A 144,179-nucleotide genomic window follows, 5' to 3' on the forward strand; every position below is an offset into this window, starting at 1 on the left:
CTGTCACTGAAGACCGTAATGCTAACCTGTTCTTTCTTGTTTTTATAGGTGTTGCTGAAGACTGGATTCAGAATGGTAAGCCTTTTTCCTTAGGCCCAGGATCAGATGCAGAAGACACGATGAGCGTTCTGCTGCTGAGAATGCAGAATAACGCAAAGCAAGATTCATCCATCGGGTGTGGTTTAAATAGCCTCCTGTAGTGCTTAGGTGTCTCCTTCCACAGCCACGCCTAGGTAAGAAAAGTGTTCCTGCTTTCCAGAAGAGTTCCAGTGTTCTGAATCTAGGGAGTGGCTCCTGCCCCACCCAACAGGAAAAGTAGTTCCAAACAGAAGAGGATCAGAGACTCAACTGGCAGGCAAGTAAGCAGCATGGTCTGCTGCAGGTAAGTCCACCCAAGCATTATGAGCCCGGCGCTTCCAGCGCTGGGACTGGGCATATTTATGAGCCTGGTGCCACTGGCACCAGGACTGGTTCCAAAAGGTCCCAATTGGGACTGGTTGGCACTCGGAACCTGGGTTATGGATCTGCTTCCAAGGGAGTTGGGAAAACCCTGACCTTTTGGAAGCAGAGATCATGACAGTACCCCCCTCAAGGCCCCTCCCAAACCGGGCTTCTCCGGGGTTTTGGCTTGTCAGGAAATGTTCGGTGAAATCTTTTGATTAGGCGAGGAGCGTGGACATATTCAGCAGGTTCCCAGGATCTCTCTTGGGGGCTGTAGCCTTTCCAGTCAATTAGGTAGAATAGTTTAGATTTGGAGATCTTGGAGTCCAGAATGCTTTTGACTTCAAATTCGAGTTCTCCATCAACTAGGATAGGTTTTGGAGATTTGGTTAGTCGGGTTTGAGGTTGCACGGGTTTTAATAGAGAGACGTGGAAGACCGGATGTATCTTCATGTGCGGGAGCAAGTCCAATTTGACAGCTACTGGGTTTACTATGGTAGTGATGGAATAGGGACCAAGGTATCTTGGGTTGAATATGCGTGGCCCTTTCAGAGGTAGATATTTGGTGGATAACCAGACTTGATCCCCTACTTGATATTGAGGGGCTTCCTTCCGATGTTGATCTGCTCCTTTCTTGTATTGTTCTTTAGCCCTTTGAAGGTGAGAAACAGCTTCCTTAAAGGCTTGGGTGATTGTAGAATGCAGGTAGTCTACTGCTGGTGTTTCAAGATCTTGGAGGGGATCCAACTCCGAGGTTCGAGGGTGACTGCCGTACAAAAGAAAAAACAGGGGTTTCCCAGTTCCCGAATGGACAGAGTTATTGTAGGCATATTCGGCTATCCAAAGGATGTCTTTCCAAGTTTTTTCAGTTTGTTGCAGCATGCAGCGTAAATACTGTTCCAGAGTTTGATTGGTCCTCTCGGTTTGTCCGTCGGTCTGAGGGTGGTGACTGGTCGATAGTCTCACATCAATTTGAGCCGACCGACAGCAACTTCGCCAAAAATGAGAAATAAATTGACTACCTCGATCCGAAATTAGAACCGAAGGAAAACCGTGCAGTCGGACGATGTTTTCGAGAAATTCTCGGGCCAGAGTTGCTGCTGTTGGCAAGCCTTTGAGCGGAATGAAATGCGCCATCTTGGAGAATAAGTCCACGATTACTAGAATCGTATTGTATCCGGTGCATGGAGGTAGATCGGTGATGAAGTCCATAGAAAGCATATGCCAAGGGCGAGGTGGGATGTCAATAGGGCGTAAGAGGCCTGCTGGTCTTTCCTTTTGACTCTTGTTTTGGGCGCATACACCACAGGACATTATAAAGTCTCTGATATCTTTTTTCCAAGACGGCCACCAGAAGTAGCGCTTGATCTTTTCTGAGGTCTTGGCAATACCGGGATGTCCTTCCATTAAAGAATCGTGATAACAAGAGATTACTTTTTTCTGTAAATCTGTGCTGGGTAGGTATATTCGTTCTTGGAAATACAATAAGTTGTCCTTTGCTGCAAAGTCCTTTCCCTGCAGATGCCAATTCTGTATGTCTGCTGGAGTTACAAGTTGCCTGGCTTTATCCTTAACTTCCTCTATGGATTCTGTGGCGATTACACCCAGAATTCTTTGTTCGGGAATGATTGGTAAAGGTTTAGGGTTGATCAAGTGTTCTTCCACTCCCATCCGAGAAAGGGCATCAGCTTTACCGTTTTTTGTAACAGGTCGATAGGTAATTATGAACTCAAACTCGGCAAAGAATAATGCCCAACAGAGTTGTCTAGAGGATTGGGCTTTTGCGGTTTTCAAATATTGCAGGTTTCGGTGATCCGTAATCACAGTAACGGTGTGTCGGGCCCCCAGCAGATAATGCCGCCAAGCCTTAAAGGCAGACTTGATAGCCAGAAGTTCCTTGTCAGTAATCGTGTAATTGATTTCAGGAGGCGAGAATTTGCCGGACCAAAATGCCACGGGATGCAACTGATTGGTTACCGGGTCCTTTTGTGATAGAACTGCCCCCATGGCAAGGCTTGAAGCATCAGTTTCCACGATGTAGGGGAGTTCCGGGCGAGGGTGTTTTAAGATTGGTGCAGAGATAAATTTAGTCTTCAAATCCTGGAAAGCTTGTTCCGCCTCGGTAGACCATTCAAAACGTTTGTTTTTCTTTAACAAGGCAGTGATGGGCTGGACTATTCGAGAGAATTCGGGGATAAACCTGCGGTAAAAGTTAGCGAAGCCTAACATGCTTTGCACACCTTTTACGGAGGATGGTGATGGCCATTTGAGAACTGCATCGACCTTCTTTGAATCCATACGCACTCCGCCAGGTGATAATATGAATCCCAAGAATTCAACTTCAGTCACGTCGAAAACACATTTTTCCAACTTAGCGAAAAGTTTGTGTTGACGCAATCTTTCGAGGACCATTTTCACGTGTTTCCGATGTTTAGATTCCGATGAAGAATAAACGAGGATGTCGTCAATGAAAACAACAACACACACATTTATGAGCTCTCTGAGGACATCGTTCATAAAATATTGAAAGGCGGCCGGGGCATTACAAAGTCCGAAGGGCATGACCTGATATTCAAATAGCCCATACTTGGTGCGGAAGGCCGTCTTCCATTCATCGCCCTCTTTTACTCGTACCAAGTGGTAAGCTCCTCTAAGATCCAGCTTTGTATATATGCATGCTTTTCTGACTTGGTCCAGGAGTTCAGGGATCAAAGGTAACGGATATCTATTCTTAACAGTGATCTGGTTCAGGGAGCGATAATCTATACAAGTTCTAAGGTCTCCTTCCTTTTTTGGAACGAAGAACAAAGCTGAAGAAGCAGGGGACTTGGAAGGACGAATAAACCCATTTGCCAGGTATTGATCCAGGTATTGTCGAAGGTGAAGGTTCTCAGGCTCGGTGAGGGCATAAATTCTACTACAAGGAGGAGTAGATCCAGGTATCAGGTCGATCTGGCAGTCATAAGACCTATGAGGAGGTAGAGAGTTAGCCTGATCCTTCGGGAACACATCTTGGTATTCTAGGTATTCGGGAGGTAACTGGGGAGTCTCTGAAGAAATTGCTGCCAGTGCAACACCAGGTGGAGGGTGACAAGGAGAGACACATTCTGGAAACTGGACCGTTCTTGCTCGCCAATCGATCAGAGGATTGTGTTTCTCTAACCAAGGTATTCCTAGAATAATCTGAAACTGAGGGGCCTTGATCACATCGAACACAATCTTCTCATGGTGTCCATCTTGACTTACTAGCGTCACTTCTTGAGTGGTATGCGTTACTGGCCCGGAGGCTATCTCCGTACCATCCACTGTAGTAATGACGTCCTTTACAGCCTTGGGACAAAGAGTTAGATTCATCCTCAAAACCATTTCATCATCCACATAATTGCCGATGGCACCGCTGTCGACGTAAGCTTCAATTGCATGTAATCGATCCGGATTATCAGGGCTGATGAGGACCATAGGTATCACGAAATGCGAGGTCACGGAACTGGTTTTCACGCTCGGCAAGAGGACCTCTATTCTTGTCGGGCGAGGTCGTTTCCCTGCTCAGAGTGTGTAACTTTGGTAACTGCAGCTCCTACCGCCTTCTTGGCAGGTTTCACCGGACAGTCTTGAAGAAAGTGCCCTGAGTTTCCGCAATAGAGGCATAATTGCAACTGTTTTCTCCTTTCCCGCTCCTTTTGTGTTAGAGGACCTTTCAGACCCCCTATTTGCATGGGTTCCCCAGAGTCTACTCCTTTGGAAGGAGTTGGCGGTTTGGAAAATACTCGAGCATCAAACTTGGAACGATCGGCCTTCCTGTTCTGCAGTCTGTGATCTATTTGAACGACTAAGTCTATATAGTCCGAACAATCTTGTGGGGGATTCACTACTTGGGCTAACACATCTTTGAGCTCTCCGCGTAGACCTCTATAAAACAGCGTAATCCTTTTGTCCTCAGGCCAGTGAGTTTCCACTATCAGTCTGTTGAAAGACGCAATATAAGACAAAAGGTCTTGATTACCTTGTCGCAACGAAAGAAGCTCATTGTCCAAGGCCTGCCCCTGTGAATGTCTTGCGAACAGTTTTTCCATACTGAGCTGAAAAGCTTGAAAATCATGGAGGACCGGATCATCTTGATTTACTAGAGGGATCGACCAGTCTGCCGCATTGCCACTAAGGTACGAAAGCACGAAAGCTACTTTAGCTTGATCAGTTGGAAAGGCTGCTGGCCGGCATAAGAAATGCAACCGGCACTGATTGATAAATACTGCAAACCTCTTTGGGTCACCAGAAAATCGTTCGGGCGGAGCCAGAGGTACATTCCCAGGTAGGTTGATCTGCACTGGATTCATAGAGGATGTAGAAGGAAGATTCCCCCCAGATGCGGGTAACGGGGTCTGTCCGGCTTGTGACTGTAGCAATTGTCTAGCGAGATCATCTGTTCGCTCCTTGGAAATAATCAGTTCCCTTCTTAGAGCGTTCGTTTCCTGACAGGCTGCATGCACTTCTGCCCTTAGTTCCCCAAGTAACTGGGCTAGCTGGTCGGTATCCGAGGTTTCCATAGCGCGTGGACGGGAGTTTTGTGGTAGGCTTTGCGTTCTGTAACGCTCACCTGATTCCCGTAGAGGCGCCGGTCTTGACTGGGCGTATACCGTATCTTCAAAGGTGATGTGTAACACACGGCTGGCTCTTTGGGCTGGACCTCTGTGCACTGTATGTCTGGCTCGAAGGGTAAGATGTCTGCAGATAGAAAATGTGGGATTAATGAACTGGGTTATTGAATGTCTCTCTCTTCTTCCCTTTCTCTTCTCCTGTAGAACCCCAAAGGTTAACGCTCTCACCTTAGGTAAGTAAACGCCATGCTCTCCATCTGCCTCGAGGCAGGGTGCTGTAACCAGTTTCTTCACTGGATAAGGGGAGCAGGCCTCTTGACTTCAGAGGACTGCTGTCCGTCGTTTACTGCACGAACGGTAAGTTTCAAGTAATTCTAATGTCTTTAAAGTCTTTAGTAATGATGTCTCTTGTTTTGCAGGGTTCCGGCGATGGCGGATGGCGGGCTGAAGTGAGTTGAAGATGGAGCCCGTGTGATGAATAGAAGCGGCTGGAAGCACGTAAGTAAGCGCTTGTTGCCTGCTTCACGATGCGCTCTAACTGTCTTTTTATTTTGCAGGTACAAGTTCGGGGCGGCTGCAGGGTGCCGGAATACCCACTGGGTTAGATGTGGAAAGGAGTAATGGCACGTGAGTATTAAAGTTCCCCAATGTCTTTAAACGCACCTTGTTTTGTCTTTCAGATTCGGGATGCAGCGCCGAAGGCCTCCGGAGCGTGCGAAGAGTTGGTAAGCTTTTGTCTTTCAGATGCCGGAATGCAGTGTGAAGACCTCCGGAGCGCACGAAGAGTAGGTAAGCCTTTGTCTTTCAGATGCCGGAATGCAGCACGAGGCGTTGGTGACAGCCGATGGACCAGGTAAGTGAAGAGCTGTCACTGAAGACCGTAATGCTAACCTGTTCTTTCTTGTCTTTATAGGTGTTGCTGAAGACTGGATTCAGAATGGTAAGCCTTTTTCCTTAGGCCCAGGATCAGATGCAGAAGACACGATGAGCGTTCTGCTGCTGAGAATGCAGAATAACGCAAAGCAAGATTCATCCATCGGGTGTGGTTTAAATAGCCTCCTGTAGTGCTTAGGTGTCTCCTTCCACAGCCACGCCTAGGTAAGAAAAGAGTTCCTGCTTTCCAGAAGAGTTCCAGTGTTCTGAATCTAGGGAGTGGCTCCTGCCCCTCCCAACAGGAAAAGTAGTTCCAAACAGAAGAGGATCAGAGACTCAACTGGCAGGCAAGTAAGCAGCATGGTCTGCTGCAGGTAAGTCCACCCAAGCATTATGAGCCCGGCGCTTCCAGCGCTGGGACTGGGCATATTTATGAGCCTGGTGCCACTGGCGCCAGGACTGGGTCCAAAAGGTCCCAATTGGGACTGGTTGGCACTCGGAACCTGGGTTATGGATCTGCTTCCAAGGGAGTTGGGAAAACCCTGACCTTTTGGAAGCAGAGATCATGACAGTAGCCCAGTGACATGGTACTACTTCATGTTCTGCTTGTTATTCGCACTTGTGGTGCAGGAGAGAGAGACCAAGCCTAGCCCATATTAAAATGGGTGAGGACACAACACATTGGAGTTAGAGGTTTTGTACTTTTGGTGTGTGAAAAGACTTGTATAAATATTTTAAATTGACCTTGTTTTGAGTTTGTAGCATTGTGTCCATGGTGACTTCTAGTTATTTGCATGTGATAGGACCATCTTGTGTAAAAAATCTTGGCCAACATCAAAAACAATGAGAAGGACTATGTAATGTCCATGTTGTTGATAATTGTGCTCATACCAGCAGTGATATCACTAACATTGCTGGCAATAGTTCAAAAGTAGACAGTTTATAGAGAGAAGAAATCTTCATTCAGCCCTTGTATATGGGTTTCCAATCTATGGATCCAGCAGGCTTATTTTTGTAGAAGGCTTCTCAATACATTTGGTGATATTTTACTACATCTAATTCCCACCAGAAGATATCATTAACTGTTTGTTGGTGCTCGATGTAGTGGTTGACAATTGATGCTGACAGTGTTTTTTACCCTATTTTCGACTTGTGCTCTGAGATCCTGATGTGTATTGGCTGAGTAGTCCGGCCAATATATCTCAGGCCACAGGGGCATTGAATGCAATATATGACATGCTTCATTTTGCAGTTTGTTAAGTTTAGTAATGTCCATGTGCGGTCTCCAATATTGAACTGTTTCCTTTTCTTAGTGAACCTGCATGGTACGCAATTTCCACACGGGTAATGGCCAATAGTAGCTCTCAGATTCCAAAAAGTTAGAATGGACTAGTTTGTCAAGTACATTTTGAGCACATTTAAAGTTCAACCTGGGCATTGGTTTGTCTGGTAAACTAAATCTCACTCAGGGACAATGGTCCTCATTACGAGGAAGGCGGTAGAGGGTTAACGGCGCCAGTAGAGCTGCCGGCCCCGTTACCCCTCTACCGCCTCATTACGAGGTCTGCTCGCGGGACCCGCTAAGGACGCCTGGTAAAACGAGGCATCCTTAGTAGCACACGCGAGCAGACCAGGATTCTAACAACGGGCCCGTCATTAACGGGCCCGTTGTTAGCATCCTCCCCATTCCCATTGAGCCCTATGGAGGCTCAAATGGGAATGGGGATGTACCAGGTCCGGGTTCCTTGAATAGGGAAATATTGGACCCTCCAAAGTCGGAATGGCCCGGTATTTCCACATTCAAGGAACCCAGACCTGGTACCCGGTATGGGGGTAGCCATGCCGCTAAAATCGGCATGGCTACCTCCATACTTTTAATGAGGCCCAATATCTTGAGATGAGTTTCTTAACCTAGAAGGTATGGTGGCCATGCATGATAACACAGGTCATTCTTCGCTCATCCGTCCTTTTGTTCACAGTTGTTTCCGGACTTAGTAGAGTATCTCTATTAGTAAAGCAAGCACACTTTTTTGATCTTCTGATAAGCTTTTTTGGGTAAATTCTTTGTGTCAGTCTTACATCAAGATCGCTGTCATGGTTATAGAAGTCAGCCAGGTCAGTACAGTTTCTCTGAATTCAGAGGTACTGACCATTTGCTAGATTCTCAGGAAGGTGGCGTGAGTGATCACTTGAAAAATGCAGCAGGGTGTTTCTATCACTTACTTTCCTATAGAGACTACATTTATGTGTCCCAGATTCATGCTAGATTTTGAGGTCCAAAAGTGGACCTCCACACTGTTATACTCCAATTTAAATTGGATATTTATATCTACATTGTTTAGCCATGTTAGGAAAGACTTAAGATATGTCTCTGAGCCTTTCCAGATTACCAGGATGTCATCAATGTGTCCTTTCCAATTTAATATGTGGTAATTGAAGGGGTTCATCTCAGAAAGAATGTTCATTGTTTCAAAATTGGACATAAATATAACTGCTAAACAGGGGCAAACACTGTACCCATCACAGTTCCCTTGATTTGGATGTAGAACTGTCTATCAAATTGAAAATGGTTATTTCATAGACCCAGGCTCATTAGTTCAATGATGAAGTTGTCCGGAACCCGGTCCTGCAGCCTGAATTGAATAAGGTGATCTCTAATGCATTCAATCGCATGTTCCTACAATATACTCATATATAACGAGATAATGCCCATCGTGACTAGCCACTGGCTGGCATGATTGAAGGCCTGCTTCTCAAAAGTTTGGGTAGTGTGAGCGGTATCTCTCAAGTAGGTGAGTGTGCATGTGGTCATAGGTTTGAGAAACATGTCGATGAATTTGCATAATGGTTCAAGCACAGAGCTACACCCAGAGATGATGCGTCTACCTGGTGGATGTTCCGAGTTCTTGTGAATCTTGGGTAATGCATATATTGTTGGTGTGCGGCCTTGGCTAGTACTGAGGAACATTTTATAATATAGGAGGGTAGTGTGGTCCTCTTCTTTGATAAGGTGGGCCTAAGTCATGAGGGAGTCTAATATAGTAACAACAGGGAATTAGGCTACCCCACCTGTCTAACTCTGGCCTGGAATGGATTTGACACACTTTGTACAAATCCCTATCAGTGATCTGTGCATAAGAAAACACCCAGATTACTTTTCATACAATGACAATTGCATTCATGTGACTAATAAAAATAGCGTTACAAAGCTATCATCCGAAACCTTTTGTTTGCCCTTAATTACTGGGTAGTAATACACTGTTCAAGGCTTCTCACATCAACCTCATACAATGGAAATTTGCATACAGTTTATGCAGTGTGGTTTAGTACATCTGGTGACTTTTAAATGTGGTACAATTGTCTTCACATCTCTCTAGTCGACACTTAGAGGTGTTTCTGGCACCCTGTAGGTGGCTGGTATTCAGGTGCCGTCTTCAGGACAAGTATAGGGGACTTGGTAGTGTCTGCGATGTATCACAGTGGTGGGACATCTAAAGGTAAGGTGGTACAAATTAAAAGCTGGGTGTGTCTCTTCAGGGGCCAAGGTACCTGACAACTGTGCTGAGCTGTATCCAACCTGAGGCATTTCTTTACAGTGTCACAGGTGGTGAGGAAAACAGTGTGAGTTCTTCGCTCCAAGCGCCAACTGTGCGCTTCTGTTGAATTTGATCCTGTGTGTCTAGGATTAGGTCCGCAGCTGGGTAACTGTAGGACAAGATAATTAATATCTAGTGAGATGTTCAATTAAAAACATGTATGTGCACCAACCTTTACAGTGCAAGTGCCGCCATTTCTGGCTGTGGTATGTACTTATTGTCGGTACATAGAGTGGGCTGTGGTGTAGTGCTAGGAACCAGCTATTGACTATGCGCTCTGTGCATTGGTGGTACATATGTGCAGGGGCGGGTTCGGCGGATGTGAAAGATATTCACCCTGCTTCATAATGAGCTCCGTGTGCTCTGTGACGTGCTGTGAATTAGCGTGGTCGACGTGCGTACAGGGGAGTATCTACACGGGTGCCCCTGTGCTTTCATACAGAATCTTGTGGGTATTGAAGACAGAATCTATCGTATTTTGCTAAAACGGCATGATTGCTTTGTGCATTGTTAGCCACCTTATGTGGCAGTATCTCGCTTACCTCTACGCTCCGCTAAAGCTCGTCGTGGGGATGGCGCTGTCTGGAGCTGTGCATATGCGTGCTTCTTTCATATGCGCGTCGATCAAAAGAACGCGTCTAAACTGAAGCGCACATGTGCGCTAGATTAGTGTCTGTGGGCGGCTGAGAGTGAGGATTAGTGTCTCAACTGGGGGCATGGCAACGTGTGCATTCTGGGACGCTATGTGCAGGGTGGGATCTCCTTTATCAATTTACGTACGGTGCAAAAACGTCATGGCACTTAGTTAAAGACATTGTTTACTCAATCACATTTTGTTGTTGGTGACACTTGGACTCAATTGGATCGCTGTCATGTGTATCCATTGTCATGCAATGCTGTTGTTTTCACATTGTATCATTGTTAACAAACACATTGTGGCAGATTATGTTAGTAAAACGTTGGCGTCAGCACCACAACCTTTGTATATATCTATTAACAAACACTATGCTGACACCTTGTGCTCTTCAGTTGTTAAACCAAACCCATCGTTACACGACTTACATCTACAATTATTAGTCATGTCGTGCTAATATTTGCCATTGTTCAATAATTTGGCAAATCTTACAGCGTATGGTAGCATCCTGTTATTTCCACATTTTTGTTAGTAAAACTTAACATCAAGTCGAACATTGTTCGGTCTGACCATTGTCAAGGGGTGCTGGCACCTGGTGTTAGGTACGGATGAGGTGCAGCATAGCGTGAATTTAATATGCATGTTCCCTCTTATTGTTTGTGGGAAACAAGATCCCTTTCCACTTAGAGTAATATGCTGTATTTAGAAAAACAAATTCCACTCTATGGACACATTAAGGCCGTATTTCACCGTGTCTAGACGGTGTATCCATTTTTGCTCAAGTTTTCTCAGTTCCAAATCTCTGTCACCAATCTTCAAATTAAGTAAGTATTGCCTCACACCAGAAGACACAGCAGTCCTCAGTAAAGGACTTAGCTTTGTTCCTAAAAACAAAGCAGATCGCTTCAACACGGAAGTCGAAATCAGAACGTTCTTTAGACTGATTTGGCTAAGATATTTTTTCCGAGACTCAACCAGAGAACAAGACAAAGACCCGACCACCACAGGCCTGAAACCAAAGTCCACCTTCACGCCCCTGGCATCAATGGTATGCCCAGAAATTCTCACGTTTGAGAATAGGATCCTCAGAGAAATAGATCATATATTCAAAACCAAAAACCACTATAGAGACAACCTTACCAGCACAGAAAGAAAAGCCTTGAAGAACCTAGAAACAAATAACCTCTTCCTAGTGAAACTCGCAGACAAGGGAGGCGGTATCGTCCTCTGGGGGAAAGATCTATACAACGAGGAAACCACCAAACAACTGAGTGATACCCGGCTCTATAAGAAACTGGACAATAACCCACAACACGTCTAGCAGAAGAAATCAAACGCCTCATGATGTATGCCACCACACAAGGATTGATCGATGAAGATGAGCAAGCCTTCCTGATAAAAGAACATCCAGTAATACCAGCATTTTACTGCATTCCTAAAATCCATAAGAACACCACTAAACCTCCAGGCAGACCCATAGTATCTGCAATAGGGTCCATTTTGGAACCCCTGTCCATATACACGGCTGTATTCCTGAGGCCAAGTGTGAGAGAAATGAGATCGTTTATCCAAGATACCACGGCTATGATCCACCACCTGAACAACATCCCCATATCGCAACAAGACATACTGGTCACTTTCAACGTTGAGGCGTTATACACAAGCATACCACAAATGGAATGCATCAACGTCCTCAAAGATTACTTAGACCAATGCAAAGACATGTCAACACCGACCTCCTTCATCCAAGAATGTATCCGTCTGGCACTCACAGAGAATTACTTCATATACAAGGGACAGTTCTACCAGCAGATCAGAGATACCAGCATGTGATCGACTTTCGCACCAGACATCGCAAATCTCTACATGGACAATCTAGAGAACCGATTCATATACATTGAGACGAACCAATAAAAGAGCAAACTAGTCGGATGGGTGAAATATATAGATGACATCTTCACCATCTGGACAGGTAGCACCGAAGAACTACACAAATTTCACACATGGCTCAACAATGTGGACCACAGCATTAAGTTTACCATGCACCACAATACCAACTTCTTAGCATTCCTGGACCTTAACATCCTCAGGGCAGAAGACAGAACAATCACAACCACATTGTACCACAAACCCATGGACAAAAACACGCTATTACAATTCCCAAGTTTCCACCCACAGACGCTCATAGAAAATCTACCCTTTGGTCAGTTCTTGAGAATAAGCAGGAACTGCTCCTCCCTCCTGGAATATGACCATCATGGCAAAGACCTGGAAGACCGACTGAAAAATAGGGGATACCCAGCAGCAATCACAAGGAAATCCTGAAAAACGGCAAGAAATCGGAACAGAACAGACTGCTTGACCAAACAGATAAGAAGAGAACAGAAAGACAAGATGACCTGTGTCACCACGTTCTCACCAGTTAGTAACGCACTGAGAAAAACAATCATGAAATATTGGCACCTATTACAGAGACCTTCAAACCAACCATGCCACGTTTTGCCTTCAAGAGAAGTAGAAATATTAAGGATGACCTGGTCCACACATATCCTATAGAGAGACCTGTGACAACAGCCCAAAAGACTCTCTGGCATTTACCTCCAGTAGTTGGACATTACCGCTGCGGAAAGTGCTCAGTCTGGCATCTAACTCAAGACCAGAAAAAGGTGTCCTTAAACGGCACCATATGGAAGTACAAAAGCTTCTCAAATTGCCTAACCAAATGGAGTGTGTACATGATTAAATGTCCATGCCATCTTTTATACATAGGGAAAAGCAAACACAAAGTAAGACAAAGAATCTGTGAACACAGATCGTGCCTGAAAAACAAAATTGAGGACAAACCCATGGTGACCCATTTTATGAAAAAAGGACACAAACACATAGAACTGAGATGGTGTCTTATTCAAACTATAGAAGCTAAAGCCCGGGGAGGTGACAGAGATTTGGAACTGAGAAAACTTGAGCAAAAATGGATACACCGTCTAGACATGGTGAAAAACGGCCTTAATGTGTCCATAGAGTGGAAATTGTTTTTCTAAATACAGCATATTACTCTGAGTGGAAAGGGATCATGTTTCCCACAAACAATACGAGGGAACATGCATATTAAAGTCACGCTTGATGCACCTCATCCGTACCTAACAACAGGTGCCAGCACCCCTTGACAATGGTCAGAACGAACAGTGTTCTACTTGATGTTAAGTTTTACTAACAAAAATGTGGAAATAACAGGGTGCTACCATACGCTGTAAGATTTGCCAAAATATTGAACAATGCCAAATATTAGCACAACATGACTAATAATTGTAGATGTAAGTCGTGTAACAATGGGTTTGGTTTAACAACTGAAGAGCACAAGGTGTCAGCACAGTGTTTGTTAATAGATATATACAAAGGTTGTGGTGCTGATGCCAATGTTTTACTAACATAATCTGCCACAATGTGTTTGTTAACGATGATACAATGAGAAAACAACAGCATTGCATGACAATGGATACACATGACAGCGATCCAATTGAGTCCAAGTGTCACTAACAACAAAATGTGATTGAGTAAACAATGTCTTTAACTAAGTGCCATGACGTTTTTGCACCGTACGTAAATTGATAAAGCAGATCCCACCCTGCACATAGCGTCCCAGAATGCACACGTTGCCATGCCCCCAGTTGAGACACTAATCCTCACTCTCAGCCGCCCACAGACACTAATCTAGCGCACATGCGTGCTTCAGTCTTAGATGCATTCTTTTGACTGACGCGCATATAAAAGAAATACGCATGCGCACAGCTACAGACAGCGCCAGCCCCACGACGAGCTGTAGCGGAGCGTAGAGGTAAGCGACATACTGCCAAATAAGGTGCCAACCGATGCACAAGGCAATCACGCCGTTTTAGCAAAATACGATAGATTCTGTCTTCAATACCCACACAATTCTATCTGAAAGCACAGGGCCACCCGTGTAGATACTCCCCTGTACGCACACCGACCACACTAATTCACAGCAGGTCACAGAGCACACGGAGCTCATTATGAAGCAGGGTGAATATCTTTCACATCCGTCGAGCCCGCCCCTGCACATATGTACCACCAATGCACAGGGCACGTAGTCAATAGCTGGTTCCCAGCACTGCACCATAACCCCCTCTATGTACCGACAATAAGTACATACCACAGCCAGAAATGGCGGCACTTGCACTGTAAAAGTTGGTGCACATACTTGTTTTTAATTAAACATCTCACTAGATATTAATTATCTTGTCCTACAGTTACCCGGCTGCGGACCTAATCCTAGACACAAAGGATCAAATTCAACAGAAGCACACAGTTGGCGCTTGGAGCGAAGAACTCACACTGTTTTCTTCAAAACCTGTGACACTGTAAAGAAATGCCTCAGGTAGGATACAGCTCAGCACAGTTGTCAGGTACCTTGGCCCCTGAAGAGACACACCCAGTTTTTAATTCGTACTTCCTTACCTTTAGATGTCCCACCACTGTGATACATCGCGGACAATACCAAGTCCCCTACACTTGTCCTGAAGACGGCACCTGAATACCAGTCACCTACAGGGTGCCAGAAACACCACTAAGTGTCGACTAGAGAGATGTGAAGACAATCCTACCACATTTAAAAGTCACCAGATGTACTAACCCACACTGCATAAACTGTATGCAAATTTCCATTGTTTGAGGTTGATGTGAGAAGCCTTGAACAGTGTATTACTACCCAGTAATTAAGGGCAAACAAAAGGTTTCGGATGATAGCTTTGTAACGCTATTTTTATTAGTCACATGAATAAAATTGTCATTGTATGAAAAGTAATCTGGGTGTTCTCTTATGCACAGATCACTGATAGGGATTTGTACAAAGTGTGTTGAATCCATTCCAGGCCAGAGTCAGACAGGTGGGGTAGCCTAAGACATTGTTGTTACTATAGTACTGAGGAACTCCAATTCCTTCTCAGTGATCCAGCTCCGGTCCAAACCAGATTTTACAGTTTCTTCAATTGCCAGTTTGATTTCTTTCAAGGGGTCTCTTTTCAATTTCTTGTAACTCTCCCCATCTTATTGTAATGTATTCACCATTTCTAAGAATTTAGCGTTTGTCATGATTACCATTCCCCCAACTTTGTCTGCCGGTTTGATTACTATGGCCAGGTTTTTAGACAAGTTGTTCAAGACTGCATTCTCTGCTCTCATGAGGTGATATTTCAGTGATCCTCTTTGAGTTTTCAAGATATTCAAATCTTTAAGTATCCATTTTTCAAACGTGACTACATCCCATAGGATTTGATTGTTTTGTGGTGAGAAAGTTTAAGGTCACCTTAGCCCTGAGTGTAATTCCTTTTACATGCTAGGGAAGTCTTCAAAGTAGGCCTTGAGTCGAACTGTCCTCAGGGATCTGTGGATTTCCATTTCCAGTGCGTACCAGTCAGTCTGTTGGACTGGTACAAATGACAGGCCTTTGGAGAGAACTGAGATTTGCTCCCAAGGCATTTCAATGAGGGCCAAATAAAAAAATGAGCATGATGGATTCCAAATTCGTTGTCTACTGGGGTGTGTTCATCTCCGTGCCTGCCTGCCGTCTCATTGGGGCATACGGTTGAAACCAAGGTGGACCCCACATGGTTCCTCCTTGCCCTCCTCTGCCTAAAAAAGGGGGGTGGTGGAGGTGGAAAGGGATTTATTGTATCATGCCTAATCGTCTGAGTTGCTGCTGGAGACTGAAAATGATACCCATCATCTTTTTTCTTGTCCCCGTTGTTGGGTAACCAATTATTTTTTGCAGCTTCAATATATTGGTCCATAGTATAGGGGAAGATGTGTTCCAATTTAAACTCTTGAATTGCCAATTATTTTGCTGTTCTTGTAATAGTTGCATCCAGTAGTTGGATATTATCCCAACCACTCACTCCCAGGAGAGAAGAAACAGCTGCCGTGCCTACGGGCAACCCAACATCTCTACAGGTGCCTCAGCTCTACCCCAGGGATTTTGTGTAGTGCCTTTTGTGAGCAAGTGGAGCGACTGTCAGTACCAAGGCCCGTTCCAGGTGATGTATGCCACTCCGTCTGCTGTAAGAGTTAAAGAACTGTATTATTTAGTCCACCTATCTGATGTTCGAAAAAGCAACTGGCACAGCACTAACTCCTAAAGGTCCTCAACAACATTAACATTTAACAATGAAGGTGGTGACTTTTATAGTGATATTTTTGCCACAGATGCGCCGCTGCGGGCACAATGACACTACGTTTTCTTCTTCCTCACAGTTTTTCACTATTAAATAGTGCAATGTATATGTTGTTTTATGTAGGCTCCTTCTCTCTATGTCTTCTTGTTTCCTTGTTTATGGTTTGCGCATATAAAGGGGGTATAGTAATGATACAGAACTATTAAGTATATGGATGGCAAGAATTAAAAGGAAAACACAAAACGAAATTGAATATAATGAATATAAAGTTATTTGGATACAGTTGTGGATGTGCACCACCCCAAAACAGATAATACGTCGTGTAACCACATGAGAGGGGTGGGAAGAGCGAAGTCAAATGAGAGCTGCACGCCCAAACTGTTTATCCCACAAGGAATGCCACCTCTTATAGTCCAATGTTTAGCTCACATGACCCTTTGCAGAGTATGTAGCTTTTTTCAAGGACACATGGTCCAGGCAGTGATAATGGACAGAGATGAACGTGAATGTGCCAAGAACAAAGAACAAGCATGTTGTCAAATAAGACACTACTGGAATTGGAAGGTGCGCTGTTTTCCAACAACAGCTGGGAGAAGGACTAGTGAACTGTACATTGGGGGGTCAACTGTGGTTCTCGGAGGATGTTGTGGCACAGGTTAACCAGAAACTTTCTAAAATGCGTAGCATCTATGGTTCAAAACTCACCTTGCTCGAATTGAGTGAAAAGCCAGCTAATGTGCAGAGACTGACACACTTTTCTTTTTGCTTCAGGGGAAATGCCTCTGTACTCATAGGGACAAATGAAAGGTGCAATGAGGTGCAATAAGACTTTTGTTTATTCCAGACCTGACTAATGGCACATCCACACTGCTGCATGTGTACTTGGCTTGTGGACAATACGCTTTTCTCCACATTCCCTCATCCTGTTCGCTCAACACCTTACATTTGACCATTCTCATAGTGCCAGATTTGCATTTGACTGTCATAAACATGCCACCACCAATGGCCATTGAACCCCTTCCCCATCAGCATTCTCGCCGCTCACTAAGAGCTTGCTGACTAAAGATGTAGAATTATTGGTCCCAAGACCCATCTGATAAGCTTATAGTGATCTAAGAGCAATCCCGTCTATTTACAAAGACAGAAACATTTACCTCGTTCCTTGTGCCTGCCATTCAAACTGCAGCCAATGTGTATTGGTTGCAGAATACAAGGCCGGGAGATGCTCCATATAGCAAACCAGACAGAGCAGTATCACAATTCAATAAAAACAGAATTGTGGGCTCTTCATCTCATGACCCTCAAGAACCGGTATGTGCAAAAAGATAGGGTCTTCTTACTGCGCATACATACCCCCCAATGATGCAAAGAGTGGATCTCTAACCCATGCCATATGGGCCCTGCCCAACTTGCAGATTGTATTATCAAAGCAGGGTTGACCTTGCTGTACAAACTTTGATCAGGATCTGACATGTGATGGTCAAGAATGATTATTTGTTAAAGAAATGTATTATGGTAACAATGTAACTTTAATAAAATATTATTTTCGTTGACAATGGTGCATTGCTTATTTGGCCTATTTGGCTTGTTTTTATTGTTTGTGTTTTGGCTTATTCACCCTACACACCACTGAATCTAGCACTTTGATGCACTAAGATGACTCATGAAACTCAAACAAATCTATGATGGAATATCTACTGCCTAATGGCCTCTCCCATGACACATTATCCACCCTGAGATGCCATGGTCTTCAACATAATTTGAACATTACATTTTTCATGTGAGTGTAAGTTTATAGAACATCCAGCACATTTGACCCCAAGTTCACTGAGGTATATTTGAGTTTATGATGATTTGAAAGTAAAATATGAAACTGTGCTCTTAGGAGTCCACAAACCCAAGCTGTTTTATTTTATTAAATATAAAATATATTGTGCCATGCCATCTAATTGAGTCCATGGGGGAAAACGTCAACAAGATTGTCATGGAATAATCTCATTTACCAATAGATAAGTAAGAAAATAGAATTATCACCATTAAAAATGCACTACTCAGCTAACATAATGCACCTTACGCATTTGAAGGAAAATGTTAAGTCTTTAATATATAATCAAATTCTGACATACATTCTTCACTGAATGATGGCTAAATGCAGCCTTGAGCTACATACATGATCTGTCATTTTCGCAACTGTTACACTTCAACAGCATCCGCAAAGAAGGGAAAATGTTAATCAATCAATTACAACAAAGACTGTCAGGCCGATTCATGGAATTAATGTGCGCCAAAAATTGGAGCGCAAGCGTGAAAATCGCAGTGCAAGCGTGAAAATCGTAGCGCACGCGTGCCAAAGCCACGCACATCAATTCATAGAATTCAGTGCACGTGTAAATCCTGGGATGTGCGCTAAAATCGTGGGTGGTGCACGTGGGCGTGCACGTCATCAAATGGCGTGCGCTACGTGCACAGCAAAAGTGCACATAGCGCAGCGCAGACAACAAAAGTGGGAGGAACACAGGGCGTAACATGCGGAATGGGGAACAACGTGTGAAAATGTGGGCGTTACCGGGAAGTACAGGAGGTAAATGCTCGCAATGCCCACACGCACGCCAACAACACATATTCATGGAATCTAACAGGGGAAAGATGTGCGCCAAAAATAACGCGCTAATCTGGAAACACAAACAAGCTCAGACGCTACGATGAATATACCGTTCCTTGCAGCAGTGGTCCTGGGACACGGCAGGAGGAGGAGAATAGCCAGGCCCCTCATTTTTTTACCCAGGACCAGCCTTTTTGGGATGCCTGATGACCAGGTGTATGGGAGGTACAGGTTTCCACTACACATAATACTCGACCTGGTGAGTGAGTGGGAGGATGACCTCACATCACCCACCCTGTGCTCCCAAGCACTGAGCCCCTTGGAAAAGGTGCTCAATGTACTGCGCTTCTTGGCTACTGGTTCATTTCAGAGGACAAGTGACATAGTGGGGGGTGTGTCACAGGCCACGCAGTCACGAGCCTACATCAGGTGTTGGCCATCATGACTGCACGCCCCTTAGCCCGCAGGCACATACACATGCCCAGAACACCTGCAGAAAGGCAGGCTGCTGTCCAGGAATTTTATGGGGTGGCACACTTCCCCAAAGTGCTAGGTGCCATTGATTGCACCCATGTGGCTCTACGTCCTCCCAAGGCAACTGAGCTCATCTATCGAAACCGCAAGCACTGGCATTCCATCAACGTGCAGGTAGTATGTGATGCCAAGGGAATCATATCCTCAGTATATGCAAACTATCCAGGGTCCACCCATGATAGTTTCATTTTAAGAATGTCACCCCTAATCCGGGACCTAGAAGCTGGGCGCCATGGCGACACATGGCTGATTGGTAAGTATAAATGCCTCTGCGCATGCATGCTGAGTAATGTGACAACCCCACTAATGATACCCATCATCACCTCCCTAAGGGACAGTGCCTACCCTCTGAGCACCTACATGATGATGCCAATTCGGAACCCCACCACACCACCTGAGGTAAGATACAACACAGCCCATATTGCAACCCCGGGCATAGTGGAGCGCACATTCGGAGTGCTCAAGTCACACTTTCGCTCCCTTGACTGCTCTGGTGGGCAGCTGCTATATGCCCCCCAGTAGTGTGCAGGATCATAGTGGCAGCATGTGTCCTGCACAACGTTGCAACCCGCCGGGGCCTGCAGGTGGACATGGTGGTGCCCCCACATCCCCAACCACATGCACGGCCGCTGCGCATTGGAGGTGAAAGGGCACGTGGAAAGGGCACGTGGTGAGGCAGCCCGTACCCAGCTGGTGGCTAATTACTTCACCTAAAATCCTACCCCTGTGGAGTGCACACAGCCCTGGCATAAGGGACAGTCAACTGTCACAACCATACCAGCCTGAGATTGTTCACCTGGAAGTGTTACATTGTGTGCATCCCTCCCTACTTAAAGACAACCATGAATGACTACCCCCTTGCAAAATACCACATGTAAATAGTGCCATGTCACCCAACCCCTCCCCATCTAAGCTACCCAACACACCATGGCATGGCATGCAATGTGAAAGCAACCAAATGAATGAAATGAATGCACAACACATGACACAAGTGTCACAAAGTGCACTGTCCCTAATGTAAACAGGCCACTGACAAAATGCTCCCAGTAATCAATAAGAAACAGCACACATGAACAAATACCAGCAACACAAAACAGCAACATACGATAAAACAGTGGCAATATATGACAGTCTAAAATTAAAGTAGTGCAAGTCTCACAAACTGACTAAGGCAGTACATTGGCCCCTTCAACTGGAGAGTGTTGCTGTCAGGCAAATGTGTCAGTGTACTGCATGCAACATGAACTGCATCTGCAAAGGAGACGGCCTTGTGAAGACATGAAGAAGGTACATGTGAATAAGGAGAAAGACATGGATGCACAAGCACATATCAATACACCAAGCAGTGTAGAATCCAACTACAATACCCACTAGGGATGTACACACAGTTTTGACTACAGACTGCCCACACAGCTCATGGGAGCCCAATGTCACTGTGTAAGTTACTGTCACTTGGTCAACCCTTTGCAAGCCCTTGGAAAGGGGAAGCAGGAGGGGTGTGTGTGTCAGGAACCCAAGCATCTAACCCAAAGACAGGACAAGCCTGCATGTGCCCAGCTGGAATACACAGTGGAAGCCAACGGGAGCCACACAAAGCAACACACTGTAAAAAAAATACATATATAAAAAAAAAAATCAAAAATGGCCATGTGTGGACCGGGGGGGGAGGCCACCCAGGAGGTTCGAGGACAAGGTGCACCCCAACACCCACATGCGTGGATGTTGAGAAAAAAAATACCTCCATGGGCTCATGGCCTACACGGCTACGCTACAGTGGGAGAACTGCTGTCGCTCTCTTCACCCTTTGCTGCTACATCAGGAGCGGGCCGTGATATGGGAGGCAGCCCACGAAAGCCCTGGTATGGTCCTCCATGGCAGCAAGCATGCGGGTGTGGAAGGTTTCTTTCTGCAGGATGATGGTACGGAGATCCCCATGCAGCACCTCACGGGTAGCCTGCATTTCTACCTGCATGGCCTCGCGTGATGCCCAGATCTCTGTACGGGTTGCCTGGAGCTCTGCTGAGAGTGAACGTGTGAGCTGCCCCAGCTGCTGTTCTGATTTAAAATTACTCTGGGGAAGCCTCAAGGTCACCCAGAGTATCCCTGAGGAACTGTGTTCTAACCTCAGGGATTCCCTGTGGGCCTGTGACGCTACAGATATGGCTTCGCACAGAGTTTCCAGTCCCTCCCGTCGGTCCCTGTTGGATGCCAACATGTCCTCCCTATGTGAGTGGCAAATGGAGTCTGTTGCCTGCTGCTGGAGCTCCATCTGCCTTTCAGGGGGGAAAATGGAAGTGGCCACCCTATCCATTGCCTGAGCCATCATTTCACATGATGCTCCCTGTTGTGCTGCTATACTGTACATGGAGTTCTCCCATACAGTATTGCCTGGTGGCGCGTGGCCACCACATTGGCACGCACCACACCTGTGTGGGGCAAGGCGATCTGGACCTTGCTGTGCTGGCACTGCCTGAGGCTGCAGGACTGCATTCCCCCTTTCATCTGCTGGCCCAGGAACAGCAGCAAATTTTGTCAAGTGTGACCCTGCACCCATATCCGCCAAAGGCAGACTTATTAACACTGAAATCCCCATAGAGGAGTCTACCCCCGGTGCAGGTGGTTTGGACAGAACAGCATCCCTGCCAGAAACACTCACCTGCGACGGCAGATATGTCTCACTGTCCGATTCAGCTCCCGAATCATAGAGGTTTGGAGAGGTGTATCCAGAGACACCCGTGGACATTATGGTCTGCAGGAGGAATGGGTCTTCACCCACCACCACCCCACGTCCTCCACTGGTGCCCGGTTGTGGCTGTGATTCCTCCTGGGTCTGCATCATCTCCTCCACTTCAACAGCATCAAGTGCTTCATCACCTGTAAAAACATGAAAGATAACAAATGTAAACAGGCATGAGCACCATAGCACACACATAGGCCTAAGGAGGTAGAGATGCAGTACATCAATGGCACATGTCCCACATGACTACAACCCTGGCATACATGCACTGTCAATGAGTTGGAAGGGGAGGCAAAAAGCAGACACTGAGGACGCCAAGATGGAAAAGCAACACATTTGCTGCATGCTGGATAGCACTGGCATCACACATTAGCCTGTGAGTGGCATGTCCAATACACATACATGACACATGCCAGCACACGTATGGCACGTAGCATAGCCATGGTACATTTCACAAGTACAGCCATATGGTAGGAAATAAGTACTGACACCCATCCATGTGAGATGGACATCATGAGATAAAACATGCAAAATAGTGTGACAAAGCATGTGCCACACGCTGCTACATATCCAGTGGTCACTGATACAGTGATGGCAGGCAGATGGATACATCAATGGTTGGTTACTTCACCTTGACAGAAGACAACAGACATATTCTACATTCAAACAGGGCCCACAATGATTGTGTGCAGGTCATTACGCAATCAGCCTGATTGGTTAAATCATTCCCATTACAAGGTAATAAATGTGGGCCATTGTGGGGTGTAATCTATGACAGAAGTATGTAACATTAGTGGCAGTACGGGAAAAAAAGTCGTGGTAAAAATGGCAAGGATTGAAACAATCAGGCTGATTGAACAGGAACACGTTTTCACCAACGTTGATGCAATATGACAGTTGAAGGGCAACTGTAGTAATCTGCTGTAAATTGGCAACTGTGGTCAGAAGGGATACTGTCATACCCAAACCCAAGGCCGGGGAATGGTTTGGAGGGACCACATGGGTGACCCATTCCGTCATGACTACACAGCCTCACCTGGCACTCAATCAGAACACATCACCCAAGCAACATACACATGGATTGCACACACATGCATAGCCACTCACCAGACAATGCTTCAAGATCTGGTAGGTCTCCCACGCCTCAGATCTGTTCCTCTGTGACGAAGGTTGCAGCAAAAGACTCATGTTCAGTGAGTTGGTTGTCCTCTGGTGGAGTCCCACCGCCAGTCACCAGAGTAGAGGCATGATTGGAAAGCCAGCTTGTCCTTTGCTCTCCATTTAAGGTCATTCCACCACTTGTAGCAATCATCATCTGTGCGCCTCACAAATCCAAGGGCACTAAGGTGGTCCGCGATGGTCTGCCAGTGGGCCCTACGCTGAGCAGGCAAAGTCTTGCACCCTGCAGTCACCACCATTTCGCGGCTATGGCCCGACACATAGCCCACAAGTGCATCTAGTTCGGTGTCATTGAACCTAGGCTTCCTTGATGTGCCGGAGAGTGTAGCCGTGTCTGGGGTCCCAGCCTGTAGTGCAAGAGCACCCTTCTTCTTCTTGGAAGATGTTGCAGATCCTGAGTGGCTTACGCCGCTCTGCTTGGTAGGGGCAGAGGCGCAGGCCGGACTGGGTACTAGGATTTTCCGAAGGCACAATGACCACAGGTGTCACTGCAGGCATTGGCTGCAGGGTGATGCTGGCAGGACCAACCTCGGTGTGATGGACTAGGACCGACAATGTCCTGGCTGGGTGCTGGGGACGATTGAGCTGCAGCTGCCCCTGCAGCCTCCTCACCCTGGCTACTTGGGGCAACAGATGACATTGCTGCCCCAGATCCACGTGGCCTGGTGACAGGAACTTTCACTGTCACACGTGGCTTAGACTTGGTGACACGGAAGTCAGCCTGGGAGTCATCCTGTGCCGGTCCAGTTGACAATATGGGGGTGATTAACAAGGCCTGAGGTTGGATGGTGTTTGCTGCATCACCCCGACCCATTGGGGGGGAGCATAGGTGTGCCTGATTGTCCTCCACACATTGGCCTCCTGGGCCACCCTGGACATCCTTGCCACGTCCCCTACTATGCCCACCTCGCCCACCTCTTTGTGCTCGGCCACCTTTGCCTCCATTACTTCTTGGTCGCCTCCCAACCATGGCACTGATGTTGTGCGAATGGGAGTAGCAGTTAACAATTGTCCTGGGCAATTGGGGTGAAAGGGGTAGGGTACTAGATGTTATTCGTACCCTAGTGCTCTAGCAAGGCTGTCTGTGACCCCTGGGGGAAGATGATGGGTCATGCAATGCAGAGGCACCCCGAAAATAATATCAAAACTGCAGGCAAACCCTCGTAGACCACGTGCATGGAAAAATGAACCCGCACTACGCTGTGGCACCAGGAAACACAAAAATAGGCGTACGTGTGATACACACAGCCTACAATGACCTCTGAAGGGTTACGCGACACACGGGGGCAACCACAGTTGGTAAATACTTGCGCGACTCACTGTCTGCCTGGAAAAAGAACATGAAAAAGACGCATGGCAACACCCCCGCCAAAAGAAGATTTGAACTCTGTCTGAGGAAACAGGGAGTACGAACTGGAACCGCTGTGAAGTAATCGCGTGTGAACCAACAAGAAGTACAAGAATCACCCGCTCGCTCTCCACAAAAAGCACGTACAAGAAAATGGAATCCTACGTGTACCTTTTAAGCCAGCCCACACGTGCAACATCACTTAGGCGCCTGCACGCTTAGGGCCTTTCCTCCAATCACACGCAGTGACACCCGGACGTGCAGTTTTTTCACATGTACAATAAACATGCACCCGTGTTATGGGAAACGCCCGCGTGTGTAATGTCACAGACGCGCTTACGCGCTAAGGGCCTTTCCTTGAATTTCACGCTGACGTGCACTTTTTTCATGTGCCAAATCACTCTGTATCAAGCTGGCCACGCGACAACACACGGAAGACCATGCTCCTGCTCAGAAGGCCATTTTCCTGCCCCCCAGAGCTCTGAGCACACTCCCACCTGCCATCTGCTGCTGCCTGCCTGCTGCCCACGTGCCCTGCTATTTGGTGCCTGCACATCATCCATCTGCAGTAGTGAAGTTGCTTTGACCACCCCTGCTGGAACTGAAGCCTCCTGCTTGGGATACCATCGCTCCACAGACCAGCCCCATGACACAGTTGCCCACCCGCACCTGCCTCTGGGGTTGCAATGTCAGACACAACACCATCTGGCACCACTGGCAACCCCCAGCCAGAGAGGCAGAGGGCCACCAGCTTCAGTGCCAGTGAATTTGGTGTCCTGGTGGAGAAAGTACTGGGGCAGTATTATGCCCTCTACGGAAGTTCCCGCATTGACGATGAAGGACGGAAGAGGATCTGGATGGACATTGTGAGTGCCATCAACGAGGAGGGGGTGGCAGTCCACGACATTCAACACGTCCGGAAGTGCTGGGAGGACTTCAGGTCCAGGATCCTCAACAAGGCCCGGCGCCTCTTGAAGGTAGCAGATGCCATGGGTTGCTGTGTCCGCCTGACCAACAACCAAATGAGGGTCCTGGAACATATACACCCAGCGCTCCACGTCTGGGGCTTGAGAGGCAGACCCGTCTGCAGTTGAGCAGTAAGTGTACATGCGTACTGATTGGACACTGTGTGTGTTGTGGTGTGCCAGGAGTGTGCAGGTTGCACATATGTCTTTGTAGGGACATGTATGGATGTGTATGTATAGGGACGTGACCCTGCCACATATGATTCCTCTCATGTGTGAGACACATCGATGGTGTTTGTGTTGGTAAAAAGGCTGTGCAAATGCATGTGTGGGTGCACACATGTCAAAAATTATGTGTAAGTACTGGGCCATGGTTGTGGTGTCACACATGGATGCTGGTTCCTGCTGCATGTATCTGCACTATGTACATGTGCATGTGTGTGTATTTGACAAGTGTGCAACTGTGATGCAACATGGATGCATGTGACACTGACATGTAGGAGGCTGATTGCCAGATGTGACATGGATGGTGATGTTATCACTGCGACAGGTGGTGGAGATGTACAGATGCATGTAAGTCTGTGTTATGCTCACCTGGCTCCCACAGGGATGTCGATCAGACCCGGACAGCTGCGGTCTCCTCCAACGTGAAGCGTAGTGCAGAGATGACATACTGGACAGGCCCTCCTAATCTCGTCTGCTTGACCCGTAGAAGTATTCTCCTGCAAGTGGAGAAAGGGATTAGCCACCCGTGGATTCTAGTGATGCCCCCCCCACTGTTCTCCCACCAATCACCTCCGATATTCCCTTTCAGTAATCTCAACTTATGTTTTTGAATGATGAGCTCTCCATCCTGCATGGAATGCAGGGGTGCGTAGATACCAGTTACCTGAATGGTTTGAAGGCGTTGGAAGAGTTCCGGATGAATATTGACTCTGAGGTTCCTGGCGAGAACCCGTAAGTATAAAGTCCAATGAGTTCAATATGTCCGATGTTCACTCTTGTCCCATTCCCTTCTTGTGTTGCAGCTGGGTCCAAGAGCAGATTGTCTTGTGGCAGCTGATGGCTTTCAGGTGAGAGTCTGTATTACGCCAGTCTGTCCGGTAAAAGATGTGTGTATTTAAGTTGTTGTTTTCTCTCTCCTTACAGGTGTGGCATAAGAAGTTATGGGATGTTAAAGAATAATGCCTCCGGAGGTAAATCAGATAAGTCTATGGTGGTAAAAAGATATTGGGCCTCATTCCGAGTATGGCGGTAAGGGATAGCGGCCACCGCTAACGAGAGCGGTGGCGGTAATCCCTTACCGCCATACTCCGAGTTCCCTTTGCGCCATGGAGGTTTTAACACCTGCTTTTAGCAGGTGTTAAAATCCATGGCGCTAAGGGACCTTGATGTTAATTACGCCACCGTAATTTACGGTGGCGTAATTAACGCCTTCCCCACTCCCATTATGCCCTATGGGGCAAGAATGGGAATGGGGAAGGGTAAATGGGGATTGGGGAATTACCGCCCCGCCAACCTTGGAATGGGGCGGTAATTCCGCCATCCACCAAGGCGCTGCCGGTCCGGGTACGGCGTCAACCAAGGCGTTAATAGCGCCATTGGTTAGCGCCGTACTCGGAATGAGGCCCATTGTATTTGTTGCCTCTCTCGGCTCACCTTATATTTCTTTTGTCCCCTACATGCTGGAGTTCGGCGCAGAAAATGATGGAGGCAGCGCCGAATCGAAAGATGCTGTGAGGACTGGTGAGTATGGCGGGGCGCTGCAGCTGGCAATGCGACACGTGCAGAAATAATATCCTTTCCAAGTTCGAAGACGTGATGGATCCGGAATCAGGTAAGGAATCAAAATAATGTCTGTGTTCTAACCTTTCCTTCTTCTTTCCTCCTTTTCTAGGAGCTCTGGATTCGAGGCGGACGTGGCAGAAGACTGGATGCTGACTGCAGGCACGGTGAGCGTTACGCTGCTGGATGCAAAATAACACGAAGCATGTGCTGCTGTTCGGGCATGGTTTAAATAGCCTGCAAAGTAGTCCCAGGTAAGAAGTTCCCCAGAACCACACCCGAGTAAAAAATAGACCCTGAAGTAAAGTAGTCCCATTCAGGCCTCACGTTGTCTTGACTTCATTGCAGCATGGTCTGTATAAGGTAAGTACGGTGCCAGGACTGATTTCCTCTATGAGCCTGGTGCCAATGGTGCCGGGACTGTACCCAGACAGCCCCTAGCCAGGGCTGCTGGGCTTTTAGTAAGCACTGGGATGCCTTCTCCCGCGGCTGATGGGCTTGGTCAGGATGCCCGGGGGTAGGCATCATGACAGTCTGGTGGCGTGTGTGCATGTGTTCTGCACTCCCCGTGTTGCATGTGATGTCAGGCTCACCTTCGGCTGCTCATACTGTTGTTTGTGTATGGATGATGCTGCCTGGTGCAACATTCCTGTTGATTTACTCATGTGTGTGAGTTGAAATGACATGTGTGATGCCATGTCTGAACTTTGACACTGCCACTCATTTACAACTGTCATGTGTGTATCAGTCCATTGTACAGTGCCCTGATGCCTGTGTTCTATCTCTCCCTGTCTGCAGCATCAACTGATGAAGAGGGCGGAGAGGGTGCTGTGGAGCAAACCGGCAGGGATTGCACCACCATCCGGAGACACAAGGCCCAGCTCCCCTCCTGTGTTGTCATCTCGTCGGGGAGTGAGGAGTATGGTGCCGCGTCCCAGGCCACAGCTGCCAAGGGTAGGTCGGAGGTGGACTCCACGGCAGCAGAAGGGGCAGCTGAGACCCCACAGGGTCCGACGAAGGAAGATGGCATGGAGTTATCGAGGTTGTTGGGGGGTTTGGTGGAAGAGGAGGTCGTGGAAGGGACACACACGGGGTCTGGAGGTGGGGATTCCACTGGTGCTAGTGGTGCAGTGCAGGGGCAGGGACAGGAGGCAGCACAGGCCGCCGCAGAGTTGCCTGTGTGTAATTCTGTCCCCGATCATGTGACTGCATCACAATTCACGTACCCTGCTTGCACAGGGCCTATCGCGTGTGAAACTACCCACGCACCCCAGTAATACATGTACCCTCCTCGCACAGGGCCTATCGCTTGTGAAACTCCCCACAAACCCCAGTAATACACATACCCTGCTTGCACAGGGCCTGTCACGTGTGAAACTCCCCATGAACCCCAGTCATACACGTACCCCGCTCGCACAGGGCCTATCGCATGTGAAACTCCCCGCGAACCCCAGTATTACACGTACCCTGCTCGCATAGGGCCTGTCACGTGTGATCTCCCCGCAAACCCCAGTAATACACGTACCCCTCTCGCCGATGCCCTATCGCGTGTGATAATTCCAGTGCACCCCAGGAATACATGTTCCCCGCTCGGCGATTGCAGTGTAGCGTCCCTGTGAGCTGGTCCAGGGTTAGCGCGGCCCTTTGCGCTGCATTGGGGATTTCAATGGCTTTTCCTTGCGCAAGGGGCGTTCTTGGGGGCGTAACTGGCACTGCGGGATGTTCTCTGCGCCAGCGCTCATTATGGCTTGGGAATTCCATGAATACGCAGTGTGTCAGAATGCTGTTTCGCGCACTCGGCTGGCGCACGCTGGCGCATGCTCCCTGTCTGCGCTGCCCGCGTGCGCTGCCTCTGCGCTGAAATCTATGAATTACCCCCTGTATTTCTTAAAAATGCTCATGCGTTCTTTCGATATAGCTAAAACACAGTTAGACTGGAAACACATTTTTTAAAGTTCTAAACTGGCCCATTCTTCATGAAGTAATAGAATATTGACATAGGGGGCTGACAGCCATTACAATTGAAGCATCATCAACAAGCATTGATGGTTGCTATTATGTGATGCCAAAATGAGTTCCACTGCTAAGGATAGACCAATATCTGTATTTAGACACATGAATAATATGCCTAACAAAATAATCAATAGTATCCAAAAATCCTATTCTCAATGATGTGAAATATAAATAAAGGGTACCTGCCAAAATGTTTGTTGTTTATGTTGTAATGTTATCAAAAACGTATACTATCACTACGACTAGATATCGCACCTGATGTTGAGTGATAGTGTTGTAGTCAACCTGAAATGGAGTTAGAGGAAACTATAAGTTAGTCATACTACACTGAAATGAAGGAAGATTTGACTGAACATGGATCTGATATTAGGAATAATAACAAAGCATCTAGCATGACAATGCATTTCAAAGAGAAGAAACATAGTGTCAGTAAATGAACGTATAATGCCTTAGAGAAAGTGGACATTTATCCCAGAAAACAAGCTTGGAACATTCAACTACATAATAGTGAAGACTTTTTGCCCATTTTTAGTGTTGGGTTTTATGGTGGCACTTCACTTCTGACCTATAAGCCAAAACTGTAGTCATGGGAAGTAATCAAATGAGAGAAATTGATACCAAGAGAGACGCTTACCATGTGGGTGGCGTTTGTTTTTTTGTTTTCCCACATATTCACCACCCATGTCTAACCTCCATGACCATTCCCACCCAGTGCTAGTCCCTCGATGCCAAAAACACATATCCCTGGAATCTTTTGGGTCTCTCTCACTGCAGCCTTCTAAAATTAAATGGCTTAATTGCAGCTATAAACCAGCTACCGATGTATTAAAAATGTCTAAAGCAAGTGGCTTCAGCCACTTGACTGCTAAGCAGTCTGTGCGTCCTGGTCCCTGTTCCTTTATTACTTTAATACTGAAAAACGCCTCCACTTTTACCACAATGCTACGAATGGAATAAAACAGGTGGTGAAGAGAAAGCATTTTCTTATTACCAACAGAAACACAGAGTGCATTAACCACTCATGGAAACATTTTGTAAAATTGGAACTGAATTTCATTAATTCTCTTATGGTTTAAAACCATTCCTAAATCACTTTGACATGTCTCCATCAAAATCAGAATGCCGCAACCATTGTTACTCAAGAAAAAAATGTATTTCCAACACCAAAACAAGGATCAGCTACTCAAACTACCGGTCTGTGCGTACATCAGTATAGAGTGCACATTAAGACAAATATGCAAATACACCAACATACATGCTGATTTATAGCAAGGTTCAACATCTGTCTTTTTGTCCAATTTCCCCATAGATAACATGCAGAGGTGGCTGATGATGGTGTCTATCAAGACTGGCTTTACCAAGAAAGACCAGTGTAACAAGTAATCACACTGGGGTTTGCTTTAACCTTTGTTGCAAAGTACAAAAATGCCATGACACACAAAGGATATATGGCTAAACGATAGTCACCAATATAAACCAATCTATCCACATAATAGAACTAATCATGCTTGCATTATCCTTGATGTCAAGCAAAAAGTACCAAATGCCATGACACTGACAGCATAGGCCAAGCTTGGCACATAATAATACTTATCATATGTGCTGTACCCCTGATACCATGTAAACATGGCATGCCACATTAAGAATGTAAATGCAGTCTGGCATGATTTATTGAAGGTAGACCAGTGTAGCCAGGTAATGGTGGGTCTCTACAACGTGAACACACTGAGTGACAGGAGAGGACTCCTTTCCTGTTAGACCATGTGCCTACAATGCTAGAGCAATAATGGGATGTGCTATGGCAGTCTTCTGACACTACTCCACTTTACCTTATTGTGTGCTACGTTTGTTGCAGAGGCGCAAGGTCTCAACAACAAAAATAATACATAGCGGGGGACGCACTTCCTGAGAGGGAGGCAACACAACCCCCCATGCAAATAAAACATAGGAGCTACCAATGGCGGGTTTGCATGGAGAACCATTGATACCTTCTGATCAGCATTGCAATCCTCAAGTTTCTGTTTATTGCCCCTGGCACCCTTCCCCTCTGGCTGGTCTGAAATGTCACTGGTTTCCTCCTCTGTGTTCACCTCCTCTTCAGCCTTAACTTCCTTGGCTTGCTGCAGAAGAGATTTATCCACTCATTCATTTTGCCACTGATTCACTGCAGAAAAATGCTGTAGAAAAAGTGAGACCATTTCTTTAAAACAGTCTATTTTATAATCTAAACATGCAAATTGCAAATGGGTGGACAAATTCTCGATCAATTTATTCACTTGGTGGAAAAATGTGGTAATCACCTGAAAAAGTATCAATTTATTGGTAAGATGCATGGTATAATTCCCATTCAAGGATTGCCGCTCGTTTCCGCTTGTTTCCATAGAGCTTCCTTACAGACAGTCACCTAAGATGGCCGTGACCATGGAAGAGCTCAGAACTAAAAGAGTTCCCAAAATGGGCGGGAATGGCTGGGATTAGCCATAGGGATTAGCATGGTTTGGGGCAGGGGATGGGATTGATCAATAACCAATAAACACCAAAATACACTGTGTGGCTCTCCTCAAATGTCATTTCTGTTTGTCCCTTGTCACAAGCCCTTCTCCCTATGTACACATAAATCAGTATTTAAATGCAATAGTTTGGGCATTTTCAGTTTCGGAAGAGACACCTAATAGACCAAAATAAAAATGAACATGTGGACACCTTACTGCTGCCCTGACTGATTGGGCCACTGCCCTCTGCTTAGCCAGGAATTTAAGAACTTTATGTATTTTATTTATTGAAATACAGAAGGAACAATGCTCTTTTGATCACAAAAAGAACATATGATAGATTAGAAATCAGCTTTGAAGGGAAGCAGTGAGCTTCTTACAATGGGCTGAGTTTGAGGGACATTCAAACCAGGTTTAGGGGAGAATATATGGAACAGTCAGAGGGGACAATACTTACATGGACTTACATAGATGAAGGACATCCAACATTTGACATATTTAAGTGCAGGTAGGCGGTACGGCCAGCTATGCTCATGATGTGACAATGATGGTGAAGTGCTAGTATGGCGGCAGAGGAAATGCGATGTAGAGGCATGTTAGAGGAGAGGCAAAAATATTAGCCAGCAGGTAGATGAGAGGTAGGTTAAGAGGGTAGCACAGATGAAAGGAGGTAGGCTTTTCGTTAGGCTTTGAACACATCCATATGGACTGTTTCTCGGATGTCTGGGAGGAGAGAATTCCAACCAAGTGGAGCAAGAAGAGAGAAAGAGCGCAAGCGAGAGGAAGCACAGGTAGGGAAAGGAGAAACAAGGGAATTCAATGAGGCAGAGCGGAGATTACAAGAAGGCTTGTCGAGTTGGATAGAGGAGGATAAATAAAGTGGGCATCATCATGGAACATAAGCTCTCATGAAACACACAGATCTCAACAGTTACAAAATCCTGTCATTACATGTTAAGGAGAATAAAGAACCATCTTCCTTACCTGTCTTTTCCACATAAGTTCCTGGTCACAACTCTTTGCTCATTTCCCGTCTAGACCTTAATAATACCATCTATTTAGGCCGACCAGGCTACATGATCTCTAGACTGCAGAACACTGCTACCACATTGCTAATGAAATATAAGATATTGGAGCACATCACTCCAGCATTACGATTGCTACACTGGTCAGTGAGGACTCGTGCTGTTTTTAATGGCATGTGCATTGTTTTTAAATGTCTCAAACACGCATGATTGAATCCTAGGTCCATGAAAATCAATGCTTGGTTAAAGATGCAACCCTCCATGTTAAGAGCTGACAGAAGTTTAACCTTACCTATATACAGGAAGTAAAAATTGGGCGGGTGTACCCTCTTGGTTCAGGCAATCAGACAATGGAATTCCCACCCGTTCGAGCTATGCAGATGGCTGAATCTTTCACCATTCAGAAAAACTGAACACCTATCCCTTCAATCATTAATCTAGATTCTCTCCTAACATAGTAACTTTTCTGGTTTAGTTTTGGTTCGAGATTGATGCAGCGCTGAGATACTGCAAGGTGATTGCGCGCTTGATAAAGCCATAATATAATGTAACATAACAAAGATAACTGCAGCGTTCGAGCTCATGGTGCAGTACGTCAGTGAACCACAGTGGGCAATAGAGTAACGTGACTGACGATGCTGAAGAGAATGGGCCTCATTATACTATTGCAGAAGGGGTTAACGGGCGCCACTAATTGTGGCGGCGCCGTCAAACCCATTCCGCAATATTACGAGTCCCTCTCGCCGAACCCAATCTGGACGTCTGGTTTCACGAGGGGACCAGGGAGCTAACAACGGGCCGGTCGTAATCGGCCCTTTGTTAGCTCCCGCACCCATTCCCATTGAGCCCTACGGGGTCTCAAATGGGAATGCGGAATGTCCGGGCCCGGGTTCCCTGTAGGAGGAATTACCGGGCCCTCTGAACTAGGAATGGCCCAGTAATTCCCCATTCAGGGAACCCGGACCCGATTTTGGAGGCAGCCATGGCGCCAATAGTGCCATGCCTACCTCCAAAGTCGTAATGAGGCCCATTAATGTGTGCTTGTGATTTTAATCCATCTAAATCAAAATTAGAAACCAATAATGCAAGGTTATCAAGGTTTTCTCATCACAAGAAATTCAGCCTATCGTAGCGGACCAAGACAATGCGGCCATATATTTGCACATGAATAAGTCGGTCTGCTTATTGTAAAATACGGTCAACAGTTGTTAAAATATGAGTGTAGCGGTGGATGTGTCAGTCCAAAAACAGGATATTTTCTTCCAACAGTATCAGCACGAAATGATTCTTACAAACCGTATGGCGCACAATAAAGAATGCAAAGTTCCCGTTAAAACGGAACCTTAGATGAGCTTTCATTGTTAGCATTCATGAGCAATTACATCAACTTTACTCCAGCAATCAGTAGAACATCTTGCAGAACTAAATCATTAGACGGGAATTAAACACCAGAGGCCAGTCAGAAATGTTCAAAAAACATTAGGGAGGATGCATTAATACAGAGTCCAATTACGAAATCTGAACAGTTTGTGTAATGAATTTGCATATGAATAAAACAAATGTTACAATTCTTCTCGATAGTCTGCCACGTGGAAGGGTTCTCTGTAATGAATCTAAAGGCTTAGTTTACACACTTTGCACGTGCATTCTTCCACTGGAGAGGTTGTGCTGCCTTAGGTGACAGTCGCAGTTTACCGAACTGATTTAATAACACCATCCATGCTAATTGATGCTCGGCTTGTGTGCTGTGGTTCCTTTACACCTTGATTGCCAATCCTTTTTAAGCTGTCTTGGGTGAAAGATACTGTTATAATTCAACGTTTCTTTTTTATAAAACCTGAAAAAGATTACATTTTTTTTTTAATTTCTGAAAGATGTTTTAAACATATTCGCCCTAATTCAACCCTATACAGTTACAAATGGAATGACGTAACCTCTTCTCCCTTGGCACGTGGTAATATTATATTGTGCGTCAGTGTTTTATTTTTTTACATTTTACTCTTTTTTAATTATTGCATTTTTTGAATGCCATGAAATACATGGAACTTCATTCACAACCTTCCATCAAAGCCACTCATGCTGATATTGGTCAGGAGGCAGCTATACAACAATTTAAAAGGAAAAGGAGTGATGCCGGTGCCCACATCAATCAAATAATTATTCGTGAGTAGAAGTTGAGTCTAATTATCTCTCAGATGATTGGTCCCAACTACTCGGATTTTCCTTTACTTGTCTGTGTCTTGTCTTGTGTATCCTTTACCAATCGAGAGAGAGATAATTCCACTCGACACGCAGATATGGAGACCCGGTGATTGCCCTTCATTTGAATCCAAGATCCTTTTCCACTGTTGGTGAGTTGATACATCCTATACAAAAATCATGCCGAGGAAGTGTACCGTCTGGACCGGGACACCATCACGACCATGTGGATATGATACATGACGACATTGTCAGCCTGATTGAATCACGCACTGCCATCCCCACCCCTACTGAAGGTAGTGTTTGCGCTCCACTTCCTGGCCACAGGCACCTACCAGCACACAATGGGGCACATGCATGGCATATCACAACCATTATTCTCACATACGCTGAACGAAGTGCTTGATGCCCTCCTGAAGCACACAGGCGGCCACATTTCCTTACCACGGCCTGATCAGGAGATCTCAAACACCAAAGTTGGTTTCCATTCACTGGCCGGCATCCCTGGTTGCATTGGCGCCATCGACTGCATCCATGTGGAATTGGTGGTCCCACATGCAATGGAGGTAGCGTACCGCAACCGTAAGCTATACCACTCAATCAACGTGCAAATGGTATGTGACTCAAACAAGATTATCACACATTGTTGTGCCCGATACCCCGGATCAACCCATGATTCAATGGTCCTGCAGAACTCCGCAATACCACGCTACATGGAGTGACATGCAGGGCAGAGATCCTGGCTTCTCGGTGAGTCGCATGTTGGGCTCATGGAAATGGGATGTGGGTAGGTGATTGGGGTAGAGATGCATACTTCACCTGGCTGAGATGGGGAGGAGAGATGCATACTTCACCTGGCTGAGATGGGGGGGAGAGATGCATACTTCACCTGGCTGAGATGGGGGGGAGAGAGATGCATACTTCACCTGGCTGAGATAGTGGGGGGGATGCATACTTCACCTGACTGAGATGGGTGGGAGAGATGCATACTTCACCTGGATGAGATGGGGGGGATGCATACTTCACCTGGCTGAGATGGGGGGGGATGCATACTTCACCTGGCTGTGAGGGCCTGAGAGAATGGACCATACTCATACCCCAAAGCAGGCCAGACTGGTCCTGACACCTGACCACATAATGCAAGATGAAAGCTGCCATACCATGTAAATGATGCAGTGTCACAACCATTCCATAGCCATCTACATGTGCACTGTAACTATTCAGACTGTATCCCCCTCAACACAATGCAGCTACAAGCAATTACTATGGCCGAATACCATCAACTGAAAGGACAGTCCCCCATTACTGCGTACAAAGGAGTCACATGAGGGCCAAATACATTAATACACCACTACACTGACACAGAGGTCCAACAAAAGTGCATGTCACCTTTTGTTGTGCATATTGAGATCATCATGAGGCTGACATCAACGGTACCAGGATGAAAGCATACACATTACTGGACATCAGCCAGATCATGGAAACATCTGGCGTGGACTAACACAGTGCATGAGCACTCACAAGGAACTGGACGCCCCTGCGCCCAGTAGTTGATGGCACGCACACCAGTCCATAAGGGGAATACACACATAGCAGTCACATCGTGCGTCTCCATTCATGCATGGGAATGTGGTTGCAATCAGGAAATCAATGCATGCTATGGTGTAATTGGTAGAGGTCCCATATGATGTGATGACTTACACATATACATTGTTGCCCACATGCAGGTGATGCAGGCTATCCCTTGAAGAGGTGGCTCCTTACCCCAGTCCGGAACCCACAGAACAGGCACAAGGAGGACTACAATCGTGCACATACACGTACCCGTGTGGTGATTGAGCAGACATTTGGCCTCTTGAAGGCACGTTGCCTCAGCAGGTCTGGTGGGGCACTCCTGTACCGCGATGAGATGGTGACCAAGATCGTCATGGCATGTGTCATGCTACTCAATATGTGCATCAGACGGAATGTGCCCCTGCCCCCTGACGCTGAACTGCAACCACCTGACGATGAGGATGAGGATCGTGGGGATGGGGCAGCACCTCAGGGATGCAGCGATGCACAGGAGGGACGTGCCATGCATCAGACTCTGATCAACCAATGTTTCTAGTACACATGGACGGGGAGTGTGACATGGAGGTGGCACTCGGAGCACCGGGTGTGTCAGGGACATGGACACTGTAGACTGTTCACCAATAAAGCACACGTACGCAATAAACGATGTCCACATATGTGAATCATGAGTTAGCAAAATGTGTATTAAAGAATTATAACAAAGTGAACAAGCCCTCCATCCCACACACCCTCTCCCCCTCCACCCTCAACTCCCCCACACACCCTCTCCTCCTCCCCCTCAACTCCTCCACACAACCTCTCCCCCTCAACTCCTCCATATACACCCACTCCCCCCAACTCCCCCACACAGCCTCTCCCCCCTCAACTCTCCCACACCCACCCTCTCCCCCCTCAACTCCCCCACACACCCTCTCCCCCTCCCCCCTTGACTTCCCCACACATGGTGTGCAGTAGCGTGCACCAGTAGTCCACATGGCACCAGTATGCATGGCTGTAGCTACTGCCCTCCCCCTCTTCCAGCACCAGGTGCCCCCCTGTCCGGTCTGCGCAGGTTCCTGCCAGACCTACGCACGGGGCTGGTCCTGGTTGAACTAGCAGTCAAAGATGTTCCAGGTTGTTCTGGCAACTGTGGTGGATGCATGGCCTGCATTGCTGCCACCATTTCAGAGAGGACGTGCCGCACTGCTGCCAATTCGGCACAAATGTCCTTCGAGGATGACTCGATAGCTGTTTTCAATGATGCAGCACATTCCCGAATGTCATCCCTTGCCCTCCCACTTTCCGTTATATGCTGCATCAACAGGCCTGTGAGCTCCTCCTGGCGCCGCTGAATATCCCGGATCCCCTCTTGGCTGGTTGGGGCTGCGGTGGATGTTGGAGGGGTTTCCGACATGCTATGTTCTTCGGACACAGTTGGCGTGGTGCTGGGAGTTGCAGGCCATGATTGAACCGGAGACAGCCCATGCATGCTGCTGTCGTGCATGCTGCATGGGGATAGTTGTGGGGAATGCAGGGGGCGAAGGCGGGAGTTGCAACATGCAGCTGATCATCATCCTCATCGTCAGAAACTGCTGCTGTGGCAGCTGTCTCACCCACTGTGCTGCTGGCAGCCCAGTCCCTTCTGCCGCTGCCACTTGGGTGCTGGTGGTTGTTGTGGGTGCTGTAGTGGGGGCCGTAAAGCACATTGGTGCTGTGGCCTCTGGTGTTTTCTTGGCACTCCGCTGTGGTGCCGGTTGGCCTATACCCCTTGAAGTGGAGGGGCGGTGTTCGCCCTCCTCGGCCCTGGCCTTCCTACATGGTGTGGCATCTTCCTCCATGGTGTCCTCGTCACCACTGTCTGAATGTGTGCCTGTGAGGGACCAATAGAGGGAGAGGGTTAGTGATGGGTCTACAGGCATCGGGCATGCATTGGGGTGGCTGCATTCATATGGAATGGCAGATGATTGACATTGGGGGAGTGACATACTGGTTGCTTAGCTTTTGGGTGGGTGATGCATGGAGGCGTCTGGGCTGACAAAAATGGGGTGCATTCTGCATGTGGACAAGGTGATGCTCTGCACTGCCTCTAGGCAGCCCTGTACTCATGTGTCTGGTGGTCCCTGCTCTACATCATTGCACTGTCAGTTCAGGCGGACATCATCATGGTGATATTAGCATTGTATCATTTGGGACACCTACCTGCATCGGCTGATGACGGGGCTCCTCGCTCCATGTCCCGACTCCCTGAATTGCCTCTGCCCCTATGGTGGTGGTGCATATCTCCTCCCATGGTTGCAATTTGATGGCGGACTCCGCACCTCTGCCTGTCGCCATCCCCAGGTTGCGGTTGGCGGAGAGGATGCTCCACACGCGTAAACGCAGATCAACCCAGCACTTACGGCAGGCTTTGGGAGTGCGGGGTGTAGTGCCAACGGCACTGACTTTCTGGGCGACCTCCACCCATATTTGTTTTTTGCACTGCACTGCAGCACAGGTCATGTCTGTGGAAAACACCACATCTGCATGTTCCTGCAGCGTCTCTGCCAGCATGGTTAACTCCTCTCGGGAGAAGCACTCCTTGCACAGGCGATCAGTGGTTTTCTTGACAGCTTGCAGCATGGTGAGATGCAGCAGGTGGTGTTGGAGGTGTGGCAGAGTTCTGGGGGTCAGATGGCTCCTGGTTGTGGTGGATGGCAATGGATTGTGTTTTTAAAGATGGCCGCTGTGCGCTTTCCCGTTCCTGTCTGAGGACGCTACTTCCAGTTCCGCTTATTTGTGGTCACTGCTAATAGCGGTTACTGCTATTAGAGATGACCACTATTAGCGGTCGCCGCTAATGCCGATGGCTTGAATGCCGGAGGAGATATTTGCACTACAGACGATGCCAGAAAGGGGGATTTTTCCCCCTTTAACGACATGGCGGTGGGGTCATTACCGGCATGGCGCAAAGCTTGTGCCCTCGTACCCGTAATAGGGCGCTTTTAGTGGTCTATTGCCAGCACGGACACGGTACTTCCGCCATGCCGGTAATGACTGATACTTACTGCCCGGGTCGTAATGAGGCCCATTGTCTGATGGGCCGTGTTAGCCCATTTCCTTGATCCAACGGCAAGGCTTTTTCCTCGCTCTCTGGGGACGTGCACTAATGGGCACTAGGGAACCGCAGCCCACTTCACTTTCTAGGTGAAAATCAGGATCTGAGTCTTCTGAGTCATCATGGTCTCCTTGATATGGATAATTTGAGGCATAGTCAATAGGGGCAACTAACTGCCCGCTTAGCCTCGTCGATCCGAGGGACGGAATTCCCTTGAAATGAGAGGAGTTGTGAGTAATAGACCCTTCGGGTCCTTGGGCAGTGACCACTGAGCCTTTTTTTGAGTGACCAGCAGGGGTTCCTCCTGAAATGCAGAGGTGTGCTTGTGAGTCTGTGGCTGTTTGACGGCCACATCGCCCACTTCAATCTGGGACACTCTTGCTCCTTGGTGAGAATTGGCATATGCCTTCATGCAAGCTTTCGCAGTCTCGTCTCACTTCTGAACTTCCTTGTCCAGATCAGGAGGGTTGTTAACCTGTCTCGATTGGGGGAGAAATGTTTGCTTGTTTCGGCCAAACATTATTTCCACTGGGGTTTTCCCAGTGGTGCTGTGGGGGTTGCTCAGGTAGTCTCTCATCAGTTGGTTCAACACCTGTTCATAGGGCTGCCCCGTGAGCTTGGCTATTTGTAGTGCTCTTTTAAGGTTGGCCATGACACGCTGTATCATACCATTGGCTTGAGGCCAGAGTGGTGTTATCTTACGATGATGGAACCCCATGTAGTTCGCAAACTGTGTGAACTGGCGCCCACTGAAGGACGTTCCATTGTCTGCCTTGAGCACCCTGGGAATCCCATATGCCAAAAAGATGCGGTCTAAGGCGGGTATGACATGATGAGCAGCGGTCGACGATATCAGTTGCGCATCAGGATATCGAGAGTACTCATCCATCACTGCTGAGATGTACTTTCCCCCTTCTATGGGCCCAAAGAAGTCCGCTGCCGCCGCTTCCCATATCCCTTGCGGAAGTTCAGACATGTTCAGTGGTTCTGGGTGTCGATTGGGAGTGATGAGGCTTCACATGGGACAGGCCTTCAAGGCAGCCTCCACCATGGAGTCCATGTCCGGGAACCAAACTTTCTGGCGGAGCATGCGTTTGGTTGAGACCATTCCCCTATGGTTTTCATGAGCCAGCTCAATGATCTTCATCCTCAGGGACATGGTGGTTACCAGTTTGCAGTTTTTCCACAGGAGATGATCGTCCAACAGCATCAGTTCATCCTTCACCTGTACGAGGCGCTCCACCTCTGCATGTGTCGGGTCTCTGGCTGCTTTCCCTCTCTCCTTGGCCCTCCTCCACATGCCTGACTCGAGTCCCTCACATATGATCTGACAGGTGAGGGCATTTTCTGTTTCATGCACAATTACCTCGGTGTCGATTTCATCTGGGGTGGTTTGGTGTATTAGATATCTGAGGTATCTGTTGGCTACCGAGCGTTCTGGTGCGCACCCCCGGGGCCTCCTGGACAGAAATTCTGTTGGGTTTTTGCCTTAGCCGGGCCGATGGATGATCTCGAAGACATAGTCCTGTAGCCTTAATGCCCATCTGGCAATGCAGGGTGGCATTTTTGCCTGTAGGTTCCCAGATAGGAACAGGAGGGCTTGGTGATCTGTGATGACTCAAAACTGCCACACCACCGCAAGGCCTTCCTTCTCTGCTTGCGAGCAGGCCTGTTTGGTGGCGGAGAGGCTCCTGCTAGCGTATGCAACAATGTATTTTTGAGAGGGTTCTCTCTGGTCCACCTGGGCCAGTATGGCTCCCAGTCCCCGTCCCACTGGGCTTGTGTGAACTGTCAGTTCCGTCTGGCGACTTGGGTCGTAGTAGGACATATTTTCTGCCTTGGTGACTCTTTCCCTGATGATTTCAAAGGCCCTCTGGCATTCATCAGTCCAGTGAATGGGGTGTCCAGATGGGTCAAGAGTCTCAGTGGCTCGCTTACAGAGGCAAAGTCCTTGATAAAGTGGGTGCAGTAACTGGCTAACCCTAGGAAAGAGCACAGCTCTGACACATTTGCCAGTGGTGAAGTTTCATTCAGCGCAGCATCCTTGTCCGGGTCTGGCGTCATGCCTGTCTCTGAAAAGATGTGTCAGAAAATGTTCTGCTCTTTCGAAACTCGGATTTGTTGCGGTTCAGTGTCAGGTTGGCGTCATCCAGGGCTTTGCACACCTTCATTAGTGCTTCATCGTGCTTGTTGATGTCTGTGCCGAATATCAGTATATCGTCACTATAGTTGAGGTAGTTCGGTATGTGCTTGATGACGTTTTGCACCTCTGCCTGAAAGATTTCTGTGGCCGAGTACACCCCGAAGCTCAGCCTCTTGTAATGAAATAAGCCGAAGTGCGTGACAAAAGTGGTAATGATTCAGCTTTTGGGGCTCAGCACTAGTTGCTGGTACCCCTTTTGTAGATCGAGCTTGGAGAACACCTTGGCTCCATTTAACAGGTGGATCATATCTGTGATGCGAGGGGCTAGGTGTCTCTCCCGTTTTATTGCCTGATTCGGGCGTCTCATGTCCACGCAAAGCAGTATGGCTTTCAACCCTTTCTTGGGGACGGGCACTATGGGCTTTACCCAGGTGGTGGGGCCTGCGGCAGGCTCGATGATATCTTGTTCAAGTAACTTGTGTAGCTTGTGTAGCTCGTCTTCTACCTTCTTCTGTATGTTGACAGGGATCCCCCTGTAGTGTTGAGCTCCTGGGCGTACAGCTTCGTCTACATGAAGTTTTATTTGTCTGTTCTTCAGCCTGCTAATGCCTCTGAACATGCAAGGCTATAAGTTGTTTATCATCTCTACTGGGTCGATGTATTTGTGGACCATGATGTTATACAAAATGTGGATGAGTCCAATGTCAGCCGCTGCCTTGAAACTTAGGACACAGCCGCTATCAGTCTCTGTGGCCAGAACATGGATGGGTATTTTCTTCGCATGTCCCTTGTATCGACAGAGGCCGTCAAATTGTACTAGGCATTTGAGGGGTGCATTGGCGCCATAGGCGTATATGTCCACGGTTGCAGGATACAGCTTTGGTTTCTGATGCAGTTCTTTGAAGATGTTCTCAATGACCACATTCACAGTGGCCCCGGTGTCAATGAGAAACGTGGTTGGTTGCTCATTTCATTTGATGATCATGGTGGGGCTATGGGCAGTGGCTGTGGGATTTCCTAGTGCATAGACATATGCTTTCTTTTTCTGATCACTCCCCGAAGAGCTGGGGTCCGATTCTGTGGGGAATTGTTCAACTAGGTAGCGTACATGATGCCTCGATCTCCGTTCAGGCCGCGCCCTCATGACATACCTCCTTCTTTCTCTCCTCTCTCTCCGTTGCCTGTCTTCTCCTGAGTCTCACTCACGTTGTTCTGGGTTTGGCTGAGCCGACTGGCTTTGAGTGTTTGCACTCGGGTGAGGACCTGATGGCGCGTTGCTTCTCGCTTTGGGTTGAGGTGGGGTGTCTCGGGCTCTGTCTCTCCCTTTATCCTGGAACAGTTTGCAGACTGACTTGAAGTGCCCCTCGTTGCCACAGGTGGCACAGCGTTGGCCAATCCCTGGGCAGGTGCCGTTGTGAGAGTATTCGAATCCGCACTTGTAGCCGAACAGCTCCTCTGCCTTCTGCTCTAATTGGAGCCTATGAATGTTTTCTCCAGGTGTGGTGGTGCCAAAACTCTCCACCTGCGAGTTTATGGCCCTTTCAACTCGGTCTAATGCTAGTATCTCTTCTAGGGTGTGGGATTTTTGGCTTTCTCCTAATAGTCTGCGACTCATACCCTGCTATGATTTGGGATCGCAGGGCCTCGGTGTTGGAGTAGTTGGCAAAGTAACAATGTTTCATTTTTGTGCGTAGGCGCATGACGTACGCATCCATGGTCTCGCCTTTGATTTGCTTGGTGCTATGAAAAAGGTGTCTCTCATAGTCCTCATTTGTGTGTGGGGTGAAATATGCCGGCAACGCGTCTTTTAGGTCTTGAATGAAGTCGATAGAGTCAGGGGCATTTCATCAATGATGTCGCAGGTGGTGGAGCCCACAGCAAGCTTCAATAGGCATATTTTTCGTGCATCTGCAATAAGCCAGATGGACCCCTTGTATAAGTCAAAGTCTCTTATCCATTTGATCCACCGGGGACCCATGTATTCGGTGTCTGTGAAGTCAAACGCGCCTGGCATTTGGGCTGCCAGCGTATCTGGTAATCGATATGGTGTTTGGTCTGGCACCTGTGGGCCTGGTGCCGGTGGTCCATTATCCTGGGCTTGTGCCCCTTGGTTGTCTTCTTGGCCTGGCATCTCTCCTGCCCTGTTAGGGTGATGTGCTCGATTGGTGTCTTCTTCGGGGAATGCTCCCTGTTACTGCTCCTTGCGGGCTCCCCACCCTCTCAGATGGCACGAGCACCATCTGGGGTGTGTGTGTTCATGTATGTGTGGGGCCCTCTGCCCTTGTGAGCTTCCCTTCAGATGGGGCCTTTTTTGACTGTCCAAACCCCTCTATAGACATGATGGCCGCCTTCATAGGCACGAGCACCATCTGCCGTGTGTCTTTTGGTGGGCGGGCCTCTCCGAGCACTCACTGCTCATCAGAACGTTGTGCGCAGCTGCTCGGGATCACTGCTGCGGTCCGGGTGAAGTTGCAGCTCAGGCCGCCGTGTTAACTCAGTGCATAGTACGTGCTCTTTCCTTTCACTGTGCGGCCCAGGTTGCAGCTGTGGCTGTCCGCAATGGGTGTTGGCCGGCCCTCTGGAGCTTGTTAGCGCATCTCCTCTGCTGCTCCGTGTGACTGCTCCTTTTCGATGCGTGCCGCCTCCAGATGACCGCCAGTTTCTCTTTCTGTGTGAGGACCCATTCACGAGGCTGCCCGCCTCGTCGCCAATGTTATGGGTAGGCCTAAATGAACTTGTGGAGCACTTGAATGAACACAGACACAGTGCTGGAAATAACAAGTCCTTCTTTATTAACTTCTCTGTGATTCTCCCCTGATCCCGCCTCCCCATACTCGTCACTTCCTCCACTACCGTCAGTTCCCTTTCCTAACACCCGCCTCCCCGTACCCATGAAGACATCAACATGATATCACTCAACTGAATTTCACCAATAAGGTGCAATTTTCTAAACAATGAATATGCCACATTGTTGCAGGTTTGGAAACGGTGTGAGGGAGCAGCTGAAAAGGCTTTCACTATACCTAGCAAATCCTACCCAGTATAGAAAAAATACTTGACTACTCAACGCGTTCATTATGAAAAAACGTGCCTCTGGGTCATCATATGAGACAATCTGCTTGTCTTCTGTTTATTTTATGGAGGAAATCTGTAGCTTTGAATACTGTCTCGCAACTTTGTAATGGTTAAGCTTAGAGAGCACATTCTGGAATACAGCCTTCATGCATCTCAGTTGGTATGCTGAGGGGCAAGTTGCTTGCATTGGGAGCAAGACGACTTAGAGCAACACAGGTTTGATCCCCGGGTCCATGCTTAGAAACCTATGGGTATTAAGCATTTTATAAATTACCAATAATTAGTTAATATCTGACCATACCCTGTTGAATTCTCCATGTATATGATAAAACACCCTAAATTCCATATCAGATGTGTTTTATTGACTGTTTTTATATTTTGAAGCTTGTATGCCAAGCAATAACAACACCTCCAGAGGTCTATAAGGCTATTAGCACATGGTGGTAATAGCAATACATGTTGTGGAGTTGTGATGACATTAAACATGTTAATTAAGGAATGAGTAAAGCAATCAAAATGTGTGACACATGCTTTCTCTTTATTCCCTAGCTGCTTCTGAAGTCATATGGTCTGATTCATGGACTTATTTGCGTGGAAAATAGGGGACTTGTGTGCCAAACTGTGCGCAAATCCGTGTTTGTTGATTCAAGAAAACGACGGTGCAGGACTTTATTGGGACTTACGTGCAGTTCACGCAGGCCCGGCATGTCTTTACGAGTCGACAAGCGCCTTCAGCGAGACTCCACACAGAGTGTGGGCCAGGCATGCGCATCGACCATAATAGGTATCGAAACATGCAGAATGAGGAAGAACACGCAAAAATGTGGGTTTGTTAAGGGTTGGTTCGCGGCCAAGCAAGTGCACTCCAATCGCTGCACAAATATAACCATATTTATGGATTTGAAGTGGGAACGTCGGGTTGCAAAAAAGGAAACAGAAATCCTGGAACCCATATGCCACATCATAGCAGGCGTAAACATGAACGTGCATATGAACAAATGCGTATTAAGCATGCAATACACACCAAAAAAAGTCTACAGCCACAAAGAATCCAGCAGTACTCAGAGCCTTTGTGCACGAACACTGTGGGAGGAGGAGGATACCCAGGGCCTGGATCTTCCCAACACGCACCACACTTTTTGGAATGCCCGATGATCAGGTCTATGGCAGGTACAGGTCCCCCACCCCATATCAACATAGACCTTGTCAGGGATGTGGAATTTGGCCTAACATCACCCACCATCTGCTCCTATGCCCTTAACCCACTTGAAAAAGTGCTGACTGCACTACATTTCCTTGCAAAAGGGTCCTTCCAGCGCACCACTGCAATAGTTGGTGGGATATCATAGGCCACCCAGTAACGCTGTCTACACCAGGTGCTGTCCTGTATAACAGCATGTGCATGTGAGCACAGGAACATATAAATGCCCTGGACACTGGCAGAAAGGCAGACAGTCATGCAGGAGTTCTATGCATTGGCACACTTCCCCCATGTACTAAGTGCCATCGACTGCTTCCATGTAGCACTACGGCCACCCCGATTGACAGAGCATATTTACCAGAACAGAAAGCACTGGCACTGCATTGTGCAGATAGTGAGTGATGCCAAGGGAATCATCATGGAAGTCTATGGTAATTTGCAGTGAAGCACACATGACAGCTACATCTTCCTCATCTCACCACTGCTCCGGGCCCTAGTATCTGAAAAACATGCCAACGCACAAGCATGCACATCATAAACTGAACAATAGACCCTGACAAAAATGACAATAACAGCCATGTTGACATTTGCAGGGGAAAGTGCCTACCCATTGATGAATTGTGACTGCTCCTCTGTGCCCAAAACAACACCCTAATAATGTGCCACTGGGAGTGCAAATGTGTGTGTTAGCACTGGGCACATTGACATTCAACAGTGGTGTAAATGCAAAATGAGGGGCCATTCAACTGTCAAGTTGACACACATATCAGTGGAAAGTAATGCAAATGTGACATTTGAATGATCAATGACATCACATGGGAACAGCCAGACATTCACACCCACAGACAACACTGCGGCCAAAGCATGACACACCAATCAAGTCTAGGACAGGGGACTGGAGACAATGAGGACCTGCAGGAGAGCGTGGAAAGGCAAGAAACCCATGAGTAGGTTCACCCAAAAGTGTGCCTTCAGTCAATGTCCGTGAAGTGCGGAGAGACAGAGAGTGGATTGTGTGACATAAAAAAGGTTCACTGATCCACAAAAGGGTGAGGGGAGTGGCCCCATGAAGTGTGCACAGAGTGTGGGGGGGTAAGAGGGAGCCTGCATCACAAAGAGTAGGCTCTCTGTGTCACTGGAATTGAGTCAATGTGTATGTGGTCTGTAGACACTTATGCAACTGCACTCTGGGAACACGACAAGGTGCATAGACAGACAGCTCAGATATGCATCATGACAAGGAATCCGCTAGGACCAGGTGACTAATGGAACATGCAACTCTGCATAACATGGCGTGAAAGTTCAACGTTGTCTGTATTCACCTGTCTATCAGTGCAGAGTGAAATTCAACAAGAATGTAGCACTGAACAGTACTTGTAGGTGTAACATGATGCACATGCGCCAGGAGAGTACACTGTGGGGAATGTGTCCTGTCACACAGACACATGCCACATGGGCTTCACCTGTATGATGGCCATTTTACATGTGTCTGTATGTCACAGGACACGCTTTACCCAGAGCTGTCATACAAGTGCAGCAAGATGTGACAATACATAAATGATGTGGGTAATGCATGACTGGAAAAACACAAGAGGCGCAATGACGGACACTCACTGTGACGCTCACCTGATTCCCGCAGAGGCGCCGGTCTTGACTGGGTGAATGCCGTATCTTCAAAGGTGATGTGTAACACACGGTTGGCTCTTTGGGCTGGACCTCTGTGCACTGTATGTCTGACTCGAAGAGTAAGATGTCTGCAGATAGAAAATATGGGATTAATGAACTGGGGTTATTGGGTGCCTCTCTCCTCTTCCCTTTCTCTTCTCCTGTAGAACCCCAAAGGTTAACGCCCTCACCTTAGGTAAGTGAACGCCGAGCTCTCCATCTGCCTCGGGGCAGGGTGCCGTAACCAGTTTCTTCACTGGATAAGGGTGCAGGCCTCTTGACCTCAGAGGACTGCTGTCCGTCGTTAACTGCACGAACGGTAAGTTCTGGGCACTTCAAATGTCTTAAAAGTCTTTTGTAATGATATCTCTTGTTTTGCAGGGTTCCGGCGATGGCGGATGGTGGGCTGATGAGAGTTGAGGATCGAACCCGCATGAGGAATAGAAGCACCTGGAAGCATGTAAGTAAGCGCTTGTAGCCTGCTTCACGATGCGCACTAACTGTCCCTTTTATCTTGCAGGTACAAGTTCGGAGCTTTAGAGAAGCTGAAGGGTGCTGGAATACCCACTGGATTCGGTGTGGGAAGGAGTAATGGCACGTGAGTAATAAAGTTGCCCAATGTCTTTAAACGCACCTTCTTTTGTCTTTCAGATGCGGGATGCAGCGCCGAAGGCCTCCGGAGCGTGCGAAGAGCTGGTAAGCTTTTGTCTTTCAGATGCCGGAATGCAGTGCGAAGACCTCCGGAGCATGCGAAGAGTAGGTAAGCCTTTGTCTTTCAGATGCCGGAATGCAGCGCGAGGCATTGGTGACAGCCGATGGACCAGGAAATAGATGCGCTGCCACTGAAGACCGTAGTGCTAACCTGTTCTTTCTTTGTCTTTACAGGTGCTGCTGAAGACTGGATTCCAGGATGGTAAGCCTTTGTTCCCTTAGGCCCAGGATCAGAAGCAGAAGACACGATGAGTGTTCTGCTGCAGAGAATGCAGAATAACGCAAAGCAAGATTCATCCATCGGGTGTGGTTTAAATAGCCTCCTGTAGTGCTTAGGTGTCTCCTTCCACAGCCACGCCTAGGTAAGAAAAGAGTTCCTGCTTTCCAGAAGAGTTCCAGTGTTCTGAACCTAGGGAGTGGCTCCTGCCCCACCCAACAGGAAAAGTAGTCCCAAACAGAAGAGGATCAGGGGTTCAACTGGCAGGTAAGTAAGCAGCATGGTCTGCTGCAGGTAAGTCCACCCAAGCATTATGAGCCCGGCGCTTCCAGCGCTGGGACTGGGCATCTTTATGAGCCTGGTGCCACTGGCGCCAGGACAGGGTCCAAAAGGTCCCAATTGGGACTGGCTGGCACTCGGAACCGGGGTTATGGGTCTGCTTCCAAGGGAGTCGGGCAAGTCCTGATCTTTTGGAAGCAGAGATCATGACAGCACCCCCCCTCAAGGCCCCTCCCAAACCGGGCTTCTCCGGGGGTTTGGGCTTGTTAGGAAATGTTCGATGAAATCTTTTGATTAGACGAGGCGCATGGACATATTCTGCAGGTTCCCAGGATCTTTCTTGGGGACCGTAGCCTTTCCAGTCAATCAGGTAAAAATAGTTTAGATTTGGAGATTTTGGAATCCAGGATGCTTTTGACTTCAAACTCGAGTTCTCCATCAACTAGAATAGGTTTTGGAGATGTAGTTAGTCGGGTTTGAGGTTGCACGGGTTTTAATAGAGAGACGTGGAAGACCGGATGTATCTTCATGTGAGGGGGCAAGTCCAACTTGACCGCTACTGGATTTACTATGGTAGTGATGGAATAGGGACCAAGGTATCTTGGATTGAATGTGCGTGGTCCTTTTAGAGGTAGATATTTTGTGGATAACCAGACTTGATCTCCTACTTGATATTGGGGGGCTTCCTTCCGATGTTGGTCTGCTCCTTTCTTGTATTGTTCTTTAGCCCTTTGAAGGTGAGAAACGGCTTCCTTAAAGGCTTGGGTGATTGTAGAATGCAGGTGGTCTACTGCTGGTGTTCCAAGATCTTGGAGTGGATCCAACTCCGAGGTTCGAGGGTGACTAACGTATAAAAGAAAAAACGGGGTCTTCCCAGTTCCCGAGTGGACAGAGTTATTGTAGGCATATTCGGCTATCCAAAGGATATCTTTCCAAGTTTTTTCAGTTTGTTGTAGCATGCAGCGCAAATACTGTTCCAGAGTTTGATTGGTCCTCTCGGTTTGTCCGTCGGTTTGAGGGTGGTGGCTGGTCGAAAGTCTCACATCAATTTGAGCCGACCGACAGCAACTTCGCCAAAAATTAGAAATAAATTGACTACCTCGATCCGAAATTAGAACTGAAGGAAAACCGTGCAGTCGAACGATGTTTTTGAGAAATTCTCGGGCCAGAGTTGCTGCTGTTGGTAAGCCTTTGAGTGGAATGAAATGCGCCATCTTGGAGAATAGGTCCACGATTACTAGGATCGTATTGTATCCGGAGCATGGAGGTAGATCGGTGATGAAGTCCATAGAAAGCGTATGCCAAGGGCGAGGCGGGATGTCAATAGGGCGTAAGAGGCTGGCTGGTTTTTCCTTTTGACTCTTGTTTTGGGCGCATACTCCACAGGACATTATAAAGTCTCTGATATCTTTTTTCCAAGACGGCCACCAGAAGTAGCGCTTGATCTTTTCCGAGGTCTTGGTCATAGCGGGATGTCCTTCCATTAAAGAATCGTGATAACAAGAGATTACCTTTTTCTGTAAATCTGTGCTGGGCAGGTATAACCGTTCTTGGAAATATAATAGGTTGTCCTTCACCGTAAAGTCCTTTCCCTGCAGATGCCAATTCTGTATGTCTGCTGGAGTTACCAGTAGCCTTGCTTTATCCTTAACTTCCTCTATGGATTGTGTGGCGATTACACCTAGAATTCTTTGTTCGGGAATGATAGGTACAGGTTTAGGATTGATCAAATGTTCATCCACTCCCATCCGAGAAAGGGCATCAGCTTTACCGTTTTTTGTACCAGGTCGATAGGTAATTATGAAGTCAAACTCGGCAAAGAATAGTGCCCAACGGAGTTGCCTAGAGGATTGAGCTTTTGCGGTTTTCAAATATTGCAGGTTTCGGTGATCTGTAATCACAGTAACGATGTGTCGGGCCCCCAGAAGATAATGCCGCCAAGCATTAAAGGCGGACTTGATAGCTAGAAGTTCCTTATCAGTAATAGTGTAATTGATTTCAGGAGGTGAGAATTTGTGGGACCAAAATGCCACGGGATGCAACTGATTGGTTACTGGGTCCTTTTGTGATAGAACTGCCCCCATGGCAAGGCTCGAAGCATCAGTTTCAATGATGTAGGGGAGTTCTGGGCGAGGATGTTTTAAGATCGGTGCAGAGGTAAATCTAGTCTTCAAATTCTGGAAAGCTTGTTCCGCCTCGGTAGACCATTCAAAACGTTTGTTTTTCTTTAACAAGGCGGTGATAGGCTGGACTATTCGAGAGAATTCGGGGATAAACCTGCGGTAAAAGTTAGAGAAGCCTAACATGCTTTGAACACCTTTTACGGAGGATGGCGATGGCCCTTTGAGAATTGCATCGACCTTCTTTGAATCCATACGCACTCCGCTAGGTGATAATATGAATCCCAAGAATTCAACTTCAGTCGCGTTGAAAACACATTTTTCCAATTTAGCGAAAAGTTTGTGTTGACGCAATCTCTAGAGGACCATTTTCACGTGTTTCCAATGTTCAGTTTCCGATGAAGAATAAACGAGGATGTCGTCAATGTAAACAACAACACACACATCTATGAGCTCTCTGAGGACATCGTTCATAAAATATTGAAAGGCGGCCGGGGCATTGCAAAGTCCGAAGGGCATGACCTGATATTCAAATAGCCCATACTTGGTGCGGAAGGCCGTCTTCCATTCATCGCCCTCTTTTACTCGTACCAAGTGGTAGGCTCCTCTAAGATCCAGCTTTGTATATGTGCATGCTTTTCTGACTTGGTCCAGGAGTTCAGGGATCAAAGGTAACGGATATCTATTCTTAACGGTGATCTGGTTCAGGGCGCGATAATCTATACAAGTTCTAAGGTCCCCTTCTTTTTTTGGAACGAAGAACAAAGCTGAGGAAGCAGGGGACTTGGAAGGACGAATAAACCCATTCGCAAGGTATTGATCCAGGTATTGTCGGAGGTGAAGATTCTCAGGCTCAGTGAGGGCATAAATTCTACTACAAGGAGGAGTAGATCCAGGTATCAGGTCTATTTGGCAGTCATAAGACCTATGAGGAAGTAGAGAGTTAGCCTGATCCTTCCGGAAAACATTTTGGAATTCTAGGTATTCAGGAGGTAACTGGGGAGCCTCGAGGAAATTGCTGCCAGTGCAACACCAGGTCGAGGGTGACAAGTAGAGACACATTCTGGAAACTGAACCGTTCTTGCTCGCCAATCGATCTGAGGATTGTGCTTCTCTAACCAAGGAATTCCTAGAATAATCTGGAACTGAGGGGCCTTGATCACATCGAACACGATCTTCTCATGGTGTCCATCTTGACTTACTAGCGTCACTTCTTGGGTGGTATGTGTTACTGGTCCGGAGGCTATCTCTGTACCATCCACCGTAGTAATGACGTCCTTTACAGCCTTTGGACAAAGAGTCAGATTCATCCTCAAAACCATTTCATGATCCACATAATTGCCGATGGCACTGCTGTCGACGTAAGCTTCAATCGCATGTAATCGATCCGGATGTTCAGGGCTAATGAGGACCATAGGTATCACGAAATGCGAGGTCACAGAACTGGTTTTAACGCTCAGCAAGAGGACCTCTTTTCTTGTCGGGCGAGGTCGTTTCCCTGCTCAGAGTTTGTGACCCTGGTAACTGCAGCTCCTACTGCCTTCTTGGCTGGTTTCACCGGACAGTCTCGAAGAAAGTGCCCCGAGTTTCCGCAATAGAGGCATAATTGCAGCTGTTTTTTCCTTTCCCGCTCCTTTTGTGTTAGTGGTCCTTTCAGGCCCCCTATTTGCATGGGTTCCCCGGAGTCTACTCCTTTGGTAGGAGTTGGTGGTTTGGAAAATACTCGAGCATCAAACTTGGAACGATCGGCCTTCCTGTTCTGCAGTCTGTGGTCAATTTGAACGAATAAGTCAATATAGTGGGCTAACACATCTTTGAGCTCTCCACGTAGACCTCTATAAAACAGCGTAATCCTTTTGTCCTCAGGCCATCGAGTTTCCACTATCAGTCTGTTGAAAGACGCAATATAAGCCAAAAGGTCTTGATTACCCTGTCGCAATGAAAGGAGCTCATTGTCCAAGGCCTGCCCCTGTGAATGTCTTGCAAACAGTTTTTCCATACTGAGCTGAAAAGCTTGAAAATCATGGAGAACCGGATCATCTTGATTAACTAGAGGGATCGACCAGTCTGCCGCATTGCCACTAAGGTACGAAAGCACAAAAGCTACCTTAGCTTGATCAGTTGGAAAGGCTGCTGGCCGGCATAAGAAGTGCAACCGGCACAGATTAATAAATGCTGCAAACCTCTTTGGGTCACCAGAAAAGCGTTCGGGCGGCGCCAGAGGTACATTCCCAGGTAGGTTGATCTGCACTGGGTTCGTAGAGGATGTTGAAGGAAGATTTGCCCCTGATGCGGGTAACGGAGTTTGTCCGGCTTGGGACTGTAGCAATTGTCTAGCGAGATCGTCTGTTCGCTCCTTGGAAATAATCAGTTCTCTTCTTAGAGCATTTGTTTCCTGACGGGCTGCATGCACTTCTGCTCTTAGTTCCCCAAGTAACTGGGCTAGCTGGTCGGTATCCAAGGTTTCCATAGCGCCTGGGTGGGAGTTTTGCGGTAGGCTTTGTGTTTTGTGACGCTCACCTGATTCCCGCAGAGGCGCCGGTCTTGACTGGGTGAATGCCGTATCTTCAAAGGTGATGTGTAACACACGGTTGGCTCTTTGGGCTGGACCTCTGTGCACTTTATGTCTGACTCGAAGAGTAAGATGTCTGCAGATAGAAAATATGGGATTAATGAACTGGGGTTATTGGGTGCCTCTCTCCTCTTCCCTTTCTCTTCTCCTGTAGAACCCCAAAGGTTAACGCCCTCACCTTAGGTAAGTGAACGCCGAGCTCTCCATCTGCCTCGGGGCAGGGTCCCGTAACCAGTTTCTTCACTGGATAAGGGTGCAGGCCTCTTGACCTCAGAGGACTGCTGTCCGTCGTTAACTGCACGAACGGTAAGTTCTGGGCACATCAAATGTCTTAAAAGTCTTTTGTAATGATATCTCTTGTTTTGCAGGGTTCGGGCGATGGCGGATGGCGGGCTGATTAGAGTTGAGGATCGAACCCGCGTGAGGAATAGAAGCACCTGGAAGCACTAAGTAAGCGCTTGTAGCCTGCTTCACGATGCACACTAACTGTCCCTTTTATCTTGCAGGTACAAGTTCGGAGCTTTAGAGAAGCTGAAGGGTGCTGGAATACCCACTGGATTCGGCGTGGGAAGGAGTAATGGCACGTGAGTAATAAAGTTGCCCAATGTCTTTAAACGCACCTTCTTTTGTCTTTCAGATGCGGGATGCAGCGCCGAAGGCCTCCGGAGCATGCGAAGAGTAGGTAAGCCTTTGTCTTTCAGATGCCGGAATGCAGTGCGAAGACCTCCGGAGCATGCGAAGAGTAGGTAAGCCTTTGTCTTTCAGATGCCGGAATGCAGCGCGAAGCGTTGGTGACAGCCGATGGACCAGGTAAGAGATGCGCTGCCACTGAAGACCGTAGTGCTAACCTGTTCTTTCTTTGTCTTTACAGGTGCTGCTGAAGACTGGATTCCAGGATGGTAAGCCTTTGTTCCCTTAGGCCCAGGATCAGAAGCAGAAGACACGATGAGCGTTCTGCTGCAGAGAATGCAGAATAACGCAAAGCAAGATTCATCCATCGGGTGTGGTTTAAATAGCCTCCTGTAGTGCTTAGGTGTCTCCTTCCACAGCCACGCCTAGGTAAGAAAAGAGTTCCTGCTTTCCAGAAGAGTTCCAGTGTTCTGAACCTAGGGAGTGGCTCCTGCCCCACCCAACAGGAAAAGTAGTCCCAAACAGAAGAAGATCAGGGGTTCAACTGGCAGGTAAATAAGCAGCATGGTCTGCTGCAGGTAAGTCCACCCAAGCATTATGAGCCCGGCGCTTCCAGCGCTGGGACTGGGCATCTTTATGAGCCTGGTGCCACTGGCGCCAGGACAGGGTCCAAAAGGTCCCAATTGGGACTGGCTGGCACTCGGAACCGGGGTTATGGGTCTGCTTCCAAGGGAGTCGGGCAAGTCCTGATCTTTTGGAAGCAGAGATCATGACACTCACCTGATGTGTCCTCATAACTCTCCAGGCCTCCCACGCCTTGCACCTGCTCAACAATGATGAAAAGGTTCATGGCCTATTCATGCGGTGTCAGCTGGTCTGTGACATGCTACCAATGCACCATACATTGTGCGGATGTATGTGTGCTCCCTGCATACAAGCACATGTCACGATGGTGATCGATCACGTAGTCAATGAGGAGCTGGAGCTCCTCATGAGTGAAACGATGATGATCGGTCACGTAGTCAATGAGGATATGGTGCTTCTCATCAGTGAAGTTCTTCTTCCTCTGCGGGACAGTGTCCTGTGCTGTGTCTTGGTGTTGAGACTCTTCTTGCTGTGCAGGGCATTCATTCCTGCCACAAGTGGCACAGGGTATTGGAGCTACCCCAGTCTGGCTGGAACCACGTTGACATCCAGGTGGCGGGCCACCTTTGCACTGGAGTTTGCCATGTCCTCCTTGGCTGGGGCAGATGCACCACACCAGGTCCCGACCCCCTGCACTGAGAGAGATGTCTCCACACCACATCCGCAAACCCCTGGGACTGGGGCAGGTGTCTCTGCACCACGTCCCCGACTCCCTAGGGCTGGGACAGCTGCTTCCCCATAACTTCCCCTACCCTGACCCCGTCTGGCCTTTCCACTCATCTCACAGGTGTAAGGGATGAATTAAAGACACACCAAGTTATTGTCCTGGGCAATATGAGTCAGGGAAAAGTCTATGTGATGTAAAAAAGTTAATGTGTTGTCCAGCAAGACCCAGATGTACCCCAAATGGGAAACAAAAGGTATGCGATACACAGTGGCACCCAGAAAAAAAATAGAAAGTGCCTATGCGGTACTAGGAAAGCTTCTGATGAATGAAAAAATGGTGCACGATATGCCGTGGCAACCCTAAACACAATAATTGCATATGTGGTAAACAGGAAGCTTACTTACGTCAAGTAAAATGAGGTTCACAATACACAAACGGCACTCTGATATCCAAAATGTGTGTACACAACACACCATATGCCACAGAAAGTATACAAATGCATGTGCATATGTGCAAATGCAAACAATCCTTCAAAGAAAAATGGCTACACGATATCTGAAGGTAAGTTGTGGCCGGCATCTCTTGGCGCTCTTCCTGCTCCCACCTGTGAGGCTAAAAACCTCTGTGTTATCTTCGACTCCATACTCTCCTTCTCTCCTTGCATCTCTGACGTCTCTAAGAAGTCACACTACCAGCTTCACCTCCTCAGAGGTATTCTTCCTTTCCTCTCCTTCCCCCAGAAGCTCACTGTCTCCAGAGCTCTGGTTCAATCTAGGCTGGACTATTGCAACAGCCTCTTTCTAAATCTGCCTACTTCTACTCTCTGCCCTCTGTAACTCATCCAGAACAGGACTTCGAGACTTGTCCTGGCCTCAAGCCCAGGGATTTTTTCTCTCCAGGACTGAAATCTCTGTATTGGCTCCCAGTGGCTGCAAGGATTAAGTTCAAAACCCTCTGCATTGTCCACAAGGCCTTCTGGGGTCAGGGGCCTTAATACCTTTAACTCTATCTTCCTAAATATCTCCCTTCCCGAGCACTTTGCTCATTGGCTTCCAACTCCCTCAGGGTCAGTCGCTTCTCCAAGCAACGAGTTGGTGGTAGGTTTCTTTCTCTGGCTGGTGCCACCCACTGGAACTCGAGGAGAATCATCTCTGGTTCCAGAAGTACTTCAAAACCTTTCTCTTTGCTTCTGCTTCTTCTCCTCCTCTCCCCTGCTGACTTCCTGGCTGAAACTGCACTGGTTAGCTGGCCACCCTCTCTTCATGGGCCCAGGTCTGCTCCTCCACCAGTCGCACACCTGCACTGCCTTCCTGGCAACCCCCACACTTGGGGACCGTTTTCTGCATCCTTACAGTCCCACTACCAGCACTGGATACCTGATGTCTGCACTTACCCCTGCACTTGCCACCAGCCAGCCGTACTTTTACTTTGTTATTTATTCTATTATCCCATGTAGTGCACTGTCCCCTTCTCCTTCCCCTTCCCATGTTCTTGCGTGATCTGAATGACACCTGGCCTAGTAGGATCGTTGTATGTCTTCCCACTATTCCCCCTCCCTTGACTCGTCGTGTCTTGAAACACTTGTGTATAGGCGAGTTATAAATGCCATATCATATCAAGGAATTCATAGCAAAAGAACCTTTGCACACAACTAGTGATGCGCGTTGCTTGACTAATCTTACAGCGTCATTGCCATGAGCCACGTAGGAGTGTCACGTAGGTGCGCAGTGTCAGTGTAAGCAGGCTGTAACTTATGCGTTTAGGGCCTCTACTCTGCTATCGACTGCTGCAGATGCAAGACGCACACATGGGAACTTCTGCTGATTTTGCCTCCTCTGGCCCTGCTTTGCCTCATTCAGTCCTATAATGCGTCTGCCTGATTAAGGGTGAGTTGCTGCCTGCAACCTGCACTGTCTTGGTCTGCCATCTGCCCCACTTTTGATTGGACCCCTGTGTTGGCCCTGCAACCACCTCATTTGTACTTTCTGGGACTTTTACCTCTACCAACACCACTGTTGCTGCACAGCACCTACCCAGGACCCAGGAAGTCCATACCTGTCTTGGGTGTGCCATGTTTGCCCCATCCACCTCATCTGGAGAGGGCAGCAGCCCCACATTGAGGCACAGGGTGGCCAATTTCACTAACGCCTATGATGCTCTCTACGCCCCAGTTACACAGCTGGACACCAATCGCAAGACAAAGGATCTGGGATGACATCACAGCTTCCATCAACATGGAGGGGTGGCAGTCCGGCCCTGGGAGACGATCTGGAAATACTGGAACGACCTCAATGCTAGAAGCCACACTAAGGTGTTGGCAGCCCTATCCACGGAACCCAACGTGAAGGTGTACCATGTGGGCTGCCACCGGTTCAGCCAGATAGAGCGGCGGGAACTTGAGAAGTTCTATCCAGAACTCCGCACCCGGCTCTTTGCCTGGAAAAGTCGTCTGTTTGCCACTCGTGAGTACCTATGTGGGACAATGCTCTAGGGCATATGAGTGGCATGCATGTTTGCAGATGCCACATCCTATTTGTGGCTTGTGTGTGTTGTGAGATGCAGCGTATTGCCATGTGTGGTGTCAGACATTGTGTGCTGTCATTTGCATGAGGATTGCGGGATTGTGCATTCATGGCTTGTTCTTGTGCACGTCCAGTGTGTGAGCATGGAGCAAGTGCTTGGACATGAACGATGGGGACATGCTATGTTGTGGGCACGTGAGTGACGTGCATGATTTCTGAGTCTATGTGTGGCACAACTGACAGTGCATCCATGCAGGCATATCTGATGACAGTTAAACATGTGCTTTGATGCCTGCATGTCTGGGGTTCATGCATTGACACCTCAGATACTGGGATGTGAATTATCATTCCACTGGATTTGTTTGACGAGTGTATTTGTGTACATGCAATAATAGTATGGTTAGCCAACTGACATGTGCAAATTGATGTCAGACATGGTTGGCGCTACATGTTGCCTCATTGCACGTCATGCTGTGGCATGTGGACATTGGTGACTGTGCTTGTGTGGGCAGGTGTTCTGGTGCTGTCTCCATGACAATGGCTGCAGGTCGTTCTTGTGTTGGTTGCTGATTGGTATGGTGGTGTTGCCTGTTGTAGGGGATGTGTTGTTGGGCACTGTACAATGTGCATTGTTCAAATGTGCATGGGTCATGACTGTGATTGAGCCTACACACTACAATCATGCCACATGTTAAATGCAGTTTGCCAGGGCACATAGATGGTTGTGTGTGCATTGTGTGTGTGTCAGTTCATGGTTGTGACATGATGCATGATTCCTCTTGTTAGTTTTGTTTCTGCAAGCCATCCATTGATGATGATTACTAATGTCAATGTTTTCTTTTATTTTCTCCAGTTATTGCAGCTTGTGAAGAGGGTGGAGGCATCATTGTGGAGTGGAAGAGCAGGGACAAAGCCACCAGGCAAAAGCTCATACCCTGGCCTGCCCTATGGGAGTCTACATCATCCAATTATTTTATTTTTTTGCATTTTTAAAGCACTCACATAGCCCGAGGGCACAGAGGTTCTGTTACAGGAATATGTCTTAGTGGCGTAGTTATAATGCGCTTAATACCCAGGTTTCCAAGCGTGGACCCAGGGATCAAACTTGTGTTGCTTCGTGGCGTCTTGTTTCCAGGGCGAGCACGTTGCCGCTGAGCTATTCTCCCGGGACCAAGGAGCTGCTGGGGGTATGTCCCCAGAGATTGTTGTGGAGGGGGACTCCACAGTGGCTGTGGGACAGGGTGCATGGATGGAGGGTCCATCCAGGGTGGAAGCCTCTGTGGAGTCTTTCAAGTAGATGGAGGTGGTGGAGGAGGAGGAAGATGAAGGTCAGCACAATTGGGTGGGGACCTCCACACGGGTTTTCAGGCTGCACCCCTGGGCCAGGTACAGGAGAATGTGCAGTGCACTGTGGACGGAGCTGAACAACCTCCTGTCCCTACTCCATCTGATGCAGCCATGACCACCATCTTCGATGCCTCCATCCAGTCTGGACTTACTTTTGGGGCCACAGAGATCACCCCTGAGATGTTGCATGCCCTGCTGGCTGGAATTGTGAGGCAGATGGGCGGGATTCCTGATGATGTGAGAGAGATTTGTGAGAGAGATTCATGAGCTTTTCTCACATCATCACCAAACCATGTGCGTCTCAATGTTCCAGCTGTCATGTGCGCTGCTCTTGGGTGGTCTCTGTGCACTGGCACATTCAGCTGCCCCCTCCTCCATTGCCACCTTTGTGCCCCAGTCACCCACCGGGGGGCTTTGCTTGCCAATGCCCATCATGGCCCCCTCTCCTGCTGTCCTACCCACACCTCCCGGTCTGGTGGTCAGCACGTGCCTGCCTAAAGTGGAGGTAAAGGAAGTATAAAAAAAAAATACAGCAGAGGTTGTCACTGTGCCTGCCCAGGATCAGGCATCAGTGGGGCAGCTGGCACATCAGGACAGTGCTGGTACTGTGACCCCCATTGTGCAACATCCATATGGCAGGGTTGCATGCACGGAATATGCTTGGCCAGTCAGAAGCACTATAGGAGTGTCCAGGGGCAAGCAACCCATGGCCCAACAAAATCGGGGAGGCAAGCCACACAGCAAGGTCTGGACAACTGGCAGGAGGAGCGCTGCCGGTTCAGGCATATGATGTGTGTCAGATGGATTCGAGAGACTAAAGACGCCACTGTAGAAAGCTCTGTTGAACCATGACTCATAGCATTGGGTTGCGGTTTTACTGGGGTGCAGCAGCACTGGACTGGAATCACACTATCAGAAGCTAGCGCTTCGAACCAAACAATTGTAAGGTGCCCTGACACATAGAAAGGATAACTTTCTAAGAGTGGGAAGGTAACGTCCACCCTTGCAGAATCTAAACAACCCTCCCATAACACAGCCAGTTAATTAGTAAAGCTGCCCTGGGGAGTGCGGTGCCACGGTGTAGCCCCATAAGAGAGAAGAGATCAAGAGAACAGAAAACAAACACGCATTGTTGAGAGGGCCCTTTGGCAAGTTGACTGGGCACACAGCAAACGTTGCTGAGACAGCGGAAACCACCAACCCAGCAGGAGAGTACAAACGCTAAGTCCAATCTCAACCTGTACCCGCTCACAAAGCTTACGCTGCGCTCCTAAAGAGAGACATCTATTAGCTCCCATTGGGATTAACAGTGAGCAGAGTATGGGTAAGAAGGAAGCTGTAGTTGTAATGAAGGATATATCCATTAAAGATTTGCAAACGTCGACGAGTAATGAATGTAAACATTAATCCAGAATCACTTCCTGCTATTTCTGCGCGCATATTAACCAAGTCAAATGAACCTTCTGGAGGGGCTGCAAAGAGACAAAGGGTGAGATTTGACCAGCCAGACCTAGTCTCATCCCCTAAATCACAGCCTGTAAAGAAAATATTTAAGCCATCAAACAGGGAAAGGAACTAACACCGGGTGTAATATGATTACAGATCAATTAAAAGAGAACTCAGTGCAAATTTCAAGTGGGGGACTTGCCAGATTGCTTGTGTGAATGTTAAACCCCCTAGTGCTACACCAATGTGCCAGCAAATAATTATGACTGACTTCTTTCAAACACCAGGAGTAAACTCCGAAGTAAGATTGATCAATCCCCAAAATGGAGCTTTGGAAGTACTCCTTATGACCAACAGCAATATTCTAGATGCAGTGTCTCAATTAGAGCAAGGTGGCATAGAAGACCCAGTCATGATCTTACCCTCAGAAGTCAACAAGGTACAACCTCATGACCAATCAGGAACTGGGGATTTCATAGTAATCTCAGAAGGCATAGCCTCAATACTAAGTGAACACCTCTCAGTTAGTTCTGTTCCACCTTTGGCGCTGTATATATGGCCAAACAGCAAGGTCTACACAAAACTCTACATGAAATTGATGAACGGGTGAAACTAAGTGCCCCTTGAATTTTGGCCCCAAACCTTGTCCTAAGCTTGTTTGTAAGTTTATATGAGAATATAAAGGTCAGCATATCGGCTAATACCCTCCAATGAAGCAAGATTAAAATCACACTGTTTGTGCTACATGGATATATGGCGAAAAATAATTATGAGATGACTATGACTAGGGACGCACCCACAAACGAGGTACCAGGACAAATTGCAGATTGTGTCAACTGCCAGATGTCCCCACTGTCTCTACCTTATATACACAAAAGTAGAGTTGAGATTAATTCTGGTGCTCAAGATTCATTAATCTTAATCAAGGAAGGAAACCTAAATCCTGAAATTTTGTCTCTAACATCAAGCTCTAAGATCCCGATCTCAGGCTGGGTTCAGGAAGAGACCCGGCCAGGGGTCCATCGCACTGGTGTTCAGTTCTTGGAATCATCAGAGGAGGCAATCCCTAAAATAAGTGCTCAGATGACTCATAAGTAATGGAGCAAGCAATACAAAAAAAGGTAGTAGAAAAATGAAGAAACACTGCAGAAAGTTTCTGAGAAATCTCTCCATAAATGACAACTTTTTAATAAGATGACTCATAAGTTTTAATAAAATGACTCATAAGTAATGGAGCAAGCAATACAAAAAAAGGTAGTAGAAAAATGAAGAAACACTGCAGAAGGTTTCTGAGAAATCTCTCCATAAATGACAACTTTTTAATAATAGAGAAATTAACTCAGAAGACAACTGGGAATGCACAAGAGCGGGCTAATGCCAAATATGTAACCATCACTAGTGGGCAAGGTAAGCAAGATGGTTCCACACAAACAAAGATGGTCATGATAAATGCCCAAGGTAAAGACACTTCTATAAATGGTCAAGATCTCCTCAACGAAGAACGAAAATCGAAGAGTGAAATTAATGCACCCTTGATCTTCAAAAAACATGAAAAAATGTGTTCAAGAATGAAAGACTCCTCTCAACAAACGGACAGCACAGAGGTCGCTATGGCTAGTTTTTCAATAGCTAATTGCAATGAAGCAACCAATTTAAATCTAAACGTGGACACCATCTGCAAACCAGAATTATTGCAATAAGGCCCGGAGGTGCATCAACTGGATACAATTGACTCCCAAAGAAGATGGGAACCCATCTTCTATTTTGGAAAAAATGCTCAAAGACCATCAGCAGGGCAAAAAAAAAAAAAAGAAACATGTCCACTCAAATGCAGACTGGTGATCGCTATGTAGTTGAACTAGAAAATCTGGAGGCGGTGAATGTGATGAAATAATAATTGGCACCATTGTTATGTGTGAATGATCAGATACTATGCCCAGTTCTTTCGGTCCAAGTATCTGTAACGCTCACCTGATTCCCGTAGAGCGGTCTTGACTGGGCGTATACCGTATCTTCAAAGGTGATGTGTAACACACGGCTGGCTCTTTGGGCTGGACCTCTGTGCACTGTATGTCTGGCTCGAAGGGTAAGATGTCTGCAGATAGAAAATGTGGGATTAATGAACTGGGTTATTGAATGTCTCTCTCTTCTTCCCTTGCTCTTCTCCCGTAGAACCCCAAAGATTAACACTCTCACCTTAGGTAAGTGAACGCCGTGCTCTCCTTCTGCCTCGAGGCAGGGTGCTGTAACCAGTTTCTTCACTGGATAAGGGGAGCAGGCCTCTTGACTTCAGAGGACTGCTGTCCGTCGTTTACTGCACGAACGGTAAGTTTCGAGTAATTCTAATGTCTTTAAAGTCTTTAGTAATGATGTCTCTTGTTTTGCAGGGTTCCGGCGATGGCGGATGGCGGGCTGAAGTGAGTTGAAGATGGAGCCCGTGTGATGAATAGAAGCGCCTGGAAGCACGTAAGTAAGCGCTTGTTGCCTGCTTCACGATGCGCTCTAACTGTCTTTTTATTTTGCAGGTACAAGTTCGGGGCGGCTGCAGGGTGCCGGAATACCCACTGGGTTAGATGTGGAAAGGAGTAATGGCACGTGAGTATTAAAGTTCCCCAATGTCTTTAAACGCACCTTCTTTTGTCTTTCAGATGCGGGATGCAGCGCCGAAGGCCTCCGGAGCGTGCAAAGAGTTGGTAAGCTTTTGTCTTTCAGATGCCGGAATGCAGTGTGAAGACCTCCGGAGCGCACGAAGAGTAGGTAAGCCTTTGTCTTTCACATGCCGGAATGCAGCGCGAGGCGTTGGTGACAGCCGATGGACCAGGTAAGTGAAGAGCTGTCACTGAAGACCGTAATGCTAACCTGTTCTTTCTTGTCTTTATAGGTGTTGCTGAAGACTGGATTCAGAATGGTAAGCCTTTTTCCTTAGGCCCAAGATCAGATGCAGAAGACACGATGAGCGTTCTGCTGCAGAGGATGCAGAATAACGCAAAGCAAGATTCATCCATCGGGTGTGGTTTAAATAGCCTCCTGTAGTGCTTAGGTGTCTCCTTCCACAGCCATGCCTAGGTAAGAAAAGAGTTCCTGCTTTCCAGAAGAGTTCCAGTGTTCTGAATCTAGGGAGTGGCTCCTGCCCCACCCAACAGGAAAAGTAGTTCCAAACAGAAGAGGATCAGAGACTCAACTGGCAGGCAAGTAAGCAGCATGGCCTGCTGCAGGTAAGTCCACCCAAGCATTATGAGCCCGGCGCTTCCAGCGCTGGGACTGGGCATATTTATGAGCCTGGTGCCACTGGCGCCAGGACTGGGTCCAAAAGGTCCCAATTGGGACTGGCTGGCACTCGGAACCGGGGTTATGGGTCTGCTTCCAAGGGAGTCGGGCAAGTCCTGATCTTTTGGAAGCAGAGATCATGACACTCACCTGATGTGTCCTCATAACTCTCCAGGCCTCCCACGCCTTGCACCTGCTCAACAATGATGAAAAGGTTCATGGCCTATTCATGCGGTGTCAGCTGGTCTGTGACATGCTACCAATGCACCATACATTGTGCGGATGTATGTGTGCTCCCTGCATACAAGCACATGTCACGATGGTGATCGATCACGTAGTCAATGAGGAGCTGGAGCTCCTCATGAGTGAAACGATGATGATCGGTCACGTAGTCAATGAGGATATGGTGCTTCTCATCAGTGAAGTTCTTCTTCCTCTGCGGGACAGTGTCCTGTGCTGTGTCTTGGTGTTGAGACTCTTCTTGCTGTGCAGGGCATTCATTCCTGCCACAAGTGGCACAGGGTATTGGAGCTACCCCAGTCTGGCTGGAACCACGTTGACATCCAGGTGGCGGGCCACCTTTGCACTGGAGTTTGCCATGTCCTCCTTGGCTGGGGCAGATGCACCACACCAGGTCCCGACCCCCTGCACTGAGAGAGATGTCTCCACACCACATCCGCAAACCCCTGGGACTGGGGCAGGTGTCTCTGCACCACGTCCCCGACTCCCTAGGGCTGGGACAGCTGCTTCCCCATAACTTCCCCTACCCTGACCCCGTCTGGCCTTTCCACTCATCTCACAGGTGTAAGGGATGAATTAAAGACACACCAAGTTATTGTCCTGGGCAATATGAGTCAGGGAAAAGTCTATGTGATGTAAAAAAGTTAATGTGTTGTCCAGCAAGACCCAGATGTACCCCAAATGGGAAACAAAAGGTATGCGATACACAGTGGCACCCAGAAAAAAAATAGAAAGTGCCTATGCGGTACTAGGAAAGCTTCTGATGAATGAAAAAATGGTGCACGATATGCCGTGGCAACCCTAAACACAATAATTGCATATGTGGTAAACAGGAAGCTTACTTACGTCAAGTAAAATGAGGTTCACAATACACAAACGGCACTCTGATATCCAAAATGTGTGTACACAACACACCATATGCCACAGAAAGTATACAAATGCATGTGCATATGTGCAAATGCAAACAATCCTTCAAAGAAAAATGGCTACACGATATCTGAAGGTAAGTTGTGGCCGGCATCTCTTGGCGCTCTTCCTGCTCCCACCTGTGAGGCTAAAAACCTCTGTGTTATCTTCGACTCCATACTCTCCTTCTCTCCTTGCATCTCTGACGTCTCTAAGAAGTCACACTACCAGCTTCACCTCCTCAGAGGTATTCTTCCTTTCCTCTCCTTCCCCCAGAAGCTCACTGTCTCCAGAGCTCTGGTTCAATCTAGGCTGGACTATTGCAACAGCCTCTTTCTAAATCTGCCTACTTCTACTCTCTGCCCTCTGTAACTCATCCAGAACAGGACTTCGAGACTTGTCCTGGCCTCAAGCCCAGGGATTGTTTCTCTCCAGGACTGAAATCTCTGTATTGGCTCCCAGTGGCTGCAAGGATTAAGTTCAAAACCCTCTGCATTGTCCACAAGGCCTTCTGGGGTCAGGGGCCTTAATACCTTTAACTCTATCTTCCTAAATATCTCCCTTCCCGAGCACTTTGCTCATTGGCTTCCAACTCCCTCAGGGTCAGTCGCTTCTCCAAGCAACGAGTTGGTGGTAGGTTTCTTTCTCTGGCTGGTGCCACCCACTGGAACTCGAGGAGAATCATCTCTGGTTCCAGAAGTACTTCAAAACCTTTCTCTTTGCTTCTGCTTCTTCTCCTCCTCTCCCCTGCTGACTTCCTGGCTGAAACTGCACTGGTTAGCTGGCCACCCTCTCTTCATGGGCCCAGGTCTGCTCCTCCACCAGTCGCACACCTGCACTGCCTTCCTGGCAACCCCCACACTTGGGGACCGTTTTCTGCATCCTTACAGTCCCACTACCAGCACTGGATACCTGATGTCTGCACTTACCCCTGCACTTGCCACCAGCCAGCCGTACTTTTACTTTGTTATTTATTCTATTATCCCATGTAGTGCACTGTCCCCTTCTCCTTCCCCTTCCCATGTTCTTGCGTGATCTGAATGACACCTGGCCTAGTAGGATCGTTGTATGTCTTCCCACTATTCCCCCTCCCTTGACTCGTCGTGTCTTGAAACACTTGTGTATAGGCGAGTTATAAATGCCATATCATATCAAGGAATTCATAGCAAAAGAACCTTTGCACACAACTAGTGATGCGCGTTGCTTGACTAATCTTACAGCGTCATTGCCATGAGCCACGTAGGAGTGTCACGTAGGTGCGCAGTGTCAGTGTAAGCAGGCTGTAACTTATGCGTTTAGGGCCTCTACTCTGCTATCGACTGCTGCAGATGCAAGACGCACATATGGGAACTTCTGCTGATTTTGCCTCCTCTGGCCCTGCTTTGCCTCATTCAGTCCTATAATGCGTCTGCCTGATTAAGGGTGAGTTGCTGCCTGCAACCTGCACTGTCTTGGTCTGCCATCTGCCCCACTTTTGATTGGACCCCTGTGTTGGCCCTGCAACCACCTCATTTGTACTTTCTGGGACTTTTACCTCTACCAACACCACTGTTGCTGCACAGCACCTACCCAGGACCCAGGAAGTCCATACCTGTCTTGGGTGTGCCATGTTTGCCCCATCCACCTCATCTGGAGAGGGCAGCAGCCCCACATTGAGGCACAGGGTGGCCAATTTCACTAACGCCTATGATGCTCTCTACGCCCCAGTTACACAGCTGGACACCAATCGCAAGACAAAGGATCTGGGATGACATCACAGCTTCCATCAACATGGAGGGGTGGCAGTCCGGCCCTGGGAGACGATCTGGAAATACTGGAACGACCTCAATGCTAGAAGCCACACTAAGGTGTTGGCAGCCCTATCCACGGAACCCAACGTGAAGGTGTACCATGTGGGCTGCCACCGGTTCAGCCAGATAGAACAATTGTTGTCAGCTCCAGATCGCAGGATAATTAATAGAAACACAATTCTTCAGATCACAAAAGATAATCCAGATGTGTTACTGTTTACAAGTTATGATATAGATTGTATTCATTTTCCTCATGAAGGGTCAACTGACATTGTAGAAGTTGGTTTAAAGTCCAAAATGGGAGTACATGCTTTCATGGGACCTTGTAATCAATTTCTGGACTTGGGCTACCCAATAATGACTAACAAGCCCAATTTTAAAAGTATCAACATAACTGGAGGAGTAAGGGTGTTTCATCCTCAAAGTATGTAATTAAAAACACTGCTAAGGAAACTAAAACTGTGGGGGTGGGTCAAGTAAATTCAAGCTCTGTTCAACTGGACCGTAAGACTAAATTGTGGACCTTGTTGCCGGAGATCCTCTCTGTAGATGGTTTCTCTACATTAGAACAGGGCACAACAAATTGAAATGGTGCTCGTCCATTGAGAGGTCTAATAATTGCCTCCCGCAATTCGATAATAAAGAAATTAGAACTAGTTTCTAAAAACCATCAAGGTATCCTACCAGTCAGGTTCTATTACAATGCAGGAGGGGTCACAATGACTTTGGAAATATGACATTTATATTGGAATCCCCGTGTTCCCGCTTGGAATCTTTCTTGCAGTGTTTATCTGATGTTCTACTGGAAATATCCTTGGGGGTGTCCCAGAAAATGATGTTGATAGGTGACTTAAAATTCATACTGTCTTCTACCAAACAGTGCTATGTCTATCAGTTCTAAGCCCAGGGAGAATGGGATCAAATGGTTGGCGTACATGCAGGAGTGGGACCTTCTAATGGCAAATGGCCGTATAGAAGGAGATGTCCCACCGGCGATAATGTGGAAAAATTACTCATCCAGTTCAATCATAGATAATCTGTTTTTCTCACAGGAAATGTTTGCTTACTGCAAGTGCATTGTGATCAGGAACAATATTAAAGTGACCATTACATGATAACTGTGAAGTTATCTATGCCCACCTCTAGAGCTAGATCGGCCCGACTCATAGCCTGTTAGTTAATCATGGGAGTAACAGACTCTCTAGGTTTGGAGCAGGAGGCCAAAACCTGAATAGGAAATTGGATGAGTTAGTGAACTCTGTGTCAGATGTCATTTTCAACCGAAAGTGTACTCCATAAAATTTTCAAGACTTCATATGGAATTTGGAAAGACTTATACATTTGGGGACTAAAACTAACAAAGTTCATGAGCATGATTTCCTTCAGGAAACTTGGTTGTGCAAACGAGAGCTAAGAAAACATGTTTGTGTCTTGCAGCATAGATATTTATCCACAATCGAAATTCAGCAGGAAAAAAATAGGCTTACCCTAAAGTATAAAAACTGTTGGTATGCAAAAAGCCCAGAGAAGGGGGGAACAAATGCTAGAAAAGCCAGTAACAAAAAACACTTGTAATGTCTGGGCTTTGGAAAGACAAGACAGAGGTTGGCAAGACCAGTTACAAAGTAATGTGGTGTCTGAGATTGCTTGGATCTCCTATTTAAATGATCTCTACAGGTACCCTCTTGGGAGGCTAGGCAATGGAATGACCAAACCCACTGGAAGCTAAACTAACAAGGGAAGACATTAATAAAGAGGTCATCCACATCGAGAGCAGCAGGGCCACCTTGTTGACAAATCTAATTTTTAAATCGAGTATAGATCAGTGGGGCACAGCGCTTTTGGCTATGTTCAATGCTGTGATATGTTCCCTTTGCTGTGCCTCGAGTTGGAGGACAGCCATAATAATCCCAATTGACAAGATGGTCGATTGGGTGGAACCTGCAAATGATCTCCCCATCGCCCTTCTCCATGTGGACAGCAAACTGTTTGCTGGGCTGTTTTGAAAGAATTGGAAGATTTGGCTGAAGAAAATGGCATTTTGGATAAAGGTCAAATTGGATTTCCTAAGGGGATGTCGAAATCTATGAATGGCCTGATAATCAATATTTTACGAAAGAAAGGCATGGTGTAAGGACAGTTTACTACTCTATGGGGCTTTGATAGGCTTATCAAAAGCCTTTTATACTATCAACAGAGGGTGCTTATGGAGTAAGCTAAGCCAAGGATGACTGCCCCAACACTTGTTATGCATAAAAGTCCATCTGCATGAGAACTCGGATAGCCAAGTCAGGCTGGATGGTCGGGGACACTTGATCGATCCTATAACCACAGAGAGAGGCATGAGGCAGGGGTGCATTTTAGCCCTCTGCCTATTCAACCTCTACTTGGTGGATTTGAATGAAGTGCTGAAAGACCAGGCCCTTGGTCATGCCAAGGTGGGGTGGTTAAATGTGTGTTGGACAACATCATGATTCTGGACTACACTCCATGGGGCATCCAACGTTTGCTCACTGCTCTTGGTATCTATGCTGAAATAATATCATTGTCAACCCATTAAAATCAAACATCATTCAATTTAGCAACCCTACAAAAAAGCCGTCTGTTATATCTGGTCTCTGCTTGGTCAGGATGTTGTTCGGTGTAAGGTGGTAACTTATCTAGGCTTCAAAATTACATCACATCCCAATGTTTTATTCGTGGAAAGGGGACTGGAAGGAAAAGTGGACCAACTGAGTTGTCAGATCAGGAAACTTCTGAATAACTAATGCAAATTTGCCAATCTCCCCCGACCCTACTATATGGGATGGATGTGGAGTCACAATGCTGGAAGCTTAGTTGTGCGAGGCTGGAGGGAAGGCTGTGGAACAATGGGCCCATTATGACATAGGCGGTAGCCGTGCCTGTAATGAAGGCATGGCTGGCGAGGGTTTCATTTTTTTTCCGCCACCTGCGAATGGGCAATTCATTACGGCCCTGCCGGACCCGGTAATTGCCCATTTGCGGGCCCCAGAAAAAGATGCTCCCCATTCCCATTCTGAATGGGAATGGGGAGGTCAGATGCACCGACACCGTTTATAACTGTGCCAGTGCATCCGACATGTTGTAGCACAACTTGTAGTTTGCCGGTCCGGGAATTACAGTACCGGCAAACTTACCGGAACCGTAGTTCATGGACCAGCAAACTTATAACGAGGCCCATTGGATTACATCTGCCACAGTCTATCCCGATTGCCTGTCTGTGTTATGAACTAGGCTTACCCCCCTTAAGCTGAGCTTGGATTGTAAGTTGGTGTCACTATACAGGGACATAATGGTGCCCCATCTTTGTATGGGCATGTCACATTAACTCTACAAGAGTTTAACAGCCAATTCCTAAACAATCTTGAAGTAATGGCAATGGAAATACTAGATAAATGTCTAAGAACAACATTCAACCTGATGGCTTACTTGGTGTTAAGAAGGCCATATTGCACAGTGATTGGATAACAACAATAGATAGAATGTGCACCTATATGTTACATAACTGTTTTTCAAGTTTTTCAACACTGGATAAATCCAGAGGTGTCTTGTCAACTTACCTAAAGAAGATTCCCAATTCTTCATGGAGAGCTTTAATTCCTGCGGTTCTGCTTAAATCTCATACCCATGGGGTAAATTATGGCAGTGTGGGATAGAGGGTCTAATGTTGGATCTGATTGCTCACTATTTGGAGGAAAGACATTTTTGATCTTTTGTTCATGCCATCCAAAAGTCAAGATTGTTACATCTGGAACGTTTTCTTGACCGGCCTAGTTTTGATGTTGTTCAACACTTTGGGTGTTATTAGATTATATAATTCTAAATCCAAAACATGACATGAGGGTTGGTTAGGAATAAGTCTACTCTTATTTTAAAAATGCTCTGATTTTGTTCCTTTCTTTAATAGTTTCTTTCAGTAAACATGTTCTATTTTACCTTTTAATTGTGAATGCATGTTAACTGTTTCGATATATGTGAAAAGTCACTTTGTTGAGTATAACACAAAATAAAATAAAACAGATTCATGACACCTTTTCACTGACAGAAGTTCTGCTTTGTTGTTGGAGTAGTAGAAAGCCAGAACTTCAGTAAAAAAGCTACTAAGGCACATTTGGAAACAGATACCCTACTTAAAGTTCATTCATCTTAAATGAGCTCTGAGCAATCCAAAAATGGGAATAATTGCCCAAGAACATGAGATAAAAATGATGAAATCTGACCGAGCACTGTATGCATTTCACATTTTGTATGTGCCAGCCACGTCATTATTGCAGACATCATCCTAGGATCTATTTACAAACCAGTGGTGGACAACAGATAACTCAATTATTAAAGAAAAACAACTTCTTAAATTGATGCTACTCTGTATTTACTGGCAGATTGTTCGTGTCACAAAATGACTTCTGTCGGGCAGGAGTACAAACTTGAGAAATGGCTAAAGCATCCACTGAGCCCTTAAAGGCTAAAAAACAAGAGTGATCCCCGACATAATGATAACAAAGGCACAATAAAAAGATATAACTCATTTGCCTTTTGTGGTAACGTGGGCCGAGTCAAGGCTATACTCTCAAGAGGGGTGCACATATGATACAGTAGAGAGAGAAAAGGCAAAGCTTAAGCGTCAAGAATAAACAGCCGTTTCGTTTCTGCATCTTCCGCCACAAATCTGCGCTTGCAGGCTCTTTTTCATGTCCATGCCGTATTACGTGCCGTCTGATTGGCTACGCGTAGCGTTTGTCTCCTTGACCCTTGGCTGCCGTCTTCTGTCCATCCACCGCCATACCAAGACCCTCAAATACCGGCTACGAAGATGGTGGCATACTGGCTGCAGGCTGGGCTCAGCTACATCTGTTACACCCACATCTGCGCACAGGTGGTGTTGGTTGTCCTGAAGCCACAGTTCAAAGTTTAGGCCGAGAAGGCTTTGGTAGCCAGTGTCAAATAACCGTCAAGAATAAAGGGAATGCCTAAATAAGGCTCTAAACAAATAGGTATATATTAGTTAGTACACCATCTGCGAAAATAACATAATAGAACAACCATACACAAAACACACCCCTGAGGAAAGACCAGGAAATAAGCAATGATGCAAAATACAGCCGTCTGAGTAATGCATCTGGAGATTAAGGTAAATAAACAACATCATATTCTTGTAAAACAGTGTTTTACTTGAAGCTAAGGAGGGAATTATTGACATAACAAGTGTCTAGGGATGAAAACTGAACAAAGGGAGTATTTAAGAGTCAGTAGTACCTTCTTATTCTTTTTTACAGTTCAGGCAGTGTTTGAACAGGAGCTCTCTGCATTTCGAACGAGATGCTTGAGAAGGGCAAATCGAAAGGGCCACCAGGTCAGTTTGACAGTTGATATGACTGCAAAGATGTTGGTTACAGTATTCACAGTTCTACTGGATCATTCGATCAAATGCTTGAGGAGCTGAGAATTGTGAGGGCAACCAGGGTCTGTTCAACAGTCGGCATAAATGCGTACAAGCTAGAGACGGGAAGTGCAGGTCAGTTTGAGCGGTCATATGTGGCGTTTGATGATCAGGCTCATGGATGGCAGGAGACCCCTTCTTTTAAAGAAAAATGCCTGCAGGTGATTGGACTGAAGCAGGACTGCTTTAGATGTCCAATCCCTGTTTTTAAAATGAGTGGCCTTTGCGTTTTGACATCACACCCAAAGTGTTTTGTGTTACTGGAAGTGAAAGGGATAGGAAGGAGAGATAGAGGCACAGAGAAACAGGATGTGGTACCTCCCTCCAGTTATAGCGAGATCCCTCTGTCAACAATCACCCCAAAACCCTCCATTCTCAATAGGATCAAAGGCCTTTTAAAATGCAACACCCTGGTGTGTGGGCAGGCTTTGGCAAATGGGTGTGCTCTTTGATTCCTGTTTCCAGGCCAGTGTCCTGTGCAGTGGCTTCCTTCTGGAAAGGGCTTTACCTACCCTTACAAAGTAACAGAGAGGGGCAATCCCAAAGGCTACAACCCTGCCAGAAGTGGCAAGGCCAGCCTTACATGAGAATAATGCACATATTCCCTTCACAGTGGAGCGAGGCTCATAGGGGTGACACATGTGTAAAATCAAAATGATGTGACTTTAATAATTCAGAGATATTCAATTCACCATTCCGTAACTCAGTTGTAGCTTATATTTAGAGAGTATTCTGCCACCAGAACAGTAGACACATAATTGAAGGTTTTGATACAGGAGTGCATATAATGTTTGTTGCCCCTGCACTTCAGAGACGTGGCTGTCACTGCAGCTGTCAAGTGGGCACCTGTGACCTCTGAACCTGCTACATACTCATGGTTGAGCAGGCACTGTGGATCAGCATACTGCTGCGGCAGGTCACAGAACACTTTGTTTTCGATGTGGAGCTAATGAAAGGGAGCTCTGATTATTATTTTACCCTTTCTGAGATGGAAATACCCACATCATGTTATTACATTAACAAAAAAGGAAAATGTCAAGGCTTGTACACCCTTGCCAAATGACAATCCGTCTCAAGACGTGCTTGCATTGAAGGATGTCCATATGTGTTTGTGTTAGTTAAATAGATGTCTGATTTAATATCATGATATTATACAAATACAGATTAACTGTTTAATTGACTAGGTCTGATAATACTACACTTTTGAACTTCTGGAACAGAATAAGGACATTATACAGACCAAATACCATCACCAAGTATTCAAAGTGACGCAGTGATATATAGATGCTGATCTTGCGCTTCTCATTTTATTGTTGGTCGAGCCGATGATATTACTAAAAAGGTTCTGATTTAATGGGATTTCTACTTGCTCATTATTAATTGAGTAGGGTATCTGTCCTAGACTGGCAACTCATTGACTGCCAGGTAGTTTGTCCAGAGCCTAATGTGGCCCACAGTTTTTAAACAAAAAACAAAGAGGTCCTATAAGGATACTTATTAGGGACTATGAGACCATTCACAGAGCCTCATTACAATTTTGGTGGTATCTCGGTGGTAAATCCACCAAGATACCACCAATGGAATAATCGTTACCACCACTTGGTCCAGCGGTATTGACACTGGATCTCAAGTGTTGGTTGGGGATTGATGTTAGTCCCCATTAATAGGAGACTATAGGACTCCATGGGTAATTCAACTGAAACTGCAGTTTATTGACAGAAAGGTGGCAATATACCTTAATTTCTTAGCGTGAGATGAATCCTCATCCTCTCAGCCAAACTTGCAGTTGCACAGTGCGACAATGTGGCGGTAACCTAATGACACTTACATTGTTACCACACCACTCATCTCGTAAGGCAGCAAACAGTGTGTTTAGTTAGATCCTATTTAAGTATAGTTTTCAAGGTTTTAATAGTATACACAGACATACAAAGGGGACACCATTATCAGAAACCAAAGTGAAAAAATAGACTCCAAATAAAGAAGTGCACTGAACATAGTAGGCTCTGGAAAAAAAACAAAACCTAAGCATACTTAGTGGGCATCCTCTTAAATGCCCAAACAATTGTAGAGTCACCTATAGGTTGGCAATAATTCAGGGGACTACTATGAAAATATCTGAATGACAGACACTTGCTGCATGAAACCTCTGATCCACGAAAGAATTATTGTGAATTCATATTAAAGTATGTTATATTGCAGCTTTTCCCATGTATTATAGGAACACAAGGGCTACTGAAATTCTGTAAAACAATGGGCCTCATTACGAGGTTGCCGGTAGCCTGGTGGTATTACTGCCATGATACTGTCAACTGGTAAAACCATTACCGGCACTGAGTCCAGCACAATTACCATTGGATTATGAGTGCTGGTAATGGTGGTAAATCTCCACCATTTTTTGCCGGTATTACCTGCACAGGTAATTCCAGTGCTCGTAATACAGGCTATTTTTGCCATTGGGGTGGCGGAATTGACTCCAGCTCCTGGCTAGAGGTAATTCAGCCACCCCATTGCAAACATGTACTTTGCCAATGTGGTTACATGCCTGTAAACTGAATTACTAACACAGTATTACTGTAATGGAAGGTCATAATTAAGACTTCTGGTTTCATGGTATTTATTGTTTTGCAATTTCCATCTGTATTTATCCATAATTAATTTGTGGGCCTCTTTTTTTTGTATTAATCCATATGTATAGATATTTATTTTTTGTCATATAAAAAGATAATTCGCAACAGTATTTTTCTGCATTTATTCTAATGAACAAATGCATTCATTTTTTAAAAAAATATTTTTTTATTTGATCTGGCTGAACCAACAGTTCAACCTTTCAACAAACAACACAATTAATACACCAATTCATGAGTAAATAACAATTCATTTAAGATAAAACATATATCCCATCAGTAGAAAAAGGAAAATTGCCTATATCTCATACCATTATCACATTTCCAAGAATAATAAACATTTGAAAACAGCTAAAGTTAATGTTACGTGGCACCTCTAAAAATCATTTCTCAAGCATCATAAACAGTAATAAAACAACATTAGCTAAAATAAGGGTCTAAAAAAAGTACCCTACTAGTGGACAGCGCCAGGCATATGACCAAAATATGTCTTGAGGTTTCCATCTCAGGGTGATTCTTACAAAATCTGCAGCTGTGCTGAAGCCTAGACCAGTTTAGCCTTGACCTTAATACATCAATTGTCAGCCACAAATGTAAACAAAGTCTCAAGAAAGCCTATCTAAGGTTTGGATAAGGGAATTTACAAAGATAGGGTTGAACCTGATTTAAATGTTTTATTTCAAAATGGCCCATTCTAAAAGCCTTATATCGCTGCCATGATTCAAAACTTAAACGCCAATCATAGGTCCATAACTTCACTTTTGCCCTAACAGGATTAGTCAAGAGGAGTTCTATAGTCATACCTGCTCCCTTCATATGGTTCAGGGCCATTTCCTTCTAGGAATGCAATGAAGTGTCTACCCGATCTTCCATATCAAACATATAAACAGAATCATGGCGACCGGATTTGCCTGTTGTAAATAACATTTCCTAAGTAGTAGTAAAATCCTCCATTTGTACATTTTTGACAATAAAAGTAACCACAATTCATAGCAAATTAGTTGGATAGGGAGGCTAGATGGGAGGGATAATTCCCTTTTCCAGTAGCATCCCTCAATGACATCCCAATCTAACATATTTCACACCATTTTTGTCTCTTCCTTCTGCTTCTCAAAGGAAATCAGCGGGAGACAGGAGAACCTCCCATATTTAGCATCAATAATTCAGCCCTGTCTCACCACTATTACTTTCGTCTGCCTAATGTCAGTCAATTACGGTAATTCTCTTGGGTTATTATCCATATCCAGACTTAGATATCTGTAGTCATCAACTACCAAGTGTGGAGCATTATCAATATTCCAAACAACGGCCCTATATTTGGAAACCTTATTGCTGTGAGCCTCATGACATTGGATTTAGCCACGTTAATAGGTAATTATCTTCAACGCAAGGCTCCAAGGCCTTCAACTTCCTTTGTAGACCAATCAGCATTTTAGAGAAAAGTACTAAATCATCCACGTATAGCAGGTATGCTACATCTACTTTCTCTAACTTCGGAGAGTCAGGACAGACCCACTGTAAATGGCACCCATTATCTGCTATAAACAGATTATAGAGAGCTGGGGCCAATATACACCCTTGCTTCATGCAACAGCCCACGGGAATATGCTCTGACAAAAGACCCTGTCTGTTTAGCCTGACTTGAATTGTCATATCTGCATGTAGTTGTTCAACAAACAATGAGATGTGTGCCAGTTTGCATTTTCTCATTTTTTTTTAAAGAAGATCCATTGATACCAAATCAAATGCCATTTTGAAATCAATAAAAGCAATATAAATGGGTTGCCGAAGCTATAAGGCTCTATTCTTTTATAAGGGACAGAGCCATTAAATTAATTCAAGTGCGCAAACCTTCTACAAACCCTGATTGGTTGCTATCAAACGAAGAGTCCTGGTTTAGCCAGCGCTTCATATCTCTTAATAGGAGCCCTCCAAAAATCTTGCTTGGGCATCCAGAAGATCTATTGGCCTGCAGTTGTGAGGAGGATTATGATCCCCTTTTTTTAAAATCAATCAATTTCCTCCAAGATTATGGAATCAGTTTTGTGTTAATTACTTGGGTAACAATATCCTGGGCCAAGCTTCTGGGTGGGCTTTGAGTGTTAAATTAGTTAGGCCATCTGGACTCAGCACTTTTGATGAACTAAGTCTCTTCTTTATTCCAATAATATCATCCAAATCAAACTTTGACTGCCAAGAATCCAAATTATATACCCCTCTTCTCTCCAAAGGTAGGGGAGTGCATACATTCTGAAAATACTCTATCCATGCCTTTTCCTGGATCGGGTTGGTCTGTACGGGCAGTTGAGGAACCCCACCCGATCTCAGCAAAGTCCATATCTGAGCAATATTCTTGCTAGCAAGAACCCTAAGGATATGTTCGCCGTCCTTCTGATACACCGCTTCACGCCTAGTTTTTAGCCAGTTTTTATATCCAATTTTAAATTACGCGACATCTCTACAAATACACTTTGATTTCAACAGCTTAACTCTCGTAGGTATTTCCTTAAGGCAGCTTTTTTGATTTTACTCTCTATTTCAAAAGTATGCTTGTGGGCAAAAATAGGTCTACGCCCACATGATTGTTTTTCTTTAAATAGAGCCAAAGCAGCTACATATAGGCCCATATCACAGGATATATCTGGATCTAGTCCACGGGCACCCTGCCGCATACATCCCATGAAAGTTCATTAGACCACCTTAACCAATTTCTACCCTCTGTAACGCTTTAACCTTGAGGAATAGATGGTGGCTAAGGAGGGAAGAATCAAGTTGGCCCAAGTGGCCATAAATAAATCATGGTCACTATTGCTTTGCGAAGTAAGCCTAAAATCAAGTATTTACATAAAGAATTCTCTATCAACAAAAAACATAATCCAGAAGTGGATTGGGTGGGATATCGCATTTAAACACGCCGTTAAACATCACAAGGCCCCGATTCTTCATCAATGCCAACCATTTTTTAGCTCTAATAGATAAAGGGTCCCCCGGTGAAGAAAAACAATGAGCGTTTAAATCAGTAGCAATTATTATAAAATGTATAGTCGTGTGTAGGCATATTAAGAACAGCATACTAATAATAACCTCCAGAAAACCTGTATCAGCAGTAGCCGCTGGGTTACATTTAGGAGGGCAAAAGCTCCACACAGGGATGTAAGTTTTGTCAATTGAGTAAATTAATTCTGAGAATCCCAATGGTCCAAGCTGATTTTAGGATGGATTTTACAGGCGGTATATTAACCCTACCGGTGGACGCCCCTATCAGCCTTGTCCGCATTAACTAGCAGAACCAAATAACCTTCATAATTAACCGTAGCATAATTAATCCAGGCCCCCTAAGGGGTTAATCTTGGCTTCAAAAAGATGCTTAAACCCTTTTGTGTTCGAAACGTCTAGCTCCCATTTCTCTAATACAAGCTCATTCACGAGTTTCTTAGCAGAATAGCTCTTATGGCAGGTGAGAACCCCCGGAAGCCATGGCCAATATAAATCTCTCATGTTGTGAACAGTGACCCCCTTTTCCCCCTGAGGGATCTGGGCCACTCCTATCTCTGTGGGATGTCTGACTGAGAAATGATTAGCCTGCAAGGTAAGCCTCTCGTCCACCCTCAGTATGAATCCATAATGATACAGTTAGGTATTGGCTCAGAGCAAAGCTTTTTCATTTAATAGTGACAGAATCTGATCTGCAATCTATCTCTGTCTAGTTCATACTAATTCAGGAATTCAGAGCCTGCCCAATATCTGAAGACTGCAATCCCCCCAATCCATAATCCCCATAAGCAATCCCAAAATATTAGATCTATTCAAAATGGTTGTTTCCTTGAACCCGCCTCTTTGTGACTTTTGATTAAATGTAGTTCTAGAAGGGGAATGTGAAGGTCCCCCAAGATCCAGTCTCCTCCAGCCTTTCTGATGGTTGTGGTGATCTTTCTGAAACTCCCTATGATGCTCCACCCTTCTAACTTTATTTCTCCCTCGAGATTCCCGCTTCAACCCTTCAACCTGCCCCTCCCCTCTACACCTCACAGTGAGCAAACTAAATTGCTGGGTTTCTCTCGGATGAGAGAAGGAGATCTGGCTATTTGTTATTCTATTTCTCATCTATTCCAGGGTAAAGAAGATTTTTTGGAGAAGGGGTGGCAATAAGGGGATCCCTCAGAAGTTGCCCGGGAGCAGTTGTAAGTGGACAATTAGTGATAACAGAAACCATAGTCTGGCTTAAAACTGGGGCCCCAAGAGGGATATCCTGTTCGGGCTGCGTCTGAGCCCTGGATGATATATCCAAGTCTGAATTATTTACTGAGTCACACTCTCCAGCAGTAGTCAACTGGATTAATAATTCTTGATTTTTTTCCTGCAAGGTAGCATGCTTATTTTTGTGCCTGGTGCGAACAGGTAAGTCGTCCCTCAAGTTCGTTTTCAATTGAGACTCCGACAAGGGAGTGGTAATGGATTTCCATAAATTACGGGATCAATGAGATGGAACTCTCGACAGAGATCTCTGATTGTTGGACCACCCTTCCGCAGGGTTGTTTCTGACTCCCCCTTTATCTCGAAAAAATGTAAAAGGTTCTTGTTGTTGTATAATTTCAATAATTTCATCCATGGGATCAGAATTATTAATAATTCCACTTAATTGCATTTGATGATCTTCGACGGGGCCTGTTGGTTCTGTTGATGAGTTATCTTCCAAGTAATGTATCGGATCCACCACGGAATGCCAGGGAGATGGAACTACTAACAGTGAACCCATCAACCCACCATTCCCATTAAGATGAGTTTGCTCGGGCTGCTAACCAATAATTAGTTCTTCAGTAAATTAGACCTTGGTTAGCAAGGCCTCCAACATTAGATCTTGCTGTGTAGCCTTTCCATCGAGGGTCTCAAATAACTTAGCTAAAGCTATAAGGGCTGTATTCATAGCAGAAAGTGTAATCTCAGTCATTGATGCAGGAAGTAATGTTAGACCAGCAGGTCTCCTAGCAGTGGGATTAGCAAAGGATGACATTGTAGAAGAAGAGTGGAATTCAATGAATCAGGACAAAGAATAGGAGAGTGTGATAAATTCATTGGTTTCAGAGTTGAAAAGGATGTAGCCTGCGTATACTTTAACCAAACTGCAGTCTCATTAGCCATGACCTGTGAGCCCAGTAAATGAGCATCAGTGGTACAAGATATAAGATTGTTTCCTAATTCCACAGACGGTTCAAAATACGGGTAAAAGACGGGTTTTCAGATGGAGCGGTTCCAATAGAACCTGCAAATTGGAGTCCATAGCTAACTTTTGGGCCAGAACAGAGAGCGGGCTAGGTTGTTGAGGGCAGATTTGGGCTATTGTTACCTTTGCAGTTGGGAGGTAGGGAATCGCCAGAACTTGTTTTCAGGATTGGAACTTGGGGTGCAGCCAATATACTAGTCTTTAAGAGCCTAGAAAGGGCGCTGCTCGTTAGACTCAACCCAGCTCCCTAAGCCCTCGGCGGAACTTCCTCCGAGCTTGCAGCATCCGCTATTTCATCAAAGTGAATTAATAGACTTAGATCTGCCGGGGAGCCTTCTAAACGATGGGACAACAATGGTTGAGTTTTAGGATGGGTGATAACCTTAGAAGGCGCAATGTTGGCTTTAACAAAGGATCGTTTTATGTCTACTGCCATTTTTTTACAAGAGCCCGCTCTGAAACACAACGCTCCACCCACTGTTTCGGCGTAATAGACCCAATAGTAGGAGAATTGGTCAAGCTGGTTGTCCTTTTATTTTTGGCATAGCCGATGTCAACACATATGAAGAGGACATTGGAGCTAAGGTAGTCAAGAAAGGGGGAAAATAATTGAAAGAAAACTACAAACACAATATAAAAAAAAACAAAGGTTCAACCCAACAATAAAGACGACCTTCACCCCTAAACCCTAAACCGCTTAACAGTGTAACAGCACTCCCCGAGCACTCTCTAGATGCATGCGCACAGATGCACGCACCCATTGTTTTTATAGAGGGTCTCTTGAAGGTGGGTGTGGCTTAGCAATTAGGATAAAATAGTCCAGAAAATAAGTTCCTTTAAGTTCAAGTGTGTCCAAAATATATCCATGGTATATTGTCACTCTGTTATGTATGCCAACAGCATCGAGCAGGTGGAGGCCAACGTAACAGCACTCCCAGAGCACTCTCTAGATGCATTTATTAAAGCACATATGCAGCCATACAGGAAAGAAATGCTACCTCCATTTTTTCCATAACAACAAACGGTTGCTCCTGTGACTGTTGCCTTAAGATGTATGCTGTCAGCAATTTGAAGAACTTTAATTCTATTTTTATACAACTTTTACACTCTCCATGCTGCCAATCTGCAATGTGATTGGCCCGCGGTGTATGAGTGACATCACAGACAACGAGACAGAAAGATCTGGTTTTTCTTTTTTTCTCTCCATTTGTATAAATAAATACAGGGAGAAAGGAGATTGGTTTCCGTCTGTATTCATGTGTAAAAATCAGTAAAAACGTAGAACTGGAAGCCTCAGTCATAATGAGGCTCAATGGGCCTCATTACGACCCTGGCGGTAAGGGGTTTACGCCAGCGTTAGCTGCGCCGACCCCTTACCGCCAATTACGAGGTCCCTTAGCGCCATGGCGCTTTTAACACCTGCTTTTAGCAGGTGTTAAAATCCATGGCGCTAAGGGACCATGGAGTTAATTACGCCACCGTAATTTACGGTGGCGTAATTAACGCCTTCCCCACTCCCATTATGCCCTATGGGGCAAAAATGGGAATGGGGAAGGGTAAATGGGGATTGGGGACTTACCGCCCCCGCCAACCTCGGAATGGGGCGGTAAGTCCGCCAACCACCATGGCGTAAACGTAGTTTACGCCATGGTGGTAAAGTCACGGCCCAGGCGGTAACTTACCGCCTGGGTCGTAATGAGGCCCAATGTCTCCTAAAGCCTATGATAAACATATGTAATGTTTTTTTGTTTGTTTATAGGACCAAAAAGCACAAAACATTTGATAACATGTATAATTTCAGTAGTAATATGTGTTCACTTGGATAATGTTGTGGCCAAGACATCCATAGGTAACACCGCACCTCTAGAGTCAATCAAGGCAGGAATTACGTGTGATTGTCTCAAACGTCAATAGAAAGGGACGATCAGAACACCAAGAAAGGTTTCACGTGACCTATATGGAGTTCAGGTTGCCAGAGATGAGCTGAAGAGATATTCTGAGAACATGTTACTGCTCACAGAATGAAAAGCAGGCATAGTTTCTTCCTGACAATAGAAACAGAAGACCGCTACACTGTTTCACCAAGTTTTCCTTCTTGCTGTGATAGAGGCCAAGGGTGCCGAGTATGCTGTTCTCTGGGGCTCTGCCCCCGCCCCCCCTCCAAGGAAAAGTCCCTATACTTTGTATTGGATTTTCAGGTGTTGGAAAAGCCTAATTTCGATCTTTATGTCTTTCCAACTTCCTCTCCTGTAGACGGAAATTATTCTGCAAAACCTGCTCAGGCATGGATGCCTAGTATCGAACTGAGAAACCTGTGTTAACTCGTCTGTGATTTTCTTGGAAATATTGCATCCCTTCTGACCAACCAATCTCTGAGGTTAGCTGATCGAAATGAGTCATGAAGTTGATCATATATGACAAATCCTGATTGTAACTTCGCGGCTTCTTGCAACTTGCATAAAACCATGGTCGATTCCAAAAGTACACATAGTTATTATAACACTTAGGAAACTACAAACATTTCTTTATGTGTCATATATACTTATTTGCAAATTTAGAAGATGCTGCACCTAGTGTCACCTATCAGAAATGTTCTCTTCACTGTCTGTGACTTCGATGATAAACAATAACATCGTGCTAAAAGGCTTCAAGTCAGAATCCTATTGTTGGTTATGAAACCAACCAGCACCTTGTTGTACCAATGCCATACGAGTTTAGACCCCCTAGCGGAGGTAAACAAGTGAAATTGCTAGGGGCTACAGTTAATGCCAATCAGATATGCTCACCACAAGCTGATCAAGATCACCTGAGGTGTGCAGTTAGGCAGTAAAATAGCTCAATGTGTTTAGTGCTTGCGGCTGTGATCTATGTGTGATCTGCAGGTCGCAGGTTCGAATCCCGACAAGCCCAACTTAGCTTTTCATCCTTCCCGGGTCGATAAATGAGTACCAACCTCCATTGGGGTGATGTATGCAAATATGTTCTATGCACAGTGCTTAGGTGTAAGTGCTATATAGATAAACAAATCATTACATGAATCAGTAAATCCTTTGTATCTGCAAATGATGTTGCCTTTACAGGAACTGCAACACAGGCTAGAAGTACCTAGAGCACTGATGCTATTACAATTGGATTATTGCAACAACCTTTATTTATTTAGTGAGTTTATGTATGGGTTGTTATAGCAGATCTGGGGCAGGGGCTAGACCCACTGCCCATGACTCCCAGAGGTCTACCCTAGTGCTTTATTAACCCACACACACTTTTCACACAGACAACACAGCCACAGGACGAAATGAAATCCTCTTCCTCAACCGCAACAATCACACCTCACCAGGTTTTGAGCCACACCAGGACTTTGTCGTCAGAGTGATGCTGCAACCCTGCAGCGTGTTCTTCCCAATAAAATAAGGAGCAGAAAAGATCGAAGTGCGGATTTCTCAAGGTATAGCACCTTGGCCTAACGGGTTGAGGTGGCTGCAGGAAGGCGAAGCAAACCATGCTGGCAATGTACAGGACAATAATACTGCAATCTCATGTTTGCAGTATGTATGAACCCTTGCTAGCTAAGGATCTATGCCCAGTTCCTGTCAAAGCATTTTGCCACAGCTACATCTTGAAACTAAGGCAAACGCTGTGCCTTCTTTTAAATTCACCCTGGAGTACACCAAACTCATCCAGAAGGCCACTTTTCCAATGTTGCTGCTTGTAAAGGGAACTTAGTGGCAACAATGGTAGCATTGGATTATATTGAGTGACATAGCCAGTGCTTCATTTGTGGGGTGTTTGCCTTATTTTTGAACCACGGCACGTATTGTCTCAGACCCATTTGAATTATGAAGTGGTGATAGTCAGTGCATTCATCAACCACAATGAGCAGGTGTGTGCTTTAATGCAACCCCAATATGTCCACACTGTGGGGAGCAGCTATGAATATTTGTGTCCTGGCACTTTTTTTAAAACATTTTTTACTGGCCATAGAGATATCCACCATGTGCGTAGAACTGTCTTTTGGAGAAACAAACACTTTTGATTTTGTTTAAATTGGGATGTAACCATTTATTTGAATCGACCGTGTTGATGAATAGTAAATTCATTCATATTGTGTGATCATTTCAGGCAAGGTTGTAAAAACCCTTCCTGCTCTACAGGTGAACGGTTCAATTCAGCTGAAACAAATGTGTTCTTTAAAGCTGAGCGGAGAATCTGTGTAACTTTATATTGGAAATCCTGATCCTCATGTTTTTGTTGATAAGCTGCATTATGATGCAGTTTGTTCCCTCTCAGCGAAATGGGATTTGCAGGTACACTTTTATTATTACTTTTAGAGATTAAAATGCGATTTTACAGCTGTGCAAGCCTAATCTGAGGAACCAGAAACGTGTTTAGAGAAAACATATAATTCTCCTCTCAGCTGGAGTCAGGTCAGGTCCACCATCTGCAGAGAAAACACATTTTACTTGACTTAAAACTGTAAACTAACCACGGGGCATTGGAATAGTGTTCACCAGTTATACTGTAATCCGTGCTCATCCGCACTGCTTAAATCAGTCTGTTTTTGTCCCTACTAGGAACAGGTTAATTTAACCAACGTCATCTAAAATGAAGCCAGATGTGGTTACAGTCATTATTGTACAGGGTGATAAATCTCCGCTTCCCCACCAATGTACAAATTAATGTATACTGTACATGCAATCCATTATAGAAGGGGGTGCATGTCTGGTGATGGTTAGGCAGACGTCACCAGTCAAACACGGAATTTAACCATTATTTGGGAATGGTTTATGGAATGTATTGTCAATAAACTTAACACAAGAATTATGATCAGGTAAGGTGTCAAAGGGCATTTTCCAGTATTAAGGCGTTTATCCACGGAGACAAACTCGTTATTTGTTTTGACTCATCTGTGCCCTGTTTGTTGTTTCATAAACAGAGCATGACAAAAAGTGTAAATCCATCTGGGTCGTTTTGCAAACTTTGTGCAAGGAATGCACACGTGTCTACGCCTGCATCACTTTACTGATGTTTGCAAATATGTACACATTCCTCCAGACTCAGCCAACTCCTTTGCGTGTTCAAATATCAGACTGGGTTCCTTTTTTATTTATTTTTTAAATCAAAGCAGCCATTAGCAATCTATGTCGTTTATGGTGAATATATGTATGAGTTCATTGCATGATACTGTGTTATGCAGAGAAACCCTCATCACGCCCACTTTGATGAATTGACTTATGCCCTGAAAGAGTACAAGGATGAGTAGAGGCTAATGCGCCCACTCAGCCCTCACACTCCTACAAACCAAGAGGCAACACGATCATAAAAGGTAAAACGGGCAGTGTTAACAGCTATACCACCTTCGGTTTTTGTGATAATATGGGCAAAAGGCTATACTCTCAAGAGTGGTATGAGTGTGATACAGTAGCAACCCAAACAGTGAAGTATAACAGTAAAAAAAGAAAGGAATGTCCAATCAAGGCTCTATAAAAATATATATTTTAATCAAACACAACATAAACAATAATAACTAACTAGAAAACATTAGACAACACGTACCCTTGAAAAAAGAACACAAATAAGCAATTATAGCAAGACGAAGAACTCTTTCATGGGTGAATGGCAAGTAAAAAACAAAGTGTTCTTTAAAAGGATATGTTCTTGGGTGCAAATGGGATCACACTGACTTAAGCAGTCTTTAAGCCCAAAACTGGACCAAGAGACAGATAGAAGTCAACAGTACCTGTTTGTGGTTCTTGGTGGTTCAATAGCATTGAGCTGTTGTGCAAGCAGTTTGAGACAAGTTGGGATGCAGCGAGTTGTGTTCATCCAAATGGCAAGATGGCACTTAGATTGGGTGAATAGGGTGCTCAGAGCCATTCAACTGTTGTCTTCGAGCAATGCCGATTAGAAAGCTCACCAGGATTTCATTAGGGATCGTGCCGTTTAGAGTTGGGTTTGTTGTCAAACATAACTTTATTCAGCTGTAGGAAACTATAAAACATTACATTGCACAAACATACATAAAGCAATGATCTATGGTGCCTCCCACAAAGAGAATAACAACACATGAAAATAGACCATAAAACTAGGAGCTCTTGATAGGCACAGACTATAAACATAAAAAGATCCATATTATACAGGGATAACTCATTTCTCAGTTTCACAAACCCAAGTCCATATTAATTCCCTGTTGCCCTTGTCCCCAGGGATATAAGATGTTTTCCCGATAAAACATAGTTAAATAGGGCAGTTTTGCAGGAGCCAGCAAGTCCTTTATGGGCACATGATCTGATTGTGATCTCACTATTAGTGGACTTACAATAACATCCAGATTTACCCAGGACACCCCTAGCTACTCTCTCATCCCAGAACATCAATTTGACAGAATCTTAATGGTTATCACCCTCACTAGACATTCTAAGGCAACCCATCATGGCTTCCCTAGGACAAACATGCAATCCCCAACAGTGCGCAGCCAATGCAGGCATTTGTTGGAGGGAGCGTCCCTTGGTTCTTGCTTGTCAACCGATAGCTTGGGTACCCCATATAGGAATACAGTGCCACTACTTGGCCCCTTTTAGCACTGACGCCCAGACATGCCCACCCTTGGATGCTATCTGTGAGCATGGTGTTCCATCTCACAAGGGCTTTTGATTCCCAGTGTACCTGGACCATGGCCCGCTGTTAGAGGAAGATTGGTAAGCAGGAATAGAGGTCCCTGGGAGCTCCCTGTGTATCCTATGATGTGGCAGCTGCTGAGTTGGGTTTGTAACCTCTGCGTAGGGTCAGTGAGTGATGCTCCCGTAGTTCAAGTGGATGGTCGGGAAAGGTTTGAAGTGGTGATCCTGATGTTCTGGTTTGCGGTTTGACAAAGCTGCAGTTTGAGGTGGAGCCTGATCTAGTTGTTTGAGTAACAGATGGTTAAAGTCTGCGAGGGACACTCCAGCAGTTCTGGCATTAAGCAGTTGTTTCGAGCCGAGCAGGTGATAGGCTCTGCGTGGCATGATGAGGGTTGGAGCTGGTTCGACATGCAAGCACGCTAATTTGAGCAGTTTATCAAGTGCTGAAGACTGCACTGGCAAGTCCTCTGGATCAAAATGCATCAAATCCTGTTTGAAAGCAGTTAGACCGGTTGATACAATGAAAACAGGAGTCCTGGCTGTCTTGGTCCCCAGGATGCTGTGAATCACAAGTAAGTGTGTTGGCAGGGAGGCAGATCGTGTCCCAACATCATTCCCACTTGTCCCTGGGATTGGTTAGGAGACGGAGCTTCCCTCTGCCTTGGACACTGAGCCTTTACCTCACTGTTGGAGGGCTTTGGAAAGATCAAGTCTCCCAACAGAGGTCCAATAATGTATTTCTTAATTATATTTTGAAAAGTGAATCACAGAAGGAGTGGAAGAAACGTGTTTTAAAGGTAAAAGTCAACATATGACTGGACTAAAGCTAGACTAATTTAAGGGTCCAATCCCATCACTTTAAACACGTTTCTAACAAATGTCTGATTCTTTTGGTTTCAGAATATGAGTTGTAAACCACCCCTTGCCATAGGCATAGAAAGGGTAGGGCCTGAGCAGGCAAGTCCCACCCAACATCTGTAAATGCCCACTCAGCAGCAGTGTGTGTGCATTTACAGAAGTTAATGTCAATGTTCTGGACTGTTAGGGAGAATTCTCTGTTTAGGCTGAATTTCCTAACCTAGTGAGTCCCCCAGCAGCTTTGCTGGATTTCTGCAGTTTGTTTTTTCCATCCTGCCAAGAGTGGGACTCTTTTCTCCCGCTCTTGGACATGTATGTGTGTAATTCCTTTGAATGTCAATGTGTTCTATGGGCTATGGGGTCTTTTACTCCATAGGGTCTCATATGTTTTTCTATGTGTGTTACACCGCACTCTCTGTGCCGTAACACTGGTGCGTCCTAGCGGACCTCCATCATAGACTCCATACCTGGGGACTGACTACTGTCTCCCCGGGCATGTAAAGTCACCATTGGCTTTACTAGACCTAAATTTACTAACAGAACTAGTACAAACCATCTTATTGTGGACGTACTAGTAGGGGTAATTCGATTACTCCTGGATCTGTTACTCGAGGGGGCACTGTCCCGTCCCCCCTCGTCGAGTTTTGGCTGGTGGCAGTGGAAACTACTTGTTATGTTCGACCCCGAACATAACCCTATGGGATTCGTCCCATTGTTAGAGATTGATACTTTTTCTCGTTAATCTCTAACGTACCACCAGTCTACTTATCTTAAATACGTTTATCGGATGGTATTTTCTACCAGAACTCGGTTTTTAAAATGGCGTCTGTGTTCGTCTCTGTGACTCCTAAACCAAAGGTTGAGCCCTTTGTTCCACTTTTGGCGGGCTCTGTACAGAGACCCTCCAAAGTGGTGCCATTCTGTCTGGGTTACCACAGGGGTGTGGGAGGGGGTTTAGGCACCCTGGACTGAGTTGCCTTGCCAACTCCGGTCGCACTCTGGTGTGATTGGCCCAAGTGGTGAGCCTCCCCGCTCACCACTTAGCATGTGTTGATTGACAGCTAGGCTGAATGAATGGGGGGTTTCTGCATAAAAGCAGGGCTTTTGGCACTGGATCTTCAGAAGTCGCCACAGGACCTAAGAATCCGAAGAGGGTAAAGCTGAGCCGACCTGCACGACGACACCTCCGGTGGAGCCCTGCTGAACCGACTCACCACTTCCCGACGACAGAGGAGAACTCCCTGCCGGAGAGTCTCTTCCCCTGACTGGTGGGAACAACCAGTCCCTTTTGCTTTTTCTTCGCCTCACGACGCAGTGGTTGAATTGCCCATGCAGAGCACCTCGGCAACCGGATAGCCACTACCCCTGTACCGCAACCAAAAGGTGGTGCCTTGTGATGGAGCACTCCGCGGCTGGTCTCTTCCCTGGTGGTGCACCGGACTTCACTTTTCTTCGACAACGAGATCATCTCTACTCTTGGCAAAGACCCGACGTGCATCCACCACCAGGAACAACTGCCCCCGCCGGAGCTGTCTCTCCACAAACAAGGTACCGTGTCCGCCTGGCTTCCCTTTCGATCGGGTCGAGTGAGGTGTCTTAATCCTCTCCTTTCCGTTGGGTCGCCTCCAAGCTTTCTCACGTATTGTTCTGAACTAGTTCAATGTGCCGATAACAATTTGCTACAAAGACTCGAACGCATCTCCACTAGAGACTTTTTGGGACACATCGCCTTGCCTCTCTCCGAGTGGGCCTGGCCTCTGAACTTTATGATCTATTGTGGTTCTTGCCTTCTTGCCTTGCATTTTCTTTCCCGTGAAGTATTGAACTGTGTTGATTTCTTAACCTACTGATTTTTCTCTCCCGTCCTAACTAATATTAGAGTGCCATCTAGGTTGAGGCATACACCTCTGTCTGCAAATAAGTGGTGCCGGTAGAACCTAGACTTGTCGAAATATTGTTAGGGGGATTGATCGTTTCTTCTTCGTAGAGTAATTGTATTTGATTTGTTTGCCGTGATAGTGCCATAGTGTTTTTGATAGATGTTTAGTTATAAATAAATACCTTAATATCTTTACACTGAAGCCTCGTTGCGTGCTTGCTTATCGTACTGTGAAGGATTGCCCTATCTTGTATACTCCACATACTGCTTAACTCTTCTTGAGGGAAGTCTGACTGCTCAGCCACAGCTACCAAGTGAATCTGTGTGGTACAGACTGCTACCAAGTGGGTTTACTGCCAAACACCTGTAGTCCTAAATCTTTTGCAGTGGTCCCAGAGGGAACTGCACAGGTTTCCGCCTAACATGGACCCAACTACATTCGCTCCATGCCCCACCTTTTAGACAATTCGAGCTGCACCTCTGCCTTTGCGAGCATAGAACATACAAAGTTTACTATTTAATTAATTCTATGATTGAATAATTCAACAGATGGATTAAGAAAAAGGCATATTTTTTTTCTGTCTGTAGCTATATGAAAGCATGTTCTGGTTCCCCTGAAGAAGGAGTGATGATCCGAAATGCATTGGGCAAAAAACTGTTGGTTTAAAGGACAACTACCGGGAGTTTGTCTTTCATATATAAAAAACCTTTCTGACACAAGTGTATTTCCTAGAATGACATAATTGAATTGTGTGATGCATTTATGCATGTTGCTTTAAAAAGTCGGTATTAAAAAAAGTATTTTTGTTTGTCACAATTGGAATACGGACTAAGAGATCTTTAATTGGATACACTAGTAAAAGGTTTTTACAAATTGTGCCTGAAATATATTTTCTTAAAGTTGTTGATTGTAGTTTGAAATTGATGGCAATTGCGGAAAGGAGTGATGATGAGCCTATCACCAGTGGTTAGTGGGTCTGTTTTGATCAACAGATACTAGAACACACTGATGACATCACTGGTGGCATTCTTATGGCCTTAAATATGACATCTAATATGACAACATCACTAACATCACTGGAAGCAACCTACAGAGTGAGAAAATCGATTACAAAACACAGGAGGAATATATAATGTGGACTATTCAATTATGAAGATTACGATAAGAGAGATGCAAAATACCCCATCACTTAAATGAATACAGAATGGGCCTCATTACGACTTTGGAGGTAGCCATGGCGCTATTGGTGCCATGGCTGCCTCCAAAATCGTGTCCGGGTCCGGGTTCCCTGAATGGGGAATTACCGGGCCATTCCGAGTTTGGAGGGCCCGGTAATTCCTCCTTCAGGGAATCCGGGCCCGGACCTTCCCCATTCCCTTTTCAGCCACCATAGGGCTCAATGGGAATGGGTGCGGGAGCTAACAACGGCCCGATTGCGACTGGCCCATTGTTAGGTCCCTGGTCCCCTCGCGGGACCCGCTCTGGACGTCTGGTAAAACCAGACGTCCAGAGCGGGTCCCGCGAGGGGACCTCGTAATCGTGCGAAATGCGTTTAATGGCACCGGCACCATTACCGGCGCTGTTAAACGCATTCTGCAATAGTTGTAATGAGGCCCAATATGTTTTTCCAGCATCAAACAATAATGAAGGATTACAAAAATAGTTCAAGCTCCAGATAATTTACATGTTCTTAAATGCTAGAAAGATCATACATTTGAACAGTATAGAACGTCATCTTCCTGTGTACTAATTACTTTTCGATCCTCAAACATGTTATTGCAGATTGACCTTTAGAGTCCATGTAATACAAGCATTGCTTTCTCACATGGTTTGGGACTACCAGCTCTTTGATGAACTAACAGTTACTTCATAAAATGTGAAAAACATGTATTTGGAAAACCATTCCATGTCGTTTATGTTACTATCCATCGCTGGACTGCGGCAAAGTCACTGGGCCTCATTACACGGAAGGCGGTAATCCAGGGTGCTATTAGCACCCTGGACCATGCCGGTAAATTACCGGCACCGCCTTGGCGGAAAGGGGATTTACCGCCCCATTCCAAGGTTGGAGGGGCGGTAAATCCCCTTTCCGCCATTGCCCTTCCCCATTCCCATTTCTGCCCCATAGGGCTCTATGGGAATGGGGAAGGCGCTAATTACGGCACCGCAATTTTGCGGTGCCGTAATTAGCTCCGAGGTCCCTTAGCGGGTTGGTACTTAACGCCTGCAAGAAGCAGGCGTTAATTCCTCCAACCCGCAAAGGGACCTCGTAGTACGGCGGTAAGGGTTAACGGTCACCGTTGCCATTAACGGTGACCGTTAACCCTTACCGCCGTCCGTGTAATGAGGCCCACTGTTATACTGTTACCTATATCAAAACCGATTTTTCCAAAGGTACCTTTGAAAATGTGTCTTTCGTGTATTCTGTGATGTCAACGTTGCTCTTAAGATCTTTCAAAATGACCACAGTCTACTTAAACTTATATGTATTTTAATCATTTTAGTTGTGTGCCTTTGCCTCGTAGATTGGACCTCTATGTATACATGTTTGGAATGAAACACCTCTGCAGGGCATACTTTAAAACTCTGAACTTTCGTATCACTTAATTTTAAGAAAAATATTTTTGTGTTTGTTTTCATAAGTAATCAGTGGACTTGTTCAATGTTAATATTCAATAAATTGTATTAGCACAATATCAATAAAACCGAGTGAAATCAAACAAGCTTGGCAGATGGAGTTGAGATAGGGTTCTGGCACAGAGGCACAGGAAATAAATGGGAATGTGAAAGAGGAGCATAGGGAAAAGGACAGGAGGAGCAGGAGAGGTTCCATAAGTTGTGAGACTATTGCAACTCATCGGGGAGATTAAAAGCGACTGAGGTGAGGGGACAAATATGCAAGGCCATGAGATTGATTTAATTCTCTTTGTATTGCATTAAAAGAGCCGAAGGTTGGCTGACTCTTGGTGGCTGTTCTCAGGATTCTTCTACCACTATTTTACCCCAGGACTGCTTTTCCAAATCTAGTGTGCATGTCCACTTAGCCACCGAGACTGAGAAGTGGGAGCTTCAAGGACCAAGGACAAGAAGCAGATAACTTAAATCCAAGAAACAAAGAGCCAAACAAGAAGAGTGGGAATACTGAAACCCCCAAAATTGTAAGGATATAGGCTAGGAAGGAATCCAGAGGATAATGAAACCCTGAGACATTGTTTTTTGAAACCAAGGTAGAGGCATCCTTTTGTTGAGTTGTGTTTCCATAGTTGACCTTACTGGTGTAACAGTCCCTAAAACATATGCATTCTTTAAAACCCTAGACTCTGTATCTGTTTCGTATTGGTCCTACTCAGCTTTGTGACAGGCGGTATATGAATTTCTGAGAATGATATGTTGTTATTCAACCACAATATTTGATATCGCATTTTTTGTTAAAGTGCTAAAAATGTTTACAACACATTCCAGAAGCCTAACTGTGTATTTTTTCCAATTAAAAAGATTCTACATTAGTCTGCATTATAACTCGAAGGACGTTTGAAACGGAACAAGTAGGACATCAAGTATTAAGGGGCTTGATGATGTGCCCAATCGGTATAAAGCCTACATTGTGAACCCCTGTATATGATAAGGACATTACAAGTCACCATGCAGGACCTTGGCATCCTTCTTCTTTTACATCTTGGTACATCTCATGACTGTTATGGTTAATCATCCGTAATAAAAACCTGAGCAATTTGCAAAATCTTTTAGAAGTGGTGTATTTATATTTTCACCCAGATCTTGAAAACTTCAATTTCACCAGATATGTTTCGCAAAGCAACCATAACTCAGCAACTGCTATGAAGTTCACATGTTTTTTTCCAATGGACATGTAAACTAGCAACTTGAAACACATTTTTACAGTTCATTTTGGATTTATTTTATGTTGGCCTGTGATGAATCCTGTGGAGTCATTACTAAGGCCCGGCCTAAAGTCTTCTCCTATGTGGCCATCGGAAGGCATCCTCTACCTGATCCTGACACTGGGGTGGTATTCTGAGGGTGGATAACATGGGAGGATATGGCTGTCAGGGGAGGTGGTGGTTCCGACTGGAGAGACACTGTGCAGTCATTATTCAGAACCCTTTAATTGTAAGGACGTGAAACCTTATTCTGTAAAACGTCTTAAACAAAAATGTATCAATTCTTCATATGTGCATAACTTCTCTAAAGCTCATTTGACATCTAATATTCATGATTGCTGTTTTGTAGACAAAAGTGTTCAACATAAGAACTTACATCACTATGAAAATACTTTGGACTTCAATTCCCAGAAAGCTTTTAGTACTGGGACGAAGAACAAGAGTAACAAGTCAATGAGGATCAACAACAATAAAGACAGTAACATGCAGTCTAGTTGTTATTCATTCAAAACATTATGAGGGACATTTCAATCCAAAAATCATCTGCAGGGGAGAGAAGGTGAAGAAGTAGTTTGATCAGGCTGCAGAGTATGCAGAGCAAGAAGCAGAGCAGGGGAGAGAGGCAGACGTGTGGGAGTGAGCCCGGCTGAAGGAGAGAGGTGCTTCCAGGCTGCCACTTGTCAACCTGACATACTGGAGTAGTGGGAGATCCAACAGAGACTGACGTGCTCCAGGAAAGGGCAACAAAGAAACTGCCATCCACAGACAGGTCATCCACGACGCTGTCAAACTAGAACGCAGCAACTGTATCAGCGAGGAACCATGAAGCTGGTAGAGGAACTGAAAGGGAGTTTGACAAGCCGCAAATGTCATACTCAAGGCTGGGCTCTGCTGCTACAGTGAGTTGGCCCTTTGATAGTGGTGATCCCGTGCCGTTCCAACAGGCACATGGACAAATAGATGTACAGAGAGAACAAGAGGGCAAACATGGTACAATTCGCCCGATAAGGGATGTCAGTTGGGGGAAACCTGGAACAAAAATTGACATAAGCTAAAAGACATTGGGCCTCATTCCGAGTATGGCGGTAAGGGATAGCGGCCACCGGTAACGAGACCGGTGGCGGTATTCCCTTACCGCCATACTCTGAGTTCCCTCTGCGCCCTCGCCTTTAACGCCTGCTTTGAGCAGGTGTTAAAGTCGAGGGCGCAAAGGGGCCCCCAAGCCAATAACGGTGACCGTAATGAACGGTCATCGTTATTTGCATCTTCCCCATTCCCATTGAGCCCTATGGGGGCTCATTTGGGAATGGGGAAGAGCCTTGGTGAATGGGGAATCACCGCCCCGCCAACCTTGGAATGGGGCGGTGATTCCGCCATCCACCAAGGCGCTGCCGTTCCGGGTACGGCGTCAACCAAGGCGTTAATAGCACCATTGGTTAGCGCCGTACTCGGAATGAGGCCCATTGTAAGAGAAATAAAGAGGCACATGTTGTCCAAATCTCCTGACATGAGATGTCAGTTGGGGGAAACCTGGAACAAGCATTTCCAAGAACCAACTGACATTATAAGAAAAGTTGACAAAAAAGAGCCTGAACAAACCCTCTTATAGGAAATTGGTGAAAGTACTAATTGAAGTCAACAAAGTTATGCTACCGAGGAATTACACTTGTGTGATATTTAAGAGAAATATGAATGTTGCGGAGAGAATTGATAACAGCATCAGGTAGTGAACCTTTTTGGAAAGAGATGCATGACAGGAGAGTAAACCAGGGGATCTGTGTGAGACAAAAGGGAGATATTCCTGACAGGGGAGAATACCAGGAAATTCAATGTTGTGTTGAAAATGAGTTTTTTGTCATAGTTGGTCTTTGTTGAAGTTGAATATTTCAGTAGAGGAGTTCCTGGCAGGAGAGTACACCAGGAAATGTAATGTTTTGTTGAAAATAAACATTCTTATTGTAAGGCTTGGGTTGAAAGTGAACATTTTGCTTTGCCATGTCGAAAAAATATAATAGACAATTTCAAAGTAAAACTACAAACAGTCTTGAAGGAACTTCATTATATCAGACCTTTGTTAAAATGTAATGTTTTGCCCTGGCATCCTAAAGACTGTAAGAGACTTTATTTCAATATATTTCAACCTGTATTCTATAAAGAACATTGGCCTTGTAATCTTAAGGAGAATAGCCAGGAAAGAGACAATTACATCACCTTTAATGGAACTTTGGTGAAACAGAGTATTTCAAATGTGTTTTCCTGAAACAGTTCAGGGGAAGAGAAGCTAAAGGATTATTTTGCTGAAATTGTATATATATATATATATGCTCTTCCTATGGAAACACCAACTTAACCACGGTAGTGGCCATGTAGTTATGGTTAAGTTGGTGTTTCCATAGGAAGAGCACTTTTTGGGCGGCTTATAACTTCGCTCACCCTGGACGAATCCTCACCAAACTTTGCAAAAAAAGTATTTGGGTCACTCAGAATTCTTTTGCAATGTTTGGTGAGGATTCGTCCAGGGGTGGCAAAGTTAGAGGGGGGGTCCCAAAACTTTTTTTCCCCCATAGACTGAATGGGAAAAATGTTTTGCTCGTGTCTACAGCCCAAACTGCTGGACGGATTTTCACCAAATTTGGACCAGGAGCAGTGGCTTGGTCCCGCAAGTGTGCTTTTGCAAATTTGGTGAAAATCCGTCCAATAGTTTTTTTTAAAATGACCAAAAAGTAGGTAAAAAAAAATTAGTGATATCTGTGTTCGGTCCGCGGACACACTTCCCTGTTCGCTCCGCGGACAGTGTCCTGATTGGCCAATCAGCTTGCGTGATGTCCACGGACATGCGACGTGTTTGCTGATTGGATGGCGTGGAGCGTGGAGCGTGAAGCGCATCAGATTTTCGGTAGCGCCCGCCATCTTGGATTCGCAGACGTCCGTGGACAGCGCAGTGAAACTTTGTTCAAAATGTGTATTTAGTAGAGTGTGTTGGTGTGTAGGAGTCTTTGTGGAGGGTGGGAGTGTATGAGATAGGATGAAAGTTGTGTTCTTTTATGTGTTAGATGTTCTTTTTGTGTTCGATTTGTCTGCGGACATCACAGGTGTTCTGAAATGTTCTAAATAAACTGAATGTGGGGTGTTCTGAGGACTCAATATGTGTCCGTTTTGTTCGCAAGCAAGCTGAAACTGTTCTAAGAACACTTGCGCTGTCCTGAAATGTTCACAAATAAACTAAATGGGGGTGTCCTGAGGACGCTGTCGTATTGTTCTCTGTCAAGTTAAATGTGTTCTAAGAACACTTGCGGTGTTCTGAAATGTTCGCAAATAAACACGATGGTGGTGTTCTGAAGACGCTTCTAAGAACACTTGCGGTGTACTGAAATGTTAGCAAATTAACAAAATGGGGGTGTCCTGAGGACGCTGTCCGTATTGCTCTCTGTCAAGTTGAATGTGTTCTAAGAACACTCGCAGAGTCCTGAAATGTTCGCAAATAAACAAGATGGTGGTGTTCTGAAGACGCTTCTAAGAACACTCACGGTGTCCTGAAATGTTTGGCAATAAACAAAATGGGGGTGTTCTGAGGACGCTGTCCGTATTGTTTTCTGTCACGTTGAATGTGTTCTAAGAACACTCGCAGTGTCCTGAAATGTTCGCAAATAAACAAAATGGGGGTGTTCTGAAGACGTTTCTAAGAACACTCGCGGCGTCCGGGGAATGTTCGTAGGGGGTGTCCTGAGGACACAGTCCGTATTGTTCTCTGTCAAGGTGAATGTGTTCTAAGAACACTCGCGGTGTCCTGAAATGTTTGCAAATACACAAAATGGGGGTGTCCTGAGGACGCTGTCCATATTGTTCTCTGTCAGATTGAATGTATTCTAAGAACACTCGCAGTGTCCTGAAATGTTCGCAAATAAACAAGATGGTGGTGTTCTGAAGACTCTTCTAAGAACACTTGCGGTGTCCTGAAATGTTCGCAAATAAACAAAATGGGGGTGTCCTGAGGACGCTGTCCGTATTGTTCTCTGTCAAGTTGAATGTGTTCTAAGAACACTCGCGGTGTCCTGAAATGTTCGCAAATAAACAAAATGGTGGTGTTCTGAAGGCGCTTCTAAGAACACTCGCGGTGTCCTGAAATGTTCGCAAATAAACAAAATGGTTGTGTTCTGAAGACTATTCTAAGAACACTCGCGGTGTCCGGGGAATGTTCGTAGGGGGTGTCCTGTGGACGCTGTCCGTATTGTTCTCTGTCAAGGTGAATGTGTTCTAAGAACACTCACGGTGTCCTGAAATGTTCGCAAATACACAAAATGGGGGTGTTCTGAAGACGTTGTCGAACACTCGCTGTGTCCTGAAATGTTTGCAAATATGAATGGGGGGTTGTGGCTGGCAAGTTGAATGTGTTCTAAGAACACTCGCGGAGTCTTGGAATGTTTGCAAATAAACAAAATGGGGGTGTCCTGAGGACGCTGTCCGTATTATTCTCTGTCAAGTTGAATGTGTTCTAAGAACACTCGCGGTGTCCTGAAATGTTCGCAAATAAACAAGATGGTGGTGTTCTGAAGACGCTTCTAAGAACACTCGCAGTGTCCTGAAATGTTCGCAAATAAACAAAATTGGGGTGTTCTTAAGACGTTTCTAAGAACACTCGCGGTGTCCGGGGAATGTTCTTAGGGGGTGTCCTAAGGACGCTGTCCGTATTGTTCTCTGTGAAGTTGAATGTGTTCTAAGAACACTCGCGGTGGCCTGAAATGTTCGCATATACACAAAATGGGGGTATTCTGAAGACGTTGTCGAACACTCGCTGTGTCCTGAAATGTTCGCAAATATGAATGGGGGTTGTGGCTGGCAAATTGAATGTGTTCTAAGAACACTTGCGGTGTCCTGAAATGTTCGCAAATAAACAAAATGGGGGTGTCCTGAGGACTCTGTCCGTATTGTTCTCTGTCAAGTTGAATGTGTTCTAAGAACACTCGCAGTGTACTGAAATGTTCGCAAATAAACAAGATGGTGGTGTTCTAAAGATGCTTCTAAGAACACTTGCGGTGTCCTGAAATGTTCGCAAATACACAAAATGGGGGTGTTCTGAAGACGTTGTCGAACACTCGCTATGTCCTGAAATGTTATCAAATATGAATGGGGGGTTGTGGCTGGCAAGTTGAATGTGTTCTAAGAACACTCGCGGTGTCCTGAAATGTTCGCAAATAAACAAAATGGGGGTGTTCTGAAGACGTTTCTAAGAACACTCGCGGTGTCCGGGGAATGTTCGTAGGGGGTGTCCTGAGGACGCTGTCCGTATTGTTCTCTGTCAAGTTGAATGTGTTCTAAGAACACTCGCGGTGTCCTGAAATGTTCACAAATACACAAAATGGGGGTGTTCTGAAGACGTTGTCAAACACTCGCTATGTCCTGAAATGTTCGCAAATATGAATGGGGGGTTGTGGCTGGCAAGTTGAATGTGTTCTAAGAACACTCGCGGTGTCCTGAAATGTTCACAAATAAACAAAATGGGGGTATTCTGAAGACGTTTCTAAGAACACTCGCGGTGTCCTGGAATGTTCGTAAGGGGTGTCCTGAAGGCGTAGTGCGTATTGTTCGCTGGCAAGTTGAATGTGTTCTAAGAACACTCACGGCGTCCTGAAATGTTCGCAAATAAACAAAATGGGGGTGGCCTGAGGACGCTGTCCGTATTGTTCTCTGTCAAGTTGAATGTGTTCTAAGAACTCTCGCGTTGTTCTGAAATGTTCGTAGGGGGTGTCCTGAAGATGCTGTTCGTATTGTTCGATGGCAAGTTGAATGTGTTCTTAGAACACTCGCGGTGTCCTGAAATGTTCGCAAATAAACGAAATGGGGGTGTTCTGAGGACACTGTCCGTATTGTTCGTTGTCAAGTTGAAAGTGTTCTAAGAACTATCGCGTTGTTCTGAAATGTTCGTAGGGGATGTCCTGAAAACGCTGTCCGTATTGTTCTCTGGCAAGTTGAACGTGTTCTAAGAACACTCATAATGTCCGCGGACATTAAATGTTTCCATAGACCACAGTTGAAATGTTTGACTCTATGGATGTGATATGCTGCAGTGGTTGTGGCGAGGGCATAGAGTCTTGGGTGCATGGCCATGCACCCAAGACTCTATGCCCTCGCCACAAACACCGCAGCATATCACATTCATATTTGCTTATAACTTTGGGTGAAAAACAAATGTATAAGGAACAAAGGTATTAGATACTATGGATGTTATATGCTACTATGGTTCTCCTTATTATTGTATACTTACTGTTTGGTCTAGTAACCGGAGTACATGTATTTCTTGTTAATTTCTGTGATAAAAGAAAATAGCATGTTAGTATTAGTATTTTGTAATGACTTATTATATTGTATAATCAACATACTTTTTTTTTTTTGACTCTCATATTTAGTAGATTGCAAATCAGAGTACTGTGCAATTTGCTCAGTTTCTGTATTTGTTGCTAAAATGATTGGGTCTTTGGGAGAAAAAATAATCCATGTTGGATTAAAAAAAACCTTTTTCTGTTATGCTACAGTTTATTTGTTGTTTGTTTTCAGTGTTCACTTGTTGTTTCTGGCTAATGCTTTATACTTTGGCTTGTTGCATTTTTTTGGAGCAGTAACATATTATTTATTTGTTTGGATATTATAAAATTTTGGAGCAGTTAGATTCCAATTGGCGTATTCTAACTGTCTATTTTTTTAATATATTTTATTGGTATTGATTTATCTATTTGGATATTGTTAAATTTTGGGACAGTTAGATACCAATTGGCATATTCTAACTGTGTATTTTCTGGTCTAATTTAGTGGTATTCATTTATCTGATTAGTTGTTGTAGAATGTTTGAGCAGTTAGATAGCTTTTGGAGTATTCTAACAGTTTATATTTTTTTAACACAAGTTTACTTAGGGTTTAAATACAGTTTAGTTATCAAATGTTGGTTTTAAGAACATCAAATAAGTGTTTGTAAGATTTGCTGGTAATCTCTGCTTTAGAGTAATGGTACTATCATTACATTCAAACCATCCACATTTCTTTTTTATATATGCAGTGTAGTGCCCTGAATTGGTTGTGGCTCCTGCGTGGTAGATTATACCTATTGTTGTGAAGGTTTTCTTACCAAGTGATTTTTGACCATGTGTGAATCCAGTCAGCTTGCAGTTGTTTTTGGTACCATCTGCATTGTAATGTAGAAGCATTAGTATTATGTACTTACTATGTGTTTGTATTACTAACGTGGAGCGATTATCTGAATTGCAGGTAGAGCATAATCTACCATGGTTTGCATTTTGTACAAGCCGCTGAAATGTAATGGATTCACAATTTGGTATTGATATATATATGAAGCGTTCATTGGGGATTTCTTCTTGTGTCACTTTGTTGCAGAGAGTGCATGTATGTTTCCACATGTATGAAATCTGAAAGATTTCATTTATAGGTATGTTTTTGTTTTCCAGTACTTGTAGTAAGTACATTAGAAATTCTTGTGGATATTCCTGTGAGTTTATTGTGAATTTCACCATTCCAGCACAGTAGTCCAATTGTTGTCTTATTCCATAAACATTATACATTTTGTCAGGATTGTTTGCTGCATTTCTGTGAAGTACTCACATTTGCAAACACAATTGGTCTGTACTGTGTAAGTAAATGTTGTCAACAATTGGTGGTAATTGAAATAGAATATTCATTGCTACATTTGCGTAGCAACTTACACCAACTATATTTGAGAATTTAAATGGTCCAGGTAATTCTGTATCCAACTGCTTTTTTTGGAGTTTGTCTTCCTTCTTTAAAGAAGTACCTGGTTTACTTTCCCTAATTGATTCTTTTTTGCTTGTGGTACTTGATGAAGTATTAGTTTCTTTTACTCTCTTTGGAGGATTTGCAGTGACATCCTGTTGCATTTCTGTTTGATTTATTTTTGTTTTATAACGTTTTACTTTTTGTGGAACAGAATATGGGGCCAATTCATAGAATTCGGCGCACAAGTGGCGCACACGGCTGGCGCACAGTGTGCGCGTGCGAATCCCTGCGCCAGCCGCGTGCGCCAAAACCCATTTCCGCGCACAGCGTATTCATGGATTCCAGCCACCAAAACCAGCCGTGGCACATAGTGGCGCAGCGACCTTGCAGCAGCGCCAGTTACGCCCCCAAGAACGCCTTCCGCGCAGGGAAAAGCCATCAAAATCCCCAATCCAGCGCAAAGGGCTGCGCTAACCCTGTACCAGCACGGCAAGCGGGCTACGTGTATTCCAGGGGTTCACGTGAAGTCACTCACGCGATCGGGCCTGGGGGAGCGGGCTACGTGTATTTCAGGGGTTCGCGTGAACTTTTTCACGCGATCGGGCCTGGGGGAGCGGGCTACGTGTATTTCAGGGGTTCGCGTGAACTTATTCACGCGATCGGGCCTGGGGGAGCGGGCTACGTGTATTTCAGGGGTTCGCGTGAACTGATTCACGCGATCGGGCCTGGAGGAGCGTGCTACGTGTATTTCAGGGGTTCGCGTGAAGTTCCACACGCGAATAGCCTGGGCGCGTGTATTTCAGGGGTGCGCGAGAAATTCTACACGCGAATAGCCTGGGCGCGTGTATTTCAGGGGTGCGCGAGAAATTCTACACGCGAATAGCCTGGGCGCGTGTATTTCAGGGGTGCGTGAGAAATTCTACACGCGATTTCAGCAGGGTACATGTATTTCAGGGGTGCACGAGAAATTCTACACGCGATTTCAGCAGGGTACGTGTATTTCAGGGGTGCGCGAGCAATTCTACACGCGATTGGCCTGGGTACGTGGATTTCAGGGGTGCGCGAGAAATTCTACACGCGATTTCAGCAGGGTACGTGTATTTCAGGGGTGCGCGAGAAATTCTACACGCGATTTCAGCAGGGTACGTGTATTTCAGGGGTGCGCGAGAAATTCTACACGCGATTGGCCTGGGTACGTGGATTTCAGGGGTGCGCGAGAAATTCTACACGCGATTTCAGCAGGGTACGTGTATAAAAGGGCTGCGCGAGAAATTCTACACGCGATTGGCCTGGGTACGTGGATTTCAGGGGTGCGCGAGAAATTCTACACGCGATTGGGCCTGTGCGAGTGGGGCAGTGTATTACGTGGGTGTGCGGGAAGTTGAAGAGGTGAATTGCCAGTGTGGGTCCTCCCAGGTCTCCCCTCTACCCCCTCCACGACCTCTGCAGGCAGCCCACACCACAGGGGACTACCCTGCACCCCTGGTCATGTCCCGCAGGCAGCACATCCACCATGGGCATGCCCCCCAGCCAAGCCACATGTCCCCTTGCACCCCCACCCGCCAGCAGGCCCCCACTCATGTCTCCTTGCACCCCCACCCCCCAGCAGGCCCCCACTCATGTCCCCCTGCACCCCCTCCCCCCAGCACTGTGGGGCACCTGCCAGCAGGCCCCCAACCATGTCCCACTCATGTCCCCCTGCACCCCCACCCCCCAGCACTGTGGGGCACCTGCCAGCAGGCCCCCAACCATGTCCCACTCATGTCCCCTTGCACCCCCACCCCCCAGCAGGCCCCCACTCATGTCCCCTTGCACCCCCACCCCCCAGCACTGTGGGGCACCTGCCAGCAGGCCCCCACCCATGTCCAACTCATGTTCCCCACCACCCCCACCCCCAGCACTGTGGGGCACCTGCCAGCAGGCCCCCACCCATGTCCAACTCATGTCCCCCACCACCCCCACCCCCCAGCACTGTGGGGCACCTGCCAGCAGGCCCCCACCCATGTCCAACTCATGTCCCCCACCCCCCCCACCCCCCAGCACTGTGGGGCACCTGCCAGCAGGCCCCCACCCATGTCCAACTCATGTCCCCCACCCCCCCCACCCCCCAGCACTGTGGGGCACCTGCCAGCAGGCCCCCACCCATGTCCAACTCATGTCCCCCACCACCCCCACCCCCCAGCACTGTGGGGCACCTGCCAGCAGGCCCCCACCCATGTCCAACTCATGTCCCCCACCCCCCCCACCCCCCAGCACTGTGGGGCACCTGCCAGCAGGCCCCCACCCATGTCCAACTCATGTCCCCCACCACCCCCCAGCACTGTGGGGCACCTGCCAGCAGGCCCCCACCCATGTCCAACTCATGTCCCCCACCACCCCCACCCCCCAGCACTGTGGGGCACCTGCCAGCAGGCCCCCACCCATGTCCAACTCATGTCCCCCACCCCCCCACCCCCCAGCACTGTGGGGCACCTGCCAGCAGGCCCCCACCCATGTCCAACTCATGTCCCCCACCACCCCCACCCCCCAGCACTGTGGGGCACCTGCCAGCAGGCCCCCACCCATGTCCAACTCATGTCCCCCACCACCCCCACCCCCCAGCACTGTGGGGCACCTGCCAGCAGGCCCCCACCCATGTCCAACTCATGTCTCCCACCACCCCCACCCCCCAGCATTGCGGGGCACCCTCCACCAGGCCCTCGCCCATGTCCCATCCATGCCCCCCTGCACCTGGGTCCCAACAATCCCCAATCATGTCCGTAATGGCCATCCTCCCCTGCCAAAAGGCCCAACCAACTATCACATCCACCCACATATCAAAGGCAATTACATGTTACACACCCAATGTAAATAATGCAAATGAACACATGTCTGTCACACACAATGGCTGCAAGTGAATGTTAAAACACCCAACATGACATGCATGAAAGCAATGAGATGATACGACACATTGAAGGATGAAAGTAAAAATGGATTGAAAATCAACTAGAATGGAAATGAAATGAGAAAAACCACAAAGAAAAACAACAAAAAGAAGATGAATGTCCATGAAAAAAATCCAAAAAATCCAAAAATCCATAGAAGAACCATTTACAAGACAATCCCGGGTCCATGAGCCCAACCAAATGAAACCTAACTATGTCAACTAACTAAAAACTGAACTATATACAAAAAAGTGGCGCATTGTCCAATCGCAACCAAATAAAAAAAAAAATTCAAAGGAAACCTACCACTAACTATATAACTATATACAATGGCAGCGGGCAAGTCCTGCGGCTCACTCTGTGATGTTGCCGGCCAGGGCATCATCGAACTCCATGTCGATGTCCCGGAGGCGGGACTCTGTCCTGGCCCCGAGGTCTCGCAGGGTCAACCCCGTGTCCACCTCAAACTCCCTGCGAGCTTCCTCGAGGCACTCAGCCCGCCTCAACGCCCGACGCATGGAGAACTCCGCCCTGACCATGGTGAGCCGCTCCTCTTCCGCCCGCTGCCGCTCCGCACCTATCCGCTGGACCAACTGCTCCCACACGGAAGACACTGCCATCCCAGGGTTCTCCTGCCCTCCGGCCGATGCCTGCCCCTCTGATCTTGATGGCCCCGAGCCATGATGCCTCCCACATCGAGCCTGCTGCTGCCTCCGACGCCACTGCCTCTGCCAGCACGACGGCATCCAGGCTGATGGAATCCACCGATGCCGTCGTGCACGTGCCCTGCCAGATGATGCCGGCACATCCTCCATCTGCAGGGGGACAGTTGCTGGTGTGTCCACTCCTGCTGGACCTTCGACTCCCGACTGTGGCAGGGATGGGGTCCCCACCGAGCTGGCTGCGTTGGTCGGGGCAGGTCCACAGGGGGCCCTGGTGGCATCTGGGCCGGAAGACGGCATGGAGCACGACTGGCGCATAGCCCCCACAGAGGAGGAGAGGGTCGCCAGAAGGCCACACACATGTAGGAAACCCCCGACCATGGCGGCTCCCAAATGGTTCACGTACGCACGGTGCTCTTCGTGATGATGTGCATGCTCCTCCCGGGAAGCATGCACCTCATCACGAATGCCAGCCGTGCGCAACGCGACACCAATCAGGACCCTCTCCACACGGCCAGGGGTCCCCTCGTCCGCAGGTAGAGGAGTGTCAGATGACATGGACATCTCCCCTACCTGCGGACGGGCCTGGGATGGGGCATCCGTGCTGGTGCATGGTGGTGCAGTCACAGTGTCAGGGACAGTGACATGCACAGGCACCTCCACGGCGACCTGTGCTGCCTCCTGCCCCTGGCCCTGGACTGCACCACTTGCACCAGTGGGGATGCCCCCACCAGGCCCCATGTGTGGCTCAGTAGCGGCCTCCTCCCCCTCTGTGGAAACCACCAACCTGGATGTCTCCACGCCGTCTTCCGCCGGTGCAAGCCCCTGTGGGGGCTCACCCACCCCTTCCGCTGCAGCCGTGGCGGCATCTCTGCCGCTCTGCTCCACAGCGCCTTCTCCGCCCTCTTCTTCACTTGCCACTGTGTAGAGGGAGACATAGAACACAAGCATCAGGGTACTGTACAATGGTCCCCTAGACAGGAAGCAACAGCAGATGAGTGGCACTGTCATACATCACTTCCATCATGTCCCTCCACAACACATGGGTCAGTGCAGGCAAAACACATACAGTAACAGGCATGGCGCATGCCATGGACATTGGCATACATGACCAAGGGACTCATGATTCAAACAATGTTGGTTTTAAACTCACATGCATCATGGGTCTTGCCATCACATGCACACACCTCACCGTAGTTCCATCCATCTGGCCTCGTACACCACAGACGCAGTGGATACAAGGATGACTAGGCTGCATCAGTGAATCTGAACATTGTCACAGACATGTGTCATGCATCCATGGCATTTACAAGTCACAGACACGCAGGTCAGACACACACACATGGACACCATACGTGTACATGGGACCAGCACCCATCCCTCACCCCCACCCATGTCCAGGAACAGAGACTGCCATGCTTCCATGTGTCCATTCCGCACAGAGCCCCCCATGTTGCAATAGAACACATCACTGTACTCACATGCCTGACCATGATGTCCCTGCACACACACATACGTACATGGCCTATGTCACATATACAGGCAGGTATCAGACAACCAGCACACTGCAACATGCCCTGTCTCACACAGTAATGCTTGGCCACTTACCGGCCAACTCCAGATGGGTCTGCCTCCGAAGGATCTGGGCGTGGAGCGCTGGGTCTACGCGTTCCAGGACCCTCATCTGGATGTCACTCAGGCGTGCCCGGCCCCCCTCCTCAAGTCCTCCCAGCGCTTCTTGATGTGCTTGATGTCGCGGGTTGCCACCCCCTCCGCGTTGATGGCAACCACTACATCGTCCCAGATCCTCTCCCGTCCTTCCTTGTTGGCGCGTGGTCTTCCGAAGAGGGCATCATAATGCCCCAGGACATGCTCCACCAGGACACCAACTTCCTTCTCACTGAAGCTGGTGGCCCTCTGCCTCTCTGGCTGGGGGTCGCCACTGGTCTCAGATGGTGCTTGCCCCGACATGGCGACCCCCGAGGCAGGCGTGGGTGGGCAACTGGGTCCTGGGGCTGGGCTGTGGAGCGATGGTATCCCAGTCGGGAGTCTACTGTTCCAGCAGGGGTGGACACAGCAACTGGACCCCTGCAGATGGCTGATGTGCAGGCACCAAATGGCAGGGCACGGTGGCAGCAGGCAGGCAGGCAGGCAGGCAGCAGCAGATGGCACGTGGGAGGCTGCTCGGGGCACTGGGGGGCAGTGATTCGGCCTTCTGGGCAGGAGCGTGGTCTTCCGTGTGTATTCGCGTGGCCAGCTTGATACAGAGTGATTTGGCACGTGAAAAATCTGCACGTCAGCGTGTAATTCGAGGAAAGGCCCTTAGCGCGTAAGCGCGTCTGCACGCATACGCATTTTCATTGGACCAAAGGCCCTCAGCGCGTGAGCGCGTCTGTGACGTGACGTGCGAGGGTGTATCCCTCATTGCACGTGATGACAGAACACACGTGGATTTCAACCAATCGCGTGTGAAAGTTCACGGCACCCCGGAACACACATACCCAGCCCAATCGCGTGTAGAATTTCTCGCGCACCCCTGAAATACACGTACCCTGCTGAAATCGCGTGTGGAACTTCACGCGCACCCCTGAAATACACGCGCCCAGGCTATTTGCGTGTGGAACTTCACGCGCACCCCTGAAATACACGTACCCAGCCCAATCGCGTGTGGAACTACCCGCGCACCCGGAAACACACGTACCCAGGCTAATCGCGTGTGGAAAACTGCACGTCCGCGTGTAATGCGCGTAATCGCGTGAAAAACTGCACGTCCGCATGTGACGTGACGCGCGCGTGCGTTTCCCTCAGCACGGGTTAAAGGTGAGCGGGCCCAGCAGTTCGCTGTACGTGCCTTCCGTGGAGACCGACGTGTGTTGCTGCTTCCAGTTGTTTCGCGCGCCATCTACTTCACAGCTCTCAAGGACGTATCTCTTCTTTTGGCGGGGGTATTGGCTACGCGTGTTTTTCTGCATCGCGCTAGTCAGACGGTGAGTCGCAAACGCTCCTTTTCCCACTGCGGGTGCCCCTGTGTATTGCACCCATTTTCGATGTCACCGTAGCCTGCGTGTCCCACGCGTACGCGTTATTCGTGTTACTGGGTGCCACCGCGTACTGCGGGAGGTTAAATCCACGCACGTAGGCTGCAGGGTTGCGTGCACGGTTTTACTGCAGTTTTGGGGTGCCTGAGCGTTGCATGACCCGTCACCACATCACCGGGGTCACATACAGCCTTGCAGGTGCAGGGGGGCTGTTAACATCTTGCTTCCCACCCCCTTCACCCCAATTGCCCAGGTCAATTGTGCTGTACACCTCCCATTGGCACCACTCCATCTGTGCCAGCACTATTACATCTGTGCCATGGTTGGGAGGCCACCAAAGGTGAGGGGCGCCTCAGCTGGGCGTACTCCTCGTGGCGGGCGTGGTCGGGGACGTGGCTGTGGTGACCAGGGAGTAGGGGGACTCCAGGGTGTCCAGGGCAGCCACAGAGGGGGAAGAGGCAGGGGTGCGCCACTTGAGCACAATGTTGTGCCATGTGTTGGTGCAGCCATGCCACCACCCCCTGTGGTTCCGGGGGATGCAGCTCCTGCATCTGGCACTGGCACCCGTATGACCCGGCAGTCCGTTCCATCGACTGCCACGGGCCCAAGGGCAGCGGTAGCTGCAGGTGCAGCTGTGGACACCGCCACCCAGGCTCAGGGTCTGCCAGCGCAGGCTGCGTTGGCACTTGAAGAGCCCTTGGTAGATCTCCAACAGGCCAGGGGGGAAACCATAGGGGCACGCCGGGCTGCTCAGACCAAGACACGTGTCCCTGGGGCAGTCATGTCATCTGCTGCCCCGAACAGCCGGGTGTTGGCAAGTGCAGGGGCAGATGCACCCAACAGCACCCCGGTTGTGAGTCTGCCAACCAGGACCGTTGCGGTCAATGACCCTGCCACAGCTGATGTTGCTGCGCAGGGTCCATTAGTGGGCACCCAGCTGCCACTGACACAAGTCAGGCCTTTGGTCATCCCTCCACCTGCCACTCCCTCGGCTCAATCCACCGAACCCACTGGCCATACTGGTCAGGGCGGCATTAGCCAGCCAGGGTCTGCGCCACTGTCCAAGAGGAGGAAGGTTGCACCTGCAGCACAGGCTGGGACCCCACACACAGCCACGACCTTCTGCACGTCGAGGAAGAAGCCTTTCTGTAAGCAGGAACTGGACTTCCTCGTGGACTACGTGCGGGGACACAGCCGTGACATGCTAGTGGGTGCCAATAGTCAGACTACGGCTGCCCAACGTGACACCCACTGGAAGCATGTTGCGGAACATGTCAGTTCATTCGGCCATGAGGTGCGCACGGCGCAGGAGTGCAAAAAGCGCTGGAATGACATCAAGCGCAGCACTAAGGCTAAGCGTGCCTCAAATTACAACTTGACTCTGGTGACTGGCGGTGGGCCTGCACCAGAGGAGGAAGAACTCACTCCGCATGAGGCTCTCGTTGCGGAGTTCATACCACCAGAATTGGTCGAAGGTGTGGGAGAGATGCTGGACTTTGATGCCCAGTCCAGTGAGTGTTGATGCGTAGTTGTTGAGGACGTGTGTGTTTCACTTGTGGGATGTGTTGTGCATGATTGCTGCTACATGTGACGTGTACATGGTTCTGATGTGTAAGTAATGAAATGCTACCGTCATGCATGTCTCCTCTGCCTGCATGCGGGACTCCATGTGGGCATGCTCCCTTGCCCCTCCTCCGCCACTCTGCACCCCAGTTCCACCTTTGCACTGGTCTGCTACATTCTTGCCAATGTGTAGTTTCTTGTTCATGTGTCCTGTGTAGATGCTAACTTGCAGCTCAGAAACTGCCAGACATATGCCGTGTGGTACAGCCTTAGTACTCGATGCAGGGTATCCCACTTGTACTGTGCATGGGTCAGATGTCCCGCAGGGACATGAGTGCCCATTCATGCTCCATGTGCATTGCACGCATGCCCCTATGTATCCTTCACTGGATGATCACTGTAATATGAGTCCTTGGTTACATACATTGCCTGCCATATTATCGGCCTCCCCATGTCAACTGTGGCTCAGTCCTGCGTTGCACACATGTTTAGGCTCTGACAATCTGTGTGGCTCACAGGCCTCAGCCTGTTCAATGGCCAATGACTCAGTCCAACTCTTGTCGTGTCTTCTTCACACGTGGCCGGCCTCCGGATCTTCCATCATGTGTCCTGCCCACTGTCCCAGCATCATTTGCAGTGTTGTAATTTGAATCACATTAAGCTGTTGATGCCAGTCAACACTGCTTGTCAATACACAGGTGTATGGGCAGCCTTTTGATACCATGCTAGGCATCCCTGCTTTGGTACTGGGGTGGAGGGGTGCTTGGCTGCTAGACATGGTACACATTGAATACACAATGCACGTGATGTCTGATTTTGACATTGCACTGCCTTCACATTTCCTGGCACACACCATGGAGTGCTTGTACATGTAGGTAGTGAGTGGCGTACACATTTTCAGCATTGCATAGACCCACTTCGATGCAAACTGCCACCTTTCAACAGGTCTGATCACAGTAGCTAATCAAAGTAGACCCAGCATGCATGCCAGGTCATATGTTGTGTGTCACATGTCTGCCGGATGCCTTTGCTGTCGGTGTGTGTGTGTGTGTTGTGTGCTACTGACATGTGTAGTGACCTTTTCCTCTCTATTTTTCAGGTGATGACGCAATGGATGCAGAGGATGGTGTTGTCATGCCAGACACAGGGTTGGTAAGACCACATCAACCCGGCACTAGTGGGGGTCGTGGGGTGGTAGGCCACGAAAACCCCCAAGTGCTGCAGTCCATCCTGTCTCTGGCTGCCTATGAGTCCAGCCTTGATGACGACTCTGACGTCCATGTTGAGTTGGATGAGCATCAAGTCCATGTGTCAGGGGTGAGTGATTCTGATGTGGACACTCCTCTGTCTGCGACACCTGCACTGAGGGATCAGACAGTCTTGGTTCCTCCTCCCGTGGTGGATCGGGACGCAGGGTCACCCTCCACACCAGTCACTGATGTGCATGGGACATCACGTCGACGGGGGCATGTAGTCGTGCAGCCGCAGGCGGTGCCAACACAGCGAGGACCCCCGGTCCTTGGGTCCCGCAGGGGTCAAGCCCGGCAACGTGGTCGCCGTGCGCAACCGCTGTATACTGAGTGGGAGCAAGACATGACTGCCAATTCCGAACGGAAGGGGGCAGCAATGGAGAACATCGCTGACAGCAGAGAGGGTGTGGCCCGATCTGTGCTCCCCCCTGCTAGGCAGGTGCTTCTCCAGCAGCAGGCGGCACGGTCCACGGCCCGCTCGCTCAGGCTGGGCATGGCGGCCTCAGACAGGGCACGCCAGGCTGAAATGTCGTCTCTGCGTCAAGCAATTGCTGCTCACGCAGAGGCGCACATGGATGCCCTGAGGGAGGAGTATGCCTCCCTCAGATCCACTCTGGGTGTCCTTATGATGTCCCAGAGGCAGCAGGCAGAGGAGAGGTTTGCACAGCTTGAGCGCACCATCTCGGCTGAGCTACAGGCTTGCCGGGAGGTGCAGCGGTTGTCCAGCCAGGCCTTGCAGGAGGAACTCCGTGTTACACGTGCTACCTTGCAAGAGGAAGCACGTGTATCACGTGAGGTTCTGCATGCAGACCTATGTAACATCGCCACACAGAACCAGGCTCACCTGTCCGGCAGACTTGCTGCCGACGAGGGGCAAGCTGCGGCTAGGCGTGGCCAGGCTACTGTGCCACGTCCTCCTTTACAGGATGAGCCAGACTCGGACGACCAACTATCTCCCACATAGGTCGTGCTGTGCAGGCGTTGAGCCCATGGAGGTATTTTTTTTTGGCTCAGCATCATCGCATGTGGATGTTGAGCAGCACCCTGTACCTCCCCCCTCCTGGGTGCCTCCCCTCCCCCCCGGGTCGTATGTGGCCATTTTTGATTTTTCTTTTAGTTTAGTTAGTTAAGTTTCTGTTTGATAGTTAGTTTAAATAGGTAATGTAGGTTTTCCATAGTCAGTGTAATTAGTTAATAGTTGAGTTAGTTTAAAATTTGTAGTCTATTGTGCTTTCATGTGACAGTGCGGTGCCTTGTGGTTTTTGAAGGCATCCACTGTCTGTTCCAGCTGGGCCCTTCATGGTTGTCTTGTGTATGTGTTTGCTGCTTGGGTTCCTTGACTCACATATGCCACTCCTGCCTCCCTTATCCATGGGCTCGCAAGGATGGTTCGGTGTTACAGAATTTTACACAAGGGCTTTGGACTGTCATATCTGTGGCATGTCTGGTGCTTTGTGACTTGTGTTGACACCCCTAGTGGGGATGATTTGGGTGTAATTGTCCACTGTTCAGCTTTTGCTAGATGGGGTGTGTCATGATTAATGTGGACATTGATTGCTATGCATTGTGTATTATGTCTCATATCTTTCCTGTACACGTGCCTGTTGCAATTCATGCTGTAGATAGTGTTCCACACTTTGGAAGTCAAAGACGGGCTGATGGTGTGATTTGTGATGTGACTCTCTGACATGGTCAAGTAATGAGATGCCTGATGAGACACACACAGATCACTTTGATGCATTAATCATTTGTTTCATGCACTTTCTGCAGGGGGATGAGGCACCAGAGCACCTTTGGCAGCAGACATGGCCCATTGGACGACGGAATTCCTGACCCGTTTCTTGGTGCCCACATGCACATGTGTGCACGAGCAGAGCCACAGTGATTGCAGACCCACATCCTAGAACTGCTGACATGTTCCAAGGAACTCCTGGCAAGGTGAGCATCACAGGGGGGCCACGACACAGCAAAGCTTGCACCAGGCGAGTTGCACATGCAGGCTTAGTCACAGCACTGAGGGTGAGCTTAGACGAATATTGGTGTTGAAGCACACAATGCAGCTCAGATGTGTTTGTGGACTGATGGCTGTTGATAGTAGGGTTGTCTGGGACACATACAGGGGCAGTGGCACATACCCTGCGGTACACCAAGGTTCATTGAGGCACTTGTATCAACCATGTAGCCTTCCGAGACATGGAAAGGGGCAGCTCACAGGGACATACAGCAAGGGACATACTTGGGTGCAGTGCATGTCTATTCCACGTACTTCATGATAAATGCACTGCCAACTTTGTTTTGGTCATGGTGGTACGCAACTTGCTCTGTAGTCATGGCTTGCCATATGGGTCTGTCTGTTTACCCAGGGAACATTGCATGTTGTGTGAATTGTGACACATTGGTGTTCCATTTGCCACGCACCCACCAGCGCCTGACTTACTGCATTGACTGTGTATGACCCGTCACAGGGGTGATGTTATATATGGGTACGAAGCATCGAGCACTGATTGTCTGTTTGTAGAGTAGTTAGTTGCTATGGGGCATGTTTTGTGTTGTGTTTTCGTGTAATTGGCACATACAGGTTGTTGACTGTGTCTCTCTTTGCAGCATTGGAGTGCTCCTGTAACCGGCCCTGAGAGTGCGCAGGCAGGAGGCCAGCACTCAAAACCAGAGCTAAGTGTCTTGTTGTTTTCCTTACAAACTGCCCTGCATAGGCTTGCTGGGGAGTGTACTGATGCATGGATGTATGTGTGGTCCTATTTCGTATGTTTTTTTCCCTATTCACCCGTGATCCTATGCAATTATGAAACCTGTACCCTCTACCCGGTGTTCCTGTTTCCCGTGCCTATCCAAGCAACGTTCCCTGACCCTCTTTCCCCACTGGGGTTGCGGATGCCTGTGTAAGCCCCGAACTTGCAGGCGCCAAAACCCTAGAGGGGGTGGTTGGTTCGTACCACTCCTGAGCCTGGACTACAGAAGGCCATGACAATGATGTCCAAGTTTGTTTGGATTGTGTATGTGTTCATGCAGGTTGTAAATTTGCGTGCATTCCCTAGTTTCATGTGTCATTCCTCCTCCCCTCACCTGCCACTCATTCCAGTCATCCAGTGTGTATACTGGAGGGGTGGGGGTGGTGGGAGACATGGGTGGGGGCCTTGTGGAGGCTGCCCCTGGTGACTGGAGGGGTGGGGGTGGTGGGAGACATGGTTGGGGGCCTGCTGGCAGGTGCCCCACAGTGCTGGGGGGTGGGGGTGCAGGGGGACATGAGTGGGGGCCTGCTGGGGGGTGGGGGTGCAAGGGGACATGGTTGGGGGCCTGCTGGCAGGTGCCCCACAGTGCTGGGGGGTGGGGGTGCAAGGGGACATGAGTGGGACATGGTTGGGGGCCTGCTGGCAGGTGTCCCACAGTGCTGGGGGGTGGGGGTGCAGGGGGACATGAGTGGGGGCCTGCTGGGGGGTGGGGGTGCAAGGGGACATGGTTGGGGGCCTGCTGGCAGGTGCCCCACAGTGCTGGGGGGTGGGGGTGCAGGGGGACATGAGTGGGGGCCTGCTGGGGGGTGGGGGTGCAAGGGGACATGGTTGGGGGCCTGCTGGCAGGTGCCCCACAGTGCTGGGGGGTGGGGGTGCAAGGGGACATGAGTGGGACATGGTTGGGGGCCTGCTGGCAGGTGCCCCACAGTGCTGGGGGGTGGGGGTGCAAGGGGACATGAGTGGGGGCCTGCTGGGGGGTGGGGGTGCAAGGGGACATGAGTGGGACATGGTTGGGGGCCTGCTGGCAGGTGCCCCACAGTGCTGGGGGGTGGGGGTGCTGGGGGACATGAGTGGGGGCCTGCTGGGGGGTGGGGGTGCAAGGGGACATGGTTGGGGGCCTGCTGGGGGGTGGGGGTGCAAGGGGACATGGGTGGGGGCCTGGTGGAGGCTGCCCCTGGTGACTGGAGGGGTGGGGGTGGTGGGAGACATGGGTGGGGGCCTGGTGGAGGCTGCCCCTGGTGACTGGGTGGTGGGGGTGGTGTGAGACATGGGTGGGGGCCTTGTGGAGGCTGCCCCTGGTGACTGGGGGGTGGGGGTGGTGGGAGACATGGGTGGGGGCCTGGTGGAGGCTGCCCCTGGTGACTGGAGGGGTGGGGGTGGTGTAAGACATGGGTGGGGGCCTGGTGGAGGCTGCCCCTGGTGACTGGAGGGGTGGGGGTGGTGGGAGACATGGGTGGGGGCCTGGTGGAGGCTGCCCCTGGTGACTGGAGGGGTGGGGGTGGTGGGAGACATGGTTGGGGGCCTGCTGGCAGGTGCCCCACAGTGCTGGGGGGTGGGGGTGCAGGGGGACATGAGTGGGGGCCTGCTGGGGGGTGGGGGTGCAAGGGGACATGGTTGGGGTCCTGCTGGGGGGTGGGGGTGCAAGGGGACATGGGTGGGGGCCTGGTGGAGGCTGCCCCTGGTGACTGGAGGGGTGGGGGTGGTGGGAGACATGGGTGGGGGCCTTGTGGAGGCTGCCCCTGGTGACTGGGTGGTGGGGGTGGTGTGAGACATGGGTGGGGGCCTTGTGGAGGCTGCCCCTGGTGACTGGGGGGTGGGGGTGGTGGGAGACATGGGTGGGGGCCTGGTGGAGGCTGCCCCTGGTGACTGGAGGGGTGGGGGTGGTGTAAGACATGGGTGGGGGCCTGGTGGAGGCTGCCCCTGGTGACTGGAGGGGTGGGGGTGGTGGGAGACATGGGTGGGGGCCTGGTGGAGGCTGCCCCTGGTGACTGGAGGGGTGGGGGTGGTGGGAGACATGGGTGGGGGCCTGGTGGAGGCTGCCCCTGGTGACTGGAGGGGTGGGGGTGGTGGGAGACATGGGTGGGGGCCTGGTGGAGGCTGCCCCTGGTGACTGGAGGGGTGGGGGTGGTGGGAGACATGGGTGGGGGCCTGGTGGAGGCTGCCCCTGGTGAATGGAGGGGTGGGGGTGGTGTGAGACATGGGTGGGGGCCTTGTGGAGGCTGCCCCTGGTGACTGGGTGGTGGGGGTGGTGTGAGACATGGGTGGGGGCCTTGTGGAGGCTGCCCCTGGTGACTGGGGGGTGGGGGTGGTGGGAGACATGGGTGGGGGCCTGGTGGAGGCTGCCCCTGGTGACTGGAGGGGTGGGGGTGGTGTGAGACATGGGTGGGGGCCTGGTGGAGGCTGCCCCTGGTGACTGGAGGGGTGGGGGTGGTGGGAGACATGGGTGGGAGCCTTGTGGAGGCTGCCCCTGGTGACTGGAGGGGTGGGGGTGGTGGGAGACATGGGTGGGGGCCTTGTGGAGGCTGCCCCTGGTGACTGGGTGGTGGGGGTGGTGGGAGACATGGGTGGGGGCCTTGTGGAGGCTGCCCCTGGTGACTGGAGGGGTGGGGGTGGTGGGAGACATGGGTGGGGGCCTGGTGGAGGCTGCCCCTGGTGACTGGAGGGGTGGGGGTGGTGTGAGACATGGGTGGGGGCCTTGTGGAGGCTGCCCCTGGTGACTGGGTGGTGGGGGTGGTGTGAGACATGGGTGGGGGCCTTGTGGAGGCTGCCCCTGGTGACTGGGGGGTGGGGGTGGTGGGAGACATGGGTGGGGGCCTGGTGGAGGCTGCCCCTGGTGACTGGAGGGGTGGGGGTGGTGTGAGACATGGGTGGGGGCCTGGTGGAGGCTGCCCCTGGTGACTGGGGGGTGGGGGTGCAAGGGGACATGAGTGGGACATGGTTGGGGGCCTGCTGGCAGGTGCCCCACGGTGCTGGGGGGTGGGGGTGCAAGGGGACATGTGGCTTGGCTGGGGGGCATGCCCATGGTGGATGGGCTGCCTGCGGGACATGACCAGGGGTGCAGGGTAGTCCCCTGTGGTGTGGGCTGCCTGCAGAGGTCGTGGAGGGGGTAGAGGGGAGACCTGGGAGGACCCACACTGGCAATTCACCTCTTCAACTTCCCGCACACCCACGTAATACACTGCCCCACTCGCACAGGCCCAATCGCATGTAGGATTTCTCGCGCACCCCTGTAATACACGTACCCAGGCCAATCGCGTGTAGATTTTCTCGCGCACCCCTGAAATCCACGTACCCAGGCCAATCGCGTGTAGCATTTCTCGCGCACCCCTGAAATCCACGTACCCAGGCCAATCGTGTGTAGATTTTCTCGCGCACCCCTGTAATACACGTACCCAGGCCAATCGCGTGTAGATTTTCTCGCGTACCCCTGTAATACACGTACCCAGGCCAACCGCGTGTAGATTTTCTCGCGCACCCCTGAAATCCACGTACCCAGGCCAATCGCGTGTAGCATTTCTCGCGCACCCCTGTAATACACGTACCCAGGCCAATCGCGTGTAGATTTTCTCGCGCAACCCTGTAATACACGTACCCAGGCCAATCGCGTTTAGCATTTCTCGTGCACCCCTGAAATCCACGTACCCAGGCCAATCGCGTGTAGATTTTCTCGCGCACCCCTGTAATACACGTACCCAGGCCAATCGCGTGTAGCATTTCTCGCGCACCCCTGAAATCCACGTACCCAGGCCAATCGCGTGTAGATTTTCTCGCGCACCCCTGAAATCCACGTACGCAGGCCAATCGCGTGTAGATTTTCTCACGCACCCCTGTAATACACGTACCCAGGCCAATCGCGTGTAGAATTTCTCGCGCACCCCTGAAATCCACGTACCCCGCTCAATCGCGTATTTAACTTCCAGCGCGCCACTTTTTTGATGCGCTGGGACTCTACCGCCTGTCTTCGTGTGGCGGCCGTGTTTCAGCTTGTGCGTGTCTTTGGCTGTGCGTGGCTTTGCCCTATTCGATTCCATGAATACGTGTGGTTCGAGTGCGTGTGGGCGTTCCGTCTGCTTCCCTGCAGTACATCCCCAGTTACGCCCTTATTTTCGCGTGTTGTTCCCCATTCCGCGCGTTACGCCCCATGTCCCGCCCACTTTCTGGTGTGTGCGCTGCGGTTGTGCGCTTTCACTGTGCGCGTCGCGCACGCCTTTCGCGATGTTGCAGTGACGTGTGCGCCATGCACGGGTTTGGTGCACATCCCGAGGAAGACACGCGCAGGGACTTCCATGAATCGCACGCGTGCGCCTCTTTTTTTCCGCTTGCGCCTGCTTGCGCCTGCTTGCGCGTAGATTTTCGGCGCACGTTTGTTCCATGAATCGGCCCCTATGTGTTTAGGTGGGGGTGTATAGTGAGTGTAGTCTATTGTATTAAAAAATGCAAGGAATATCAGCGTTTATTTTACTTGCATCAAAGTTGATTAGAAATAGACCGTCAAGTGTACGTAAGCGTGATAGTGCTACGTAGCTCATGCCTTCTTCAAAGACTGTGTTACCAATATCTATAATTGCTTTGTCTAGGGTAAGACCTTGTGATTTATGAATCGTGACTGCGTATGCAATAGTTAGAGAAAATTGTTCTCTGCGTACATACATATCTTTGAAGAGAAGGAATCTAGCTGTTGAGCGTCCTATCCTTTTTACTTCTGAAAGTTTGTCAAAGAGTATATTAACAAACTGAATTTTGTTGTTGCGTGGGTATGTTTGAAAGCCAACAACTGTACCCAGTGCTCCGGTAACTAGTCCTTGGTCCACATTAAGGTTACGTTTAAGCATTAATCTGCAATTTAAGGATAATTTTAATACCTTTTCTAAGCCTGCTGTGTTTGAGATTGATTTTTCTAAACTATTTAGTCTTGTTGTGGCTTGGTCACACATGGGTAGTGTCATACCATGTACATCTAGTTTGTCTGTGGCGCTAATTTCCATGATTGGTTGCATTTCTTTACTTAGCATGACTTCATTGAATTTGAAACAGCTTGCAAGAGTTGGCATTAAGGCCATACAATTGACATTTGTGTGGGATAATTGTTCCATAACATCTGTAGCACATGCATTATCGCCATAAAGTGAAATAATGTACCGGGTTTTCAATATTGCTTCTGCTTCTTTAGAAAGTATACCAACTCTGATACTTTTTAAAATGTTGGCATAAGTGAGATCTGCAGATTGCTGCATGTTTTCTGTTAATTCTCTGTATTGGAAATGTTGCCAAAGGTTGACATTTCCAATGCTGCCAACAGTTTTACGGCAGAGTTTTTGTCCTAATGTTTTAAAAATAGGCTCACCTTTTACTGGTGTTAATTGAAGCAGATCTCCAAAAACAATAATGTGTTTTCCTGCAAAGAATTCTTCATAGTCTGTTTTGAGTACTTCTTGTAATCTGAGGTGAATCAAAGCTAACATCAGGTTGGAGACCATGCTCACTTCATCTATTAGGAGCATTTTCATTTGTTTCAATACTCTGCGTAGTTCCATTGCAGCTTCTGCAGAAAGTTTGTAATAGTCTAATTTGTTCTAGTGCTCTACTGGTAATTGTAGTAATCGGTGTAATGTAACATCACCTATGTTGTAGGCAGCTAAACCTGTGGGGGCAGTGACAGCAGCTGACAGTTTGTTGTTTGTCAATTGTTGAAGGAATTTACTAATGATTTGGATTAGGAATGTTTTGCCAGAACCAGCTTCACCACTGACGTACAGTAGTATAGGTTTATAATTTTGGCAGGAACATTCTTTATTTTCATGTTTTACACCATGTGCAATTTGTTTTGTTACTTCTTGAAAAATGCTACGTTGCTCATTGTTTAGTTTTGATTATAGTATAGTTAAGTCTTCTTTATCTTCATACTGACACATGGTGTTTTCTACTTCTATCATAGCTAATTCTGCCTCATCTATTATTAGTGGTTCTCCCAGTGGTTCTTGGCTTCCTGTTACAGAAGGTTGACTACTGTCAGGAGTGTCCTTATCTAGCTGGGCTTGGAGTTCTTCTTCATGTTGCTGTTCATTGTGCAACATTGTTTTGTACTGTGTAAAGTTTACATCAGTTATAGTGCTTTCATTTGCTTTGAAAGCATCCTCATATGAGTCATAGTTATCTAGTATTTGTTTTTCTTTTCTCCATGGTTTGAAGAGTTGTAGCAGGGACATGTAATATACTTCTTTATGTTGAGGAGTCTTTAATGACAATTTGATATGATTAATTAAATTTGGTTTAGTGAGTTTAACTAAGCTGCCTTCACAGTTTGTCACTCTATATTTACCTTTTTTTTCATCAGGTTTCATATTATTTTTGTATGTGTAGTTTTGGGCTATGTGGTATAGACACATGTTTTCCAAAGTATTACTTCTGTTTGGCTAGGATGTGTCCAATAAATTGTTTTTCAAAATGTCTTGGCTGTTGGGATCACGTTTAGCTTTTGTTTCTATATCTTCATATGATTTTAGAACTCTTTTTCTAGATTGCAGTACCAGTTAAACGATCAGCTGCTTCATATGATCCACATTCTCTATGGGTGAGCATTTTTATGCCCAAACTGTATAATTTCTGAGACACTGTTTTATCTGATGACCGGTCATTCCAGAGGTCTTGGAGCTCTGTCTTTTCTGCTTTGATAAAGTATGCTGTGACATATCGTGCAACTGCAGTAGAATTGTCTGCAATGTACTGCACATCAATGTTTGCATTCCATAAGTGGGCAATGATTGCATTATAATCATTGATATATTTTTCTTCTTCTTTTCTTTTTATGTAATATGTATTTTTAGGTGACTTACCTTTAACACTATGTCTAACTGAAGACATGAGGTTGTTCACTTAACCTGTATTTGTAACTGGTCTACGGAAACCAAATCGGCATTTGGTGTAGTATTTCCCTTTGTTTTTGTATTTGCAACGACAATATTTTCCACATTTGTGTCTTTGAAATTGTAAAATGTGTGCATGAAGATCACTATTTGTGGCTTCTCATGAAATTTCACAAGTGACATATTTTTCAATAAATTGTAAAACAGTGGCATCACTGTCTTGACCAAATTTAGGAGCATCTTTAATCCATAAAAGCATGTGGATATGTGGTGCTCCTCTGACTTGGTATTGTATTCTCCACAAGAAGTGTTGCACTTCTCCAAGGGGAGGAACAGTTTTATTACAAATAAAATGTAGCATAGCAATGAAGGGATGGTGAAAATATCTTGAAACATTAACAGGATCCAAAGAACAAAGTTCTCCAGGTATTAGTATATCAAGTGGGTGGGCCAAGGTTTCTGATCATACAACGTACATCTCCATGACGTCAAAACCAGTATTCTTTAGTACCACGCATATTTGCTAATAGATTTGTAATATTTGATTGTAAAACCTCATCCTTTTGTTGAACTTTTTCTAATAATTGTGTAGCTGTCATATTTTGAAAGTGTGATCCTGATTTTAATATGTGTGCAACTCCGTAACATAAAGTTGCTAGTTCACTTTCAAAGAGTAGGTGGAATATGTATTCCACATTTTGTCTAAATCTGGGATCTTCAGAATACATCCTTAATGAGCGGTATTCTGAAGCTGATATTTGAATAGGTCTATCATCATACCTTCCTCCTTTGCCAGTAGGAAAGAGTAGAGGAAAAGCATGTGCTTCTATACTTTTTTCCCATATGCTGATTGGCGATCCTTTTGTTTGACGCATTTGGTACGTTTCCAGTACATCTTCTATGGTGTCATTAGAGTGCAAAAGATGAATTGTATAATGGTCTAAAGTATTTGATATTGTAGCAGGATCTAGTAGCTCAAATTGACCAGCTTCTTGTGTTTCTTGAATTATTTCAGTTGTATCTTTCAAGTTTTCTTCAATATTAATTTCTTTGTAATATTCATTATTCTCTTTAAGATATTGCAAGGCTTGTCTAACTTTATGTAAATCTACCAGCCGTTGCCATATTTTTTTGTCTTTTGTAGGTACCCCATTTACTAAGATAATTAAAGATTGGTCCATTGGACGTTGCACTCCTAGAGTATGCACATTTTCTTTTAGATCTAATGGTAAATAAACTACTTTTCCACGAATGCCTTTTACCAATTCAGAGGGAGGGAATTTTGCTATTTTTGGTTGAAGGCGTATTATTGCTTGAAATGGGTGTACTGTTTGAATTCTGATGCTCTCATATTAATTAAGTTGTAGGGATTTTGGTACTGGGTATAATTCCAAATTATTTGTGATAGCACGTGAAGGAGTTTGGTTGTTGTCAAGTTTTGTAGTGCAGTAACTGCAAAATATTAAGGGCTCAGTTATTTCGTATTTGTTTTCTGCTACAAGCTAGAGAGCTAATTCAAACCATTTAGAATCTTCATTGTCTTCTATTTTGTATGATAGGTCTACAGTTTTTGTGTTACTTTTATAAAATGTTCTACGGCAACATACACATACATGGTTTGGTACTTCAGCTGATGTACTTTTACATTTTAGTATTTGTTTTTTGTATGTGTTTAGCAAAAGGTTGCCATTTGTAGAATTGTTGCTTAATTGGTTTAAAGCTATTTCATTCTGTAAATGGCTTTCACTTCCAAAATATTTTTTCTGGATATAGTGAATTTCTTCAAGTAGGTCTTTTGCTGTACCATGTAGAATGATGTTATTTAAATTTGCTAGTGCTAAAGCAGGACTTTTAGCATAGTACCGTTTATAGACTAGATTTCTTATAGTTGAATGATGTGTTGATATCCTTTTGATATCATGGAAAGTGGTTTTACAAGTAGGTCCTGTAATGCAGGCCAATGAATGTCCTTGTAGTCCTGTGTACTTGCGCACTGGACAGGTATCCATATTTTGCAGTAATTTAATTTTGATTTTGTCTTTGCTTTTTACATATTTATTGAGGAATTGGCGTAAAGATTTGAAACATTGTTTGGGAATGTTACACATTGACGTGCATGGCCACTTGTACACTAGACGTTCTGATTCAATTGAGTGGAGGGGTAATTCTAAGTTTTCAGGGCATATTTTTGTAAGGAGTACTTCTTGTTCCATTATGGTATTATTCACTTTTTCATGACCTCGACCACTGCTATGTATGGCAATTGTATTTGTTTGCTTTTGTTTGTACGCTTCTTCATTAAAATATGGTTCTGTGCTCGTAGTGTGATTCCATTCACCCCCGCAGATACTTAAGAAGTTCATTCTGTTGACATTTTGCTTATTGTAAAATAACTATATGTTATTTTCTTTACAGACAAAGAAACATGTGTTCCCTTCTTACCATGTCTGCTGTTTCCCAATATCCACCAATCCACTATTCACCACATGTACTGTTACTGCTACTACTATTATACCCACACACACAACTCCCTTTACGACTGTGTCATGACCAGAGGTCACATTCTACAAACTACATAACTACTAAACGCAAAGGAAGAATACTATTCTGGCCCTAGAAAGTAGATACATTGTTGGGGACAATAAACCCAAAGTATGCATAATGCTGTGGCCATCACCAATATGTATTGTTTCTACTACTACTATTACTACTACTATACCCACACTCCTACTATACCCACACTCCTTGTGGCAAAGCCCCCAAACAATCTGTCTACTGGCCATATCTGTAACAATATGTGTTGTAACTGCTACTACTATACCTATACAACAATCCAAAATGTTAATTGTGGTTGTGGCCATATTTTTAGAGGCATTACACCCAAAGTATGCATACTGTTGTGGACATGGCTAATGTCCAGAAGGTTTGGGGGATGGCCCTGGCCACAACAATATGTACTGTGATTACTACTACTACTATCACTATTACTGCTACAAATACTATTACTACTACTACTAATACGACCACCACTACTATACACACAATCTAAATGGCCTAATCTGGCTCTGGTCAGGGCCACATTGTTCAAACTACATAACGATTAAACACAGGTTAAGCCTACTATTTTCATCATAGCCATTGGCCAGATTGTTGAAGGTGGTTGGATAATAAATGATCTGATGTCAAGTTCAATGAGGCTAGTAGTACATTGAAATGTTGATGCCAATTATTGAGCTCTCGAGAAGTACCACTCAAAGCAAGATCTCTCACCTTTTCAAAAAGAGAACTATGAGTAGGAGCTAGAATCTATCTAGTTGTTTCCAATTAATAACCACAAACAAGGATAAGGGTCCCAAATCATATATAATAGCTGCAGCTAGAGTACTATTCGGTAGTAATAATGTCTTTCTCCATAGACATGCCTCGATTTTTTGGCATTGAATTGCTGAGATAGTTAAGCTCAATTCAGCTAAATATATTAAACATGGAACTATCTTTAAAATTATTTTATTACAGGCATTAGAGAAAATTCCATGTTTGTTGTTTAACTTTTTTGTTTGAGCCACAGATGCCATAATAAACAGTTTAATGCTAGTTTATGGCTTTAATCAAGTTAGCCTTCTCTGTTATAGTAAAGCCTAAATGTTTCCAATGTTCCACAGAATCGAATGCCACCTTATTGAAGTGCCAACCAAAGGTCTTCTTTTTCAATTGATTATTTTTATTTGGTTAAATGTCGGAATCTTGTATTTTGAGATATTGCAATCCAAGTCATTCTCTCTCTCTGTCTATTCTCTATCTCTGTCATACAAGTATCAGATGGCGATAGAGGCCAAACGTGGCGGAAATGATTTACAATAATTTAGGTTAAATCCCAAATCTGACGTGTACAAATTAAACATGGCTGGAGCAAACACAGAGTCCTGCTGTGACTTTCTAAATATTTTAACTGGCTCGGTCAGGGTACCACCTTGCTCCAATCTTGTGTCTGTGTATTAGTATGCAAATAGATAGGAATATTGAAAAGATAGGTTGGACAACCCCATTTATGTAAATTGGCCATCATTTATCTCAGTTAACCTTATCAAATCAGGCGTTTAATATATAAAAAAAAAACTTGTAATAGACTGAGACTTTAATTGAGCCTTATAATGATATGATATGATATGGCATTTATAACCCGCCTATAGACAAGTGTTTCAAGGTGCGATGAGGCAAGGGAGGGGAACAGTCAAAGGACGGACAACAATCCTACTAGGCCAGGTGTCATTCAGATCGGCCAAGTGCGTGAGAAAGGGGGAAGGGACAGTGTTGTACATAGGAAGATGATAACAATAAGTAAGTAACAGCCAGCAAGTGGCAAGTGTATGGTAAGTGCAGAAATCAGGTGTCAAGGGTTGGAAGGGGGACTGTAGGGATACAGAAACAGTCCCAAGTGCGGGGGTGCTAGGTTGGCAGTGCAGGTGTGCAACGTTGCAGGGGAAGGACCTGGATCAGAGGGTGCCGAGGAAGCCAATGCAGTTCAGATTACAGCCAGGAGGTCAGCAGAGGAGAGGAGGAGAAAAAGCTGACGCAAAGAGAAAGGTTTTGAGGTATTTCCGGAACCGGAGATGGTTCTCCTCAAGTTTGAGGGAGGCAGGGAGCTGTTCCAGAGGGAGGCACCAGCCGAAGAAAGAGATAATGAAGAAGACATCAAATTAATCAATTTAGGGCGGTGGACAAACTATTCTGAAAACCTGATTAATATATATATATAACTCCTGCATCTTTAGACCAACGATCCAAGTGATTTTGCTAGAAGCATCAAGTGCAATGGGACTATAGTTCATATGGTACAGCCTATCGCCCTTCTTGTAGATCGGCACAATATGGGACATATTTCCAAGATTCAGGGTTAAAGCAGGTTCATAAGATGTTTTTGAATAGTTTTCCCAGCATACACTTCCATAAGTCGGAATCACCTTTTAACATGTCATTTTAAAGCCTATCAGTGCCCAGGGAACTGGACGATTTAGCTTTATTATATAATTCTCAAATGTCCATCTATGATTTCCAAGTAACTGGAAAGTCTCCCAGGTACAACAAATACCTATCCAAATGTACCTGGCTAGAATCCAGATGTGGTATAAAAGTCTTTCGTTCAATAGACTTTTATTTGACAGAATGTCATCAAGTCACAATTACATATGCAATGTATAGGCTTAGCATACAAATGACACAACAATACAACAATCTTTAATACATTAAAATATAGTGGCTAAAATGAATTCAGACAATTTTAGGGGTACCACCAGTGCCAAGTAAATCCATAACAATGCATCTCCTAGTCCATAACTATTTTTCCATTAAATAATCATAGCTCTGCACTACCCTCTTTTATCATTTTGGCCCTAATCCGCCAGTCTTGAGTTAGATAGGTAGTCACGCAGTGTGCCAAGTTAATGTCATCACATTTCTTAAAAATGTGTTGTGCTGCATCTACGTTATGAATAACATTTCTGTTCAATAGCGGGATCAACAGCCTTCTTCTGATAGCCTGGTAACCATCACAGAAGAAAAGGAGATGAGGCAGCAACTCCTCCGTGAATAAACACACAGGGCAAAGAACATCCCCATTTGGGACCCATTTCTTTGCAGTGCCTGCCAGGTACAAGTTAGACACTCTTTATACTCTATACACTCCATGCCTTATATAAACGTTATGGGAAAACTGAGGCCTAATCATGTCTAGGTAGGTTTCAAACCCCAGGCATGTTTTGCTATCCAAGTGTAGAGGGCCCCCTGAGAGATGCCTCCACCCGTTCGCTAATTCGACCTCCATAAGCAAACTAGCGGAATTCTTCACTTTTAGTCCAGTTGCCTGAGTTATTCCCTGTGGATTGTGCCATATGCCTGTCATCCCCACTTGCCCCAGTGATTTTTTTACGTGCTGGAACCATGGCAGAGATCTCCCTCCTTCCACTTCTAAAATATGGAGCCAGCTTCTTGATATATTTTCAACTCAGGAGTAGACCATAGCCTCATCCAGAAAAATGACGATCTGATTTTGACCTCTTTCTGTGTGGGACTCAATCCCAATTCCATATATAGAGTGGGGCCTGTTGAAGATTTTGGCAGCCCCAAATGTTCCTTCAGAATAGCTCTCTCCGTCAAGTCCAGTCTGTAACAATCTGCAGTACCCCAGATTTCAGCCCTGTACAAAGCTGTAGATTTGGCCTGCGTTGAGAAAATTATAATTGCAGGTGAAATCGGGCATTGACCATGTGAATAAAAGAATCTCACGAACGCCCCACCAAAATGTTCTATCTGCAAACAGGATTTACCCACTGAAGGGGCTAAATAGTCATATTCCTGGACTTGCTTGAGGGGGGTATTCTTAATGTTCAACACAATTTTGACAACCTTACTGAATTTCGGGCGAAGGACCAACACCTTGCTTTTTGCCATATTGACTTCCAGACACAACTCAGAAATTGTTTCCACAAAGGCCTCCAGAGTGGTCCTGAGGCCTTGTGGCGATGTGGCTAGTATGACTGTATTGTCAGCAAAGAGCAACAGCTGGTAGGTCACCAAGCCCAGTTTTGGGGGTGGGGGGTTCAGACATTTCCCTCTGACATGCCTTACCACCTCATCAATGTACAACAGAAAGAGGAGACAAGCATGCAGCCCTGCCTTACCCCTCTCACAACATTGGATGGATTGGTTAGTTCCCCTCCCATCCCCTATCAAACTGAGGTAGTGTTACCAGAATATAACTGAATAATTATCTGTAAGAGGGCAGACAGGATTCCCCTATTTACTAGGATTTTCCATAGGGCTGGTCTTGACACAGAATCGAATGCGGCCCTGATGTCCACAAAAGCTGAATATACCTTTGTCTTCATCAGGGCCGTGTACTTCTGCGTTTTGACGTTCAAACAGAAAGCCTGTTCTATAGTGTTGATTCCAGGTTGGAAGCCCGCTTGAAGATGATCTATGATCTCATTTTGGGAAACCCATTGCTGAATATGCACGCATATTGTTTTCACAAAAACATTCCCTATCCCATCTAATATCGAAATGGGCCTAGAGTTAAGTGGGTACTCCCTCCCTCCCTTCTTATATATTGGGACTATAATGGCCAATTGCCAAGAGGGCAGGACCCTATTTTGTCTAGGCATGCATTAAAAAGGAGCCATTACATGGGCCCCGAGACTGTTATCTCATCTTGGAATAAATCTGATGGGATAAGGTCTGGGCCTGGAGCCTTCCCCCACTTTTGTGTTTGGATCACATTGCAGATTTCGCTCAATTCCAATTGAATAGGTTTGCTGATAATCTACCCTTCCTGGCTCACTTTGGGCTGTGCTGAGGCTCCTAAACATCCATTCATGCCATACAGTTCCTGGTAATGTTTAGTCCAAGAGTTTGGACTTATTTCAGAGAACACCCCCGTGTCACGTCCATCATCCAAGCTACTCGCCAACCTCCAGAAAGTCAGTGTGTCACCCGACAAGCCTCCTTCTTGTAAGTTTTCCCATTTTTGGTAGATTAAAGCATTTTTGTGTTTGTCAGCTTTTTGAATGTTGACCTAAGCAATCTAAGCTTCAGTCTGTCAATATGTTGTTTACTTTTTAGGCAATTTAAAATGGCACTCTTAGCAGACCTACAGTCCTTATCATAGCAGGGGCAGGTTTGCGTGGCATACTTTTTAAAAATCTTGTTGGGTTTCATGACAAATTATAGGACAGTCTCGATGACTATCTGGAATATGGACCGGATGTCTTTCTCACCAATGTCGGCTCAGAAACACTATTTTAATAATGGCAGCATGGCATCATAGATTTGGGGACTCACTTGGGTTAAACCCAACTCTGCCCATTGTATTTGTTGTTTTGTTGATTCTTGTATATAAATGGGTACATGATTATTAGGAGTGCTAGTTGAGCGATCACTGAGGGGGCGACCTCAACCAATTAGCTTTATTAGTAATGGCTTATTGTCGCTCCTTTCCACACTCAAGACTTCAAAATCTTGTATTGTAGCCATAACTCCTTCCAAACAAAAATATAGTCAATATACGAGGAACCCTTGTGTCCTACTTAATTTGGCTTCTGAGATTGGTCCTTGGGCAAGCAGCCATGCAGGCCCTGAGCCCCAGAGCCAGTAAGGGTGTGGCACAACTAAGCACCAATGGATGGGCTCTCCTCCTAGGTGGTGCAACCAAAGCTGGGATTTCCCACGGCTCAGCTAGCTCATCTCATGCCCGCTCCATATCTAAAAGGGGCTCTTCCCTTATAACTTCTGAGATGGCATTAATCTGACTGTGATCTGTAAAGAGTCAGAATTGTTTAGCAAGTTCCAGAAATGCTTCTCTTACTTGTGCAACAGAATTGACAACATTAATTCTGAATCTCTTTGCAGCATAACATGCTGATATTATTTAATTCAGTTTTTGTGGGATTTTCTTAATTAGGATATCAAAATATTGGTCTCAATATCTCCTTTATCCCTAAGTAAATGTAAAGAAATATGAAGATGCCTTTTCTTAAGTTGCACAAATGTCAAATGAGTGAGCTATGTACTGAACAGTATTTCGATTGGACATATGCAGGTCTTTATCTATCAGAGCTGCAGAATCCACAACAACCTCGAAAATCCAGCTGGATTGCAAAAGACCCTATAACCGAATAATTCTGCTTGACTTACAATCATTGATAGTTTTGTATTAACATTCTGTAATACCTTCTGGCACCAGATAAGTCTATTTTGTTCCTGCTTAATTACTAGAGGACATACGTTGCTAGAGGAGACTTTACTCTGGATTTTTAGATCTATAGTGAGTTGTAAAAATGAATGGACACTCAGCAAAGTTTCCTTGATAAGAATGAATGTACATATGTTAAAAATCTATTCAGTCACAAAACATGTAATCAATTGTAGAGGAATACAGACCATTCCTCCAAATAGGCTGGCAGGGAATGTATCCATTAACATTACCATTAATTCTCTGTAGACCTCAAATGGACACAACATTTGGCCAACTCCTCCCTCAACTCAAAGAGCAAAGAAATTCCTCATTAACATTCAAGGTATCAGAGTCCCAACAAAAGTCACCAGCAATCAAGGTGTTACCAAAGGTTTCCATTTCGTCCCAGCTTCTGAGAATATACATAGTTGTATCTAAGTAATTTGAAAGATGTAGGTATTGGTAATAAGGCAAACATGCAAGCTGTAATCAATCTGATCCTTCCATGATACGTTGCTAGAAAATCCAGAGAAACCACTCTCCAGGTGAGGCATGTCATATGGAAATTGTTTCCAACAGCTGTATTTTTTATCCCAAATGGTTGAACTTTAACTCCTTTATTGGTTACTTCTAGAAACACGTTGGGCCTAATTCATAGAAGTGTTTTATAATGGCAAAACCCCATTGGAAAACACTCTGTGAATCAGGGACTTTGTATCCATCAAGTAAGAGTTTTTTCACACAGCTGTACTTTCTGTAGCAAAAGGAAGTCATTTTTACTTATATGAAAAGCTTCTGTATTAGGTCTGAGCAAGTGCTTATAGCCTGCATATTCCATTAGAGAGTCTTAATATCTTTACCACTCATAGATTCAGTTCCTGCTGGGCAGTGGATAGATGCAGGGCATCAGGAAGCCACCACTACTCCACATTCACAGACAAAGGGCCTCATTATCAGTCTGCCACTAGCCTTGTCGGTAAAACCGTCAGGCTGCCGCCAAACTTGCACATTTTTCCGGCCCCTGGCAATGGGGAAATACAGGGCCATTATAACCCTGGCGGACCCTGTATTTTCCCTTTGCCAGGGACTGGAAACTTTTACTCCCATTCCCATTTGAGCCCGAGAGGGCACCATAAGAATGGTGCCGGTGCTACCGGCAGTGTCTGCTCGCTGGTGCCGGTATGCCCGCCAGGTCAGACCTGGTGGGGGGTAGGCACCCACGGGCAGAACTCGTAGTTTGCCGGTCCGGTAATAACAGTACTGGCAAGCTTACCAAACTGGCAAACTTGTAATGAGGCCCAAAGTACACTTCTCTTCAACAATTCTCAATAGAACCTTCCGAGAATTTGGGAGCCAGGAATCATAAAATAATTTGATACCTGAGTCTCTATATTGGTCCCCACTCTTTAGTTTTGCTACGTTGTTATAATGTTGACATTTGAGATTCAGTATGTTGAAAAAATGCGTGCATAAGTTAGAGCCCAATGAAAGCAGAGTAGTCGTTTCAGCCAAAACCCTTGAAGCTGTTCATCCTGAAGCCATACTTAGTATAACAATATCTTGTCTTGCCTCATTAGGGAAATCAGTTAAGACAATGGGACTCATTATAAGTTGGCTGGTGTGGTAACAACTTGTCGGGAATAATGTTTACCAGCATGTTATGGCACCAGCCAACTACAAGTTTGCTGGTGGGGCACCTGATTTACATCCAAGTGAAAGCTGAAGTTAGGTCAGGCACCTTACTGGCAAAAATCGCCAGCATTACTGGCACCTGTGCCAGTAATAACGGAAAACCCCCACATGGAGTAAAATGGTTCTCCATGAAATGAGGATGTGCAACAATTACCTCCGCTCCTAATCCGGTAGTCATACTGCTGGACCGAGTGGCGGCAATGGTAATACAGTTTCCCGGTATCCTGGCGGATGTACTGCCAGGACTGAATTCTTCTAATGAGGCTGAATTACTTTTGAATGTATTAAACGTAGAAGGTATTTCATGAAGTTAAGATAAAATATTGCATCAATTTAGGTTGATTCTTTTTCTGAAACAAGTATACGCTCTATACATGGCTGACTTTAACATTGAGAAGCCTCCCTATCAGATTGACACAAAGACGCTGATTTGGATTGAAGAGCAGCTCTATTAAGGACTTGCAAGGCAGACCTCTTTGTATCTATTATTCCGAAGGGAGAATCCATTTCAGTTTTGTCAGTCAAAGGAGGAAGTGGAGAAATGATTCTAGGTAAAGCTTAAAGAGATAGTCTCCTTGTTTCCATCATTAAAAAAGGATGTTCAGGTTAAATCATTTTCATTGAAGCTGGATTTGCCAAATCTACAGGGTCGAGGACCTTGTCATCAATGCCCTTTGATGCCTCAATTAAAGCGAGTATGTAGGCTCTAGTAGAGCCTTCTCCGTAGATCACATTTGAGGAAGAGCTGTCTCTTATCTAGTTTATCTTTTTTCTTTACTGTTTTCTTTCCCTTTAAATCCATGTTCTTTTGTTGTTGTTTGTTTTAGGCCTGAGATGCATCTGTGAATTCAGAACTAGGACTTTATTATGCAGGTTCATTGAACATTTCCTAGAACCTGTATTTTTACCTGGTGTCACGTTTGTCATGTTCTTAGATGTGTTTCCGTTTTATTGTCCACCCACTTACACTGCAAGAGTGAATTGTCTTCCAATCCGTTACAAAAAATACTGTTTTGATAGATGATAGACTGTTGAGGAATGGTTTGAAATGACACACCATCTGCAGCACACATAGAAATACATTGCAAACTAGATATGTCTGCTATTGTTAAAAGTATTGATTGGTAACTAACATGGCACCAAATTGTTAGGAATCTCATTACTGGTGCCTCTCATGGGACTTTTTGTGTGCCAAAATAAATACCGCCAAAAAGGAGATCTTTTAATTGATGGTGCTCAGGTCAATGTTGATTTCTTTAAGGTGATTTTTTAATATTTTCAGAGAAACTTGACCAAGGAATTTAAAACAGAGTTTAAGGAAAAGATGCGAGCCTAACCCAAACCAGACTGATGTTCAGATAAATCCAAAATATCAGTCAAACCCATCGGCATTGGGGTTGGTTGATAAGACTAAGCTGAAGGCTTAAAATTATGAGGACTATGATTAAAAAATAAGGAAGTTGATTGATGTAAAGAATTCAAGGGATCACAAAGTTTATTTGATGAAACATATACATTCTGGTTTGAAGCAGTGACAGGAGAAACTAGATTGTTGTCTGGTATTACGTGGCTCTCTCCATTCTTGGATACCTTAGAAGGTATTTGACTTTTTGATGAGAAGCTGAATCCAAACCAATCGTAACTCCTTATTTTCAAGTGAACTAAGATGATCTTGTCTGGGCTAGTAGAAATCAGTATTTTTGCCCAGTGTTTTATTTGAGTGCTTGTCTGTCATGAAGGGGCAAGAGAAAATTACATGAGTTAACATCATGATATCGAGTTTATCTACATGGCTACCATTGCTGGCCATGCATTGTCCATTGCAAGCTTCTACTGGGCATACTATGCAATTTTGGAAACAAGCAAAACAGAGAATCAACAATAAAACAAAAAGAGAGACTCACCCTGAGCTTTCATGAGTCCATAGCGTTACATATTCGGTGAGAAATATAAGGCAGCAGCTACTATTGCTTTTATGTGCCTTCAACTGTAAACGACTGCCAGCAACTGCACTCTAGGGTGCACTCCACACGGTGCTCTGTGCCCATATGCAGTGTAAATCTCAAAGGTATACAGAGCAATGTGCTCATTCACAAGTGCCCATGTCAAAACTGCCGAAGTCAAAGCCCATTTTACCAGCAACTGCACTCTATCTTGCACTCCAAGCTGTTCTCCGGAGTGCATGCATTTTAAATCTTTGAGATTTACTGAACAATGTGTTATTCACAACTGTCTGGGTTGGAACTATTTAAACCAAAGCATTTTCTGCCAGCAACTGTAGTCTCTGGTGCACTCTTTGCAGCATTCTTCACCTGCATGGTGTTTAATTATATGAGGTGTACCGAACAATGTGCACCTTCACAAGTGTCTGGGTAGAAAAGATGTAAGCTGAAGCCCATTCTGCCAGCAATATCAGGCTTTATCGGTCAAGGAGTAAAGGTTTGCTAAGAAGTAAGAATGCAGATCAGACTGGCTGCTAGTGTATCATGACTTTATGATCAAGGCAAAAATCAGAGGCCTGTTGTGAAAAATAATCAGGAAGATTAAAAAGTGATAGGTTGTATATACCATATCACCTATTAATGAGATCACAGCAGGGAATTACGCAGCTCTATGAAAGATAAACCTGATGTTTGTATTGGGTCAGATGCTCACTGATAAGGTGTGCTACAGCGATTATCCTTTATAATGAATCTTGGCTTGAAGGGATTTTCCATAGTACCGACATGACAGTATATAAAATGAATGTTGTTAGTATGCTGAATATATGTGTATAGGTTTGTGTTTTCCCTTTGGAAGGGATGATATCCATATTAATGCTCAAGAAAAGAAGACCAACAACTTGATCCCAGGTTGACTTTACTGGTAACTGATAAAGAGTAAGGCTTTTAATAACTTACTTTGCAAGAGTAGTTTGTTTCATTACACATGTTTTCAATGAGAAAAGTCTACAATGTTACTGCCCAGATAGATGAAGATCCATGTCAACTCGGGTTCTTTGAAATTTTGGAACTTGAAGAGACTTTGGTGGGTGACTAAAATCAATGCCCTCAAAAATAATGCAGACGTTTGTCTGACATTAAAGATACAACAACTGTAGGTCTGGACAATCTCTGTATTGCTTAATTAATAGGATAGTTTTCCATCATGTGCCAGGACATTGCCCAGTGTGAAGAAAATATGAAAATACATCCATCCAATGAGGGGTAACTCATGGACAGAATTCTTAGATCTGGGCAGCTGGGCTATTCACCTGTTATTAAGACCAAGATCACACAAATGAGCGATGAAAGGAAAAAGATGGACACACTAACATCAGTGATGTCAGAAATAAAGGTCAAGAGATAACAGATTCTATGAGAGAATGATTTACAAACACTGGAAAACCGGTTGTTTTGCTTGTATACAGATATGTCTGGACCATGGTAGATATAGATCCTATTCGTTCGTATCCATGCAAACACTTAGATATACAAATACATATGGGGAGAATAACAATCAATCATCCCCAGTGAATGTTGATAGTTGCAGACCTTTCCATGTCTAATTGTGACACATATTCTGGAAGCTCATTAAGTACATGTGCTTCATCAACAATGACATAAAAAGATCTGTTTGATCCAACATGTGATCCTACCATGTGGGAACTTTCTAAGCTTAAAAAGTAGGGGAATAACTACACATCCATTTCATCAGTATTTTTGGCAAGGGGAAAGTAGAGGGTATGTATGCATTAGATCCCATTCTACAATTACTTTGTGGTTAATTGGTACTCACAGGATGGAGGTCAGGCACCACTATACTTCTACTTACTTTTCATATAACAAATCTATGTTCTCAGTAAAGTAATCTTTACCAACTGTGAAGCGCAAAAATGGCAAAAAAAAAGCCCTTGCCTCAAGGGTAAATCATGCAGAAAGAAGGGCTCAGGGTTACCCCTGGACCAACCAAATGCTCTCAGTTATCACTTATATGAAATTACATTCAAATTGATATACATTCAATGTTGGTATACAAAATGTTGATGCCCTGTACCAGTCAAGAGTAATATTATAACTCAGTTCATTTATTCCATCATTGGAAGCAGTAAGCATTCCTGGGTGTCATTTAGACAATGCATTTGGGAACCAAGTCAGTCTTCAGGGCTGAAACACTGTTTACATATGACAATGCAGATTATGTAATACCCCAAGCAAAAACATTATTCATAACACAAATATACAAACAAATAGGATAAATAAACCAAACAAATGTTCAAATCATTAGTATCATGTATAAGCAACCACTATACACCTCTATACAGAAACGTAGCAGATGTGCATATTACATGCTATTATGTGGCTGGTAGCAAACTATAGAAACAAATGGAATGAAAGCAAGACAATAAGAACAATAAAAAAAATAAAAAAAACATGCTTGCATAGGAAACATTGCTTTAAAGCCTTTATAATGTGCCACAAATACAAGAAAACATAGGACGAATGGTTATACCTGAGTTTGAACCTGTTATCTCATACTGGTATAAGAGTCACATATATAATAGGCCTAAAATATAAATGGGAACTAAAGTCAGACTCATTTATTATGCCAATATTGTTTCAAACGGCTCCAAAGAGCAGCAGGGGCTCAGCCTGACTGAGCCACTTATCTCTAGGGAACAGTAGATGCTCCAACGAGTAAAAGCCCGAAGACCCAAGACCATAAAACCCGGCTTGGTCTTGCTTACCTGTACTTAATCCGAGCAAGGGCGGTATGACATCACGTGTGTGCGCACATCGTGACTTCACAGCTGCCCAGCGTCATAAGTAGTAGAGAGTAAACAAACAAAGGCACGGTAGGTGAGGAGGGTCTATGGAAGAAAGTAGTACCCACAGGGATAATATAGTGAATGAAAATATGATTTTAGGATGTATGTGCTGAGCGAGGAGACAACAGTACTTAATGTTTTTTTTTTTAAACTTGTATGTTCTCTTAATGTGGAGCCAATGAAATCCAACACAAAACTTTGAATGCATACAACAGTATAAAAAAAAACACAAAACAAAAAAAACACAAATTGCAGAAATGCATACATAACATAAGAAAAAAAAGGCAAATGTAATCACATGGACTGCTGTGCAGTAAAACATGCACATGTAGTGCATGTATAAAATATACAGTGCTGTGAGCTACAACCTAAGTGAACATCCATATACAGATTACAATCGAAAAGTGTAATATTTCCCAGCAGAATTAGATATGAGCATTTCCAGTGGAGGCATATCATTCTTGGGGCCACATGTGCCACATTAAATGAAACACATGTAGTTAATTTCCTCATTAATACGATTGGGAGTCATAGAATCAAGTCTCTCTATCCAAAAAGTTTATTTTTTAAAAGTGTTTTTATTAACAAGTGCACAGCCAATACATTGCAGTACGTTTTGAAACCTGACGCAAGTCCATGACCATAAGTTTTAGATTTACACTTACAACATTCAACTTCAAGCCCCCTCCCTCCTTGCTTTAAGTTTGTTGGGTTGTGGAGTGAGATTATGGAAAGCTCTTGATCTCACACCTGCATTGAAGCAATACCTGGTTGGTTTCTCGCCAGTCACATGATGTTCTTATCATTTTGTCATCAACTAGTATCTTTGCGCTGCCTATTGGGGCGTTTAGTGTCCGGGAGTATTCTGAGGTCACCCCTCATGTTCAGGGGTTCTCTCTGTCGGTTTGTCGTGGTCCATTGGGCCAAACCTCCCTGCTGCATAAGTGTTCGATTCCCAATACTCAAGAAACGTGAGCCACTGGTTATCAATGTGTGTGGGAGACTCCAAAAGTGCTGCTCTGAGGATTTCCATTTCGTAGATTTCCTTAGCTTTCCACAGCCAGTCTTTCTTTGCCGGTAGAGCACTTCCCTTCCATTTTATTGTGACACACACATGTGCAGCTAGGAGCAGATTTCTGGGTAGGTGGGGCAACACTAGGTATTGTCCCTCCACTAGTTCAACACCAAACAGCACCAGGAGAGGAGTTAATCCTCTATCTATTCCTTCTATATCATGGATCCAACCCAAGATCTCCTTCCAGAAGGTTTGCATTTGGGGCAATCCCACGACTGATGCCAGTATGTGCATACCTGTGCACCCACACCACCAATAAGGGCTGATACCTGCATGCATTCTTGCTAGGTGCTGGGGGGTTAGGTGCCACTGTGTAAGTAACCTGCAATTGTGCATTTTATAATGGACCTCTATTGAAGACCTCCAGACTGCTTTGAATATTGCAGCCAATCCCTCCTGGTTATTGTCCCACCCCAACCCTTTTTCCATTTCAACAGAGTGCATGGGGTTGGCAGGTGACCTCTTTCTATGAGAGACTAGTACATCTTAGTGATTAGCCCTTCGGTCTCTGCTTGCGTGTTTAAGATGCTCTCGAAGGGGGTGAGAGGGCTTTGTAGTGCTCTTTCCACCTTGGGTCAGTAAGGACTTCCTTTCAGTTTTAAGTATAGGAGAGGGCTAATTTACAATCCCTGTTCAGCTTCTTCTTATTCCTCCCTGGACAGGAAGACTCCCTCCCTCCACATCTGGCCCGCTCTAACTAACCCTTGTTCGTACTGAGGTTGGAAGCAATTCAGATCTATAATGTTGTCCCTGATCGGGGGAGCCCATATACAATTCAGGGGGGAGGGCCAGGTCGTGACTCCGCTCATGTTTGGGTTCTTTTTCCTATCGCCCATAATACCCCTAGGACTGGTTGCTCTCACACTTTGCGTGGAACAAACTTAAGAGGGGCCCAGAGCCATTCTCCCAGGGTGACTGGTGCAAAATAGCTGTTTTCCAGGTGGACCCACTGTTTACTCGTTGACTCTCGGATATTCTTTACAAACACTCGCAACTGTGCTGCTCTGTAATAGTCTTGAAAATCAGGATATGCCATGCCACCCTTTTTTTGGGGGACTATCAACATGTTATATGCGGTCCGGGACCTTTTTCGTTCCCATAAGAAGGCTAACAGTGTGTTCTTGATCTCGGCTAGAAAGGAGTCAGGGAGGGCAATGGGAAGTGACTGAAACAGAAAAAGAAGTCTCGGTAGCACATTCATTTTTATGGCTGTAAACCTCCCTGCCCATGAAAACTGTACTTTGCCCAATTCTCTGTGACCCTCGCTATGGACGTCCAGAGCGGCATATAGTTTGCCTGGTACAGATCTGTCAATTGTTTCGTTAGAGTGATCCCTAGGTAGCAAATGCTGTCGGTGGCGACTTTTAGACCCCACTTCGCTGGGCTTGAGTCTCGGTGCATTTATTCACTCTTCAATGTTAGGGCTATGGTCTTGTTTTGCTTAATGTGGAAGACTGAGTGTGCCCCATATTCTTCAATCCTGGTTAGGAGTGCTGGGACCGATTGCGACGGGTGAGTTACATATACCGAAACATTGTTGGAAAACAGGGCTAGTTTGTATTCTTTGCTGAACTTTTTGAGTGCCATTGTTTCGAATGACCTGTGCCAGGGGCTCCATTACCAGTGCGAAGATCAGTGGACAGAGGGGACACCCCTGTCTGGTGCCTCTGGTCAGAGCAAAAAGAGGGGATGCCCTCCCATTGACCACGACTCTCGCTCTTGTGCTGTTTTAAAGTGCTTGCATCCCCTGAATCCAGCCCAGCCCTAAGATGGCTTTTTCCAAGACTTGACGCATTAACCACCACTCCACCTGGTCAAACGCCTATTTCCGCAACGACTGAAATCAGTATGGGGTCCACATCATCTGCCTTGAGTGTTGCCATTAAATCTTGGGTTTTATGCACATTGTCTGTGCCCTGCCTCCCCTTCACATATCCCACCTGGTCGCTGTGCACAATCAATGGGAGAACCCTGCTCAGCCTATTTGCCAGAACGCTGGCATACACCTTTGCGTCCACGTTCAATAATGAGATCGGCCTGTATAAGTCGCATTCAAGCATGTCTTTCCCCTCTTTGGGTATCACTATAATTCTAGCCTCTGTAAAGGAGAGCCGGGCTTGTCCCGTGGCTACAATGTTGTTGAATAAGAGTGTTAAGAAGGGCATTAGGGTGCCTTTTAATCTTTTATAATAGGCCGGGGTGAAGCCATCCTGGCCCGGTGCCGATCCCGCTTTTAGGTTGGAGATGGCAAAGTCCAACTCCTCCGTTGTTATGGGAGTGTTCAGCCCTTCACGGTCCGAAGACTGGATTGGCGGAAATGTGATATTGCCCGTGTATTCCGCCATGCTTTCCCAAGAGGAATCGCAGTCTGAGGTATAGAGCCACTCCTAAAATTGCATAAAGCAGGGTGTTATTTTGTTGGGGTTGTCTAGCGTGGCACCTGACTGGGATCTGATCTTGTCAACCGCTCTTTCCGCCCTTTGTCTTTGCAGTTTTGCTGCAAGTAGGGTATGAGCCTTATCTGCCCTTTCATAGTATTTTTGCTTAACATATCTGAGGTGGGCCCTGACAAAATTCCTTTAGCTTGTGCCTGAGTTCTCTGATCTCAGTCAAAGTTTCTGTAATTTCCCCTTCTCCCTTCTCTAGGTTGAGCTCCTTTCTATTTATTTCTTTTTTCAGTTGGGTTTCTCTGAGCAATGTTAACCTTTTCACAGCTGCCACTTGCGCCATTAATAGGCCCCTTATTGTGGCTTTCACTGCTTCCCATACTGTTGTGCGAGGGAGCTCGCCTTTGTCATTTTGCTTAAAAAAGTCCTGCACCTCTACGTCTAAGGATTCTCTAAATAGCTGTCTCTGAACAGAAAATCATTACATATCCATCTTCTGTCCACCATCCTACTAGGGGCCAGATCCATCCCGACTACTACCATGTTATGATTGGACCACTCGACTAACTCGATTGTTGAGATTTTTAATTGGTGTTTGAGTTCCCCATTCAGAAAGACGTCTATTCGGGAGAATGTCTTATGTGGGAGGGAGTAGAACGTGCATCCCTTTTGCAGCGGGTGCTGGGCCACAAAGGGGTCAACCTAAGACGCCCTTACCCTTGTTTGCTTCAAGCACCCCGACTCATTCTTTCCGTCTCCTGCATCAATTTCTCTCTGGGTTTGGGCCGGATACTGCAGAGAGATTCAGACGCCAGAATGCACTCTCAAAATGGCTTGTGGCCTGGGCAAGCTATCTGTTCTCTGCCATTAATCACCAGTCCTCGAGGAGGCTAGCGTTCAGGCATCCATTTTACCTGCGCCCCCTAGTTTTCTCCCCAAAACGTTTCTTTTTGATGTAGTCTTTTGGCCAGGTTTTCATGAGCATTCCTTCTCACGATCATGTCAACCACCTGAAATCTGATCTGTGACATATCATGCCTTTTCTCCAGCCAATGTGTCTGGTTCTTATGGAGGATTGATGTTCATTGCAATGTAGTTTGAAAGCATTTTTTGAAAGACCTATGTAATACATTCAACAGTGAAACTTTACTGCGTAAATGGCATTCTTAGTAGCACATGTCGCAAAGCTTTGAATTTTGATTTCAATCTAGGATGATTCACTCTGTTGCCTTTGGTCACAAACCCGCAGTTGGTACCATGAAGGCAAGAGAAAGTGCCAGTCTTTATTGTTATGGGTTGTTTTTTTGTTGTTAGGTCTGGTATTCAACAGACGATCTCTAAACTTTGGGCCCCGTTGGTAAGTAAAAGTGGAAAGTTCACGAAACATGTTATAGTTGTCGACTTTTTCTTGATTATGGACTTAATGTGTCCACTCTGTATAGAGTATCTAGATACATACAAAAGCATTGGGTATTTCCTCTGTTTTTGTGTGTGAGTCAGCAAATCTGCTTGTGTGTTTGCATCTACCCTTTCTGTTGCATCTTTGACCTCCTTGGGTGTGTAACTGCCGGCCACAAATCTCTCTCCCATTTTCGTGATTCATTCAATATTATCAATAGGGTCACTTACTATTGTCCTCAGCCATAACATCTGGCTCTAAGGTAAATTACTGATGAGACTTGGTTGATAGAAGCTTAACTGATGTAGCAGATTGTTTCTATTGGTTTCTTTGTGAAAAATGTTGGTGGAATACTCTCTGTCTTTCAGTCTAATCTCTACATCCAGAAAATGTATCTGCTCTTCGGAGACCTCACTTGTGAATTGCATCCACTGGTCAAAGGTGTTCAAATATGGGAGAAAGCCATCCAGTCTTTCTCTTGTCCGTTTGCATATTCCAAATATATTCTTGATGTAGAATAACCAAAGAACCAAATAGTTGCACCTAACAGCATGATCTAGTACATGTTCTTTCTCAAAATAGTGCATGAAACAGTTTGAATATGTAGGGGCCATAGTGGCCACCATTTGAGTTCCCTGACACTTGAAGGAACAATTGTACTTTACGTTGGAAATAAGAATTTTAAGTAATTAACTGTTGGAGAATGAGTATAAACTCATTTGATGCTTTAATGTCTCCTTCATTCAGAATAAACCATTCAATGGCTTCCATACCAAAGTTGTGTGGTATGGAGGTAAGTAAGACATCAATTGTGAACATTATCTGTCCTCAGTATATGCTCATAGTCTAAACAATTGGAGAAAATGAGTGGTGTCTCTAATATATGTACTGGTTTTTTTGACCGTGGTATCAGAAATAAATCTATGTATTTGCCAAGGGGTTGAAGTATACTATCCATGCCTGCCACGATGGGTCTACCTGGAAGGTTTGTGGGTCTTTATGGATCTTTGGAAGCGTGTACAAGTCATGTTCGTAATTATGATTGATGTTGGATCTGTTCCTAATACGTAGTAAATATTATCATCACTGAGTTGTCTGTAGCACTCTTTATCATAATCTGCAGTATTCATTATCACAAGGGCGCCTCTTTTGTCAGCTTGGCAAATGGTTAATTCTTTATTGCTCTACAGGTTCTATATTATACTCAACTCATGTGGCCTCAAATTAATGTAATTAGGATATCTATGTGAGATTCTATTGAAGTCTCTTAGTACTTGTTTTTGAAACATTTCAACCAAAGGCAGGTTAATGGAAGGCATAAAGGTGCTCTTTCCTCTAAATTCAAGCGTCTTCATCCATCATGGTGTTGTCCTGTGAACCCTGTATCTCGTCAAAGAATACCTCAAGTTTTAGTTTTCTGACAAATCTAAAGAGTTCCACCTTGGTGTCAAACAAAGTGATGCTGCAGATGGGCACAAAGTTCAAGCCCCTTTATAGCGTATAGGTTTCGCTAGAATAAGTGTTCTGTTGGAAGGTTGACCACTGTGTTTTCTTTTGTTGTCTCGTTATCCTTCCCTCTCCCCTTTGGTTTCCCTTTAGCCCTCCTCATTCTTTTCCTTCTTTGCTGCTTCCTAAAAAAGTTACAGAGGATGTGGTTGGTTGGGATTTGTCACCTTTCTCAATCTTCTTCCTATGTTTTCATGTATTTGTGGTACATTCAAAAGGCTTTAAAGCAATGTTCCCTATGCAAGCACATTTTTTTTTTTTTTTTTTTATATTCTTGTTTGAATTCCCTTTTTCCTATAGTTTTCTACCAGCCACACAATAGCAGGTAATATGAACACCTTCTATGTTTCTGTATAGAGGTGTATAGTGGTTACTTATGCATGACATTAATTTATTTTGTTGTATATTTGTCCTATTTGTTTGTATATTTGCGCCATGAATAGTGTTTTTGCTTGACTTATTACATAATCCACATTGTCATATGTAAACAGTGTGTCAGCCCGTAGATGGACTTGGTTCCGAAATGCATTTGGTAAATGACACCCAGGAATGCTTACTGCTTCCATTGATGGAATAATTGAAGTGAGTTATAATATTACTCCCGACTGATATGTTTATAGAATGACATCAGGATTTTGTATACCAATATTGAATGCATATCAATTTGAATGTAATTTCATATAAGTGATAATGGAGTGCATAAGGTTGGTCCAAGGGTAGCCCTGAACCCTTCTTTCTGCATAATCGGTACTCACATCTTCCCTTGTTTTATTGAGGAAGTATAGGCACAGCAAAAAAGGGAGATGTATTTTTGGGGAGTAGCATGTACTGAGCTACCAACATGATTATGTTCATTACAGAGGTGTCCAGAGGAGAGAAACCATTAAGAAGCAACCAGAGGTGTCAGTCTAGAAAAATTGATACCTCTCATGATTGATGGCAAACATATTTTGATGGCCGAAGGCCAACCATCTCATGTACGAAACGATAGAAATACAGGTTTCCGAGTTTACCAATGAACGGCCATTTTGATGTAACAAGGACCGCCATTTTGTTTTCTTTCAATTGCTCATTGCTTCTGTTCACATTGCTTCGCAGCACATTTTCTGCTTACACTACTCGACTGTTAACATTGTTGTCTGAACGTGAAAGGACAAGGCCGCAGGGCTGCGAGGCTAATAAGAGTTTGTTGAAACACAACGTAGGCAGCTCCGGGGAGGAATGCCCGGCTCCCTCCCGAATGTAGCCTTGAAGCAGAGCCGCAGGGCATTTAATCATTTCACAGCTGCCAGCCAGTCTCATTATATGGTAGAATATGTTAGAATAAAGCAGCTAAAGGCTTGAATTATGCTCTTCTTACGGCCCCCCTTTTCCGAGCCCTGTAGAGCGTGTCGGCTCCCAGGACACAAATAGCACCTCATAGATAGCAAGGTCTGGAATGTGACTCTTCCCCCGTATGTAGCTTGCTTCCAAGAACAGGAGCACTGTGTTCTGTTCAACAAAGAAAAAATGTCTCTGCACTTGCAAAGTTGCATATTGTTACTAGAATAGACATTTGAAGGTGTCATATTTGTCGAAAGTGCCCATCATCAAATCAAAGAAACCCAATAAAGGGGGGTGTTAAACATGTCACAGCTGATTGTATGATATGTATTTTGTATATATGTAACTGATGTACGTAATTCGCTCTCTTGCGTCCCTCGAGGTCTAGAGATACACGTTGCAGGGCGTGAGACCGAGTTGGCCAACTGAGACTATTTGCTTTGCAATAAACCCTAGCTTTGGGAATACAACCTTGTGTCTGGCGTATCTATCGTGTGTGGTGACCTGCCTTGTTCCCATAGACGTGAGGGACCCCTAGGGGCCCCTTTTAAGATGGCGCCCGAATAGGGACCCTCCCACACTTGTTCCATTGTGTACGTTGTAATTGCATAAAGGCGG

Source organism: Ambystoma mexicanum, chromosome 8 (assembly GCF_040938575.1).
Source record: "Ambystoma mexicanum isolate Mex_15411 chromosome 8, UKY_AmexF1_1, whole genome shotgun sequence".
NCBI classification, from domain to species: Eukaryota; Metazoa; Chordata; class Amphibia; order Caudata; family Ambystomatidae; genus Ambystoma; species Ambystoma mexicanum.